At 36.6% G+C, this 144179-nt stretch overlaps 1 protein-coding gene across 1 annotated transcript; it reads right to left on the bottom strand.

Moving 5' to 3' along the window:
• Window positions 1-61493: 61493 nt before the first annotated feature.
• On the bottom strand, window positions 61494-115417 carry LOC149781237 (uncharacterized). Its single transcript, XM_089935319.1, has 8 exons — window positions 115337-115417; window positions 111596-111721; window positions 95783-98050; window positions 89897-90120; window positions 83859-84095; window positions 82831-83030; window positions 78071-78292; window positions 61494-64214 (listed from the first exon to the last, which is right to left on the bottom strand). The coding sequence occupies exons 2-8, from the start codon at window positions 111657-111659 to the stop codon at window positions 63371-63373; spliced, it is 4059 nt and encodes a 1352-aa protein (XP_089791445.1). The 5' UTR covers window positions 111660-111721; window positions 115337-115417; the 3' UTR covers window positions 61494-63370.
• Between the last annotated feature and the right edge of the window lie 28762 nt (window positions 115418-144179).

The raw sequence follows: 144179 nt of genomic DNA, 5'->3' as shown, positions 1-144179 counted from the left end.
TGGTACCTGAATGGTATAAGAGAACTGATTCGTCAGAAATTCTTTCAATGGTCAGACATTGTTCAAAACTTTGAGGTCGCTAATGATCGACATGTTCATGATTATGGTTACTTCGAGATTCACCTACAGCAATACATTGAGGAAGACAAGTTAAAGGATTACCAACATTTGTTACGTGGAATCTACTTAGCGGAAGAGGAAACTTCTAAACGAACTCTGACGTTTCGGTTACAGTATGCAAGATTTAGATTCCCTACTGGAGAACGAAGATCTCTGGCTAGAAAGTACGTCTATTGCATCCGAAAAAAAGAGAATATAAAAACAGGCTGCCATGCCACGGTTTATGTCACATGTCATCCAACAGATTCCGTGGAAGGAACTCAATGACCATATTCAAACCGTGGATCATTACCATCAATTATTACAAGAACTATATCCATTCAATTTGGGACGACAAGTGGTGTGTGTCTTAGTGACTTGTTTTCTGGGATTTCGTTTACCAGCCGATTCCTTGTGGACTCTTTACGATCAGTACTTACCACCTCCATGGCCTTAAATGGTCACGAAAAACTCCTTTTGCTCAAAGCCTTGCGTTTTCATCTGGATACTTCTCGACCTCAACAGGAAAAAAAGATTCGTCAACTTTTAGCTACCCAAGACGTGTATGACGATGTGTGTGTAGCTTGTGACTTACATCCCCATTGGACAGATGTCCGTGCCTGGAAAGAATGGGATTTTGAGGCTTGGACCCAAGAAGTGGCCCAGTATGCACGAGAGTTGTTCAAGGAAAAAAGTTACTTTTCAACCCGTGTTAGTGACGGTGCCAGAAGAACCCGTCACCCAGGACAGGACTGTCGTGGACAGACCTGAAAGACCCTTTCGGGAGGACACTTGTGTGACCTTACCCCCTGTTGAACTGGTTAGAACATTACCCAAAACATGTGGTTGTTGTACAGACACTTGTGTTTATTCCACGTTCATCGTTATCATGTGCCTTTTATCCTTGTACTTAAGCCTTTGGCTTTTATGTATTTTTGTCTTTCGTATTCATGTTTGAAAAAAAAACATTCAATAAACGTGTTCTGAAAAAAGTATATAAACTCTTGTCTTGTTTGTTTTTCGTGTCACAAGTGACATTTCTCACACCATGGCTACCTCTGCTGTCTCTGCTCCCTCTTCCTCTACTGTCAAAGTCATCGACGAACACTTAGATCGTGCCAGTTGGGAGGCTTTGTATCTTCGCCATCCCTTTAACATGCTCATTGCTGGACCTAGCGGTTCAGGCAAAACCGAATTCGTCAAACGTTTGATCGAACATAAACATCATTTGATCGATCGACCCCCTCAACGGATCGTGTGGTGTTACAAAGAGTGGCAATCGGCGTACAGCCTCTTGCGAGAAAGTCAAGGCGATTCCATCGTGTTTGTGGAAGGCATTCCTAAAGAAGACGATGGCATCGTCTCTGACTCCCGTCTAACCCATTTGGTCATTTTCGACGACATGTTAGGAGAAGACGAAGAAGAAATTAAATTGTGGTTTACGCGCAAAGGGCATCACCGTAATGCCAGTGTCGTTTACATCACCCAAAATTTGTTTCAACAAAGTAAAGCCCATCGCACCATCAGTCTCAATGCGCATTACGTGGTCTTGTTTAAAAGCCCTCGAGATAAATCGCAAGTGCAAGTCTTAGCCAAACAGTTAGGAACGCCTTGGCTGACTCAGGCGTACGACGATGCCACTCAAACGCCACACGCCTATTTACTCGTCGATTTGAAACCTACGACCCCCGAGGATTTACGATTTCGTACCCACTTGTTTCACCACTGGTGCCAAGACGGAGGGCCTGTCCTGTACACGTCTCCGTCCTCGACTTCATTTCACTCCCCATGAAAAAAATCTATAAAAACCTCAGACCCTTTCCCGTTTGCCTCACACAGTGCGAACATGACGTCCCTTCAGTCGCATCTTCCCGTCAAATTGATTCGTGCCTTGTATGGCATCAGTCGAGAAAAAGATCCACAAACACGAGCCCGTGTCTTAGAAGCTAGTCTCAAAGAAGTCTTACGATGGTTCACGGTGACGGCACGTCAATTACTCCAAGGAATCATTCAGATTCCTCATCAAACCCAACGCTTTTTCGATCGAAACAAAGTCGCTTTGGTCCAACTGGCCGATCCCCGCATCGACACTCAAACCAAAAAACAAATCATTTTGAAACCTGGAGGGAGCGGTACTCTAGGAGGGGTCATCATTCGCTCACTCTTAAGATGGGATCCTAATGCCCCCAAAGTTATCCCTAAGACAAAAGTTCAACGAAGCCCCAAGAAGAAAAAGAAAAAGACCAGGTCCCCAAGAAGAATAACTTCTCCAGTGGCGGGACCCTCCTCTTACCAGACACCACCCCGGAAAAAGAAAAGAAGCCCCCAGAAAAAGAAACAGAGAAAAAGTCCCCAGAAAAAGAAAAGTCCACAGAAGAAGAAAACTAGTCGCAAGAGAGGCACTTCGGCCAGGACGCAACCTTACACTCGCAAGCCACGACCTGCCACAGCGGTGACTGCGTCTCCGGCAGCCTCACGTTTGTCCACTTCTCCGTTGATGTCACCAGGAACTGAAGAGTACTTGGAGACGTTGATGACACCAAGAACTTCTCCGTTGATGACCCCCAAAAGAACTTCCCCAGTGGCAGGACCTTCCAATTTAGCGGCAGTGGCTGCTGCTCACAAAGTACCTTCTCCCAAAATCAAAGTCCATGAAAGATCGGGCATGTTACAAAGTTTACTGGATTTGTCCAAGCAAGAACTGGCTCGATTTAGTCCGTTACGTACCCCTGCACGACGTGTCATGCCTGTCCTCAAACTGATACGACGTAAAGACAATCAGTGGCGACGCGTTCCAGTATAAAAAAGGCCTGTGACCGAGTAGAGTATCAGTGTTTTTAGGTGCTCCTAAAGACTCAAAGATGTCACCCTCCAGAAAACCCCAAGGAAAGAAAAGGAAAGGACTGCCACCACGTTTAGCCAAACATGGGGACCTGTTATCTGTCCTGTCCAAAGCTTCTCCACCCCTACGAAAAAAACTCATTCAAACGGCCTCCAAAGAGGTCATCGATACCGTGTGCGAATGTTGTTTGAACGTTTAGAAAGGCACGATCCCTTTGTCCAAACACCAGAAACAATGCTTAGGCAAACATCGTCACGTTCTTCGGAAAATGGTTCAAAAGAAAATTCCCATTCGTCAAAACAAGAAGATGTTGGTCCAACGTGGAGGCATTTTACCTCTCTTGTTAGGCCCCATACTGAAAGGAGTCTTGGGAACCATGTTGGGAGGACTGGTGGGAGCAAGATAAAAAGGCCTTCGGAAGTCCCAAGATCTCAGAATTCACCCCTGACAACCCCATGGAAGGACGAAAACTAGCTTTAGTGCCTTACAAACGATGGATGGAATACCATCGGTGGCAAGAACAACGCACCCCGCATTTACCTCCCAATCCCAATTTGAGCGAGATGTCCCAGTTACAACACGAATTGCAATCCTTGATGGATCGCCAAGATTTGTCCGAAACAGAAAAATCGCAAAAGTACGGTCAACTCTTGCAACGACTGCAACTCTTTCACCAGAAAGCTTTAGACGAAACAGCTCTACCCACTCTGAAAGATTTTAAGACCTTGATGAAAAGTACAGCACCATCATCATCATTACCACCACCACCACCACTACTGTCATCCCCAACCGTCACCAGAGATGCTACCCCACGAAGACCTGAGGAAGAAGAGACGCGCGAAGTGTTTCAAACACCGTCAGCAGCTCCCATTTCGAGTAAGATTGCAGCATCCTTGTTGACCCCGTCCCCCACACCCCAACGAGAAGAAATGAAAGCTTGGGTTAAAAAGATGATGTCCACGCCTCCTTCGACAGAAGTGAAAAAGAAAGAAGGGAAACCAGAAGTGAAAAAAGAAAAGAAAACCAAAGCCATTCCATTGCCACCTCCACCTCCACCACCACTACCTTCGACTTCTACTCCCGTAGCCCATCGGACACGTAAATCCGTTTCCAAACCACCCTTTCGACCCACCCAAAGTAGCATCACCGAAGAGTGGGTGACTTATTAACACACCAACACAAAAAGTAAAAAAAATGGAAAAAGTCTTAGCCAGCATTTACTACGATCCCTCGCATCCTGCAGGTTACGCAGGAGTTCAAAAATTGTATCGTGCTGCCAAAACGCGGCTGAAAAGTCTCCGTTTACCTCAAGTGCAACGATGGTTACAAGAACAAGCTACCTACACTTTACACAAACCCATTCGACGCAAGTTTGCCAGAAGTCGCACCCGAGTGGAAGGCATCGATCATCAATGGCAAGCCGATTTAGCCGATGTCTCTCATTTGGCCAGCTACAATCGCGGCTACAAATATTTGTTTTGTGTCATCGACGTCTTTTCCAAATTTGCCTGGGTTGTGCCCTTGACTTCCAAATCGAGCAGCGAGTTAGTGCGAGCCCTGCAACGGGTGTTGAAACAAAGCGGTCGTCACCCTCTTCGATGGCAAACGGACAAAGGCACCGAATTTCTGAACCAAGCTTTCCAAAAAGAATTAAAGAAACGTGACATTCATTTTTTTACCACCGAGAATCCCGAAACCAAAGCCAGCATCGTGGAACGTTTTCAACGCACTTTGAAAGAACGCATGTGGAAATATTTTACGCATCACCACACTCTGAAGTACATCGACATCTTACCGCACCTGGTGCAAGCGTACAACCAATCTTACCATCGAAGCATCGGACGTGCCCCGCAAGACGTGACCCCCGAGAACGAAGTGTTGGTGTTTGAGCGCCTGTTTGGTACGTCCCCGACGAGGGCTGTCCCCAAGAAAAGTGGAGAGTTGACCGTAGGAGATTGGGTGCGCATTGGCAAAACCAAACGCACTTTCGACAAAGGTTACTTACCTAACTGGACGACCGAATTGTTTCGCGTCACTGGACGAGTGCATGGCCGTCATCCTGCCGTCTATAAATTGGAAGACATGAACGGAGAAGTGCTCAAAGGAACGTTTTATTTGCCCGAGTTACAACGTGTCACCAAAAAAGAAGACGACGTGTACGACATCGAAAGCATTCTCGAACGCAGAACCCGTAAAGTGGGCAAACGACGTGTCAAAGAAGTCAAAGTACGTTGGAAAGGATATCCACCCAGTTTCGATTCTTGGATCGACGCTTCGCAAGTCATCGACTATAAAAAGAAGAAGTGACCATCATGCCCTTTTACACAGCAGCAGACGCAGCTACGTCAACCAGTCCTTCTTCCCCTAGTTCTTCTGTGCAAGATTTACAAAAACAACCCTTGTGGGTGTGGTGTGGAGAACGTGTGCCTAAAACGCAAATCGTCTTTTTCTGCCAAATCTTCGTGGTGTATTGTGTCATCGGGGCAGCCATTGCCAATTTGAGTTTGCAACAAGGAGACAAACAATTGTGGACCATTTTATTGAGCAGTTGCATCGGTTACCTGCTTCCCAATCCCTCCCTGAAATTCTCCTCGAACGGGAACGTTGTGTCCAGTGCCAGTGCCAGTCACCACTCCAACCACAACCAGAACCCCATTTTGGGCGGAGACACGCCTCTGACGTCCAGTAATATCCCCTCGGACAGCCACAGAACTCTGGAATTATGAGTCACGAAAACCAATTTTACTTAACCTTACCCAGTGACAGTTCCATGGAGGTGTTCCCCAACAACACGTTGTGCTGTTACACGGCTAAATTACCTCAAGCCATCCCCTTAGATCACGAAGCCCATTGGGAAGTGGCTTTGGTAGAAATGATTCACCCTACACAAATCCAAAACATCACCGAAAAGCAAAACACTTTTGAGGTGGAAATCCTGAACCAACAATTACAAGAAGCCATGACTGACATCGGGTTTTCAGGGATCACAAGACCAGCCAGCAAATCAGCCTTCAGTATCTACACCGTGAAAATTCCTTCAGGTTATTATTTTAGTGGCCAACATTTGGTGGACACTATTGCGGACAGGTTCGAGTTCGCCTTTGGCAAAGCCCTGAACAGAGTCAAAAAAAGTGTCACCCTGGAGTACCATAAAGTGGCTCGTCGCTTACTGATGAAATTTCCAGATACGGACACATTGTCCTTCAGGTTCAATGGTAGTTTGTTTGAAATTTTGGGTGGATATTCAACAATGGTCACAAACAATATGAGCCCCAAGATCAACAGTAATATGGATTTTTACAAAGCTTTTGGAAAACCGGTAGAACTGAACCAAGGACTGAATTTGATGTTCGTGTACTCCGATGTGGTGGAGTATAACGTGGTGGGACACACCTCCGTACCGTTACTGCGTGTCATTCCTTTCAAAGTGGATAATACCACGACCAGTGACCAGGAAGGTGGAAACACTTACCACGTCCACCGCGAATTTGTCCATCCTCATTATTTGCCTGTCAGCAAGTCGTATTTGGACACGGTCAACATTGCTATAAAAGGAGATCTGGGACAAAATATTCCATTCACCAAAGGAAAAGTCACGGTGAAACTCCATTTTCGAAAACGGTTTTCTCACGACTCGTAAGTAAGTCATGTATCCAGTGTACCAAGGGGTTGCTCGACAGCGAGGACACGGCTTAGGAGATATGTTAAAATCGGCCTTTCGTTCGGTGGCCCCGGTGTTGAAACCAATGGTGACACGCGGATTGCACGCCTTGAAAGATGCGGCACTGACGCAAGGCAAAGAATTTCTCCAAAATGTCATCATCGACAAACAAAACCCTAAAGAAGCCTTCATGAGGGCAGGCAAAAATGTCTTGCTGCAAACGGGCAAAGACATCTTAGGCCGACGAGACACACCTATAAATGCCCTGCACGCTACCGAGTCAAGCATTCAGCAAGGACAAGGCAGAAAGAGACGACGACGAAGAAAACACCCTTTCACCAGACTTCAAGCGAGAAAGGCCAAGAAAAGAAGAACCGTTCGAGACTTAGACGTTTTCGATTATTGAGAAAGAACAGAACAAAAAATGATGCACCGAGAGTCTTGCGCTTGTTCCAAGACGGAACTGGATCTGTTTGCCATGCCCCCCCCCCACCATGATGACGATGCAAGAATCCCAGTGGGTGGAATTTCATCCCGTCTCCTCATTGACAGCCTCAGCTCCCATCGAGTTTGAAATCAAAGGACAGCCCGAAGATTACATCGATCTGAATAGCAGTTACTTGTACTTGAAAGTCAAAGTTATCGAAGATGACAATTCGCCCCTAGAAAGTACTGATGTAATAGCTCCCATCAACAATTTCATGCATTCCTTGTTTAGCGGAGTGGACTTGTACTTGAACAACAAACTGGTCAGCAGCAGCATGGATACTTACCCTTATCGAGCGTACCTGGAAAATCTCTTGACGTACGGAATAGACGCCAAGAACACTCATCTCGATGCCTGTGTGGTATGGGAAGCTGACGATGCTAACGAGTTTGAAAATTTCGAAACTGATACAAAGGATAAAACTAAAGCAAAAAATGATGGATTTATAGAACGAAGAGACAGAATCATAGAAAACAAAAGTTTAGAACTGATGGATCGTTTGCATTTGGACATGTGGTTGCAAGAGAAATATTTGCTGAATGGGGTGGATGTCCGCCTGAGACTGAATCGTAGCAGTGCCGCTTTCCATTTGATAGGTAATGACGCTTGCAAAACTGACATCGAGGTAGCCAGGCTCTACGTACGACGCGTGGAAGTGTTACCTAAAGTGGGTAACGACATCAGTCAAACATTGAGCAGAACGACCGCCAGGTATCCCATACGACGCGTGGAAGTGAAAACGTTCACCATTCCTAGGGGACAGCGATCCATGATCCAAGATCATCTGTTCCAAGGACAGCTACCCAAACGTTTGATCGTTGGTATGGTCGAGAATACAGCCTTCAACGGAGATTTGAGTAAAAATCCTTTCAACTTTCGACACTTTGGCGTGACCAAGATCGAAGTCAGTCGCGATGGCAAGACCTTGTGTACCCGACCTTTCGAACCTAACTTTGCCCAGAAGAATTACTTGAGATCGTACTTGTCCCTGTACGAAGCCACCGGACAGTTAGGAACCAACACCAGTCACGGTATTACGTACAAAGATTACGCAGGAGGCTATGCTTTGTGGGCTTTTGATTTCACTCCAGACCAAGGCAGCGACGAGGGACATTTCCACCCTATAAAATCCGGCCAGATTCGTGTAGAACTTCAGTTTGCAGACCCAGCCCCTGATGTAACGGTGAACGTCATCCTGTATGCAGAATTCGATAATACGATAGAAATCAACAGTTTGAGAGAAGTCATTCTAGATTATTAGAAGCCATGGAAGACTGTTATCCCTCTTTACCTAGTGGAGAAACTTTGGACATGAAATATGAGGAGACTGTGGAAAAAGAAGAAGTGATCATGATGAAGTCGAGATGGCCAGAACAAGAAGCCCATTTAGTCTCCTGTTTTGCCAAACACTTGGTCGACAAAATGACGGAATTGATCAAGAAAAATTGCTATGGATGTCAAAACGATCATCCCAGTCAAATTCAACACGATAAATGCCTGATGTTAAGTCAAGAAGAAAAATTGGACGAGTATCTGGACGAAGCTTGGAGCCTCATCTCGAACAAAGACGTGTTGCACCAGTGGTATAAAGACTTGCGTGAACATTCTTGTCCACCATTAACCACTCAAGAGATCCATCGTATCGAAGCTCTCCTGAATCAGAGTGAGGAAACAGAACGAATAACCGTTTATTCGTCAGACATTTTCAAGCAAAAAGTCAGGATCGAATTGACAACTTATTATTACCTGTGAAGAAAAAACACAAAACAATGGATACCTGGGAACTTTATTACCTTTTGAACCACAGTTCGTATACGTCTTCTTGGAATCCTGTCGTCTGTGCTAAAGATGAACTCCCTCATCGCAAACCTAAAGACCATCAAGCTTACGTGATCAACACGGACGACAGTCATCTCCCAGGAACCCACTGGGTAGCCGTCTACTTTCCTCAAGAAGGATGTGTGGAATATTTCGATTCGTACGGATTGCCCCCTTTGGAAGACGATATCATCGACTTTATGAGAAGAAATGCTCAAACCACCCGATTCAATAATGTGAAATTACAAGGCACAGATTCGTTGGTGTGTGGACAGTACTGTGTGTATTTTCTGCATCATCGCAGCCTGGGCTATTCCTTAGAACATTTAGTGACTCATTTCGATCCTCGTTCTTCTGCTAGAAACGATGTGAAAGTAGATCGATGGTTTTGTGACCATTATGCTTATCTTTTGTCTCAAGCTAGGAAACGTAGTGTCCATCAATGGCCTAATGATTTCCAACAGTGGAAATCACAATTTCATTCACAACGTTGTCAGCCTTGTTTAAAGTAGATTGTATTTGAAAAAAATGTTTGTGATTTGAAAAAAATTGTTTGATGTTATAGTGTTGGATTATTGTTAAAAATGTTGTTGTTTAGTGTTAAGTGATTTTTGAATAAAAAATGTTGTGTTTAGAAAAAAATGACTTTGTCTTTTGTTTAGCTATAAGAATGTTGGATTGATGCTCTTTCATTTCTTACTATCCCTCTCATGAACGTTGCGGCTCGAAAACCGTGTGGGGGATGTTTTCCTTCACGTCCGCGCTTTAACTTTAAGAACCGGGTTGTTCCCAGTCTAGCCATCCATTGTCGACTCATCCTCCTAAGAAGATGTGCTCCAAACTAGCTAAGCTCAACGAAGCCTACGTGAATCTGCATAGGGTCAGACACAATCTGATACCGAAACCAGAAGAAATAGAGAATGTGAGAATGTTAAAAATCACTGAAGACCTGATAGAAGAGCTCTTCAGAGAAGAAATGAACAGGGAGAAAGAAGAATGGACAGAGAAGTACAGACTTCAGAGACAGCAACAACAGCAGCAACAACAGCAACAGCAGCAGCAACCTGAAGCTGACAGAGGCTTTGTTGATTGTCGTATCGACACCAAAGAATTCTTCTTCTCTTTCCGAAGAAGCAGACCTATCGCCAGAAAGTCTATCCTCAGAGGACATCGCATTCTTAGAAACTAAAAAAAGAATGCCATAGCAAAACAAAAAAAAAACAGCCCTTTTCAGGGCTACCCAATACTCTAGAAAAGAAATAACGATCGATTTGCCAATGTGTGTAGGTAGAGTAGTGTGAAAATAAACACTAACTCTTTCTTAAAAAATGTGAGGGTATGTGTTTGTGTTTGTAAGTGATAAAATAGGTTGATGTGGATAGTAGATTAAAATGATGATTGTTTTTTTGGGCTGTTTGAGGTGTATATTTGGGGTTAGATTGGATTGCTTTGCGTATGTGGATAGTCTATTGAAGTGATTTATAAAAAATTTTACAATAGTGATGGGTAGCATAAAAAGTGAGTGAGTGTTTCTTTTAGGTCCGCGCGTTGTTGTTTTTTTGGTCATGATCTAGGTAAGATCAATTTTATGGTTTTAGGGGATGTTTTCCATCACGTCCGCGCTTTCAGTATAAATTGAAACTCGCTGGGCAGTATAGCTACCCTTGTTGATTGATCAACACAGCCAGAAGAATGAATAGCAGAATAGTGAAACTGTTAGAACTCCAGATGCACCTGGAATATGCCAGGCGCATAGTAAACGAACTATCAGCGGAGGCTATAGTAGAAGAAGCAAGAGTAAAGAAGGAAGAGGAGGAGAGAAGAGAGAGGGAAGAAGAGGAAAAGAAAAGAGAAGAGAGGATGTCGTTCAATATTCCCGAGACAGAGGATTGGGGTGTTGAAGCGAATCATCCTCCCTCTGCGCTCCCCAGAAGAAAGGTGAAAGAAGACTGGGGAAGAAGATGCGTGTGTGGCGCCAGGCCAGGAAGGTGCAACCATTAGATAGGTGCATCAGGAGTTCAAAAAAACAGCCCTTTTCAGGGCTACCCAATACTCTAGAAAAGAAATAACTATTAATTTGCCAATGTGTGTAGGTAGAGTAGTGTGAATATAAACACTAACTCTTTTTTTAAAAAATGTGAGGGTATGTGTTTGTGTGATTGTGTGTTTGTGTTTGTAAGAGCTCAGGTATGTTTGTGTGAATAGTAGATTATGGGTTTCTTAGCGTATGTGAAGAGTATAGTTGGGGTTATATTATATGAAATGAAAAAGTAGGGGGATGTTTTCCTTCACGTCCGCGCGTTGTTAGGTCATGATCTAGGTAAGATCAATTTTATGTTTTTAGGGGATGTTTTCCATCACGTACGCGCTTTCAGTATAAAACTAACAGTGTTGGCCATTGGAACCCATTCTACGGAATAAGCAAACAAGAAGATGCCAGCAGCTTCAGCTTTATACAACGATCTTATGGGAAGTTGGTATTGGATGGTGGATGGATTGAGTGTAGTAGAAAGGGTTGAACAGGAATGGAGGTATGCAGTGACAAAAGACTTCGTCAAAAGACAAGTAACCAGCCTCCACTTATCCGTAAATATTGTAAAAGAAATGATAGAGGATGAGGAGAAGAGAATCAGAGGTTTAATTAACCCACCGTATGTCAAAGTGGGTAAGTTAAAAGAAGCGATAGATCATGTGACGAGTGTAAGGTTCTTTCTAGAAGACATTGTAGAATGGACAGATTGGTGTTTCGCGAAGTGGGGGTTAGAAAAACTTAAGAAAGCTGAAGAACTAATGAGGAATGTGCTGACCAAAGAGGTCAAGAAGATCAAAGAAAAGTGGTCCAATGAAAGAAAAGAAGAAGAAAATAGAAAAAAAAAGGATGAATTCGAAAAACTGAACACAAACTGGATGAAAATCCAAGAGAAGTTCCGGGCCATGGGCCACCCGGACTGGCTGCCGGAAACAGAAAAGAAAAAGAAGAAAGGAATGATGGACAAAATAAGAGGATGGTGGAAGAAGTTAAGAAGTTAAAAGAAGAAGAAGAAAAACCCAAAGGCCCTTTTCAGGGCCAGCCATATTTCTCGAAAAGAGATAGCCTTTCCATTGCCTACCCCTTTTTAAAAAAAAAAAAAAAAAATCCCATGTTAAATTCCCCTTGTCCGTAGATTGTCCCACGATTTATTCCCATGTTAAATTCCCCTTGTCCGTAGAGTGTCCCACGATTTATTCCCATGTTAAATTCCCCTTGTCCGTATATGTTCCCACGATTTTTCGCCATGTTAAATTTCCATTGTCCGTAAAGTGTCCCAAGGGGTTCTGTAATGCTAATTCCCATTGTCCGTAAAGTATCCCTATTCACTACTTATAGCAAAAGCAATCCTAATAACCAAAGTTGCATGTCACGGACGTTACTGATATAGCAAAAGCAATGCTAATAACCAAAGTTGCATTGTATATAATGATCTGTTGCTTTTTCCTTTCATGGTTGCTACGCTACCTTAATTTTATGCTTTTCCTCAACAAATTCAACCAACAGCTCCAAGCGAATAATTACCTTTGCAATATACCATAAGATTCAACAATGTAGCCAATCATTTGATTCAAGTGTCTAAAAGAAGTACTAGCATAATTACTGGGTATTGGCTTGGTTTGTTTAATGGTGCAGGCAAAACTACTTCTTTCTTCGTTTATTATGTTACTTTGCACATTCTCTTTGCTATTGCACAACGCATGCCTTCTTAATCAACTGTTTAATCGCATAGTTTTCAAAGCTAATACGATTGATTTCAGTGTTATCTTCATTAAAGTGACATGTGAAAATACATCTTTGATGAAAAACAGCGTTGAATATCCTTTTTGTCTACATGTAAGGCTATAACGGTTACTAAATTTTGTAAACGCGTACAGGGTTTACAATGACCGAAGCGATACAGTTTAATTGGAATGATTCAAAATTGAGCATTTTGTATATTTTCCCATTTTGCTTACCGAACAGCTGACAGCTATTATAATGTACGCTGATTTTACGATTGTTTCATTGACAGTATGTCTTGGACCGCTTCGGTGGCATACGTGTTTAGATCCCCGGCCGATTTATACCAAATACTTATACAAATCGTAATAGAAGGTCCTCTCTTGGAGGTCAGCTTTAAGAGGTCAGTGTTACGACCGGTCTGTCTGGTGTCAGGTTAATATAATTTGGTGGGACATGATGCTACATGTCTGCGGCGTGATCCCCTGTGCCAGACATCACTACAAACAGTCACACTGCAGACTTCGTAGCGATATGACTCAAATTATTCAAGCTAGTTTGAAATAAAAAAGACAACAACAAAAAAAAAAAAGCACACACGGTATGTCTTTGCTTTTGATTATGATAGGATTCAGTTTGTAAGGCATTTCTTTCTTTAACATATCTGACAATTTCAGTAGAATGTACACAGGAGCGTCCATGTCTCCAACTGCGGATGAGATGTAGATGAAGGAACGAAAATCGGTAACGTGACCTGGAGCAGCAGAGAGGGTGGACAGACCAATGGTCGAAAAACGTCCAAATGTCGAAAATAAGCCTTCCTACAAATGATCGAAAAATAAAAATAGCGTCGACAGATTTAAAAAAGCGTCGACACTTTACTGAGAACATCTCTCCGGGGTTTGTCTAATTAATATTACTCCATTGTGGTTGGTGATTTTTTTTCTAGTTTATTATGCAACGCGCTTTACGCAATTACGTCCTCGCGAGGTCCCCCCACCCTCTCTGCTGCTATCAATTTATCCAAATATTTTATGAAGTCCAATACGATATCTTGTTCTAGGATCATTTAGTGCTATTGTCATAAATCCATGCGGAGTAGCTTGCGCTCGTGAAAAGAAAGTTTTGAATTTAATTATATCCATGTCACCGCTGCACCAGGTTTGATGAATATTTCGCAACGTATGTGTATCAATTCCATTAAACACAACTAAAATATTACAGTTATCTCTGATCACTTTTGGTATTTGTGTGTATCATTGAGTAACATAAATGACATCAGTGTTTTTATGTCTACCTCGAGAAAAAATCCTAGCTGGGTTTGTTTGTTTATCCAGCATCACATCATCGTATACAACCAAATTATTAATAAATCCATCAATGGAATCTACTGATGGTACTTCATCAATATCGGTTATAAACTTGATAACATCGTCATCCAGTAATCGCGCGTTTTCATTAAAATCCTTGAGCACATCATAACATCGTTGATCATCAACTGACGGGGCTACCAAATACAATTTATCCCATTTTAACCATCTCATTATAAGATTAAGTAACAACTGTGTCTTTCCACTTCCAGATGGTCCTATTATTATCATTCTGATGGAATTTGGTAACGCAGGATGGTGCTTGACAGGTTCTCGTTTTCTTGTCGCTGAGAAATCAATTATATCCATGCTGTATAAAATATCTATGGATTTGTATTGTGTGAAGTGTAGGACGCGTACCACGACGGATGCACTAACAACTATTACCACAAAAAATAACAGATCGGCGGTCACGGGTAAGTGTACGCGATGTGGTACAAAGAAATTTAAATTTATCTCCACTGAATCAGGTGGAAAACCAAAGCAAAAACCAAAGCAAAAGCCAAAACCAAAGCCAAAGTCAAAGCCAAAGTCAAGTAAAAAGAAAGCAACGCGGAGGTGATATTGCAGCAAAATTAACAAAGTTACCGGGAACTCCGTGGGCTAAATACCCAGGAGAAAAACATCTACCAGGATATAATTACTACGGTCTTGGTACTCGACTCGATATCAGGCTTGATAATCAGGATCAACCAAAACCAGGCGAGGAACCAATAAACGCTATTGATAAAGCATGTCATGCTCATGATGTTGCGTATAAAAGCAATGATCTACAACATAGGCATATTGCAGATGTGAAATTAATTCATGCGCTAGATTCTATAAAAAAATAAAAATATCAAAGAAAAATTAGCTAATTGGTTAGTAAGATCCGCGATGAAAGGTAAATTAGCACTAGGGGCTGGTAATATATAAAATGGAATCGATTTATTATTCACCAATTGGATACTGGAAAGGTAAAGCAGCAATTAGTAAACTCGCTGATGCAGCAGCGGTTAAACATTCTACTGCTAAAGCATGGTTATCCAAACAGGCAATATGGCAAATTTACCTACCGCCACCTAAGCAAATTCGATTTGCACATTTCAGTGTCAGTGTTCCTAATGAAATTCATCAAGCTGATATTCTGTTTTTAACACATGATACTGTACGTAGAAAAACGTACAAATACGTGCTAACCGTTGTTGATGTTGCAAGTAGATATAAAGAAGCAGAACCGCTATCAACGAAAACAGCTGCTGAGGTAGCCGATGCTTTTAAACGAATTTATCAACGAGGTGGTCTACGATGGCCACAGCTGCTACAGGTTGATCCTGGCAATGAATTTCTTGGTCCAGTATCATCGTTAATGAAGCAACATAATACCAAAATACGACTAGGGCATACTGCGATTCATCGTGATCAGGCAATTGTTGAATGATTTAATCGAACGCTAGCTGAGCGGTTCTTTGGATATCAATACGCAAAGGAATTTATTCAGGATACGAGATCTCGTGAATGGGTGGCAAGATTACCAAGTGTGATAACTGCATTAAATAATGAAACAACTCGAACGACCAACATGAAACCTATTAGCGCAGTCACAAAAAAAAAATATACCAATACAACAACGTGATCTTTCAGCACAACCAGTATTTGGTAATATCACTGTAAGGTATTTATACGAGCCCGGTGAACTTGAAGGTGGTAAAAAAGAGCGACTGATCCTGTTTGGAGTGTTACCACACACAAGATATCCACCGTAACAAGATCCTCAGGTAGACCTGCAATCTACCGATTAGATTCAACTGCTCCTCAACGTGGATTTGTACGTGAACAATTGCAAGCAATTCCCGAGGACACAAAATTACCACCGCGATCACTTAACTAGCACCAAGGGTGCCAGCACCATGGCGTCGGTTACACTCAAGACAGGTCAACATGGTATTTTCTCGTGTATGACCAAGATTGCTATTTTTTCTGTCTACGGTAAATTGTCTTGGATCATTTTTCAGATACCGCCATAACATTATACAATTACAACTTGCACAATGATTATTCTCTTGTTGTTTCAGCGCGTTAATAAATTCAACATCAAGATCAAATTCTCAATTATTTTTTTTATCAGATTGCTTATAACCAGCTAATTTTTTTCTTATTATATCACTTTGACATTCGTCAATATCATCACTAATCACTGACTCGTCCAAGACAATTCGTCTCAATTGAGATATTCTATTGACTCGAGACACTGCGAGATAAACTAAGTTTGACCACTCGATATGATGATCTATAATCCAAACAACTGTATCAGTAATGGTTAATCCCTGAGATGAATGAATCGTCATCGCGTATCCAAGAGTCCACGGAGATTTATCAGCACGTAGAGCATCTTCAACAACATCAACATCAACTGCGACAATATCATTCAGCACAAGATTCTGTTTCCTTGACTCGGTCTGTCCTGGTATATCAACATCAATATTCTGCCGCCGTGTATCAGCTGGTCGATAACATAACGGAACTGGCAATGTTGGATATTTGCCTTTATGCAACTGAAACAATTCCCATTGAAGTTTATCACGAACTATCTTTCTACTTGCAACTATCAGATCATCTGGTCGCCATGTTTGTAGAAAGTCATTCATGGGTGTTTCTAAAATTATTCCACGCATTACTTCACACTGAATTTTATTCGGTTGTAGTCTGATTAATTTTTTAAATTCCTTCAACGTTGCATCAAGTGCTCTACGATCATCAGCCACTTCTTCGAAGTGGTCAACGAAATTTTTCAGCCATCCATGTGGAGATGGTCCAACAAACGGTGGTGGTTGACCATGATCGCCGCATATTATTAAGGCAGTATTTCTTGTCAACAACCAATCTAGAAATGTTTTTAATGTTTCTAACGGCACCGTGCATATTTCATCCCAAATGATGACCCTTGGAATTTATTTCTCGCCCTTCCTAAAAGATGTCCATGTATCACCCTTCCATCGGAAGAAGCTGTGATAAGTACACAATTGTACTCCTCGTTGTTTCATCTCTCGCGCGAGTGTGTGTGTAGGCGTCAGCACGATCATATCTGATTTTTGAAATAGTTTGATCGCTCGAGTGGTTTTACCAGAGCATTCCGGTCCGTTTATGTATATTGTTTTATATCTAGCTATTGGATCATATACCGATGGTAACAACGAAGTTGTCGATGATATATTTGATCGCTGATTTTTATAATAATCATCTTTGATCGTAACATCTGCTAATTCTGAATAATCAAGTATATTTTCTTTCTTTATTCTCCATGAACCCCACGGTGCATCATCGTCCGTAAAATCATCCAACAACGTTGCATATTTCTTATCAATATAGAACGAATCCGTTGCAACCCTAACTGCGGTATCGGGAAATTTATTTATCATAGATAGCAAGTTTATGCTCACGTAGGCCAACATCGATGATCTTAAATGCGTATACTGAGGCGATTCTCCATCCATATAGCTTACAATCGTACCTAATCGTGTTTCATTTGATAAATAAACATCTTCGCGGTTTATAAATATATTTCTCGCTGCTGCATCAGCAACTATAAAATCGTATTAGTAGTTAAGTGGGATAGGATAGCGACAATGGGAATTAGCATTACAGGACCCCTTGGGAACATATAGCGACAATGGAAATTTAACATGGAGAAAAATCGTGGGAACATATAGCGACAAGGGAAATTTAACATGGAGAAAAATCGTGGGAACATATAGCGACAAGGGAAATTAACATGGAGAAAAATCGTGGGACTGTTGAGCGACAAGGGGATTTGAACATGGAGAAAAATCGTGGGAACATATAGCGACAAAGGAAATTAACATGGGATTTTTTTTTTTAAAAAAATAAAAAATAAAAAAAGGGGTAGGCAATTCAAAGACTATCTCTTTTCGAGAAATATGGCTGGCCCTGAAAAGGGCCTTTGGGTTTTCTTCTTCTAATTTCTTCTTTTCCTCCACCAAGTTCTTATTTTATCTCCTACACTCTTCTTTTTTTTATTCTCCTCCTCTTCTTTCTTCTTCTCTTCCTCCTCTTCTTTCTTCCTCTTTTCATTTTCTTCTTCTTTTTCAATTTTTTCGTTCCATTTGCGTATTCTTATTCTTTCCTCTTCATCCTCCTTTTCCTCCTTTATTTCTTTCAACAGATCACTGATGATTACCTTCATTTTTCGTAAATTGTTTATCTCCATCTTCACTCTATGGGGACTATATGAGTAGTGATCCTCGTTTAGGTTAACCAACATTTGCTCAAACATTCCTAAATTGTCCATTACGTTTTGCAATTTTTCCATTTTGTTAAGGTGGTTTGAAGCCATCTTCTTTTTTTATTCTTTGCAGAATGGTTTGAACCACGAATACTGTGGGTTCTTATACAAAAAGCGCGGACGTGATGGAAAACATCCCCCTAAAAACATAAAATTGATCTTACCTAGATCATAACCAAACAACGTGCGGACGTGAAGGAAAACATCCCCACTTTTTTCATTTCATATAATATAACCCCAACTATACTCTTCACATACGCTAAGAAACCCATAATCTACTATTCACACAAACATACCTGAGCTCTTACAAACACAAACACACAATCACACAAACACATACCCTCACATTTTTTTAAAAAAGAGTTAGTGTTTATTTTCACACTACTCTACCTACACACTTTGGCAAATCGATCGTTATTTCTTTTCTAGAGTATTGGGTAGCCCTGAAAAGGGCTGTTTTGTTTGGAACTTCATGGACAGGTGGTTAATGGTGCCACCTTCCAGGCCTGGCGCCACATACGCATCTTATCCCCCAGTTACTTTTTACCTTTTGGGGGGAGAGAGCAGAGGCAGGATATTTCGCTTCAGAATCCCAATTTTCGCTCTCTGGGATTTTGAAATTTCTTCTCTCCTTTTCCTCCTCCTCTTCTTTGTTTCTTCTTTCCTCTTTGTATCTTCTTTCTTCTTCTTCTTCTTCTTTATATCTTCTCTCCTCCTCTTCTTTGTTTCTTCTTTCCTCCTCTCTTATCCTTCCCTCCTCGACAATGGCTTCCGCGGCCAGTTCATTTAATATGCGCCTGGCATATTCCAGATGCACATGAAGCTCCAACAGTTTCTCAAGTCTCGTGTTCATTTTTTGGTGTTGATCAATCAACAAGGGTAGCTGGACTGCCGAACGAGTTTCAATTTATAGTGAAAGCGCGGACGTGATGGAAAACATCCCCTAAAAAACATAAAATGGATCTTACCTAGATCGTGACCAAAATCAACAACAACGCGCGGACCTAAAAGAAACACTCACTCACTATTCTAAAATTTTTTATAAATCACTTCAATAGACTATCCACATACGCAAAGCAATCCAATCTAACCCCAAATATACACCTCAAACACTAAGAAAAGATATCATTTTAATCTACTATCCATACCAAGTTACGTGAGCACTTACTAACACACCAACACATACACTTCCACTATTCATAAAGAGTTAGTGTTTATTTTCACACTACTCTACCTACACACATTGGCAAATCGATCGTTATTTCTTTTCTAGAGTATTGGGTAGCCCTGAAAAGGGCTGTTTTTTGTTTTGCTATGGCATTCTTTTTTTAGTTTCTAAGAATGCGATGTCCTCTGATTATAGACTTTCTGGCAATAGGTCTGCTTCTTCGGAAAGAGAAGAAGAACTCTTTGGTGTCGATACGGCAATCGACAAAGCCTCTGTCAGGTTCAGGTTGCTGCTGCTGCTGTTGTTGTTGCTGTTGCTGCTGTTTTTGAAGTCTGTACTTCTCTGTCCATTCTTCTTTCTCCCTGTTCACTTCTTCTCTGAAGAGCTCTTCTATCAGGTCTTCAGTGATTTTTAACATTCTCACATTCTCTATTTCTTCTGGCTTCGGTATCAGACTGTGTCTGACCCTATGCAAATTTACGTAGGCTTCGTTGAGCTTAGCTAGTTTGGAGCACATCTTCGTAGGAGGATGAGTCGACAATGGATGGTTAGACTGGAAACAACCCCGGTTCTTAAAGTGAAAGCGCGGACGTGAAGGAAAACATCCCCCACACGGTTTTCGAGCCGCAACGTTCAGTGAGTGTCATGAGAGGGATAGTAAGAAATGAAAGAGCATCAATCCAACATTCTTTATAGCTAAACAAACCACAAAGGCATTTTTTTTTCAAAACACAACATTTTTTATTCAAAAATCACTTAACACTAAACAACAACTCTAACATTTTTAACACTATAACACTATAACATCAAACAATTTTTTTCAAATCACAAACATTTTTTTCTTCAAATACAATCTACTTTAAACAAGGCTGACAACGTTGTGAATGAAATTGTGATTTCCACTGTTGGAAATCATTAGGCCATTGATGGACACTACGTTTCCTAGCTTGAGACAAAAGATAAGCATAATGGTCACAAAACCATCGATCTACTTTCACATCGTTTCTAGCAGAAGAACGAGGATCGAAATGAGTCACTAAATGTTCTAAGGAATAGCCCAGGCTGCGATGATGCAGAAAATACACACAGTACTGTCCACACACCAAGGAATCTGTGCCTTGTAATTTCACATTATTGAATCGGGTGGTTTGAGCATTTCTTCTCATAAAGTCGATGATATCGTCTTCCAAAGGGGGCAATCCGTACGAATCGAAATATTCCACACATCCTTCTTGAGGAAAGTAGACGGCTACCCAGTGGGTTCCTGGGAGATGACTGTCGTCCGTGTTGATCACGTAAGCTTGATGGTCTTTAGGTTTGCGATGAGGGAGTTCATCTTTAGCACAGACGACAGGATTCCAAGAAGCCGTATACGAACTGTGGTTCAGAAGGTAATAAAGTTCCCAGGTATCCATCTGTGTTGTTTTTTTCTTCTTCACAGGTAATAATAAGTCGTCAATTCGATTCTGACTTTTTGCTTGAAAATGTCTGACGAATAAACGGTTATTCGTTCTGTTTCCTCACTCTGATTCAGGAGAGCTTCGATACGATGGATCTCTTGAGTGGTTAATGGTGGACAAGAATGTTCACGCAAGTCTTTATACCACTGGTGCAACACGTCTTTGTTCGAGATGAGGCTCCAAGCTTCGTCCAGATACTCGTCCAATTTTTCTTCTTGACTCAACATCAGGCATTTATCGTGTTGAATTTGACTGGGATGATCGTTTTGACATCCATAGCAATTTTTCTTGATCAATTCCGTCATTTTGTCAACCAAGTGTTTGGCAAAACAGGAGACTAAATGGGCTTCTTGTTCTGGCCATCTCGACTTCATCATGACAATTTCTTCGTCTTGGGATTCTCCTTCCACGGTCTCCTCACATTTCATGTCCAAAGTTTCTTCACTTTGTAAAGAGGGATAACAGTCTTCCATGGCTTCTAATAATCTAGAATGACTTCTCTCAAACTGTTGATTTCTATGGTATTATCGAATTCTGCATACAGGATGACGTTCACTGTCTCTGGCAGAGGATTTGCAAACTGAAGTTCCACACGAATCTGGCCGGATTTTATAGGGTGGAAATGTCCCTCGTCGCTGCCTTGGTCTGGAGTGAAATCAAACGCCCACAAAGCATAGCCTCCTGCATAATCTTCGTACGTAATACCGTGACTGGTGTTGGTTCCTAACTGACCGGTGGCTTCGTACAAGGACAAGTACGATCTCAAGTAATTCTTCTCTTTAAAGTCAGGTTCAAAAGGTCGGGTACACAAGGTCTTACCATCGCGACTGACTTCGATCTTAGACACGCCAAAGTGTTCAAAGTTGAAAGGATTTTTATCGGCAGCTCCGTTGAAGGCTGTATTCTCGACCATACCAACGATCAAACGTTTGGGTAACTGTCCTTGAAACAGATGATCTTCGATCATGGATCGTTGTCCCTTGGGAATGGTGAAGGTTTTCACTTCCACGCGTCGGATCGGATACTTAGCGGTCGTTCTGCTCAACGTCTGACTGATGTCGTTTCCCACTTTAGGTAACACTTCCACACGGCGTACGTAGAGTCTGGCTTCTAGGATTTTGGTTTTGTACTCGTCAGCATTACCCAATAAATGGAAAGCGGTACTGCTCCGATTCAGTCTCAGGCGAACATTCACTCCGTTTAGCAAATATTTCTCTTGCAACCACATGTCCAAATGCAAACGGTCCATCAGTTCTAAACTCTGTCCATCTTTGATTCTGTCTCTTCGTTCTATAAATCCCGCATTGTTTGGTGTTTTTTTTACATCAATTTCGAATGTTTCAAACTCGTCTGCTTCGTCAGCTTCCCATACCACACAGGAATTGAGATGAGTGTTCTTGGCATCTATTCCGTACGTCAAGAGATTTTCCAGGTAGGCACGATAAGGGTAAGTATCCATGCTGCTACTGACCAGTTTGTTATTCAAGTACAAGTCCACTCCACTGAACAAGGAATGCATGAAATTGTTGACGGGAGCTACTGCTTCAGTGTCTATAGGACCTCCAGTCTTATCTAGAATTTTGACTTTCAGGTACAAGTAACTGCTATTCAGATCGATGTAATCTTCGGGCTGTCCTTTGATTTCAAACTCGATGGGAGCGGAATCGGTCAATGAGGAGACGGGGTGAAATTCCACCCACTGAGATTCTTGCATGGTCATCATGGTGGGGGGCATGGCAAACAGATCCAGTTCCGTCTTGGAACAAGCGCAAGACTCTCGGTGCATCATTTTTTTGTTCTGTGTCTCAATAATCGAAAACGTCTAAGTCTCGAACGGTTCTTCTTTTCTTGGCCTTTCTCGCTTGAAGTCTGGTGAAAGGGTGTTTTCTTCTTCGTCGTCTCTTTCTGCCTTGTCCTTGCTGAATGCCTGACTCGGTAGCGTGCAGGGCATTTATAGGTGTGTCTCGTCGGCCCAAAATGTCTTTTCCCGTTTGCAGCAAGACATTTTTGCCTGCCCTCATGAAGGCTTCTTTAGGGTTTTGTTTGTCGATGATGACATTTTGGAGAAATTCTTTGCCTTGCGTCAGTGCCGCATCTTTCAAGGCGTGCAATCCTCGTGTCACCATCGGTTTCAACACTGGGGCCACCGAACGAAAGGCCGATTTTAACATGTCTCCTAAACCGTGTCCTCGCTGTCGAGCCACCCCTTGGTACACTGGATACATGACTTGCTTACGAGTCGTGAGAGAACCGTTTTCGAAAATGGAGTTTCACCGTGACTTTTCCTTTGGTGAATGGAATATTTTGTCCCAGATCTCCTTTTATAGTAATGTTGACCGTGTCCAAATACGACTTGCTGACCGGTAAATAGTGAGGATGGACAAATTCGCGGTGGACGTGGTAAGTGTTTCCACCTTCCTCGTCAACGTTCGTGGTAGAATCCACTTTGAAAGGAATGACACGCAGTAATGGCACAGAGGTGTGTCCCACCACGTTATACTCCACCACATCGGAGTACACGAACATTAAATTCATTCCTTGGTTCAGTTCTACCGGTTTTCCAAAAGCTTTGTAAAAATCCATATTACTGTTGATCTTGGGGCTCCAATTGTTTGTGACCATTGTTGAATGTCCACCCAAAATTTCAAACAAAATACCATTGAACCTGAAGGACAATGTGTCCGTATCTGGAAATTTCATCAGTAAGCGACGAGCCACTTTATGGTACTCCAGGGTGACACTTTTTTTGACTCTGATCAGGGCTTTGCCAAAGGCGAACTCGAACCTGTCCGCAATAGTGTCCACCAAATGTTGACCACTAAAATAAAACCCTGCTGGAATTTTCACGGTGTAGATACTGAAGGCTGGTTTGCTGGCTGGTCTTGTGATCCCTGAAAACCCGATGTCAGTCATGGCTTCTTGTAATTGTTGGTTCAGGATTTCCACCTCAAAAAAGTTTTGTTTTTCGGTGATGTTTTGGATTTGTGTAGGGTGAATCATTTCTACTAAAGCCACTTCCCAATGGGCTTCGTGATCTAAGGGGATGGCTTGAGGTAATTTGGCCGTGTAACAGCACAACGTGTTGTGGGGAAACACCTCCATGGAACTGTCACTGGGTAAAGTTAAGTAAAATTGGTTTTGGTGACTCATAATTCCAGAGTTCTGTGGCTGTCCGAGGGGATATTACTGGACGTCAGAGGTGTGTCTCCGCCCAAAATGGGGTTCTGGTTGTGGTTGTTGGAGTGGTGACTGGCACTGGCACTGGACACAACGTTCCCGTTCGAGGAGAATTTCAGGGAGGGATTGGGAAGCAGGTAACCGATGCAACTGCTCAATAAAATGGTCCACAATTGTTTGTCTCCTTGTTGCAAACTCAAATTGGCGATGGCTGCCCCGATGACACAATACACCACGAAGATTTGGCAGAAAAAGACGATTTGCGTTTTAGGCACACGTTCTCCACACCACACCCACAAGGGTTGTTTTTGTAAATCTTGCACAGAAGAACTAGGTGAAGGAGGATTGGTCGACGTAGCTGCGTCTGCTGTGTGAAAGGGCATGATGGTCACTTCTTTTTATAGTCGATGACTTGCGAAGCGTCGATCCAAGAATCAAAACTGGGTGGATATCCTTTCCAACGTACTTTGACTTCTTTGACACGTCGTTTGCCCACTTTACGGGTTCTGCGTTCGAGAATGCTTTCGATGTCGTACACGTCGTCTTCTTTTTTGGTGACACGTTGTAACTCGGGCAAATAAAACGTTCCTTTGAGCACTTCTCCGTTCATGTCTTCCAATTTATAGACGGCAGGATGACGGCCATGCACTCGTCCAGTGACGCGAAACAATTCGGTCGTCCAGTTAGGTAAGTAACCTTTGTCGAAAGTGCGTTTGGTTTTGCCAATGCGCACCCAATCTCCTACGGTCAACTCTCCACTTTTCTTGGGGACAGCCCTCGTCGGGGACGTACCGAACAGACGCTCAAACACCAACACTTCGTTGTCGGGAGTCACGTCTTGCGGGGCACGTCCGATGCTTCGATGGTAAGATTGGTTGTACGCTTGCACCAGATGCGGTAAGATGTCGATGTACTTCAGAGTGTGGTGATGCGTAAAATATTTCCACATGCGTTCTTTCAAAGTGCGTTGAAAACGCTCCACGATGCTGGCTTTGGTTTCGGGATTCTCGGTGGTAAAAAAATGAATGTCACGTTTCTTTAATTCTTTTTGGAAAGCTTGGTTCAGAAATTCAGTGCCTTTGTCCGTTTGCCATCGAAGAGGGTGACGACCGCTTTGTTTCAACACCCGTTGCAGGGCTCGCACTAACTCGCTGCTCGATTTGGAAGTCAAGGGCACGACCCAGGCAAATTTGGAAAAGACGTCGATGACACAAAACAGATATTTGTAACCACGATTGTAGCTGGCCAAATGAGAGACATCGGCTAAATCGGCTTGCCATTGATGATCGATGCCTTCCACTCGGGTACGACTTCTGGCAAACTTGCGTCGAATGGGTTTGTGCAAAGTGTAGGTAGCTTGTTCTTGTAACCATCGTTGCACTTGAGGTAAACGGAGACTTTTCAGTCGCGTTTTGGCAGCACGATACAATTTTTGAACTCCTGCGTAACCTGCAGGATGCGAGGGATCGTAGTAAATGCTAGCTAAGACTTTTTCCATTTTTTTGTGTGGATTGGTGTGTTAATAAGGCACCCACTCTTGGAAGAGGCTACTCTTTTTCTCTTGGGGTATTTTCTTGGATTGCAAGGCTTTGCGTGTGCGACCGGCAATAGGTGTTGAAGAGGAGGATGTCTGAGCGGGGGATATCGGTTCTTGTTTCACTTCTGTCTTCACTTTCTTTTTCTCTTGTGATGAAGAAGGGGTGGCCATCATCTTTTTAATCCATCCAATTCTGGAGGTAGGTGGTGTTGTTAACTTGCGTACTTTTTCTGGTGGAGTTTGAAACCCTTCTTCTTCTTCTTCTTTTCCTTTTTCTGTCTTGGTCACGGGTAGTGGTGGAACTGGTACTGGTACTGGTGATGGTGCTGGACTTTTCATCAAGGTCTTAAAATCTTTCAAAGTGGGTAAAGCTGTTTCGTCTAAAGCTTTCTGGTGAAAGAGTTGCAGTCGTTGCAAGAGTTGACCGTACTTTTGCGATTTTTCTGTTTCGGACAAATCTTGGCGATCCATCAAGGATTGCAATTCGTGTTGTAACTGGGACATCTCGCTCAAATGGGGATTGGGAGGTAAATGCGGGGTGCGTTGTTCTTGCCACCGATGGTATTCCATCCATCGTTTGTAAGGCACTAAAGCTAGTTTTCGTCCTTCCATGGGGTTGTCAGGGGTCGATTCTGAGATCTTGGAACTTCCGAGGCCTTTTTATCTTGCTCCCACCAGTCCTCCCAACATGGTTCCCAAGACTCCTTTCAGTATGGGGCCTAACAAGAGAGGTAAAATGCCTCCACGTTGGACCAACATCTTCTTTTTTTGACGAATGGGAATTTTCTTTTGAACCATTTGGCGAAGAACGTGACGATGTTTGCCTAAGCATTGTTTCTGGTGTTTGGACAAAGGGATCGTGCCTTTCAAAACGTTCAAACAACATTCGCACACGGTATCGATGACCTCTTTGGAGGCCGTTTGAATGAGTTTTTTTCGAAGGGGTGAAGAAGCTTTGGACAGGACAGATAACAGGTCCCCATGTTTAGCTAAACGTGGTGGCAGTCCTTTCCTTTTCTTTCCTTGGGGTTTTCTGGAGGGTGACATTTTTTGCTTGTGGTTCCGGGACATTCACCGAACAGACACTAACGTCGATGACTTAACGCACACCCTTTTATCTTTTTTTTGGGACTATCGCTTTGTCATAAAGGTGACAATGTTTTTCCCAAAATCACCAAGGAATCCTCCACTTTGTTGACGCCTCTTTTTCTTGGAACGACTGTGTCTTTTCTTAGGGTAATGTCGATGCTTGGCTAAGCGCTTTGTCGGATGACGCGTCTGCCTTTGTCTCTTTCTTTTGTGGCTTCTTGGAGGTGACATCTTTTTTACAAGTTCACTGATACCCCGACTTGGTCACAGGCTCTTTTTATACTGGAACGCGTCGCCACTGATTGTCTTTACGTTTTATCAGTTTGAGGACAGGCATGACACGTCGTGCAGGGGTACGCAACGGACTAAATCGAGCCAGTTCTTGCTTGGACAAATCCAGTAAACTTTGTAACATGCCCGATCTTTCTTGGACTTTGATTTTGGGAGAAGGTACTTTGTGAGCAGCAGCCACTGCCGCTAAATGGGAGGGTCCTGCCACTGGGGAAGTTCTTTTGGGGGTCATCAACGGAGATGTTCTTGGTGTGATCAACGTCTCCAAGTACTCTTCAGTTCTGGGTGTCATCAACGGAGAAGTGGATGAACGTGAGGATGCCGGAGACGCAGTCACTGCCGTGGCAGGTCGTGGTTTGCGAGTGTAAGGTTGCGTCCTGGCCGAAGTGCCTCTCTTGCGACTAGTTTTCTTCTGTGGACTTTTCTTTTTCTGGGGACTTTTTCTCTGTTTCTTTTTCTGGGGGCTTCTTTTCTTTTTCCGGGGTGGTGTCTGGTAAGAGGAGGGTCCTGCCACTGGAGAAGTTATTCTTCTTGGGGACCTGGTCTTTTTCTTTTTCTTCTTGGGGCTTCGTTGGACTTTTGTCTTGGGGATAACTTTGGGGGCATTAGGATCCCATCTTAAGAGTGAGCGAATGATGACCCCTCCTAGAGTACCGCTCCCTCCAGGTTTCAAAATGATTTGTTTTTTGGTTTGAGTGTCGATGCGGGGATCGGCCAGTTGGACCAAAGCGACTTTGTTTCGATCGAAAAAGCGTTGGGTTTGATGAGGAATCTGAATGATTCCTTGGAGTAATTGACGTGCCGTCACCGTGAACCATCGTAAGACTTCTTTGAGACTAGCTTCTAAGACACGGGCTCGTGTTTGTGGATTTTTTTCTCGACTGATGCCATACAAGGCACGAATCAATTTGACAGGAAGATGCGACTGAAGGGACGTCATGTTCACACTGTGTGAGACCGACGAAAAAGGGTCTGAGGTTTTTATAGATTTTTTGATGGGGAGTGAAATGAAGTCGAGGACGGAGACGTGTACAGGACAAGCCCTCCGTCTTGGCACCAGTGGTGAAACAAGTGGGTACGAAATCGCAAATCCTCGGGGGTCGTAGGTTTCAAATCGACGAGTAAATAGGCGTGTGGCGTTTGAGTGGCATCGTCGTACGCCTGAGTCAGCCAAGGCGTTCCTAACTGTTTGGCTAAGACTTGCACTTGCGATTTATCTCGAGGGCTTTTAAACAAGACCACGTAATGCGCATTGAGACTGATGGTGCGATGGGCTTTACTTTGTTGAAACAAATTTTGGGTGATGTAAACGACACTGGCATTACGGTGATGCCCTTTGCGCGTGAACCACAATTTAATTTCTTCTTCGTCTTCTCCTAACATGTCGTCGAAAATGACCAAATGGGTTAGACGGGAGTCAGAGACGATGCCGTCGTCTTCTTTAGGAATGCCTTCCACAAACACGATGGAATCACCTTGACTTTCTCGCAAGAGGCTGTACGCCGATTGCCACTCTTTGTAACACCACACGATCCGTTGAGGGGGCCGATCGATCAAATGATGTTTATGTTCGATCAAACGTTTGACGAATTCGGTTTTGCCTGAACCACTAGGTCCAGCAATGAGCATGTTAAAGGGATGGCGAAGATACAAAGCCTCCCAACTGGCACGATCTAAGTGTTCGTCGATGACTTTGACAGTAGAGGAAGAGGGAGCAGAGACAGCAGAGGTAGCCATGGTGTGAGAAATGTCACTTGTGACACGAAAACAAACAAGACAAGAGTTTATATACTTTTTCAGAACACGTTTATTGAATGTTTTTTTATCAAACATGAATACGAAAGACAAAAATACATAAAAGCCAAAGGCTTAAGTACAAGGATAAAAGGCACATGATAACGATGAACGTGGAATAAACACAAGTGTCTGTACAACAATCACATCTTTTGGGTAATGTTCTAACCAGTTCAACAGGGGGTAAGGTCACACAAGTGTCCTCCCGAAAGGGTCTTTCAGGTCTGTCCACGACAGTCCTGTCCTGGGTGACGGGTTCTTCTGGCACCGTCACTAACACGGGTTGAAAAGTAACTTTTTTCCTTGAACAACTCTCGTGCATACTGGGCCACTTCTTGGGTCCAAGCCTCAAAATCCCATTCTTTCCAGGCACGGACATCTGTCCAATGGGGATGTAAGTCACAAGCTACACACACATCGTCATACACGTCTTGGGTAGCTAAAAGTTGACGAATCTTTTTTTCCCGTAGAGGTCGAGAAGTATCCAGATGAAAACGCAAGGCTTTGAGCAAAAGGAGTTTTTCGTGACCATTTAAGGCCATGGAGGTGGTAAGTACTGATCGTAAAGAGTCCACAAAGAATCGGCTGGTAAACGAAATCCCAAAATACAAGTCACTAAGACACACACCACTTGTCGTCCCAAATTGAATGGATACAGTTCTTGTAATAATCGATGGTAATGATCCACGGTTTGAATATGGTCATTGAGTTCCTTCCACGGAATCTGTTGGATGACATGTGACATAAGTCGTGGCATGGCAGCCTGTTTTTATAGTCTCTTTGTTTCGGAAACAATACACGTACTTTCTAGCCAGAGATCTTCGTTCTCCAGTAGGGAATCTAAATCTTGCATACTGTAACCGAAACTTCAGAGTTCGTTTAGAAGTTTCCTCTTCCTCTAAGTGGATTCCACGTAAAATATGTTGATAATCCTTTAACTTGTCTTCCTCAATGTATTGCTGTAGGTGAATCTCGAAGTAACCAAAATCATGAACATTTCGATCATTCACTAACTCAAAGTGTTGAACAAGGTCTGACCACTGAAACAGTTTCTGACGAATCAGTTCTCTTATACCATTCAGGTACCAGTGGTTAAAGATCTGGTGACGTAACGGATGCAATTGTTCTTTACGTTTGACTTGTATTTTCACCAGCTCTCGGTAAATGCGTTCTCTCAACTCCACAGGCAAAGCACGAATGTTCTCTTGTAAAGTATCCATGAATAGGTCATACTAAATCCTCTTTGGTCTGACACAAGAAATGTACTCTTTGCACAAACATGGTTTCACTTCAGTGTCGAATTTAAATCGTTGAGTCACTAATCTACACATGACAATTCGTTCAGAAGTTTCCTCTTTCACCAAGTTGACATTGTGTTCAAAAAGTTTGTAATTCGTTAACTCTTCCTCTGGAATTCGATGCAGTACGTTTACAATGTAGTAACTACAATCGTCCATACCAAACCAATCCTTTTTATAACCAGAAGGTCGTTCATCAATGTCTGTCCGATGGAACACTTTCAATTGAATCAGTCCTTGTATAGCCTTCAGGTACCAGTGGTTCAAACACCGGTGACGTATCGGATGCAATTGTTCTTTACGTTTCACTTGTATTTTGACCAGTTCTCGGTAAATGCGTTCTCTCAACTCCACAGGCAAAGCACGAATGTTCTCTTGTAAAGTATCCATGAACAGATTATTATTATGGTAAGAAGTTACTTCAATGTCTCGGCCCCACTAAAGGTAAGTAATGACAATTCGGTGACCATCGAGCATGTTCTACGTAGGCTGAATCTTGCGGTTCCCAGTGGTGAAGTGACACACCGCAACTGAAGCACTTGACTTTATCTCCTTCGCCCAAGTAGAAAAATCCGGCTCTGGCTAATTCTTCGGGGGTCGGTCCTCCCAGATACTTTGGCCATTTTCCTTTGAACGATTGAAGACGATTTTCAAAGTCGCAGTATTCCGACGAACGCACAGGAAACGAATATTCGTTTTTCACAGGTTCGTTTCGATGAGGGTTGAGTGACATGGGTAGGAGTTTGCTCAGGGCTGGATGACATCCGTAGGGAGGTAAACGTGAAGGTCGACATTCCCCTTTAAAACGAAACCCAGTAAAATGTCCAAGAGGACGAGCAGCATCGCTTTCGCATCCCACAGGTTTGACACGCACAGCATCACTTTCCATGACAGGGGTAGGGGTACTAAAGTTCCCATGATGCTTTACGGCATCGCTCAGGTCACAAGGTACAGCATCGGTCCCATCGCAAGGCTCACAATCGCACTCGTCTGCAAACTCCGTTACGCAATTACAATGGTAACCACATGGACAATCGCAGTTTCCTTCCGGACATTTTCCGTCGCAATGCCTGGGTCTTATCCATCCAGTATTAGTCACACTAGAGGAAGATACAACTTTTTTACAATCCCCAAACTGGAACGATGTCTTTTTCAAAGTATTCATCTTGTTCGCTCGGTCTTGGTAGTCACAATGAACTATCGATCTTGACCATAGCCCCCTTTTTATACTAGTCTCAATGCAGTCTCCAGCTTGTACATCTTTCCTTTTTTACGTTTTTTATGTCTTGTTTCGGAAGGTACCGTCTCTAAGGTACCGTCAACATTGTACCGTAGTGTGATGGGTGGAAAGGCCATAGAAAGGTAAGGGCAGTGCGGAGACCATCGAGTATGTTCCAGAATAGCTGAATCTTTATAGATACATAGATCCATTCGTAACTTCAGTCCGCAAGCGAAACACTGTACCTCGTATCCCAATCCTGACTCAGGTTCCAAGTAGACAAATCCTGTTCTAGCTAAAACATGCGAAGAAGGTAATCCTTCCCTATCCGTAGGCCATTTCTGAAACGTGTCCAATCGACGGGCACAATCACAATAGTCAGGTAAGAAGACTGGAAAATGGTAGGGTTTGAACTTGGAGTTCTCATCGGGTTTCTCACTCGATTCTTGCTGTGGCGAAGTCATCTTTCTGGTGGGTGGCTATCCTCTTACAACCAATGTTTTATACCAACGTGTCCATACGGTAAGGTGAAATGATTGGGAAGTCGAACTCGCTTCTGGTATACAATTTGATAGACTTTTTCCAAGGGTCGACTGACGATGTGGTGAGTGGGTAAACGTACAATCTTGTTCGGTTGATAGGTGGTCACTTTAAAGTTTCCATCCTCTCCCGATTGCAAGGCTTCTTTCAATACCCCAAAGTTGACCACTCGACTGGTACGATGATTCAGAGTCAGTCCTTTCACTTTGCACGTCGTGTGCACTTCTCCTTGTTTGTCCCGGTATTCGTAGCCGTAATTTTTGGGACCACCACTAACGAAATTTAGAATCTTGTCGTCGGGATGCTCGTCTGTCCAGGCTCCTAAACGGTCTCCTTCGATGTCAGGGTGCTGTTGAATCGGGTGATGGATGTAAATGCAACTGTCCGTGTCAAAGTACAGGACGCGTTCCCCTAACAGTTCTAAAGCTTCGTACAATTTTAAGCGAGCATGAGCTGTCACGTAAGCCGCAATGATGACATTTCCAAAAGGGTCGTCTTGTACAAAGTCCAGATCTTCTTCGTAATTGACCAAGATCAAATCCTCTCGAACGACGTCCACGTGTTTCATGTATTTGGTTTTGTCGTGAATCATCTGGAAGTAGCGGGAAGGTTCTGTCAAATATTCCGTCTTGGGTAAACACGGTCGTTGTGCCATTTTACCCCACAAGCAATTTAACATCACTTTGGCAAACGATCGCCTGCCTTCGTTTTTCTCGATGTGGTCTAAAGTGATGCCTTCTTGTTCGTAGTATTTCTCTTTGAATTGTATTTGGTCTTCGGGAGTGTGACACCAGGAAGGATAGCCGCTGGCTTCTTGCTTCAGTTTCAAAAAGGCATCCACGTAGTCGGCGAAAATGCCTTTCTGACTGGGATCACCCTTGTGGTATTGTTGTGTCTTGGGAAAGTGACAAATTTCGTACACTTCTAACAGTTGGTATCCCATGTCCAAAGCTTTGAACAATTCTACGCTGACCCAGGTTCCCGTCAAGGCCCGTTCTTCCTGGCTGTGATGACAAGGCTGGTCTTGGTTGCACGTTTCGGCACAAGTACGGCACAAGGGAAACATCAGTTTGCCTTGACAATGGTGAGGTAAGACGGGATGGTATAGGTTCGTGGGAGGCAAAACTTTGCACTTGATCAAGCCTTCGTATTGTCGAATGTTTTTCAGGTCGATGTGTTCCGTGAACAATTGTGGGTGCCCTACAGGAAAGCGACAATATTTGCACACGTAGGGATACAGCGAACACACGTCCAAGTATTTGATTTCTTCTCCTTTCTCTTCGTCGGCTTGGTACAGCAAACAGGTGGCATTGGTCCTTCCTCCGTACAAACTATCCCTCGGGTTCAGCGAGTCCATGAACTGGTAACTTTCCACGAGGCGTTTAAACTCGGGATCGGTTTTCATACGGTGATCGTACTCGTGTTCCCACATTTCCACCACTTGGTATCCTTGCTGTTCTAACTTTAGGCGTCGCTGACAAGTGTCCTGGTACAAGTCTTCCATGGTTCGTTGCAAAAACTGATTTTTAGTGCCACGGTCAGGGTAACAAACAGGACATCCGTGAAATAAGCAACCGTTAAACTCGTACACGATCTTGGGGTTTTCTAAGTCCCAGCCATCGACCGAATACGTTCCGATGGTCTTTTCGCCCCCTCCGTTGCGGGCATGCTGAATCCACTTGTCTTCCTTGTCGCACAAGTAATGTAACCAACGTAGGGCTTTGACCGAGTATTGACGTTTGACAAAGTGGGTCGTTTGAGGGCTGATGACAGCCACGGTGTTTTCAGGCATGAATCGTTGTCGATACACTAGGGAACACGCTTTGGCAATGGTGCAAGCTTCTTTCAAAGGATCCACCCCTCCGTGTTCCATGAACAGTTCTCGAAATTTTCCACAGCAACGCCGTAAAATGTCCACGTCGGAACGACAATACTTTAGCATTTCTTCCTGAAAGTCGAAAGGGTCCGAGGCGTGAGCCTGGTACCAAGCGTAGAAAGCTTCTCGTTGTTCGGTACGCATGTTGTCGGGGTCGTAATAGTGAGCCTCAGGTAAATGGGGTAGAACGGCGTGTTGATTGGCTTCCGTATTGAAAAAGTGTGGAAAGTACCCTTTAGCCATTTCTGTCATTCCAAACGTTTTAGGCATTCGGCTCAAAGGCATGGCCAAATAGCTCATCGAATCTTTAAACTGTACTTGTCCCACTTGCATGAAAATGATTTTGGCTCCGTTCAAAGTCACTTTAGGACGCTCGGTGCCTTGTTCCGTATAGTATCTGAGAAGAAACTGTCCATCGTATCCGGAAAAATTGTGAGCCATCACTGTGGCATGACGATGACAATCTCGGTAACGTTCGATGTCCTCTTGGCTCCACGTCTTGTCGACGGGGTCTAAGACCCATTGGGCAAAATCGGCTAACGTGTTCGGTCCTCGAAAGATTTTTTCACGTCCTCCAGGAATCTTGCTGCAGTGAGGGCAATGACTGAAGATAGGTTCTTGAATGCACTTCTCGCACGCTCGATGAGCCACGCAGAAATTAGGGATGTGAATGCCAGTCTCTTGCATGCATTCGAAATCGAAAAAGATGAAATTGCCTTTCTTCTTGTGACCGTCCTCTTTCTCTGGTGGGGGTTGGTATTTTTGCACGTAACATTGGTGTTCCAAGTCCACGATGTGGTGACAAATGTGACATTTTTTCTTTCCTCGACATACGTGTGCCTTGGCATTGTTGGTAAGTATGCCTTGTCCACACGTAGAGCACAATCTCAGGAGTTGACAAGCACATTTCTTCTGTGAACCTCGTGTTTTCAAATGTTGTTGGTAACAGGTAGGGCTGACAAACGTGCGCAGACAAGTTGAACAAGGCACTGGTTCTTCGCTCAGACAGGGTGGAGAGGCCAAACATCCTGGGCATTTCGATCCACAATGCTTGTGTTGCTCTCGATTGTTATAACCATAATCACATTTCTCACAATAATAACCGTATCCTAGGAATCCAGTGATACTGGTAATGGTATCGAAATGGTCATCGTGATGATAAACGTGAATGTATTTTCCGTCCTTAAAATCTTGCCCTCGAAACAACAAAGACCCGCGCACTTCTTGAGGGTACACTTTCAAGGTGTATCGTGGAGCTAGGGCATCTTGCAATTTTTGCATCTCAGGTATGCCACAGGGTGTGTCTTTGGACATGCCAGCTTGTCGTAACAGGAGTTCTGCTTCACTTCGTTGTTTGGCTCGATCGGATCGTTGAATAGTTTTCCAGGTTCTTTTCCATTCTACCGTGTCGTTCTTGTTGGCATAGGTTCGTCCCACCACGATGGCACGGGCTAAACACATCTGGTCATGAGGATTGTGAATTTGGACAAGGCTACGCTTAATGCTGCGAAGGTCATTCACCAATAACATCTTTTTGCGTCCGGTTCCTTGAGGAGGAGAGACGTGGGTCATGTCCAATGTGGCTTTTCCATCGGTGATGTCAAACTGGTCATTAGATTGTTGCACGTGTTGAATCTTGTCCATGACTTTGGAAGCGGTCAATTCTGCCGGGGTGCTAAACTCGATCCAAACAGGGGATTTCAAACCGTCGTGTTGTATGGAAAGTCTCAAGCGATCGTCTTCTTTGGGTTGACATTGTTGCTTGAGTGCAGTGAGCAGAGAATCCCACACTCCGGTGATGAACCCTTCTGCTTTCTCTAACGGTACTTCGGACTTGAAATCTTTAAACTTCACCGTGTATTTGTAAGCCGTGGTTCTAAATTTTCTAGAGGAGCGCTTTTCCGTCTCTCGAATGGAATAGTATTTTTCAGGGTTGACTAAGGGTGGTGAACTTGGTTTAGAGGTTTCAAATTCTGGTTCACTCATGTCCTCTTCAAAATCACTGGCATGAATTTGTGCCAAGATTTCAGCCCTGGTTCGAGGCGATAGATCACGTTTCTGCCTCTTACTTTCTTCTTTCTTCTCGAATGAATGGGATCGTTTCATCTTGAAAGCAAAAAGTCAAATGACTCAAGTTCAAACACCATAAACTACTTTATAGTCATAGCAGACCAGCGTATATAAAAGGGTGTGTGTCTTGTCCTTTCACTATTCATTTCACTCTCAAGCCGAGCACAACGATGGAAGAGACTAACCAGATGGAACGTTTCGTCAGAGCTTTGCGAGGGGTCATTAGAAAATTCTCTTCAGACCAGCCTACGGACTACTCTCCTTCCTTTCGAGATAAAAGTCAAGATACTTGCTATATCTGTCAGAAGAAAGGGCATTGGTCTTCAGAGTGTCCAGACCGTCAAAAAACAGGAGCTAAAAAAGACAAAAGTCAAGATACCTGTTATTATTGTAAAGAAAAAGGACATTGGTCTCCAGATTGCCCAAAAAAGAAACAAGAGGAGTCAGAAGAAAAGAAGGATTCTTCAGAAGAAGAGAGGGATTCTTCAGAGGAAGAAAGGAGACAGGTGAAGAAAAAGAAACAGGAGAAGAAAAGAAGAAGGGAAGAAAGTGAGGAGGAAGAAGAGGAAAAGAGTGTGACGGTGAAGAAATTCAAAAAACAGAGAGACTAAACAAGGAGAAAGAAGAAGTCAATGAACTTTTTATTAAAGTGTTGTGTTGTGAATTGTGAATTGGATTGTAAAAAATGGAGAAAAGAATAAATGAATGATATAAGGTAAGAGTCTTTGAGTTATGATTTTAAAATAAGAAGCTACACTCACGCACTCATACACAGGGTAAAATGGGTGGGTTATTTTTTTTTGAGTTATTGGCAAATTGAAATTGTATTTTTTTTCGAGATATGTGGGTGGCCCTGAAAAGGGCCTTTTTTACGATGTAGGGGTGAGTTTAAGCAATCAACTTTAACTGTCTTATGCCTTTGCCACGGCCAAGGCCTACTTCTGGACTGCGTAATGTTGATGATGATGATAATGATTGGGTTGAAATCACTAAGGGTGGTACGGTAGGCTTAGTCACAGGGTTGACGTGTTTAGCTCGGGAAGGTCGTATTCTCTTCGGTCGTGATAAAGAAGTCTGATACATTTGTTTCAGACTTCTTAACTCCGCTAAAATATCCAACAGTACCGTGACCGTTTGATTTTCACCCTCTTGTTTCTTTGCTGCTACTTCTTCTTGCTGTTGTTTTTTTCTTACCTCTTCTTCTTGTTGCTGTTGCTGTAAGAGAAAAGCCTGTTCCGCTTCCTTTTGTCGTTGCATAAATTTCTCCAATTCTTCTTTCTGTCTCTGTCTAAAATTCTCCACTTGCGGTAATGAAGAAGGTAACGAAGGTTCCGGAACAAATTCTTGCGAGGAGAGAAAATCGACAAAATCCCAATTCACCTCTTCTGAAAGTAAGTCCGGGTTCCCTTGGGCGGTCTCCGCTGCTGGTGCACCCCATTGGATCGTTTTCTGAGTTTCCGTCATGTTGAATCACTGTCGCATAGATTGACTGCACACAAGCGCTAACAGATCTATATTGACTACGTGACGTCACAGACTGCTCTCTTCGGATTGGATGCGGGCTGACTGAATTCTGTAACGCGTGTTCGGATTGGTGAATGAACTCAATCCGTTTCAATCCTACCTGTCCCTATAAATAAGCGCAGTTCAGTGCATTGATTCACCTATTGTAGGAGCCTCAACATGTGGACCGACGTTGAATCTTCAACCCTTGTGTCAACAATGATGTTCAGGACGGACATACTCATGTATGTCCGATCCAAGTGGACCGTTGTCCACAGGACCAGCAGCAGCCTGTGGATAAGAAGAGTCTATATAGAGAGACAAGGTTGCCTCAAGAGGACTCTGATGTATGGCCCTGCTGTAAGACGAAGTTTGAGGACAAGAAGATGTCGCAAATGCCCTTTATGTTAAGGGCATATTAACATAAACCAAAGGCCCTTTTCAGGGCCAGCCATATTTCTCGAAAAGAGATAGTCTTTGAATTGCCTACCCCTTTTTTTATTTTTTATTTTTTAAAAAAAAAAAATCCCATGTTAATTTCCTTTGTCGCTATATGTTCCCACGATTTTTCTCCATGTTCAAATCCCCTTGTCGCTCAACAGTCCCACGATTTTTCTCCATGTTAATTTCCCTTGTCGCTATATGTTCCCACGATTTTTCTCCATGTTAAATTTCCCTTGTCGCTATATGTTCCCACGATTTTTCTCCATGTTAAATTTCCATTGTCGCTATATGTTCCCAAGGGGTCCTGTAATGCTAATTCCCATTGTCGCTATCCTATCCCACTTAACTACTCGTATTCGGTATCATCCAGTATTAATCGTCCATGACGTTGTTTATGATCATATGCTCCACCTTGAGTAAACTTTCCTATTATTTTTCTTCCAAGATCCTTTGATGTTTTATCGCTATTATTGAGTTTAATCTCGAGGATTCTAGGAGCTTCTTTGATGATATCATCCTTGAAAGTATCAGGACATTTTTTTCTAAATTCCTTAACGACCTCATCGAGACTGATATTTTCCCTCGGTGGTAACCAAACCTCGGTTTGTTTCTTATATGATATAATTGCCTCACAAACCAGCAACGATACCAATATCGCACAATCGAGCATGTATCGTAATAAAACTATTGGTGCCCAGCGTTTTTCTGAGGAATGTCTACCAAACCAAACATGACATATCGTATGAAGATCCATAGCAAACGCGAATGATTCAATACAAGCCAATCCAGTTAGATCAAAATCCGGCAATGATCCATTTATCGATACTCGCGTCATTTCATGTGTTGGATGACCGAACCTTGCAAAATACTTAGAACAATCTCCGCATCCGAGAAAACTTCCTGGATAACACGCAACCATATCAACAGATATCATATCGTTGTAATTATATTTGGTATTCCACAATCCGCCGTGGCTATACTCGACACAACTTGATTGTATATCCGAAAGAAATTCATTTCGGGTTGGTTTCCACAAGTTTTTTTCTCTAGCAACATGAGCTGCAACAGATGGAACAGTAAAACAGTTGCTGAGCAACTCATCAATATTTTCTGAATATTTATTAGCAAGATTTTTCATTTCTTGATGAAGGGATTCTTTACGATATATTTGACCTTTGGGTCGCACAAATTGATCATATGTTTCATCATCTGAGCTCTTAAATAACCACACTTACACAGGATCGTTTTTATTTATTTTGTTAATAAAATCAAACATGTTATCATCATAAAATTTAATAATTCGATTTCCTGGAAACACTGCTACTGCGCTGGTCCACGCGTGTGCGTTATGATCAATAATTTCGATCGAAGCACCTTTTGATTTATATTTTGATTCATATAATATTTCTCCTGTTATCATCGCTACGGTTATTGGGAATTTTAATCTTTTTCCTAACTCAGTGACATCTTTGATAGACGCCCCGGTATCTTTAACTGTTTCGCCCCACGTGTTTATTATTTTACGTCTTTTATCTGTTAAACCGTTTCCACGGGCCGCGTTTGTAAAATGTTCTATTACTCGCTCGGCTACACAGTTTATTTTTGAAAATTTCATCGGCGTCAGTTTATCAACGCTAGGTTTTTTATTTATCACATAGATTCCATAAATAACTGCTGTTACAGGATACGCTCGCTCATAATACGGTTTGTCAATGCCAGTCAGTAGACCTGGTTTGGAATTTCTACTTAGTATGACAGTTTTTTATTACTGTGGACAGGATCATATTTGTCACGGATAATCCAGTTATCTGTTTTGCAAGTATGACAAATTTTATTCTGAAAAGATAACTTCTATCATCGAGCTGCTCAATAATAGCTGCTGCTCTTTTGTCATTCATCGTAGCGTCGATGATACCATCGATACCTTTGGCCGTGACCTTGTCAATGCGAATAATCTTGAACGTTGACCAGACATGAGATGCACCATCTGCGTGAAATTCTTTCTTGGCGTCGTGAATTTTATTGATCAAAACTTTATTTTTCCGATCAACCAGATCTCGTATCGGCACGTCAGGAGATATCCTGTCAAGGTTGAATTTACTTGTTTTCCAAGGCTTGATTCGGGATAATCTCTCAAACTCATCCATATTATATTTCAGACAAGTATTTAAATAAAAAATATTATATATGCAATGTCTCAATGCAAATGGCTCATGGTGCGTTCATTGACTCGTTGTAATAAATCCTGTAAAAAGGAATTCTGCGGACAACACATGCAAAACGTTCACCGTGGAAGCTTAGGACCAATACCGTATCTGCGATGTGGTGCTGGAGTACGAGAAAAAACACAGTTGTGTGCGCGTTGTGGTGGTAAACGATACAGAGAGCTTAAAAGATATTATGATAAAAAAAATAATGACCCTGACAGAGTCAACGCCAACGGTATAAAATCCGTGGAGGATTATCTAACTAAGTTTGCAGACAAATTATGATTTAAACAAATGATATTATTGTATAATGGAGCAAAATATGAACCACGAGTTTATAAAGCATCCTACAATAACAAACTACGAATCAAATATTGATGGTGTGATCAGAAATTGTCAGAGGAAAGTACCAGTTGGTTATATTAATAATCATGGTTATCTATTGTTTACTATTGGGAAGAAACCTTATCTCTGTCATAGTTTCACATAAAAATGTTACAAGGGGTTGTTCAAAGACGGTTTTGTGATTGATCATATTGACGGGGATCCTCAGAATAATTATTTATCCAATCTTCGAGCTATTACACAGAGCGAGAACTTAACACGTGGTAATACTGGCAGATGTAAAACAACCGGAAGGAGGGCGGTAAAAGCTACAAACATAGAGATGGGTGAAGAGATTATATTTCAATCAATGAATTTAGCTGCGAAATATTTTAATATTAATCCGCCTTTAGTACAATTTGTCGCTGAAAATATAACCAAATCCACTTTTTCCAAGAAATATAAACAGAAAATCACCTTACAATATTGTTAATGAGATAAACTATCATCACTATCAAGTAATTACGTAGAATTATATTTATTTACCATTTTTTAATTATTTATCCTTTTTTGTCAGAAAGCCTCACTGGTATACTACTTATTTTTCGATTATGCGAAAGTGAGATTATTCTGTAATATAGCTTTCTTCATAGATTTCCGATTTTTGTGGTCGTAATTAGTTAATTAATCATCTACGTCGTAATTAATATCAATAATTATACTAAAGAAAGATATTTATGGTTTCTAACTTATAAAATAAAAAATAAACGTATTTTACATCGTACAATGTAGTGGAGTTATTTTTAGATCTGTTATGAGAAATCGAGGCAGAATACGCCGTTTATATATTTACAATCTGTTTAGAAACCGCTGTTATAATGCATAAATATTGAAACCGATCTGTAGGTAAAAACGTTTGATGGTGCAGTGGTAGGATGTAAATATATTTTATCAAGACAGAACACGCTGTTAGTGCAAGATATTTACAACCTGTTACGAGAAATCTTGGGAGAACACGCTGCTCTCATTTACATATTCAGAAACCGCTGTTTTAATACAGAAATATTTACAATCTATTCAGAAACCGCTGTTTTAATGCAGAAATATTTACAGTCTATTCAGTAACCGCTGTTTTAATGCAGAAATATTTACAATCTATTCAGAAACCGATCTGTAGCTATATAATAACTTCTGAAACATATATTGTGAGATGATTCGATAGCTCAGTTGATAACGTATCTGATCGTGATACTCGAGGCCCAAGGATCGAATCCCATTGGCTGACAACATGTCGGTGGTTACGCATACTTGCGATTTTTATAATTAATTGGGGGGCTCCGCTTGAAGCCTCAAAACTCAACAGAAAAAAGGACACCCACCTACCACATCACTGGTGGTAGATACATGTTTTGTATCACCCACGGGCTGATTATTAGGGGGTGGGTGTCAAAATCTGTTGAGCGTATAGAATGGCCCCCCCCCCATATGTTGTGACGTCATTCATTCATTGTATATATTTCATGTCATTCATTCATCATTCATTCATCATTCATTCATTGTATATGTTTGTGCCGTCCTTAATTAAGATTTCATTCATTGTATATATTTCATGGCATTCATTCATTGTATATATTATAAATACTACGTGTAGTGCCTTAATTAAGATTTATGTTTGTACTGTCCTTTAATTAATATTTATGTTTGTACTGTCATTCATTCATTGTATATATTATAAATACCCCCTGAACTTGCTAAAAGACTCGAATTAAGGTTCAATGTGGGGATTGCATATGTTGTGCTGTCCTTAATTAAGATTTCATTCATTGTATATATTTCATGTCATTCTTTGTATATGTTTTTGCTGTCTTCACCAAACGCACCTTCTTCGGCCTCTAGACCGTTGTTTGACGGGTTAGGGGCTCTCATAGGGGGTAGTGTTTCGTGTGCCCGTTGAACTTGGTAGAATGCGGTGGCAAGCTACGAGTTCTGGGTTGTACTGTCCTTGTAAATATGTAAATACTATATGTTGTGCTGTGCCCCTTCCTGAACTTTGCTAAAAGACTCGAATAGAGGTTCATAGGGGATTGTTATTCATTGTATATATTTCATATACCCCTGAACTTGCTAAAAGACTCGAATAGAGGTTCATAGGGGATTGTCATTCATTCATCATATATGTTGTGCTGTGCCCCTTCCTGAGCTTGCTAAAAGACTCGACTTAGGGGTTCATAGGGGATATATTTTTTATTATATATATATATATATATATATATATATATATATATATATATATATATATATATATATATATATATATATATATATATATATATATATATATATATATATATATATATATATATATATATATATATATATATATATATATATATATATATATATATATATATATATATACTAAATAATGAACCAGGAAAATATCAATGATGTAATTGTTGCTATTAAAAAATTAGAAAAGACAGTATTAATATATCTGATGAACTGAATCCTGAAAAGATTATTTCTGATTTTGAAATCTTACAAGAACGTAAAAATGATGGTGGTTTTACACTGTCGTCTGAATACAAGTTCATAAAAAGAATTCAGGCGGCGATGTTTCGGTCACTAGCTGCAGTAAAAGATGATCAGGTCAAGGACTTCGTTCCTCTCTCTCTGCCGCAGTAGAAAAAATTAGATCGGAGTTATCCCACGAATACGAAGCAATGAAAACGATTAGTACTCGTATAAGACAATTAAGAAAAATCATGTTAGATCGTGAAACTATCCAAAGTAACTTCGTTGATGAAACGATCCAAAGTAACTTCGTTGGTGAAACGACCGAACACGTGTAATATTTTATTTAATCTGAAATATTATATATTTATTCTGAAATATTATATATTTATTCTGAAATATTATATATTTATTTTGAAATATTATATATTTATTCTGAAATATTATATATTTATTCTGAAATATTTTATTTATTCTGAAATATTATATATTTATTCTGAAATATTTTATTTATTCTGAAATATTATATATTTATTCTGAAATATTATATATTTATTCTGAAATATTATATTTATTCTGAAATATTATATATTTATTGTGAAATATTATATTTATTCTGAAATATTATATTTATTCTGAAATATTATATATTTATTCTGAAATATTTTATTTATTTTGAAATATTATATTTATTCTGAAATATTACATTTATTCTGAAATATTCCAACATATTTAGTCAAATTTGTTATTTTTTATAGCTATTTTAGTCGATTTTGTCAAGGAAAATTGACGAATTTTCCAATATCATTCGGGTCAAACCTCAAGCGGTTCTCTAATTGATTTATCGATAAATCGTTAAAAATCAGTAAAATTAGCTCAAAAAATGAGATTTTTCATGCGATTTTTGTTAACTTTTCTGGTAATTTTCGAAAAAAATGAGGATTTTTAACAATTTATCGATAAATCAATTCGAGAACCGCTTGATTTTTGACCTGTCGAAAAACTAATTTGACGAATTTTCCTTGACAAATCGACTAAAATAGCTGAAGAAAATGACAAATTTGACTAAAAATGTTGGAATATTTCTGATAAAATAAAATATTTCTTAATAATAAAATATTTCTGAATAATAATAACATATTTTTTTGTAGTATTTTTTGCAAAACTAATCGATTTTGTTAAGTGTGGGTACCTAACTACATATCAGGATTACAAAATTGATTGATTTACACGATTTTGAGTACCTATTTGCTAGTCAAAATTAACAAACTGATTGATTTGCATGATTTTGAGTACCAATCACCATATCAATTTAAGATATTTCTGATAAAATAAAATATTTCTGATAAAATAAAATATTTCAGAATAATAATAGGATAATTTTTTTGTAGTATTTTTTGCAAAACTGATTCATTTTGTTAATCTTGACTACCTAAATACCATCAGAATCAACAAACTGATCGATTTACACGATTTTGAGTACCTAAATACCCATCAGAATTAACAAACTGATCGATTTACACGATTTTGAGTATCAACGACCATATTAATTTCAGAATAAATACAATATTTCTGATAAAATAAAATATTTCTGATAAAATAAAATATTTCAGAAAAATCTACGATCAAAGATTTTACGACAAAAGTCTTAAGATAAAGATCTACGATCTTACATACAGATTTACAAGTAGTTGTTCCCCACGCATATCAATTAAGTGTCCAAGGGGGTCAGTTAGTTTAAAATTTGTTCGTGTTAACATATTATTATTACACCGCAGATAAACAGGATTAATTGGTTCTTCCACGATCAAATCCCCAGGGTGAACTTGTGGTGTGAACGTGTATAAAATGTATCCTTGCTGAGCCCGATTTGATTTTCCGCGATCTATTTGATAGCTACCATCGATCACATCACAAACTAGATTAATCGCGATCGTTGAGGTTATCTTAACGATTCCCGGAGATACATGTCTGCCGCTGCCGTGTGGATCAATATTATGTCTGAGAATAAACTCCGGTGGAGCTATTTTTTCCATGTATTAAGTATTTTAGGAAAGTTTTCGTTGATAAGATCCTTGAGTGATTTTGTCAAGTCGTCCGTGGCAAATTCTGGTAGTATAAAACTTAATAAATCCGCTTCATTTATCTTATAATGATCAAGCTAAGTTTGTTTGGTACTTTTACCCGTCTTAAGCGGAAGAATACCTTCATTTATGACATCAATAAAATATCGATTAACGTATTTAAGATCTAATATAATTTGATTCAGACGTTGTATTGTTTCAATAATTTTTCTTTTCAGATCGTTATTAGGATACTCGAGGATATAATTTTTAAACAATTGTGTTAATGTTGTTGATGTATTTATAAACTCGGCCTTAATTTCGTCGGATATAATCCTGACATATTGTTCACCAACATTTGTGGTTGAAGCTGTCACATCAACAACAACAAAATGAGGAAATGTTGGTGTAATAAGTTTTCCACCAGCAGCAGCAACAGAATCTCTCCATGCTGGATACTGACGAGAAAATCGATATCCTGGAACTGTTATAAGTTTTGCTTCGTCGGTGAGAAATTCACTTAACTTCGGTTCTGATGGTCCATGATATTCTGGCGGAATTTCAGGCCAACCTAGTACAGATCTTATCGTGGACTGATAAATATCAACGGCATTATCAGGAGAATGTATCTCAACCGCAGAAGATAGCTTCGGCTCATGAATGTTAATCGATATTTTTTATTCTCTTCCGGTTTTTGATTTTATTCTACGAGCTAATTCATCACTGATGAACCAGTTGGTATTCCAGCAACAACCCAATCAGGTGTTCCATCGGGTTTGTTTTTATTAGCAAATACAAGTGAATTATTTGCTTGTGTACCTTTAAATGATTTCGATCTGATATTTGGCCAGCTATGGTATACTCGTAATTGCGCTAGTGCAATTTCATTCGCGCGAATTGCAGTTGGAAAATCGATACTAAATTCAGGATTAGTCGAGCTTACCGAGATCATCGTGGTGTTGTGCGGGGTTGTGTTTGTCACGATCTGCTGGAGTAATTCCGTCATTATTAATACTCGTACCTTTAACAGCACTGTTATATATTTTAATCATTTCTGAAAACTCAAAAGCAGATATAATTCCATCATTGAGACTCGCTGATAACAACGAAGATAACTTTGAGTCGTCGCTGTATGTAATCTTATCATGTAATCGGATAACTTTTCATTTGTGCAAGTACATACTTTTTTTGCAATGATATTGAGCACACCTGCAATCGTTGCTGTAGCTGAAATACAAATAGTTACTGCTACTGGTGCCATCATTGTCACTGTTGATAATATCACACCGGTTCCAGCAATAACAGCGGATACTGAATAAACCATCACGTCGACGATAACTAGTCGTCGTCGATATTTCTTTACTTTTACCGTGTATTGTTCGACTCGATCTTTTAACGCTGCCTGCCATTCACGCGCTTGATTGTACCTGTAATGTTGCGACGCAACGTCGATTGAGGTACTCGTTATATTTTATGCAGTAACCAATTGAGGTGTTTCAGCTACAAATTCCAAACACCACCAGTAAGATGTTGCGGTTAATTTCTTATCAGCTGCTTCCAGAATAAATATTTCTTCGTTTCCGCTATTTAATATAACAGATACAACCCCGGAAAACTTATCAGTTGAATGACGCCATGGATACCTTGTAAATATTTCAAATTTTGCAGCACTGAACACAGACAGCCTGTACACACCAGTGACTGTTGCGGTATATTTGATAGTTTTATTTTGCTGCGACCATGTTGCGAATCCAGATGGTACCGTGTATACGATGTTGGTAATATGCCCGGGAGTTATTCCGGCTAAAATTTTAATCAAACTGGTTTTATTAACGATCTCAGGAATCTCCGCTACGACATCTTTTAATGTTTTTTTAGTTGTGTCTAGGTTAGTTTTGATATCAGCGAGTTTTACGTCAACGGCGTGCGGAGTGCCGAAGAATTTATCTATGGATTCATCGGTTTTTTGAAAATTTCTTCGAAATCTTCCAAAAGCGCTTATGTGCACATCATACTCGGCCCGCAACATGGATAATTTACCATCTACGGTGTTGTAGTTGACGTCAACGTATTTTTTTGTTGCTGCGTCTTCGTCGGATGTTGGATCTTTCAAAACTACTATCTTATTTCCGTTCATGCTGAGTTCACCTGTCACTGTGTCACCAGTATTTTTCACGCGATTAGCAACACTTGCTGTAATCTGATCTCTGATATTTATAAACGATATACTTGAATCCCTGATTCTGCCGCTGTCAGTAAACACAGGGATATTATCCGTAATTGCACCAAGTACTAGTCGAATTATATCATTCCATTTGATATTGCTGGTTTTTAGTTTACCATGTCGATCCTGAAGAATAACAACCTCATCTGGGTCAATTCCAGCCCGGTTCATAATATCAGCGAGTTCATCTTTAGTCGCGTACTTTGACAGATCAACGTCGCCGGACTTTTTCTTAACGCGTGAAGAAGATCTTCCGTAAATATCAATCATTATATAAGATCTAAAATCTGTTTAAAACGAATTGGTTGCTTCTATAATCATGCACGACTTTATGTGGCGGTTTGGATGATTTTGATATAGCGTTAAGTATATTAATTACTTCACGGCCGCATATTGGCGGATCTGTCATTGTTTGTGTGGGTAGCGTTGAATACCAAACTTGCGCGTGAAGTGGCGCGACATACTTGATAAATTCAATGGGTGGAGCTAACCTGTATGAATCAAAATAAACGATTCCACGTGGATCAACCGCGTATGATACCCAATGAGTACCGGGTCCTGAATTCGAGTCAAGATTAATAATACCTGTTTCGAGTTTGTTCGGTTGTTTCGGTAATTGATCTCGCATAAAAACACCTCTGAAGTTTTTTATTTTTAATCGTTTAGCAGCATCAAGTAAATCAAAATTTGATGCTGGAGCGTCTAACGAAGTGATCCTGGAAGCCTCAGACCTCTTCCCCAACGAGATCCCGGTAATCTTAGGCCGCGTCCCTTTTTTTGTACCCTTTTCCTGTTGCTTTCTTTAGAGCCATTCCAGCAGCTGTTGCAACAGCACCTAATGCGGCTGCTTTTGCTACGGCTGGAGCGGCAGCAGCTATTAACGCTGGAATAGCCGCGAGAAGTGGAAAAATACCACCGGTTTTAGCTGAGTCCTTAATCGCACCCGCAGAGAGATTAAGTTTTACCCCTGTTTTTGATTGTTTAGCGCCGTTGAAATGTTTAAGTTGACGTTCTGATAATGATAGTTTATTTTGACCACTCGTGATCTGATCTCGCTTTAGTGATATTTTCATTCCGCAGTTTTTTGCTGAATTTGATTGAAGGTTTTTAATTTGATCAGGAGTCAGACTGACACTAACGTGATGATATGGCATTTTATAATAAATACTTGCCACGTTCCAAATAATGATTAAAGATTTTCCACTGATGCATTAACGACTCTCATTCGACCACTACCACCTTGAAGTAACATTGCTTTATCACTGAGTATAACCGCGATTGCTCTGTAATCAGCACCACCTGTAATTAACATTGCTTTAAGATGTATATCAACGACAGATTGTTTTGATAGATCAAGATGCTCCAGTGAAAAATAATAAATCGGATACAAAGTTCTGAAATCATGCTGTGATATTTGCAACCCAGTATCAACATTTTGATCACGTCCCATGAATGACATCAATCGATGATATACACGTCCTATACTATTTTATTCATAATTTAGTTGTATATTCTCTGTTGGTTCTTGTTGTCCGTTTATCCGTAAAGAAATATCTGTGATACCTAGTTGGTCAAATATCATATGAGAGTGAGTTTGTGAGCCTAATCGATCATGGCGCTGAAACGCAATAAAAATATGCCGTGGTGCAGAAACACCTTGTTGTGATGCTATATGCCATGTAAACTGACCGTTAACGTCAGTTTGCATACTATCCGTACTTGTTGTTAACCATGACAACAAGGATTTACCACCTGTGTCCATGAAAGAAATCAATTTTTGTTCTTCTGCGATCGTTGGAGTCATTACCGGCATCCACAACGATAGTTTTTTTAGTATTCTTTACCAGCATCACCAAGAGGTCTCCACAGAGCATCGTTATCATCACCCTTTCTTACAAGAACAACAGTGTGTCTAGCTCCAAAAATAACCTTTCTAACATTTCTACAAAATCCAAAAATATGCGATAGTGGAATTGTACATGAAAAACTTCTACTGGCTCCTATCAACATATTTTTACGTGCTGCAAATCAAAAGTTGAAATCTGGGTTAGCACCATGAACAACCGGCCACACAGCAGCATCAGCGTTATTGTCAGCATTTCTTGGTTGTCTTATATTATACGGATTATCATTGGGGTGATTAGAATTATCTTTTACAAACATCATTGTGGGACCTACTGATCTTGTATAATCATCAGAGTATCTTGCTAGACCAATTATTGTTGTAGCAACGTCGACATCTTTCTGAATTGATTCAATATTTTTTCCATCGATCATATATGTGGCGCTATCAAATAATGCCATGATCCCGTTGTTGACAAAACCAACTTTTACTGTATCTATGTAATTATTATTATCCGTTTTTACAATTGTACCTTCTACCTCAATAAAAGCCTCAGCGGGTAGAATGTATCTACTTGTGTCATGAACTTGTAGTTCAATTCTTCCTCCACGTTGATCTGGTGTTCGTGCGTCATAAGAATAAAACTGATAATCACGTACCGATTCATTTTTAAGGACAGGTGCTTCTATATCAAATGCTTCGTCGGATACGCGCTTGAACATTTTTTTATGATTATTTCCGTTTAACACGTTGATTACCGCGTTCGGGAAATTCCACTTCGGGAAGTTCCACTTCCTGATATCAAACTTGAAATATTATTCGTTGGTTCACCGAGTCCTTGATCTGCTAACGCTGCCAGTTTTTGATTTGCAGCTTGATTTATTATTTTATTTACGTCTGCGGGCATAATTTCAGTACTTGGTAATTTTACTGGCTGTCGTTTTCGTCTTATCAATCGTGCTAGTCTATCTTTGATCGCCGAGAACGCCTTACCAGCAACATTGATAATTGCACCAGGAGCTTTTTCACGAACAACATCGATAGCTTTCATCGATAATTGTTTTGCAACAGGTGCTACTTTTGGAGCTATTCTTGTAAATAATCCCCGTACAGCATCACTAAGTCCATCTCCGTAAATTGCTCCATAGATTGGTAATCGTGAGTTTACCGCTCTGACCTGTACGGATTTACGATGATTATTGTGTACTATCATCTTATTTTATTTACCATTTATCTAACAACTAGTCACTATAATCATCAACAAGTTCATCGATAAGTACTCGGTAAACACTGATATCCATGATACCACCTTGAAATAATCGCCGACAAATATCAGCTGCTTCATTGGTTATTTCTGGTGAGTTATTTCCGGCACGTTTTCCTCCTATGAGAACTTCTAACCGTGACACGTCATTGAGGATATTATCAGGACAAACAAAACTATTTCCCAGACCACTCCCCGTTGCTCTTTCTTCTGTTGTTTTCTTTAATAGTCTTAAGGGTGATCTTTCTTCTTTTGTTTTTTTTAAGTAGCTCTTTAGACCCTTTAAGTTCCGACTTCAACCCTTGCTGCGGTGAAGAAGATTATTGTTGTTCTATCTGTTGCAGAGGTGGAGGAAGTTGATATGAAGGTTCCTGCTGGGAGAGTTGTTCTTGTTCTAGTTGTTTTATTTTCTCTCTATAAAGTCTTTTTACTTCTTCATCGAGACTTTTGTATTCTGGACCTCTAGCTTGTTTTTTGTTTCTATATACGCGATATATCCATTTAATAAGATTATCATCACTTACTTTTTCATGACGAGGTTTTAAAATATTAGATTTATTAAATATACCAAATAATATTTTTTTCTGGTATTTTTTCTCTTTTAGTATTTCTAATATCTTCGACAAACCCTTTCCTAAATTTTGAAATCAATTCTAAGTTTTCTTCTACTGGTTCGGGTTCAAGTGCAAGTTCTTTTCTCACGTCGGCGACTTCAGTACGAAGTTCTCCAATATCTGCAAGTATTTTTTCACCAACAGGTGGAGGCTGAGCCACAGCTATATCAATTGGAAGATCTCGTAAAATCTTTTTTGTCTGTTTAGTTCTTCTTGCTATTTTTTCAGTCTGAGCTGCAGTTTGTTCTAATACTGGAAAAATACCCTTTTTCCTCTTCTCATCATCCTCAATATCTCCCCATATAGTTTTTTCAACAGCCGCTGCAGCTTTTTTAGTAGCTGCAGTGACGGATTTAAATAGTTTTTCAGTGTCCTCTTCGTACCCAACTTGTGATTGTTGCTGCGCTTGCAAGTTTTTTTCTGAATGAATCTCTAACAGGAAGAAATTTTTTGATTGCTTCTAATCGTTCTCGAGCTATCCTTGCAGTATGAGATTCCGGATGTACCATTTTATTATAACACAATGATTTAATTATAGCAGCAGAGAGGGTGGGGACCTCGCGAGGACGTAAATGCGTAAAGCGCGTTGCATAATAAACTAAAAAAAAAATCACCAACGACAAAGGAGTAATATTAATTAGACAAACCCCGGAGAGATTTTCTCAGTAAAGTGTCGACGCTTTTTTAAATATGTCGACGCTTTTTTTATTTTTCGATCAATTGTAGGAAGGCTTATTTTCGATATTTGGACGTTTTTCCGTTTTTCGACCATTGGTCTGTCCACCCTGTCTGCTGCTCCTGGTATACTGTATATAAATGCGCAAAGGATGTTTTGGTACGTTCTACAACAACTAAGATATTATGCAGTGGTTTACCTACCTAAAACGGCATTTGTTCAAAATAAAATCTTACTAATGAAAAGTTCTCGTAAGACACACCTGTTTCAAAGTTAAAGGAGCATCATTAAAGTAACTTTGATCAGAATTTCAGTCAATCTGACTGGTGTCTAATATTATGTGATGTGTGCTAAAAACAATTCTCCTCAGCTTCTAATTTGTTCTAGCTTTGCCACATTCGATGTGAAAATCTTACATACTTTAAGAAAAGAAATGACAGAAAAATCCTATTAAACAGTCTTCGTGAGCAGAGGTGAGAAAATGTATCATCTAATGCACCACTGACGACTCTATGATTTTATATTTGTAAGAGCAGAAAGTGGAACCAGCAATTTAAGTAAATTCAACAGGTAATTTATTTGCTTACAATATAAAATGAATATTGAACAGAACGTTTCTACTCTTTGGTCTTAATTTAGGACTTTTAGGTAACAGAATAGAGCGAAAACCAACAAATTTTGTAAAATTCAACAAATAATTTATTTCCCTAGAATGCAAACTGAAAATTTAAAAATAACTTAGTGTTGTGAATTAAATCCTAAATAGTCATTGTTGTGTATATTTGACTTGCTCTGTTTGTTAGTTTTATTTTATATTGTTTCATTACATGCTATTGTAATGTAACATTACATGTTGGACTTGACCTTGTCCAAAACTGAGTTCATTTCCGCTGGACCCAAATTGACATTTTAAAATGTGTATTCATTGTAAAAAACTAATGCATAACTAAATTATTCTCTATATGTATAGGTTTTACATCAGTATTAAATTTGAAAGAAGAAGTAAATATTATTGGGGGTCTTGTTTTTTGGAATCTCCTAAATCAATTATACATAATCCAGGTTATTGTTTTGAAAACATCTGTATCATTCTAGGAGGTTATTTTCCATTAGGTAGGTAATGGTTTTTTTTTGGTTATTTTTCGTTATAGAAAATGTTAATTGTGACCTGAGGTCAGGTATAGAACTATATATAGTGTAGCTGAGAGGATTTTATCGGTCGCTTTAAGATCTAGCTCCTTGAAATTGTATATTATGTTGTATCCAATTGGCTGAATTTTATTTCTTCAAATTATTGAATTCAAGTGATTATTTTCTCTGGAAATACAAAAGCGCTCTTTTAAAATCTTGGATAGAGACATTCACTGGAATTTAATTTATAGTGTATTCATACCTGGAATTATATTTTTGTGATTCAACGAACGAATGTTGACACACCAACGCAGTAAAAGCTATAACAGACACGTCATCGTCTTCAGTTTTTGGATTTATTCTGGACTTTTACTGAATTTTATTCAGGACTTTAAATTACTAGTACTTGTGTCTGTAATTCTTGGATTACTTCAGGATTTGATTCGCAATACCGTGAGTTCTTATTTTCTCATTTTCATTTTGAATTTTAGGGAAATAAATTATTTATTAAATTTTAAAAAGCATGTTGTCTTTCACTATTATTTGTTACTTATTTTAAGAGCATAGACTCGTAACACCATGTAGAAAATAAAAATATTTATTTCGGTCATCATACCACGCCAAGCTGATGAAGAGCTTACTTCTAGGATGTTCGAAGGTCATGAACACACAATTAAAATTCCTTTATACAAGGAGAAAAGTACGGCCCATGCACATTTACTGTGTTATCTTTCAAGTTAGCCGATCAGTCCAAGCATTATTTGCTGTAAAGTTCGGTGGTCTACACTAAAAAATGGAAGGTACCAAGATTTGGAAAAGAATATCATTAATGCAACAGCACATCTAAAAAAACCTTTTTTTTTCTTACAGGATGGTTAAGTTTCAAATGTTCATCGCTGTTGTACTGACACATTTAGAGAAATCGAGAGAGAACTAATTTTTGGAAATATTGTTATTACTTGTTGTTCTTTGTATGCTATATACACAATCTCTTTCGACACCATATGTCTTATGCTGCAGATAGATCTGAATATTCTATGCAGATATATACTTAGTTCTGCAGGAACCCGGGTTTATGCTAGCAAGTATTTAATTCCCTGGTAAATAGTAGAAACTCTTTGTGTGGTAGCGTGAAATGGGATTGAACACTTCAGCTATCATTTTTATTGTCAGGTCAGATTTGCTCTTCTTATGCTTAGTTGATGGGTGTGCCAACTGTGATATTTTGTTTAGCTAATTTCTGACCTAATTTGTTATTTCTAATATTTTTTTATTTCTTCTCTCTTCGGTTTCAGTTCTGTCCTTTTCTGCAAACTTCTGGATTGGCGGCTTCTTTGATGTGTCATAATTTTCACTTTTTGGTTGATGTATATTGATGCTGTGAAATCCATTACAATTGCTTCCATGTAAACAATGTTTGCTTGCACATATCATCCACATGACTAAAACATACACTTCTAATGAATATCTTTTCTCTTGCACATGTGTAAGGTGTAGGTAGATTATTCATTTAACCATTTAACCATTCTTTCAATTCAGTATTTTTTCTTGGGGTGGGGAGGTCTTGATTGTAAGTCATGTAAAAGAAAATAAAAAACATCCAGAGAATACTTTGTGCATGATAAATTATCTTTAGTTGTCTTTAACAAGCTAACTGGATGAATGTCAATAACACTTCCTTTCATTTCTACAATGTTTCCACAATCGTTTGAAATGGGTGAAAGAGTTTAGATTTATGCAAAATTTTGCCATTTCTATGGTTTTTCTCTGCAATAGCTGCTTCTCAGATTATGTCACTATGTGTTGTTTAAAATTTTCCTTCCTCCTCCATACATTGTTTTTATTGAACATTTGTAAATTTATCTTTAAACTGAATAAGATCTGTTAAGTTGTACTGCAAATTTAGCTACATACAAGTCCATGTATTTATGCACATCAAATATGTAAATTATTCCTTCATAGTGTATTGTTTTAACAATTATTTCCTCCAAGCAGTCACTTATTTCAGTGTTATTATCATTAAATATCATCTGTAAATCTGCATCTTCATATCATTGGATGAAAAAGATTTAATGTTTGAAATGAACAATTTAACATTATTCTCTAGAACTCTTCAACATAATGAGACTTGCTCACACTTTTATCCCATTGCAACGTGTCGATTATGCAAGTCTCTTGATAGTGTACATGTTCCTTTCATGCCAAACTCAAGAAATATTCCTAACACCTCTCTATAAGCTGTTGAATTTAGCAGAATTTGCCTTTGTGTCTGCAAAATATGTGTAGCTGACAATGTCATTATTTAAGATTACAAAAATTTCAAATTATTATATTGTGTTGACTTTTGCTGTTTTCTCAATTTCTCATCCCTCACGGATCAGCATCTGCACAAACTATCTTAGTCTGGTTGTGCAAATGAATATGCTGGACTCTGAAGTGAGTGACCAATGAACTAGAATTAAAAAATGACTGACAAAGTTTCTGTTGTAATTGCAATTATTATTTTAGTGAAATGATTTACTAATGTACATGAAAGAACAATACATGTCTACTAACAAGACTCATCCAAGATCTTGCAAATATAAACCTTCACATCAAATATGGTTCAGTTAGTTTCTCCAGCATGATGATAATTGTTTGGGGGATTTTCTGACTCTCAAAGCTGCCAAGGGCTTTACACAAAACTATATATTTAAGATGTTATGAATATATTTGAAGAGGCACACCAGGAAAACTGGCACCATCACTCCTTTAATTTTAGCCATGATATTCTAATTAACAGTTCTGATGTTACGGCACCAGCAGAGCATGTTTTAACCTGAGATTACTGTCCGATGGATCACATTGTATGACCTCAGCCTTTCATCGAAGCATACAGTCTACAACTAAACGTAATCTGCAAAAAACATTTTTTATTTATTAGACTTACAATGTCTTTAACCTTTGATCTCAGAATCTATAGGTTTCTTTAATTGTTCTAAGCACATAATCCACAAATTTTGCTTAATGAACTTACTCTAAAACAAACGTTTTCTGCAAAACCCATTTGTCACTGAGCCACAATTACCTACACTTAGACCTTTGACCTTTTGCCCCAAAGTCAACAATCCTCCTTCATACCTCAGATGCAAGACCTTCAGATATTTTGGTCAAGATATGTGGTCTAGAACTAAAGTTATTGCAGAAAGAAAAAAACAACATTTTTTCTCCTTGCAGTCTCGGTGAATTTAACCCTTGTCCTTTTGAACCCAACCTTAATGAACTTCTATCTTGCACAATGTGTAACTATCCACAATGTTTGGTAACTGCATGTAGATTGTGAAGAACTTGAGCTAATGTGTGGAAACCATTTTTCTTCTATCAAGTTACAATAATCTTGACGTTTGACCCAAAACCAATAATCTCCTTCCTCATCCCAGGTGCAAGTTATCTGATAACTGTTTTTGATGGAAAACTTGAGTTATTATGCGGAAACCATTTTTCTTTTTTGTCATAGCAACCCTGAAATCAACAGGGCCCTTCTATACTCCAGGTGGAAGCCATCCTCAAACTGTTGATGGTGGACAACTCGGTGTGCAGAAAAGAAACTGGTAACAGAATGGTATACATATGGACAGACATCATCAGATTATAATCTACTGTGCAATACGGAATGTATGAAAATAATACAATCTGAAATGATAAAAACAATATTTTTCATCAAACTGTTTCAAATTCACTGTAAAAATATGTGAACAAAAACATAAAAAAAGACGAAGTTGAATACACTGAAAATCTTTCTGCTCATTTTATATACTGTTAATACGTTGTTACAGCATTGAATGTAAACTTGTATACCATAACTGAATTTTCAAGACAATTACATAACTGAATAACATTGTATATTCTGATTTTGTTATGAGACAAAAATTAAACTGACTTTGCCATGCAAACTAATAAATGATTGTTTATAAATTGTGTGGTAATTATGTTGAGAACTTAAGGCATTCATTCAACATTTTTCTACATCAAAACATGTCATATTAAATCAACATGTGCTCCTTATCCAACGATTTGGATAATATAACTTTACCGTAACAATAACAACATTAATAATAATAATAATAAATCTTCAATAATAATATTTAAAAATAATGATACAAATAACAATAATGATTTCAAAGCCCCCAAAATTCATCATAATTTTTATCATCATTCTCACATACAAAAAAATAAAACTTCATCAAAAACATGTCTTAACTACTGTGCAAAATAAACTTTACTTTCGTCTTTACCAGTAGAAAAAAAGAACAATTTTTTTATTTTTAAAGCCACGGTTGTTAAAGAAACAATAACAAGCCTTTCCTCAGCTAATATGACTTTTGATTCTCATTTTACACAGCTTTTAATTTCACGTTGTATCTCTAATTTCTTAGCATACTCTCAATCAATTGGTTCATTGTGTAATTTGGAGCTTTTCTTGTGTCAAGTGACAGTCACAAGACAAAATCCATGGATATTCAAGTCTAGTCACATGACTAAATCAACTAAAAGTTTCAAATGAGTGAATGAACAAAAATCACGTCTGATTGGTTGCTGTATCTGATCGAACAGCTGTATTGGTTGTTGCATATGAACAGCTGTATGTAGCCATGAAATCTGAAATGGCCACAGGAGGTAGGGTTGTACTATTTCACTGTGTGACTGTTATTGATTTAGAGGCTAAAATGACCCGTCAACCAACTGTAACTCAAGAGTTGAATGAAATACCAGAAAGTGCATTGCAGGCACTTTTGTATGCACCAACTGTATGATTTAATGAACAGATGTGATCAGACCCCAAAACCATCCATCATCATCAGCACAGGTCTGCCGGGTGCCGATTTATCACAATTCCAAAGGGAAGCATTGCACATCTTGTACAGTGCACTGATTCCGTTGAATTACCAAATCTATAAACCATAAAAGACCAGGGACAATGATTCCTCATTAATGCAGGCTATAAATAAATGCGTGGTGCATTTTAAAAATTGTCATAAACATAGTTATTTGTGTGAATTTAATAAGGAAATATACCTTGCAAAAACCTTATTCACTGTATAAACCACAACAGAGCAGAACTCTGCAGTGGTACAAGTCTCATTAATTTGCAAAACAATTACACTGCAAGTATGTGATTGTATTAGATTGGCAAACAAAATGGACCTGAATTATTTGCCTGGCATACATTGGTCTTTATGGTATATTTTAGTAAAGCAGGTTTCTTGCATTTACTCTGCATAACTTCAGCGGAACTTGATGGTGTACTGAAATCTGTTGTATAAGTGGGAAAATAGTGTTCATGCCAGTAGTAAGTATCACAGTTTTGGTATAATATATCCAGGCAGTTTTATATAGAAAGTTATTCTTTTATATATCAGCAACAATATTCTGGTCTGTTTACTTGATGGGACTGAGTATCAGTTGTAGATTTTCCACCTGATTGCTATGGAAGCCACACCATTGCTAACACAACACAGACAACTGACACACTAAAGAACATTCCTGAGGAAGTCACATGTCTGGTTGCCATCCAGGTCATATGGTTGCTAGGCTGTTTGGTGAGACAAATGTGTCAAATTGTAGTAAAGTATGTAATCAGAATGATTAATACCAAGTTTCATCAAAATAAGTTTTCCATATGGTTGCTATGGATACCACAATGATGCTTGGGCAACCATTCGGACACAAATCTGGCACATCATGTTACAAGAATTGTTCCTACCAAGCTGGCTAAGCCATCTGAGAAAAGAATTAAAAATTCAATTTTCCACCTTGTTGACAAGAATAAATATTATTTAAATAATTGATGGCATATGAAAAAATTGTGTGCAAATAAAAATCAACAACACAAAAGTGCATCACAAAAATAATTTGTAAAACAGATGATATTCAATGAAAATTAACACCATTTTTTTAATTTAAGAGTCAAATTTTAAACGTTTACTTTATCTGATATTCAATATGCATATTTAAAGTTAAATTTGATCCAATATCACCCTTAAGTGTGTTTGTGTGTGTGTGTGTTATTTGGATTTTTAACGTAGCTTTAACAATTTTTCAGTCATATCGCTATGTTGTCTGCAGTGTGGCAGTTTATAGTGATGTCTAGCACTGGGGCATCATGCCGCAGACATGTAGCATGATGTCCCACCCAGTCACATTATCCTGACACCAGGCCGACCAGTCCTAACACTAACCTCTTAATGCTGAGTACCAAGCGAGGCAGCTATTATTACCATTTCTGTAAGTCTTTGGTATGAATTGGCCAGGGATCAAACCCACAACCTCCCGCATCCAAGGCAGATGCTCTCACCACTAGGCCACTGGAGCAGTCACCCTTAAGTCTTAGAATGTTTCATAATTCATGTGTGTGTGTGTGCGCGTGTACTATCGATAGAAGTGTATGTGTCACGTGTGTGTGTTCACCCAATTCATTATTAATAATATCACAGTATAATATAATAGTATTATATAACAGTAACTATGAGCACACAAACATATAATAATCTCAAGTAAAATGTATACCAGCATATGAAGATATACGAAAAGTAACAATATGCAAAAATATAACTGTAAAAAATATGTACATGTATATTTATGTATGCAATATATTTATTGCATGTCAGATCATTTTAATCTCTCTTCAAACAAAACCTTCATATTCTAAACTGTTTAGTATACCCAGCTTAAACTTAACATGAAACAGAACCTGTCCATCAATCAATCAGTCACCTTCCATCCTATAGTTATCTCTTATGTACAGTTTTTCCTTATTTACCCTCCTGTGACTATTCATTGTGATTTGCCCAACACCTATTATAATGTAGATCAAAACTTGCAAAGATAAATAATGATAAACAATATAATTTACCACTAACAAATGTTAAAAACAAAAATTTTCCAAAATCATTAACAAAGAAAGACGTATGGAAATGTTTTAAAAAATCACTTTTTTACATTCTTAAAAAGACTGTTTGTCTCTAAAAAACAAAACAATAGCTATTGCATTATGAATGGCTTCACAAAGAAATCTGCATTATAATGCCAGTTTTACCCCTGAATCATTTCACTCTTGGTGCTGTCTTGTGCTTCTCTCACAGTTCAGATGGAACATTGCTGATGTCACAATGATCAGAACCAATACATGATAAACACTGTCCATGCATCATACACACTTCATTTGAAATTCTTAATTAACAAGTAAAAATACAGAGAAAATTCATTTAGATTTGGCTTGTCTAGTCTTTTTATACAGCAAATGAATGAAAATGGTTGATACATATAATGGAAATATCATCTGAGGAGTTCAAAATCAAGCTAGAAAATAAACTAAACATCAAGGTAAAGGAAGAAAAAGGGGTACCTAAATTACATGATGCTCCACAATTCAGACCAGGGTTACAAAGAACTGAAGTTGTGGATATGGTGAAGCCATAAATCTGCCAACATTCTTCTATCTAATAGGGTTTCCGTTGAAAACATGGTACACAGGATACATATACCACAGACCATGTCCCAGATTTAGCCTGACGAAGGATTGTCCAAAAAAAATCTATTACCTTAAAATTAGGAAAAGAGCATTATGCTGCAGTGACAGGAAAAAAAACCCCTGACATCATTATATGACTTAGAATCCAAGAGGAAGAGAAGAATCCCAATGCAGTGACAGATTCCAATGAGGGAAACACTGCAGAAAGTGACAGCGAAACAGAAGAAATTTTATGACACTCAGAAAGAAAGAGATTTAGAAGGTTTTTAAGACCATACACCAGAAACCTCAACACTCAAACCTGCTGCAGAGAGGAGGCAAAAAAATACATCGTCGGCAGACATAAACAGGATTGTTAGCCATCAGAGCTGGTCACAGTGTTCTGTGTAAGGGTAAGATCCAAAACCTCAATCACAGGAAAACAAGAAAAAGTCCATACGTAATACTACAAAATCAGAGCATACGGGGGGGGGGGAGGGTATGTAACAATAAAACAATACAAAAAAAAAAAAAAACTGCAAGAAACACCATAGAAACAACAAAACAGCTTGACATCAAGAACAAACAAATCTACAAAATAAACAAAATCAAGAAATAACAGAAAAAACAGCATCTGATGAATTAACAAAATTAAAAAATGAAATAATACATTACACATAATTTCCCAAAGAAATCAATTCATCTAATCAACATCAAACTCAAGAACATAAATATAAAACATACAACCACTAAAGAATAAAATAATACATTATAAGACATGGGGCGTCATTATGAAAAAAGAGGAATTTTTTGTATGCAAACAATTAAATGAGGCACTGTGATCACCTAAGATAGGGAAAGACTGAAGTGCAGTCATTGGGAGGAGAGGGGCACATCAGTCCAATTAGGCAGATTGTATGCTGACTGGCCCAACCTCCACCATCATAAGCTGGGAAAAATTCCACTGACAAATAAATCCACTCATCCAAAGAAAAAAGCTTTAAAAAATATAACTTCTAACAAAATCAAACTTGCATTCACTAATTTGAGCCTATCCCAAATTCGTTAAAAAAAATGTCATGGATACCGACAAATAGCAGGGGGTCATATATCCCTTAAGTAAAGGTAAGGATGATAAGAGGCTGTGTTACCATAGTGATACATGAGGTAGACAGACTTGCACAAAACGGTGTACAGGAGAAAAAAAGTACAAGAAAATGGGAAAAACTGATAAAAAAATACTAATAAACGTAAGTAAAAAACACACACATCGTTCAAAAACTGAATACAACAAAAAACTTTTTTTCACCTTAATACATATTTAGAATTGTTAAAATAAGCAACTCATAACAAATTTGGCCATAGGAAATGAGTCCAAACATTAAATGGATATCTGTACCTTTTTAATACATATTTAGGATTCATAGATCAAGAAATCATAACAGACTTGATGTACAGAAAGCCAGTCCTAATATTCAAGGGGATACATTTAGCTTTATTCAATAATTATAGAATAAATCTTCCATGGTAAGGACCACTTCAAATTTTTAAAACTACTTCAGAAACCAGCCATAAAGGTTTAAAGCCTATTTTGAAATGTAAATTATGAATGTAACAAATGGAAACCAGGCAATGGGAAGTTTTTCATACCTAGACACCGTGTACTTCTCTCATAGGAAAAAAAGAAAAAGATGAGCAACATAATGTACTGTATTATGTTTCAACTTTTTGCATAACATAAGGTACTGACAGCTTCTGTAAGTGCTGGAAATTTTCTGTTTTCTGTCACTGTCACAGGAAGGCATCATGGCCACTTTAGCACCCATTTTATGCATGAAACTTGTAAAAAGTAGTCACATAAAATTACTTGCATTCACTGGAATTATAATTTCTCCTGTATACAATCATACTTTCTCCTGAAATGGCTATTTTCATGTTTCCATGAATGGGCACTGTGCCCAGGTTTGAGTGAGTTTCCATCTACTTTAAGAAAACTGGTTTCACACATTGTACACAATGGCATTAATCTACCAATGACTTCTACAGGATGATTGAATACAGCTCACCAAATAAAAATTTTCAATCATTACCCATAACATCTATGAAAATATAATCACAAGAGTTACTTTTAATTTAATACCGACCACACTCAGTTGACTAATCAAGTAATTCAATGACTCCAGCAAACACTGAAAAAACAATGTTGCTCTAAGATAATAAAAAAAATGAATTTAAAAAAAAAATTCACATGGTATCACAAACACCAAGAATTTATGATGACCAACAAATTATACTTTAGACTGTTGTCTTGGGTTTAATGCCATTTGTCAGCGGAAGATAGGTTATATACAGGCAACCAGTACAACTGGTGGAGGAATTTCGTAAAGCCTCAGTAAAATCCACTGACCCCCAAGGAAGGTACGGACAAGCTTTCTCACATACCCACTTTGGACGAGCCAGAGACTTGACCCACATGAACAGAGGTGAAATTGCAGTGATTGGTAAAGGTGAGCATTTAAGACCACTCAGCCACCCAGCTCATACTTTAGGTATATGTGACACCTTTTTCTGTCCTTCGGTAATGTGGCTGTCCTTTCAGTGTCCTTAGGTAAAAGTGACTCCTTCTACTGTCCTTAGGTATGTGTGACTGTCCTTTCAGTGTCTTTAGGTATATGTGACTCCTTCTACTGTCCTTAGGTATGTGTGACTGTCCTTTCAGTGTCTTTAGGTATATGTGACTCCTTCTATTGTCCTTAGGTATGTGTGACTGTCCTTTCAGTGTCTTTAGGCATATGTGACTCCTTCTACTGTTCTTAGGTATGTGTGATTGCCCTTTCAGTGTCTTTAGTTATATGTGACTCCTTCTACTGTCCTTAGGTATGTGACTGTCCTTTTACCGTCCTTAGGTATATGTGACTATCCTTTCTTCGTCTTTAGTTGTATGTGACTCCTTGTACTGTCTTTAGGTATATGTTACTGTCCTAAATTTACCTCCTCGTAATGTGTCAAACCTTTTATCTGTTTATCTTCCTTGCTTCATGCAGCTAAGTTTATCAGTATTACAAAATACTAGACTAAGATGTTATCTTAATGCTGTAATCTAACAGTATTCTTATCAAAGTCTGTATCAATACATTGATACTAGTAACACAGCTTGACCAACAGACAATATTGTTTTGTTACATTTAAGCATTTTTAAACCCCAGTCTACAATTTAAAAAGCAAACCACAGGGTCACTACATTTTTACTGTATACAGCAGCTTTCTTGTTTTGTAGAAGAATCTGTGACAGAGTGCCTCGCCTGATCAGCTCTGGAATCAATATCATCTACACCATGATCCTGTCTCTCATATACTGTCTGGCTGCTAGTGGTATCAGATGACCTTTGAATGTACTGGGCAGGAAAGTAAGGAAATGATGCAGAAACAAGATGGGAGCTGATACTGTTCATAAGGGTAAAGGCCCTATTAACAGGTTTAATGCTTTGAAGACGATCAGGCACAGCAAAGACAGTCTTCTTCTCTCCTGATGCGGAACTTGTGTTGATGCTTGATGCAGGTTGAGTAGGCTGATCCGGTAATGCTGAAGGCTGAATCATGGTTACCTGAGATGGCGTGGCATTTTCGCTTGGTATGACTATGGGGAACTCATCCAGCCTTTTGTAGCAGATGAGATATTCTGGATAGCATTGCTTCAAATCAAAGACAACAAATATTGAAGGATTGTCTATTCTGTTGACACAGGAGTCAAACAGATGGTGCACTGTACCTCCTGATTTTTTGGGAGGTCTTGTATAGCTAGAACATCCAGTAGTATACTCTCCTACCAAGACCTTAGCCAAGAACATGTACCTATCAGCTGTAGTACTGAAATTATTTGTGTAGCAGTGACTGTACTGGGCATCTCGAGCAAAATAAGCCCCCTTCCCAAGCACAGTGTCATGTTTACCACAAACACGAAAGTCAAAACAGTTTGTGCAGATTCCTTGAACAGTGTCCAAGGAGTCTGTACCATAGAAAAGGTTCCTCTCGTCTACTTCCTTGGTTTGACCATCTCTCTCCAAGCTGACTTTCATGCTCTTCTTCTGCCTGAAACACAATGACAAAATATGCAACATTTATTATCTTGTCTGCAGTGACAGAATTTCCATCAAATATAAATTTTTAACATTTCTGGTGCCAATTTTGAAAATAGCCTAGTGTATTTTGGTCAAGTGGCTTTGGATGGGTATGGTAGAGTATATACACCGTGGTTGATTCTAGCCGTGGTTACGGTGGGGATGTCTAAGATTGCATTATTGTAGTTACAAGTGTGTAGGAGCATTTGCTTGGCTGCAGTTTAAAGGGGGCATTTGATGGTGGGGGGGGAGGGCAAAATTGACCATGTCCAAAATATTCACATTCAGTTCTCAATTTACCCTTGAGTGTCACTGGTTGTGGATAGGAAACTGCTCTGGTTGAAGCGCTTGATTGCTAAATTAGGGGTTGGGACTTGTGTACATATGCTAACCTGTACATTGTTTCAGGGATGCTTATGAGGTTTTGTAGGCTAAGAAGTCATTGGCAGGATAGGGGGATACTTTTACCTGTAAATTCTGAACTGATTATGATGATCTGGTCTGGATTCACCTATAGGATAGAATAAGTTGCAGTTTGTGGTTTTTGACCAGGCTCATCAGCTTTTCTCTGGTTTAAGTGGGTGGGTGGTGTGGAGTCAGCATATTATAGACTTTAAGTATGGGTACAGGTAAAGCAACATCTTCATTCAATTTAGCTTGGAATCGGCGGCTGACCCAAAATGGGTAATTGTTTAGAATTGTCCATATTGATGCAAAACATGAATACACAGTTACTGTACATAATAGTGACGTGCTTGTACTATATAGATCTGTACGTTACTACAAATCTTAGATAAACAGATAATACTATATACATTTACAATATAACATTTTCCCCATTGTTTTCATTTTCTGTGCGCATAAGCCTGCACAAGACTGATTTTCTAATTTTAAAGGCTTACAACAATGCCCATCATCTGTTCTGTATGGAGACATTTGGTCCATGCTGTTCTTCTGACTTATGTTTTGTCTACTAAATTGTAAACTTGAGTTTTTTCTCATCATTTTTGTTTATCTTAATATTCCTTTATTTATGGCCCCATGTTTTTAAGCACGGTGTACCACCTATTTTGTGAGGATACATTTCACCTAAGATGATCTTCTGACCTTGCTTTCTGTTTGTTTATTGCTTTGTTTTTGTTTTTCTCATAATTCTTCTGTTTTTCTTATTCTTATTCTACTGCACTTTATGCATATTTTCTATATTGTTAGTACATCACAGAACAGGATATTGTGAGAATAACCTTTCCACACTCGACAATATTTCATAGTTGTACCACATACAGTTACTCAGAAAACTTAACAAAATTAATTAAATTGTTTTGTTTGAGACAATATTTTGTACCTTTATTAATTACCAAAGACTTAGGAGTATCTCAAGAGAAGGAGGGAAGTTTTAAAATTTTCTAAAAGAGACAAAATGTTCACTTCAGTTATATGCATTTAAGTAAAAATTGGAAGAAAAAAAGTTCAAGAAGGACACAATGTTTTTTAAATTCATATTCTAACAAATTAAAAATTCTGTCATCGAACACTTTATTAATTCTTAGGTGGGTGGGGCACCTGCCCTTCTTGGGCATTAACTTTGTTCCATTCAGTTTTATTCAACCTAGAATCTAAAGTCAGAGATATATTGTGTATTCAAACTAAACCCATTGAGTGAAGTGCACACAGTTGCCACTGGCATCCCAACTTTCATTGGACAGCCTAGTCTTTGTTTCAAAAGTTATCTATAACATTCTGTCAGGGAGCTTCACAACTCAGCTATGACCTTTGTACAAAAATGTGCTGCCCACTCAATAACCACAGGAACAAAATTTTTATCAGTAGCAGCAGACAGTCCCCCAATGCAATATTTATATGATTTTAAATAAAAAGTTCACTGGATCCAGTTTTTGTTGTGTATAAATTGTTTGCTTATACGATGCATAGTTTATACACATCACTACCATTCCCACAAAATTGTCCACATTAATAGGCATCAACTATATGTATTAATGCATCACTCACTACCCAATCAAAATATCTCCAGCGGTCTCATGCTGCATCTTTGTTTCAAGGATTCCTTGTGTGGAATGGTAAGCAATAGTAGCAATATATTTCTTTGACACTGGCCATCCCATGCCACAATACCTACAGTGTTCAATGGGTCATGGATTGTCTGGGCTTTTGCACACTGCTTTCCCCATAAAGGGCATTCACTTCTTTCCATTCAGTTTTATTCAACCAAGACTCTAATGTCAGCACTATATTGTGTAATCAAACTAAACCCACTGAGTGAAGTCCTCACAGTTGCACTGCATTGCAACTTTCATTGAACAGCCAATTCTTTTCTGGGCTCCTACAGTTTCCATTAAAGAAACTGTACTCAGGTGTTATCCATAACATTCTGTCAGGGAGCTTCACAGCCTAGCTCTTTGTACAACCCTGTTGTGTCCATTCAGTAATCACTGAATCGCTCACTGACAGAAGGAAAATAAATTCATCAGTATCAGCAGATGGTCTGCACAGTCCATATGATTTTTATTTTAAAGTTACCTGGATCTGACATTTTATTGTGTATAAAATATAATTTACAATTTATTTGACATAAAGTCAAGAAAGACAAGGGAAATAAAAATGTTATGCTACCACTTTTACTAAGAGACACAATATCATCTACAGATCTCTATGCAGATGACACAACATTGTCAGACATCCAAAACACAAAGCATGAGCTCAAAATTTCTTTACAGAACGCACTAAACAAACTGGAAAACTGGTGCACATGTAATGGCATGGTGGTAAATACTGGTAAAACTAAAATATTACTTATCTCAACACGGCAAAGAAGGACAAATCTTGATAGTGATGAACTATGTCTGACATGGAAGGATACAAATCTGCAAATAGTCTGTCATGATAGGCTACTTGGTGTTCTGGTAGATAATAACCTATCATGGACTGAACATATCAAACATACCAGTAAAAAAGTCAATTCAAGTTTATGGCTTCTCAGTAGGATAAGACATTTTCTCCCTGAGAGGCACAGGAAACTATTTTATAACAGTTACATACAACCCTATTTGGACTACTGTAGTACAGTATGGGGTAATTCAAATGATAAAAACATAGCAAAGCTGGCACATCTTCAAAAAAGAGCATTTGGACTAATATCAATCCAGAAAGAAAGCAAGGAAAGTTTAGTTGGTAGGTTAAAAATATTACCTATTAAAGACCGAATCTGTTTGAGAAAAGCCAAGTTAATGTACAGGATATCTCAGAATAGTGCTCCTGAATATTTACAATCACTATTCCAGTATAGGCTACCTGGTAATACTCCCCACCTGCGATCCATGTCTACCAAACAGTATAAAATTCCCAAACCAAATAAGGAGTTATTTAAAAAAAGTTTCCAATACTCTGGAACTCTGCTCTGGAATAGTATTCCAGCTGAGATTAGAAATGCCCACTCTATTTCCTTCTTCCAAACCCAATATATCCAGTGGCTTCAGAGATGCAGCTTAAATAAATGAATTCCTTTGTATGAGGGCCTCAAGGTAGATTAGTTTTTAGCTAATTGTGTTACCCTCTTTAAATAAGGTCATTATTATTATTATTATGAACATAACAATTTATATTATATATTCGCACTTAGAGAATATAACAATTATTATTATATATTCACACTTAAAAATATTCATGGATCAAATAGAGAAATCCCAGAATTCTATATTCTCAGATAAATGAAAAGACATTTTAAATTGAAAAAAATTATTACATTGTAATAGGAGGAGATTTTATTTTTTCTCAGATCCCGACTCGGACACTTTTAATTATAATAATGTTAATAATGCAAGGACAATGTATTTTATTTTTATACTTAAATGGAAGATATTCGTATGGAGACATGGCTAGAGTTGAATACTGGTTTTCACAGATACAAGTGGAAAAAACGTAACCCCACCCACACCAAAATCAAGACTTGATTATTTTTTATAGTCTCAATTTTTAACCAGGATGCAGGACTGATCGCTCCTTGGCACAAACAAAAATAGTCTGTCTAAAGGACAGTAGAAGAAAAATAAACTTGAAATTTAAATTTAATATACCATCTGCTGATTTGAAATTTACTAATAGTGATCAACCTTTCTGTCTGAAAACTATTGTGCACATTTATGGAAATTGCGATATCATTTACTTCATTCAAGAAAGAAACTACAGATAGACACGATACAGTCATTAGAACAAAGAAATGATACAAATGTAACATTTAAATTAGATGGAAAAAGGAGAAAACTTAATGAGATTACTGGTAAGAAGAAGAAAATCGAAGGAGTATGGGTTAGGGCTCGAGTGAAATGGATTGAAGAAGGGGAAAGAAAGTAACCGAATAATTTTTGCACTGTAGAAAACTGAAACTACATGAGCAAGATGCCTGCACTTGTAAAAAATGATATAGAAACTCAAGAGGAAAGAAACTAAATGTGACTATTATATAATGTACTATTTAAAACAATCATGAATTTCAACCTGTTCCTTCTGAGACTTTTCTCAGCTGCTCTGGTAATCTGAAATCAAATACTATTCAGAAGGATTCAATAAATAGTCCCATCTAGAAGCCACTAATCTCAGGAAACCAAAAAGAAAAAGAAAAAGTTCAGGATCTTAAGGTTTCACATTAGAATTTCACAAATTCTTTTGGAAAGATATTGGAGGAAGCCATATGTTTACTAAAAGATGACAAGCCTAAACAACACATTTCAACATGAAGACCTATTTCAATTCTAAATGTCTCCTATGAAAACACTTATGCTTGTACATCAAATATAAGATCACAACTTAAGTCCCTACAAATTATACAGAGATAAAACAGGTTTCTGAAAATGAGATGCATTGGTGTGAAGATGAGGAATTTATATTATCTGATGTTTTACTCCAGAAAGCAAGTAATTCCAAGTGTGCACCTTTTAACTGATATAAAAAAACATTGGAATCTGATGCAAATTGTTTCCAAGATAAAGTCATTAAATTGTTTATTTTGATAAATCACTTATAAAACTGATCACACATTTTTAATGTAACATCAGATCAGGTATAATTATTAATGAACTAGTACCTAAATGGTTGATAGTGAAAGAGGATATGATCTATAATTTACTTTTACAATGTTGTCACAACTTCTTACAACATTTAGAAAGAGAGCTATGTAAATTCTTGTGATCTCAAAGTAGTATGCACTAAGCCTCAAAGTAATATTCAAATATGTACTAAGTATCAAAGTAATATGCACTAAGTTTCAAAGCTGTATGTACTTATAAGTCTCAAGGTAATATGTCTCAAGGTAATATGCACGAAGTCTCAAAGTAATATGTGCTAAGTCTCAAAGTAATATGTACCAAGTCTCAAAGTAATATGTACTAAGTCTCAAAGCTATATGCACCAAGTCTCAAAGTAATCTGTTATAAGTCTCAAAGTAATATGTACTAAGTCTCAAAGTAATATGCACTTAGTCTCAAAGCTATATGCAATAAGTCTCAAAGCAATATGTACTAAGTCTCAAAGTAATATGTACTAAGTCTCAAAGTAATATGTACTAAGTCTCAAAGTAATATGTACCAATAGTATTCCAGCTGAGATTAGAAATGCCCACTCTATTTCCTTCTTCCAAACCCAATATATCCGGTGGCTTCAGAGATGCAGCTTAAATAAATAAATTCCTTTGTATGAGGGCCTCAAGGTAGATTAGTTTTTAGCTAATTGTGTTACCCTCTTTAAATAAGGTCATTATTATTATTATTATTATTACTAAGTCTCAAAGTAATATGTACTAAGTCTAAAAGTAATATGCACTAAGTCTCAAAGTAATATGTACTAAGTCTCAAAGCTATATGCAATAAGTCTCAAAGCTATATGCACCAAGTCTCAAAGTAATCTGTTATAAGTCTCAAAGTAATATGTACTAAGTCTCAAAGCTATATGCACCAAGTCTCAAAGTAATCTGTTATAAGTCTCAAAGTAATATGTACTAAGTCTCAAAGTAATATGCACTAAGTCTCAAAGCTATATGCAATAAGTCTCAAAGCAATATGCACTAAGTCTCAAAGTAATATGTACTAAGTCTCAAAGTAATATGTACTTAGTCTCAAAGCTATATGCAATAAGTCTCAAAGCAATATGCACTAAGTCTCAAAGTAATATGTACTAAGTCTCAAAGTAATATGTACTAAGTCTCAAAGTAATATGTACCAAGCCTCAAAGTAATATGTACTAAGTCTCAAAGCTATATGCACTAAGTCTCAAAGTAATCTGTTATAAGTCTCAAAGTAACATGTTATAAGTCTCAAAGTAACATGTTATAAGTCTCAATGTAACATGTTATAAGTCTCAATGTAACATGTTATAAGTCTCAATGTAACATGTTATAAGTCTCAAAGTAACATGTTATAAGTCTCAATGTAACATGTTATAAGTCTCAATGTAACATGTTATAAGTCTCAATGTAACATGTTATAAGTCTCAATGTAACATGTTATAAGTCTCAATGTAATCAAATAAAGAGCAGTAGTGCATTCACAAAATTAAGTCAAAACAGGCAATGTCTCTTACAAAAATTATGGGAGCATAAACATTAGAAATATTTGTATTTTTAGATGATGCCCATAAGATGCACCAGGGTATCAAGTTTCACAGCGATCCCCAAAAAGTTTCCAGAAAAATCGTGTGACTAGTTGAGACAATGAAATTGTGTAATCTACTGCATTAAGAATAAAAAGACAATAACTCCAACAAAAACGGTTACCGCAGAAGCAAAGTGATTTGTTAGTGTGTGCATGTTCAGGTAATGACCATACTGTTTACCAACTTGAATGCAATTGTTCATGAACTGCCAGGCAAACAGTATTAATAAAATTGTATCAGAACATGCAATCAAATGGTCATGAGAAGTCTGAACCAAGATGCAAAAATGAACCCTGATCAATGAAACATTAAATGTAGTCCAGTGACTTACTTCATCTAACAGTATGATTCTCACCAAGAAGTCAATGAAGCATCAAATTTAGGGCACAAAGACCTATGTTCAGTTGATATGTGTGGTACACACCAACAAAACTATGTACAAAGTGGTATGGATCTGTGACCTACAATGCCTGGAAAACTGATGTAAAACTTAACTGTGGTGTGATGAATGAACATGCATACAAATGGACAAGAGTAATATTGTATGCTACTTTCAGAAACATGACAGGGCATAAAACAAAGTAAATAAATGCTATTTGAAAGTTCGCTATGAAGAGGTTTCACTAAACCAGACTGAACTAGTAATAGATTGCCATTTGACACAGATGCCTTCACACACTGATTGTAACTAAATTGTGACTAAATTACATGTAAAACCAAGGATCCATAACTTCATATAACCTTTTAGTAGGAAAACTGAAAATCAAACATTAAGTCAGTCTTTTTAATATAAATCTTCATTAAAAAAAGTTTGTTTCAATCAAAAAATGTATCTCCAATCCAATAAGCCTTCAAAAGTTAAGGAGTGGAAATTCATAATTTATGGGACAACACAAATAGATATAACTAACTTGATACGCCCATTCCATACAGATGGTGCAAGTGTAATATAGCCACTGGTCATTTGTTGAATTAAACAGGTTATGTACCTAAGTGGTAAATGTTAAAATTATTTATGTTTAATGATGATGACTGAAATTTCATGTGTTGAATTCACACAACAAAAAACTGATCCATCTGGCAGGAGTTCAACACAATATAAAGGTGGGGAAACTCAAGGTTTTTTTTACACACTAAGACCTAGGATACAAAAAACTGATCCATCTGGCAGGAGTTCAACACAATATAAAGGTGGGGAAACTCAAGGTTTTTTTTACACACTAAGACCTAGGATACAAAAAACTGATCCATCTGGCAGGAGTTCAACACAATATAAAGGTGGGGAAACTCAAGGTTTTTTTTACACACTAAGACCTAGGATACAAAAAACTGATCCATCTGGCAGGAGTTCAACACAATATAAAGGTGGGGAAACTCAAGGTTTTTTTTACACACTAAGACCTAGGATACAAAAAACTGATCCATCTGGCAGGAGTTCAACACAATATAAAGGTGGGGAAACTCAAGGTTTTTTTTACACACTAAGACCTAGGATACAAAAAACTGATCCATCTGGCAGGAGTTCAACACAATATAAAGGTGGGGAAACTCAAGGTTTTTTTTACACACTAAGACCTAGGATACAAAAAACTGATCCATCTGGCAGGAGTTCAACACAATATAAAGGTGGGGAAACTCAAGGTTTTTTTTACACACTAAGACCTAGGATACAAAAAACTGATCCATCTGGCAGGAGTTCAACACAATATAAAGGTGGGGAAACTCAAGGTTTTTTTTACACACTAAGACCTAGGATACAAAAAACTGATCCATCTGGCAGGAGTTCAACACAATATAAAGGTGGGGAAACTCAAGGTTTTTTTTACACACTAAGACCTAGGATACAAAAAACTGATCCATCTGGCAGGAGTTCAACACAATATAAAGGTGGGGAAACTCAAGGTTTTTTTTACACACTAAGACCTAGGATACAAAAAACTGATCCATCTGGCAGGAGTTCAACACAATATAAAGGTGGGGAAACTCAAGGTTTTTTTTACACACTAAGACCTAGGATACAAAAAACTGATCCATCTGGCAGGAGTTCAACACAATATAAAGGTGGGGAAACTCAAGGTTTTTTTTACACACTAAGACCTAGGATACAAAAAACTGATCCATCTGGCAGGAGTTCAACACAATATAAAGGTGGGGAAACTCAAGGTTTTTTTTACACACTAAGACCTAGGATACAAAAAACTGATCCATCTGGCAGGAGTTCAACACAATATAAAGGTGGGGAAACTCAAGGTTTTTTTTACACACTAAGACCTAGGATACAAAAAACTGATCCATCTGGCAGGAGTTCAACACAATATAAAGGTGGGGAAACTCAAGGTTTTTTTTACACACTAAGACCTAGGATACAAAAAACTGATCCATCTGGCAGGAGTTCAACACAATATAAAGGTGGGGAAACTCAAGGTTTTTTTTACACACTAAGACCTAGGATACAAAAAACTGATCCATCTGGCAGGAGTTCAACACAATATAAAGGTGGGGAAACTCAAGGTTTTTTTTACACACTAAGACCTAGGATACAAAAAACTTGTAACAATAGCAATATTACTCAGGAAAGATATGTTGCATGTTTTAACAGTGGCACATAAATCCAGTAACATTAGATACCTAGGCACAATGTAAACCACTGACGGACTGTTAAATGAGTCCTATTGACCTGGGACATATTAATCGTGACATATAAGCAAGATTAAGTAAGTTGTGTGAAGTCCGTCAGAAACAGTTCCAAAGAGAAGGGTGATGCGAGTACTACATGTATTGGACCAAATGCCTATGAAAAATTTAACAGTACAGTGAAATAGATTTCATGCTGTGTATGTGCAGATTGAAAATCTGCAAGATTAGCACAGACAAATAAATGCATTTCTATTCACATATGAAGTGATAAAAAATTTAGGATTTTCTCCCTTGTTATACATTAAATAAATTTACAGACTCATGTACTGTCACTGATTCATGTCATTGATGGTGACAACAACTTTTCAGTACTTCTCAATTGTGTGAAAAGATGGATAATACATGCATGTGTGCATGATTTGGATTTTTAACGTAGCTTTAACAATTTTTCAGTCGTATCATTATGATGTCTGCAGTATGGCAGTTTATAGTGATATCTAGCACTGGGGCATCATACCGCAGACATGTAGCATGATGTCCCATCCAGTCACATTATCCTTACCCCAGGCCGACCAGTACTAACACTAACCTCTTAATGCTGAGCACCAACCGAGGCAGCTGTTATTACCATTTTTGTAAGTCTTTGGTATGACTCAACCAGGAATCGAACCCATGACCTCCTGCATATGAGGCAGATGCTCTAATCACCAGGCCACTGGAGAGGTCGATAATACATGCTCAGGGTAGCACACAATGAACTTATAAAGATGGGTGGACATTACACAAAATACTGCAATATTACAATCATAGGAAAAGAATTAGGAAGTCTGAAGTTGGGGACTATGGGTGTTGGTTTTTAACCTTGTCAGTCAAAATACGATATTGATTCAGTGGAAAGGCCCTTAATAATAAGAAATTACAGATATCAAAGGAAAAATTGAGTTTAGAATTGCTGGTAATATAGAAGGATGGCTGAAAACATTTCAAACCAACATGATGAAACAGTATGTTGAAAGAACCAAAGTAATGGAGAAAAGTTTTGATCAGTTATTTGGGGAATAGTGAAAAATCCATGCATGTTTTGGGCATGGAATTGTTTTCAAGACTGAACACCAGCCTGTCACCTGTTTGAGTAAAAGTCAAAGTTGCCAAGCGAGACTGAGTCATTGAGGACCTGTTTTGTAACCATATTAGATCTGTGTCAAGGTGAAACATAGGGACAGGCTTATCTAAATAGGTTGAAACATAGGGACAGGCTTATCTAAATAGGTTGAAAACATAGGGACAGGCTTATCTAAATAGGTTGAAAACATAGGGACAGGCTTATCTAAATAGGTTGAAAACATAGGGACAGGCTTATCTAAATAGGTTAAAACATAGGGACAGGCTTATCTAAATAGGTTGAAAACATAGGGACAGGCTTATCTAACATAGGGACAGGCTTATCTGAATAGGTTGAAATATAGGGACAGGCTTATCTAAATAGGTTGAAACATAGGGACAGGCTTATCTAAATAGGTTGAAAACATAGGGACAGGCTTATCTAAATAGGTTGAAAACATAGGGACAGGCTTATCTAAATAGGCTGAAAACATAGGGACAGGCTTATCTAAATAGGTTGAAACATAGGGACAGGCTTATCTAAATAGGTTGAAACATAGGGACAGGTTTAACCAAATAGGTTGAAAACATAGGGACAGGCTTATCTAAATAGGTTGAAACATAGGGACAGGCTTATCTCAATAGGTTGAAACACAGGGACAGGCTTATCTAAATAGGTTGAAACACAGGGACAGGCTTATCTAAATAGGTTGAAAAAATTGCAGTGTCATGTCTAGTTTTTCACTGTGTGTACCAGGAAATGTAGATAGTTTTCTTTTCAGTTCTTACTCTGTTGAATTATAAAAAATGGGGAAGGGTCTGGTCAGGTGCAATGTCATGAAATTGTTTGTATCAAGTTGCCATTACATTGCACTTTAATGACAAAATACAATGGATTATGTGAACTGGTATGTAATTATGCATGCAGCATTAGCATTTGTGTATGTTTTGGTTGTAATAAATTATCAGTTAGCTGATGGGTCAACATATGATGAGACTTCACCATCATAAACATGAGACTCTGTCAGCATTTTCTGACTATGTGCATGAATGATATATTTGGGTTCAGTTTTTGACTTTCTGCCCAACAGTAGTGCAATAGACATTTGCTAGTCTGTATTGTGACCAGCAAAATGTTATATTTTCATGTCTGTTTTATGAATTAACAGCATCACCTCACACAATTCTGTATCTGTTTTGTAAACAGAATAATTTTGTAACTTGTGAAGAGAATAATTTCATGTTGTCTAAACAGAATAATTTCATGTTTTGTGAACAATAATTTTGTCAAATTCCATGTATCATTGTGTGAACAGAATAACTGCATACACTATCGTGTGAATGTATTATGTGAATGTAATAATTTCATTTTATGTTGCACTAAACATAATAATTTTAAATGTTGTACGAACAGAATGATCTCATATGTTGTACAAACAGAATGATCTCACATGTTGTGTAAACAGACTGATTTTATATGTTGTGTAAACAGACTCATTTTATATGTTGTGTAAACAGACTGATTTTATATGTTGTGTAAGCAGACTGATTTTATATCTGTCAAACAAACAAATTAATTTCACATGTATTGTGTAACAGAATTTCACATCTGTTGTGTAGCAGAATAATTTTGCATGCTGTTTAACATAATAATTTCATCTGTTGTGTAAACAGAATAATCTCATCTGTTGTGTAAACAGAATAATCTCATCTGTTATGCAAACAGAATAATCTCATCTGTTATGCAAATAGAATAATCTCATCTGTCATGAAACAGAATAATCTCATCTGTTATGAAACATAATAATCTCATCTGTTGTGTAAACAGAATAATCTCATCTGTTATGAAACATAATAATCTCATCTGTTATGTAAACATAATAATCTCATCTGTTATGCAAACAGAATAATCTCATCTGTTATGAAACAGAATAATCTCATCTGTTATGCAAACAGAATAATCTCATCGTTATGCAAACAATAATCTCATCTGTTGTGTAAACAGAATAATCTCATCTGTTATGCAAACAGAATAATCTCATCTGTTATGAAACAGAATGATCTCATCTGTTATGAAACAGAATAATCTCATCTGTTATGAAACAGAATGATCTCATCTGTTATGAAACAGAATAATCTCATCTGTTATGAAACATAATAATCTCATCTGTTATGCAAACAGAATAATCTCATCTATTGTGTAAACAGAATAATCTCATTTGTTGTGTAAACAGAATAATCTCATCTGTTATGCAAACAGAATAATCTCATCTGTTATGCAACATAATAATTTCATCTGTTGTGTAAACAGAATAATCTCATCTGTTATGAAACAGAATAATATTATACTTATTGTGTGTACAGATTGTGGTTCTGATCAAAACCATTTTCATTTAGTACCAACTATATATCGTAATTCTTTTGTGAAAACCCCACGTACCAAAATCCATAAATTATGGAGATATATCAATAACAAGATTCTTATAATGGCCACCATGATTTGTTGTTGTTGTTGTATGGTTTATCACCATTTTTCAGCCAAAGAGTAGGCTATACATGGCAGCTGCCAGAATAGTTGGTGGAAGAAGAACCTGGGAAAATACCGGAAAGAACCACTGACTCATGAGAAGCTACTGGCAAGCTTTCTCACATACCCACATTGGCTGAATCCGAGACTTGAACCCATGCCAACAGATGTAAGATGGCAGTGATCCGTAACAGTGAGCGCTTTAGACCATTTGGCCACTTTGGGCCCCCTGGCCACCATGAAATTGGAAGTCTGATTAGTGCTATTTTCATTTAGAACCCACTAGACATCATAATAATTTCTACAGTGAAAATATTGCCATGTTGAACTGACCATGCAGTCAGATGAAGGACGATAACATGTTCAAGGTGACCATATTGGATATCAAAGGTAAATTTTAATTTTGGATAAACTAAGCATCATAAGAACCCAGTTAGTAAAATCCCCATATCAATAAGACCATCCAGTTAGAAGGAGTAGTGATAGAAAGATTTCAAAATGGCTATTAGGGTCGTGATACTGGCTGTCAGATCTGTACCAAGTCATAAAAGTCTTCCAGTGAAACCCTATTTCAATGTCAACATCCATTCAGGAGTAGTGATAACAACATTTTGTCACAGTGGTGGCTACATTGTATATCGCAGCAGCACCAATTTCATTTAGGCCAACCAGACCGTGGGATGAATTTATGTGCAAAGTTTCATAGCAATCCTCTAAGTATGGTACAGTTTAGGAAGAGTAGCTATAACAAACTCTATGCAAATGGATGGATGATAGATGAATGATGACAACAAACTGACATTGCATAAGCTCTTCTGATCGATGACCAGTAACTAAGACTAATACTAACTGATGACCAGTAGAACTAATATGGGACAATATTACTTTAATATTATACTAACCCATCATAGGCCATCCACAGTTCCATGTTTTGTACTCTACATATATATTTTATATGAAACTCATGGATTGGAAGAGTGGTGAAGAAGGAACCTTCCACTTTTTGGAACTCAACAGAGTCTCGTTTCAGCTCCACCAGTTCAAAGGCATGTGCTAGATCCCATGGAACCCAGCCAATTGGCAAAGGTGTGGCAACCCCTGAAGGGACAGGAATCTTCTCAGGGCTGTAAATAACAGGAAAAGTTTTTTTTTAATAAACATTTTGAATAAACATATGAGAGAGTAAATTCGCCAAGTAAATATACTCCAGCATCCCCATACTCGCCCATGATTGAGATGGGTCTACAGACAAAAAAAAGTGCTTATCTCTTTGAAACATAGTACAAATACAAAAAATGATGAATGTTCAAAGTGAATATATAATGAAATGTCCATGATATGTACAAAGTGTTCTATCAATCCAATAAAAGCTGCACATGTAAATGCATTTACAGACTGATACAATATTGCATCATGAGTCACAATCATGCATTCCTCCACCAAGTTTCATGTCTCTGTGCAGGAAAGTATGCACATAAGCTCATGTAGTCATAAGCTTAAGGCACAAGCCAAAGCCTGTCATAGATGAAATATAGGTCGCAGTCAAAGCCCCAATTGTTGAAATATAGGTCCCAGTCAAAGCCCCAATTGTTGAAATATAGGTCCCAGTCAAAGCCCCAATTGTTGACATATAGGTCCCCGTTAAAGCCCCAATTGTTGAAATACAGGTCGCAGTCAAAGCCCCAATTGTTGAAATATAGGTCGCAGTCAAAGCCCCAATTGTTGAAATATAGGTCGCAGTCAAAGCCCCAATTGTCGAAATATAGGTCGCAGTCAAAGCCCCAATTGTTGAAATATAGGTCGCAGTCAAAGCCCCAATTGTTGAAATATAGGTCGCAGTCAAGCCCCATTTGTTGCCAGCATGTGGTACTAATATAAATACATGTCATCCTCAATTTCATGATTATAGCATGAGAAGTACAGAAAAAAAAAAAGATCAAGTAAAATATTTAAAGCAAGCCAGTGAATGGGCAACATTTATCAGCTGCTACAATGTGGCAGTGGTATTCATCAAGATATGACCCCTCACTATGTTACATGATTCCATGTATAATGGTGTGTGTGTGTGTGTGTGTGTGTGTGTGTGTGTGTGTATATATATATATATATATATATATATAACTGCTTTGGTGGCCTAGTGGTTAGAGCGACTGCCTCAGATGTGGGAGGTTGTGGGCTTGATCCCCAGCTGAGTCATACCAAAGACTTACAAAAATGGTATTAACAGCTTCCTTGCTTGGTGCTCAGCATTAAGAGGTTAGTGTCAGGACTGGTTGGCCCCGTGTCAGGATAATGTGACTGAGTGGGACATCATGCTACATGTCTGTGACATGATGACTCAGTGCTAGACATCACTATAAACTGCACACTGCAGACATCGTAGCGATATGACTGAAGAATTGTTAAAGCTACGTTAAAAATCCAAATCAAAAACACACAATCAGTCCAAACAGACTGCATCTGATACTTCAGCTAGAGTATTTGAGGTTCTACTGGGGTAAATGACTGTAGCAAGATGAATTGGATGTAGGTGTGAGTTGGTGGACTGATTAGGGTGATACCCTAACAGGAAAACAATTCTCTTAAGAAGGTAAAGAGGAAACTCATTCTACCACTCACACTGTCAGTTAAGACCTACCCCTGGAGAGGGAAACCTCAGTCTACCATTCACAGTGTCAATTAAGGCATATCCCTGGTGAGGGAAAGCTACAAAACTTGGTATAATGTCTGGTAGCTTTACAACTTCATCAAGTAAGCAGCAGTTGTTTTCTGAACTGTAGTGCCAATATTCATAAAAAGCATAAACCATAAAAATCTAATTATTTTAATTTATTTAATGCATTGTTGTTTGAATATTTTTCTTTGAGAAAAAGTTCAGAAGATGGCTTGTTACACCTGTTATAATAAAACCCAAATGTATATGGAGTTTAGTATAATGCTGCAATGATATTGATTAAATTTTACTCGTGAAAGTCACATCCTACAAAAAGGAATGGTACTTTATATGCTGGTTCCTTGTTAAATAGTCCTCTGACCTCTTTATATGCATTAGAAGGGCATAGATGACTATTGAGAGTACTTACCCATAGTTAGCAATGACCTTGACTTAGCGTGCTGAAACCATTATTATGACATACATGACGGGTTACATTTAGCATTTGTCGAAGATAAAGATTCCCTATCATATACATGATCATCATGCCAGGTAAAGAATTCGTGTTGTAAAAAAGATGAGGTGATAATGGTTTTTGCTGTTTCTAATGGGACATTTAACACATTTTTGTCTGAAGACATGAGCTAAATGTCTTTTCCAAGGACAGAGAGAGGGTGGTCTGGTCGTGTATACCGGGTTCGGTATTGCCAATAATCTGCTAAAATTGCCTCTTTAAACCTCTACCCCAGCCCCAAAAGATATTTTTGTCAGTATTATGTAACCTTCACCTTGTGAGCTGAAATAGAAAAGTTTTATTCTATGTGAAAATCATTTACACAGTTTTATCCAAGTTCGTCATATACAACTAAGCTTATCATACAGAAACCATTTTTCTTCTTTCAGTCAATTTGACCTCGACCTTTGATATTCCTTAACCTTTGTACAAGCTATTTACAAACCTTGGTCTAAATCTATTATGCAGAATAAATACTACTGTGTGGAATTTACCATAAGTTTCTTCTTTCAGTCACACAGCAACAAAATATGGGCATCAATATTCTCCAGCATGCATCTGCGATGCATAGATGTGTGAAAAAGGGAAACACTGAAAAGAAACTGACCTGCTGTCATATCAGGTGCCAGTAGTTTGTTCTACATATTACTCCTAACAATGTGCACAGACCCAGATCTGCCAGGGCATTATGCAATGCAAATTAAGATCTGTTCAATTTGGATTTGACTTATATGCAGGTATATACAGTTATTGATACAATATTTAATACCTGATCCCCATAAACCTGATCCCAATAAACCCACTCCCCTCAAAACTAATTTATCTTACACATTATGCATCTTTCACAATACCATTTTTTTAAAAAATGTACAGTTAAACCTGTCTGCCAGCCTTGGGGAAAAGGCCAACATGGCCTTTGTAGACAGGTGACCTCTGATGGCAGGCTCAGATCTCAAACTTGCTTCATGACAAATGCATGCACTATGCACCTAACAGAATTACCATTGTTATTAGTATCATAATTATTATTAAGATAATAAAAAAAAATGTTATACACAAGATTACCGTATCCTAACTCTAATCCCTCATGCACATAACATCATCATTGATTCTCCTATCACTGTCACATGTGTTGAAGTTTTGAATAATTTTTATTGGTTCCTTTAATTTGCTTAAGACTTTACCTATGACTGGGAAACACAGGACTGACCTTTTGTTAGGCCAGCGGGATGGTAGGCATGAAAAAGGGTGTTCACACTTCAAAACAACTGACGGAATATGCAGTTGCTCATACTCACTGAGATCAAAAGACAGTAAGCTTTTCTGACAAACTTTCGATGAGTAAGGAATGAAAAGAAGCTTCCTGTAGCTACTGATTCATCTAATATGTATACCATGTCATACTCATCAGACACAAGAAGTTTAATTTGCATAATTGGATCAGTCACTGCTGATATGTCCCAGTGAAACACTGCTTGGTTAAGAAACGCATGGCCACTCACTGCAGAAGACAGGCTGAAACCACTGCCTGGTTAAGAAACGCATGGCCACTCACTGCAGAAGACAGGCTGAAACCACTGCCTGGTTAAGAAATACATGGGCACTCACTGCACAAGGCAGGCTGAAACCACTGCCTGGTTAAGAAACACATGGCCACTCACTGCACAAGGCAGGCTGAAACCACTGCCTGGTTAAGAAACACATGGCCACTCACTGCAGAAGAGAGGCTGAAACCACTGCCTGGTTTAAAGAAACACATGGCCACTCACTGCAGAAGACAGGCTGAAACTACTGCCTGGTTAAGAAACACATTTGAATCCAATCATTATGGTGTGATATGTAAAGCTGAATATCTAACAATTACTAACATTCATTTAATACCCTTTTATACAAATTCGCTTTAGACAGTAGGCAATCATCAGGAATTAAGTTTGCAATTTTATCATCATACATGGTCTGGCAATCATCATGCATGGTTTGGCAATCATCGTGCATGGTCTGGCAATCATCATGCATGGTCTGGCAATCATCATACATGGTCTGACAATCATCATGCATGGTCTGGCAATCATCATGCATGGTCTGGCAATCATAATGCATGGTCTGGCAATCATCATGCATGGTCTGACAATCATCATACATGGTCTGGCAATCATCATGCATGGTCTGACAATCATCATGCATGGTCTGGCAATCATCGCAATCATCATGCATGGTCTGGCAATCATCATGCATGGTCTGACAATCATCATGCATGGTCCGGCGGTCTGACAATCATCATGCATGGTCCAGCAATCATCATGCATGGTCTGGCAATCATCATGCATGGTCTGGCAATCATCATGCATGGTCTGACAATTGCCTAATTTGTGTGCAGTAGTTTGCTTTCATGTATACTTCATGAAATTACTGTAAACTCCCAAATTAACATTACCCACTTTTTCATACTGTTACAATTTGGGTGAAAACAAGAAATACATGATTTAAAAACTTACTAATGTTCAAACACCACATCCTCTGCAGACACAAACAAAGGACGTCGCAGAAGTTTTCGCTCCTTTCCTGTTTCCATATTTATCTGGTTCATGCTTGTGAAATCAATACAGTATTTGAATTGATAATTGTCATGGTAAAATATATATGTGTCCTGGCATTTTGTTGTAAATTTTTGCTCCAAAGTGAACTGCAGTGATTCCTGGAAAAGAAACCATGTAACTGTATATGATGATACAAGATAATTTCCAAATGGTCAATTCATTTTAAGTCAGTGCTGTTTTATGATGATAGTTTTCAATGCAAAAGATATGTTTCCTGGCATTTTTTTGTAAACTTCTGCTCCGATGTGACTAAAGTAACATGATACCCTGACTGTGCAATTGCTATTAAAATTACAATTTTCAAAATGACTTATTTTACAAGCAAAATTTATGACAAAGCCTTGCAAGTATTTAACTAAAGCAGGTAGCAAATATCCTGTTTAATTTTCTTCTTTAAAAAAAAGCAGCAAAAAGAGATTCATTATAATGTGACTAAATTCCGACTTTCAAAGGTGCCAGGATGTGTTTTGTAAAATTTGGTGAAAGTCTGTCCCAAAAAACTAAAGCTATGTGCAAAATTTAATGATGCCAATGAAACCATCAAAAAAGTGATTCTGTGTCTCACCTACACTTTGCAGGCAAGACAAACGGTAGACAATAAAGCTATCACAGATGCCTTTAGGGTCTTTATCACATATTGACTCAAATCATACACCTTTAACACATTAACTCAGAGAATATACTGGGACTTTATCACATATTGACTCAAATCATACACCTTTAACACATTAACTCAGAGAATATACTGGGACTTTATCACTTATTGACTCAAATCATACACCTTTAACACATTAAATCAGAGAATATACTGGGACTTTATCACATACTGACTCAAATCATACACCTTTAACACATTAACTCAGAGAACATACTGGGACTTTATCACATATTAACTCCAAAACATAGATTTTTTGATGAGAACATACTGGTTCCAATAAGCACCATCTCTCAAAGTCATCTGTGAAAAACCATCTCCACTGAGTTTTGAAGCTGTCATCGGCAGTTAGTTTGGTTCCCTCTGCATAGGAATTTGTGGATAGTCGTCTCACACTAGTCTCCATTTTAAATTTGGCACTCCCACCATCCTTTACTACTACTGCGGTTAAAGTGTCTGGCGTGTGAAACTGAAGAGTTGTATTGTAATTGCTGCCACCATAAAAGACCTGAAAATTATACCATGAATGTTGCACTTATTGCAAAATTTGAGTATAAATGGAGCATCTCTAAGGTGAAGTATAACTTCATCTCTAAGGTGAAGTATAACTTCATCTCTAAGGTGAAGTATAACTTCATCTCTAAGGTGAAGTATAAATTCATCTCTAAGGTGAAGTATAAATTCATCTCTAAGGTGAACTATAACTTCATCTCTTGACATTCGCATTCTGAAATCAGTCTTTAAATAAATCATAATTAGACATGGAAGCCATCAAAAGAATATACACTTTTTCAACCCACCCATCACCCACATCAACCATCCAACCCAAAACAGCTGTGATATGCCTGTATTATGACATTTTACCATGTTCTGAACTGCTGATGTCCATATTAAGCCAATATATATAATGTTCAGACCAAAGGTTTAAATTATATATATATATATATATATATATATATATATATATATATATATATATATATATATATATATATAATTGCTATAAAAGTTATAACTGTAGAGAGAACTCAAAATATTTATATTTTTCCTTGCTTTGACCTTCACCCTGAGACAAGGGGCATGACTGATGTATGTAACACACTGTCAAAGCAATTATTACTTAAAATATCTTGAATGGTTCAAATGTTCTAATTCCAGATACAGATATAAGTCACATAATTATATTTCCATATGGCTTTGGTATATGACACAACATCTATACATAAAAAATGATTGCTTAAGGTTTCTTGCAATTTCTTTAGCAGTTCAAACATTATGCTCTAGGCAAGGATACAAGTCGCTAAACTATGTCTTCCCTTTATTGTGACATTGACCTTGCTTGGTACATAGGACATGGCTAGAGTACACAACCCAACATCTACTAATTATATATATATATATATATATATATATATATATATATATATATATATATATATATATATATATATATATATATATATATATATATCTAGGCAAAATTTTATGAAAATATATTCAAGAGTTACAAAGTTATGTCAGCTAGAAAAAGCAAATGTGAACAGACTGATGCACAGACAATGCCACAAGATAGTTTGCTTATTTACATTTAACAGCTGCCATAATTTAAGACTTATGTACCACAGATATTTCTTAATTAAATCAGCTCATCAACTAGTCACTTCTGTCAGTAACCCTTTTGTTTTCTTCATATCTGATATCTTAAAAGGTGAGATGATTATGAATGTATGCATGTATTTAAGCATAACTATGTATGTAAAGAGATGGTTCTTAGTCTCATTCCAGCACACACACACACACATGCAAATTTCAGCTAAGTATTTTGCTTGCTGATGATATATGTGAGATTGTCAACTCAAGAAATCAAAGTAGTGTGCAGTCGTCAATCTCAAAACAATATTTCGATCCAGCATGTTCCTTATAATTTTGAAAAAGGTAATAGGGGCAGTAAACTTCAATGAAAAAATCACGTCTTCTGTGAATTTAGTTGAGTGAACCATGATTCATCCATTTAAGCTGACTGATCCTTACCTACCACAATGTAATCCCGTTAAAACACTATGTAATCCCGTTAAAACACTATGTAATCCCTTTAAAACACTATGTAATCCCATTAAAACGCTATGTAATCCCTTTAAAACACTATGTAATCCCTTTAAAACACTATGTAATCACTTTAAAACACTATGTTATCCTGTTAAAACACTATGTAATCCCATTAAAACACTAAGTAATCCCTTTAAAACACTATGTAATCCCTTTAAAACACTATGTTATCCTGTTAAAACACTATGTAATCCTGTTAAAACACTATGGAATTTCGTTAAGACACTATGTAATCCCACTAAAACACTATGTAATCCCATTAAAACACTATGTAATCCCATTAAAACACTATGTAATCCCTTTAAAACACTATGCTATCCTGTTAAAACACTATGTAATGCCATTAAAACACTATGTAATCCCTTTAAAACACTATGTAATCGCGTTAAGACACTATGTAATCCCATTAAAACACTATGTAATCCCGTTAAAACACTATGTAATCTCTTTAAAACACTATGTAATCCCGTTAAAACACTATGTAATCCTTTTAAAACACTGTAATCCCATTAAAACACAATGTAATCCCTTTAAAACACTATGTAATCCCTTTAAAACACTATGTAATCCTGTTAAATCACTATGTAATCCCATTAAAACACTATGTAATCCCTTTAAAACACTATGTAATCCCATTAAAACACTATGTAATCCCTTTAAAACACTAAGTAATCCCTTTAAAACACAATGTAATCCCGTAAAACACTATGTAATCCCATTAAAACACTATGCAATCCCTTTAAAACACTATGTAATCCAATTAAAACACTATGTAATCCCATTAAAACACTATGTAATCCCATTAAAACACAATGTAATCCCATTAAAACACTATGTAATCCCATTAAAACACTACATCATCTCATTAAAACACTATGTAATCCCATTAAAACACAATGTAATCCCATTAAAACACTGTAATCACATTAAAACACTATGTAATCCCGTTAAAACACTACATCATCCCATTAAAACACTATGTAATCCCATTAAAACACAATGTAATCCCATTAAAACACTATAATCCCATTAAAACACTATGTAATCCCATTAAAACACTATGTAATCCCATTAAAACACTAACTAATCCCATTAAAACACTATGTAATCCCTTTAAAACACTATGTAATCCCATTAAAACACTATGTAATCCCATAAAACACAATGTAATCCCATAAAACACTAAGTAATCCCATTAAAACACTATGTGATCCCTTTAAAACACTAAGTAATCCCTTTAAAACACAATGTAATCCCATAAAACACTATGTAATCTCATTAAAACACTATGCAATCCCTTTAAAACACTATGTAATCCAATTAAAACACTATGTAATCCCATTAAAACACTACATAATCCCGTAAAACACAATGTAATCCCATTAAAACACTATGTAATCCCATTAAAACACAATGTAATCCCATTAAAACACTATGTAATCCCATTAAAACACAATGTAATCCCATTAAAACACAATGTAATCCCATTAAAACACTATGTAATCCCATTAAAACACTAACTAATCCCATTAAAACACTATGTAATCCCTTTAAAACACTATGTAATCCCATTAAAACACCATGTAATCCCTTTAAAACACTATGTAATCCCATTAAAACACTATGTAATCCCATTAAAACACTATGTAATCCCGTAAAACACAATGTAATCCCGTAAAACACTATGTAATCCCATTAAAACACTATGTAATCCCTTTAAAACACTATGTAATCCCTTTAAAACACTATGTAATCCCTTTAAAACACTATGTAATCCCGTTAAAACACACTGCTTACTTAAGATACTCCTGTAACTCAGAATGACTAGATTTTTTCATTAGTCAATGCACAGTTACATAAGGTACAACTAAAATATGGCAAGATAGTCTTTGCTTGTACCAGTGTCTCATCAGATGCCTTTGAGAAAAATGCAAAACTTGCTTAATCGTTGTAAATCTACTGATGTTGAGAGAGTTGGGGCTACAAGAACAGTCCATATTTCTTACAAAAATCTGATTTCTTTTACCACGGTCCCCTTCTCAGCAAAAATTCAAATCTTGTTGATCCACAAGAAGCATCATACTAAATCCGATGGCAATCAGAGTAGACCTAGTTCAGGTTTCACGGAAAAGTACTACCTATGAAAATAAGACCTTGATCCACATATTATTCCCCATGGGATTGCATCCAGGATCAAAATTTAAACCCTCTTTTGTCATCCACTCATCATAATGAAAGATGGACAACAAATATAATCATCCTTCCACTATCAGTGTAGATGGAGTTCTGATTACAAAGAAACTTGCAGTGAACAGACACAGATGAATGGATGCAGGATCTACTCTTGGACAAAGGACTTGTGACGCAGACTATATTGGTTCTACAGCTATTCTCAACATCAAGCTTTCACATGCATAATATTTATAGGTTACTGCATTTGTATGGGAAAATATGAACTAGTTTTGGGATGGAATACTGCACGACCTTGGGAGTGCAGTATATCCTTCCAACAAAACGAGTTCATATTTCCCCATACAAAGGTAGTAACCTTTTTATTATATGCTCATTTTTTTATTCCACCTAAGGTTTAATTATATAAACACAATACACTACAAGAAACAACATAAATGAATGTATGCCGCATTGCAAGCTAAATACACAAGTGCATATTCATCATTACACAAATCAACATTATTACTGCGCACATAACTCTGCCCAGATAAATTTGAACTTAGTCGCACGCTTGACATAACTTTCAAAAGAAAATGGCGTGTCTAGTTAAATTGGAAATTTGGAGTCATATTGTGAATGAATGTGCACTGCAACAACTTTTCCATTTGATCTGGAATGAATAGATTTTGGTATTTTTCTCGATTCTAGGAAATTTTCGTGATTAATGACTGGATTTGTATGTGATGATTCCACATGAAATACATGAGATTTAACAAGCTAGAGAGATACGTGTTGACATCTGCAAATGTGTTTCTGTCATTGAATGTTTGAAATCATAATGTGGGAAAAATATGAAGTCTTTCAATTGCAATCATCAAAAAGACGCTATGTAATTTAATGCTTATTTCGTTTTGAATGCAGTAAGGAGGATGCAATTGCACTTATCATCGAAATTACATCACAATTTCGAAATGTGTAATCCAGATTGAAAACCTATGACACGGCTCATGTAATTCAGATTTGCAGAATTAAGAAAATACATTTTGAGGAAATTCAGGATGTAAAATTGTAAGTATATTTTATTTTGCCATTCTTATCACCAGCTAAGAAGAGAGTATATGACTTGTCACTTGTATGTTATTTGTAAGGACATTATCTTGCGTCTGTTATATAATGTAGCTAGCCTAAATCCGTAACATTGTATCAACGCGATATGTGCCAAAGCAGCTGGTATGTGCCAGTCCATGAAACATCTGTTTTAGTTCATTCAGAAACAAATTTAAACAACCACAATGTAAAGAGCCTCTTACGCGAGTGAACATGATTTGTGTACAAAATCAAAAGTGCTGGCATCTGTGTCCATTGTTTGTTTACAATAAAAAGTAGTTCCTTTATGCACATGAATGCTATATGTGTATTGTCACGCCAGTTCAGTATCGGGTAATACTGAACGAGTCTGACAATGTAAAGTTAACGGGGGAAAAAATAAGCATATAATAATGGATGTTATTTCACCCCTGTATATGCATGAAATTTTCTTGCAACATTGGTCAATGTATACTGATTTAAATTTCATTCCATACAACATACCATGTTTGAGACATGTAAAGATAGGATTAGAGTATGGACTAACAGTTAGTAAATAAATAAGACATGATGAATCCCAATTTCATGTCATACAACATATCATGTTTGAAACATACATAGACAGGATTAGAGTATTCATACAACATATCATGTTTGAAACATACATCTAAGACATGATTAGAGTATGGATTAACATTTAGCAAATAAATCAGACAATTTCATGCCATACACTGAGCACCTAAAACCTTTGGCTTGCCAGTTAAAGCAAATCCTGGGAAAGCAAAAGGAAGTTGTGTTTTTTTTAATGAGAAAAGCATTTTATGACATGCTAATATTTAATATAACAAATCCATCCCTATGGTGAACACAAATAACCAACCAAAGTTAAAAACAATGCATCAAAATGACACTAACTGGTGTTATGAAAAAATCACATCTGCTCACCGATGTCTGATAGGTGCTCTCCTTGTTACAGTACGCTCTTTCCACTTCAATCATCTGCAGCTTGTCTAGAGTCTGCCATGAATTAAATATCTGAATCTGCCAGATGTATGGCAGCTTGATGCTGTCATGGTGATGAAATTTACAGGTAGCTATCTTGCACTTGTCAACAAGATAGAGGTCACAGATTGGAATGGACTGAGCTGCATCCATCTCCAGGACTGAATCTACACAACAGTAAAACAAACAAAAAATTACATAATGACCTTACAAACAAATATGGATGCATAGGAGGAATACAGATAAAGTGAATAATTGCCATAGGGTATGTAGAATCAAATTCTAAAAAATAATTCTCATTACTGAAATAGACAGTGTTTAATGCCTGCATGACCTGTGTGACTTTTACTATAGGTTATCACAGCCAGGTACATCAGTAGATACAAACTTAATCAGTGTACACTCAAAATAAAGTGACTGCACCAGTGGCCTAATTGGTTAGGGCATCAACTTCAGATGTGGGAGGTCAAGGGTTTGAACCCCAGTTGAGTCATAACAAAGACATAAAAATGGTACTAGCAGCTGCTTCGCTAGATGCTCAACATTATGATATTACCGTTACTGGACTGGTTAGCCTAGTGTTAGGATAATGTGACTGGGCCAGACATGATGTGACATGACTGTGGCATGATGCTCCAGTGCTAGGCATTACTATAAACTGCCACACTGCAGACATGACACATTACAGCGACATGACTAAAATTGCAAAAGCTAAATTCACACTCACACCAAAGTTTATTCTAAATGTGAACAGCTTATATAGATAAAGAAGAATCGTACCAAACAAAATGCTGAAAATATAGACACCAGCAAAACATAAAAATTGGGTCACAAGGACATTTATTAGGTATGCTTGAGGGGAACATTACAATTCTCATGAGTGTAGGTGAAAATAGTATTCAAGATATGGTGGGTATAACAAACAGACAGCTGTCTACAAAAGTTCACATATGCATGAAAACTATATCACAGTAACCTATTGTAGTTTAGATAAGGTTCAATTACTCTCCTTTAGATACATTAACCCACCAATATCCATCAGTGAAGGTGAAATAGGATTCAATATACTGAGTGTGTTGGGAACAAATAGCTGAAAATACAAAGTCAAACAACACTGAAAAGTAGTTCACTGTGGCCTAGTTTTCATATGACTGAGTGTCTCTTATTGAGATGCATCCCATTTTCAGGAGCATGCATGCAACAGAGTCCAAGATATCAAGGCTGCAATGAATGGAAAGTGGAAAATACTAAGTCACCCTGCCCTAAGAATTAGGTCCCTGTTAGTTTTGGTATGATATAGTTATTCTTGATATGCATTCATATAACAAAATTAATGTGTGAGCAAGAAAGAATTGAAGATGTTAATAATAATAATAATAATAATAATAATAATGCTTTATTTATAGAGGGTGACTCTTAGTCTGGACTATTCTCCCATGAGGCCCTCTTAAGGAGAGTACAACAATGCACATTATATGAAGATTGCAAAAATTACTGTTTATTTTAACATGTTTAGTATTAAAATACTAAATTCCATTATCTATTAGAAGCACATATATGCTCATGATATCTCTTCTTAAATACTCTAATATTTTCAGCAGATTTTACATGTAGTGGAATTTTATTCTACAGAATTGTACCACAGTATTAGAAGTTCTTTTTAAATTGCTCCGTTATTGGTTTTGGTGCTGGAAGGTTTCCATGTGACATTGATCTCAACTGGTATTGTGTAAACAATGTAATAATGAACAGCTGAATGCAAAAGTCACTCAATTGTAAAAAAATTAGGTCTCAATGACCTAGTGTATAGATGGCTATAAGACTGATTTACATAGCAATGTTATGAGGCAGGTGACATTATCAGGGACAAGATGCTGGAGGTATAATTAATCAACAAAACAACGGACAAATAAGCAGGAAAAAAATACTCTACTTTCTACCAATTCATTGGTGTGGAGATAATAGGGTCACATGCAGTTAGAAAAAAGTCAGGTATTTTCCTGCCTTTACCCAGATTCCATATCTACACTTCCAAATAAATAAAAATAATGTCTAGTATTTTGAACATCTTGAAAGGTTGTTACAATTTTTAAGGTGTTAACAATACTGTTGACTTATATGTACCATATATACTTGCATATAAGCCACATAATTTAGGAAAAATTAAAGGCCTGGAAGATGAGAAGGGCGGCTTATTAGTGGGTCAGTGTCTAAACTTGACAGTTTTTAAGTCTTTTTATTGACTACTGTAAAGGCTGTCAATCTTGTGTCCTAAGACATATGCATGTAAAAAAAATCATTTTCGGTGACCCGACACTTATTAAACTGTTATCAACTACCATGATATTTTGTTGTTATTTTGCATGTGCATATTTTTTTATTTCTCCAACATGAAATTAAATAAAGGTAAATACAGACTTCAAAATTCGCAGGCCTGTTGAGTTTATCCGGGAGACCTGGCTGAACTCTAAAGTACAGTACTTACACAGTGCAAAGCGTGCATAGCATCACTTAAATCCATCCCAAACATATTAGATGCAGATTTCGCTTTAATCTTTGTTTCAGCCAAAATTGCATTCTTCCAGATAACATTTCAGCAAGTCCTTAATAGCTGTTTGGTTTAAGTTGAATCGCGTGCTTACGAGTTACTCATTTTTAATGATATAAGTGATCCTACAAATTTGAGGCAATATTTAGGAAAAGGTACGCATGTTCAATTGTACAAAGCACATAACCAGCATAACTTACATGTTCACGAAGAGTTGTAATAATAAATGCTAAAATTCTCATTATAAGATCATCAACAATCTATATTAGTTTTGTGCTTTGGCTGAACAACATCAAACTTTCCCCAGTTTAAAGCTTGATGTTTCGGTGTCTCCTTTGTTGATAGTTGGTGGATTTGTCTTTCGTTTTCCGACAGCAATATAGGCCAGTTAATCATTAAAACTCCAAAATTGGCTTATGTTAAGGGGGAATTTTGGCCAGTAACTATACCAGTACATTGATGTGTAATTGACTAAAATCGGGAGGTTTTTCATGGCATTTTTAAAGCCATGTTTTCAGTAAATATTGATCTATCTTCTGAGTCTAATATGGGCAAAATTCACAAAGGATGCGCAGTGTCTCCCTGTGACGCGCCTTATTTTCCCCCAGGACATTACCTATTTTCATATTCAGGTCAGCTGTGGTCAAACTGCACAATAGCTAAAGGTTAGTCTTATATAAACAAGCAAGAAAGCCAGTATGACTAATTAAAAGTTAATCCTTATTGATGCAACTATTTTGTGAAAACGACTGGCCCTCCGTCATGATTCAAAGAAACCATGTTCTACACTAAAGTGTGTTATGCAAGCAGCAGCAAATGATTGGGGAAAAAAGGATTACCAATTTTGTTGAACTAAAGGTACATAAATAGGCAGCTTCACGGTACCGTACATGTGGCATTTATTTCCCCCTCATTGTATATCAGACCGTATTCCTTTATTGTCAACTCGCAAGGCATTTAGTATTGTCTACTATAAAACATATGTATTTTGAATTAAATTTTTGAGGACAGATATGCTGAGTGGTATGTATTTTCATTCCTTCTTTTAATTTAACGATGATAATTAATGTTCGTATATACAGTATAAAAATGCCAGGTGCTCACTCATGTAAGTTTCTTTGGTGGGAATGGAGCTACAGCATTCACAGTAATCATTCTTGGGATTGAAATTAATTGCCAACAATTTTACTGTTGTTGTTTATTTTTTGTTCTGGTTTATTTTCTGATTTTTGTATTGTTGTAGACAGAAAAAAGCTATAAAATTATGTGAATAATGTTTAAAGTTAACATCCAATTTAGTGAAGAAGTGAATTCTTTCTAGTAAAGTAATTATTTCGTCGCAGTAATATATCTTCACAGTTGTCCTACATGTAAGACCTTGATGCTGATATTTATATTTTGGGTGTCAGGGTAGCACTAAAACATAAATAACATGTGATACGTCTTACATATAGGACTATATTCACAGGTGATACAACAGAAAATGCCTTCCATGTATCTATTTATGTAGGGCTTTTCTTTTTTATTAGAAATAAAAATCGAAGACATAATGTAATAATTAGGAGTCCTATGCAAAAATCGGGAGGTAGGCATGGAGTGACCCAAAACTTTAGGAATTTTTTTTCTTTCCCTGCATGAGAGTTGACAGGTATAGTGTAAGGTCGCTTACGTCAAAGTAAACTACAACTACAGCTTTTACAGTATTGGCATAATTTTCGAAGGATTATTTCTGAAACTTCATTATTGTATTTTGAAGATATCATTAAAGTTTAGTGCAGTGATGCCCATGATTTGACTCTAAGGGATGTACTTCATTCAGCAGAATGTACTTCATTCAGTGCGTGTTCAAACCTACAATGTACATGCAGTAGAGCCATTATGTAAGTAGTCTAATTGCGAGCATTGAATCAAACTGTATTGTTTGTTGTTCATTGTTGTCATACCCAGGATCAAATTTTAATGAGTTAGGTATTTACAATTTCAATGCAAAATAAAAACGTAATTGCTGGTGCACTGATATAAAATGTGCAATGCAATGATGCATAAACAAACAATAATTGAGTCAAAATGGAGAGTTAGTGTTACAGCAACTTGCGATCATTCAATTCTTGTCATTGTTCAATCAAATTTTATACAAATCTAAATTAGGCAGAACCAAAAAAAAAGAGAAAAGTAAATAAATTACTTTTCAAACAAGTTTATACCATTTCTTTTTAATAATCACACATGCCAAGCCAAAGATAAGTATACATGTACTTTTTTTAATATAAGTTTGCTTAAATAAATGCATTTAGAACTTACTGCATGCATCTTGTGATGTTTTGGAGTTGTGGGTCAGCTTATACGTGGGTCATGCACTTTTTAGTGTTTATACCCGTTCAGTTGGGGGGGGTCGGCTTATACGCGAACGGGCTTATACGCAAGTATATACGGTAAATGGTACTGATGTTTCTACTCTGTAGCAATAAAACATAGCAAGGTAGTTGTTGTTGTTGTTGTTCTAGGGTTTAATGCCATTTTTCATTACAAGGTAGGCTATACATGGCGGCCAGTATAACTGGTGGAGGAAGAACCCTGGAATACCCAGGAAAGATCCACTGACCCACGAGAAGCTACTGGCAGGCTTTCCCACGTACCCACACTAGCTGAGCCTTGAACTCAAACCCACGCAGACAGAGGTGAGATGGCAGTGATCCGTAACGGTGAGTGCTTTATACCACTCGGCCGCTCGGGGCCCCCATAGCAAGGTAGTATGAATCAGTTGTTTTTCTGGTACAGCACTTCATAGAATAAACTAGATCTGAAGCCTGTTGAAACTAGCTAATAGGAGGTTAGTGGCACCTACATATCTTTTAAATATCAATTTATGTCTGTAATTTGACAGCATTTATTCTATTCATGTGTCAATAGGAGGTTAGTGGAACCTACATATGTTTTACATGTCAATTTATGTCTGTAATTTGAAAGAATTTATTCTATTCATGTGTCAATAGGAGGTTAGTGGAACCTACACATGTTTTACATGTCAATTTATGTCTGTAATTTGAAAGAATTTATTCTATTCATGTGTCAATAGGAGGTTAGTGGAACCTACATATGTTTTACATGTCAATTTATAGCTGTAATTTGACAGAACTGATTGTCAAGTTTTCATTGGTCTTATTTTTACTTATTTGTATCCTGCTGATGTTCATGACATTTTGGTGAAAGAATGAAACCAGTTACTTCTACATTAAAATTCAGGGACAGCATGAGAAAGAATCAATTTAAACAATGCAAACCTTGGGATGTTCTTTCTATTTCACTGCTACCTCTGTGTCTTGGCCTGGGTCCCTTTGGTTTTGCACCTTCAATATATATGTCTGTATTGACAACCTTTGATTCCAGATTGCAAGCTCTGCCAGGATGTGATGAAATTACTGTTGAGTTCTCTTCCATTTGCATTTCCCCCACCTGCAAGTATCCTTTAATAGGAAAGCATCTAGCCTCCTCCTCTTTTTTAATAGTCATCAGTTCCCCTTTAAAGATGTCGTCACTTCCAATATTCATGTCTTTACTAAGTCTCACAGGGGAGGGAGAGGCTGAAAATCTACTATGCCCTTTCCTGTCACTGTTGGTTTTACTTCTACTATGTGGTTTCCTTTTCTGCTCCCTCTGAAAGTTGCTTCTGCTCTTGGCCATTCTATTTAACCTGTTTTGGGACATATTTCTTTCTTTATTTATGGATTCCCTTGAGTCATGAGTTGAACTGCCCTTTCGCTGTGTGTTTCGTTTACTAGTTAAGGTACAAATGAAAATTACCTTCTTGACCAGAGGCTCTTTCATATTTGATAGGTGGTACGCTTTTATAATGTTTATATTGTGATCTGTTTCAAGGGTATGACCCAAGGGACAATCAGATTCCCTGTCACATCTGCCTAACAGATTTCTTTTGCAAAGGTGTAGATAAGCACAAACTGGCAGGTGGCAACTGCGAGTTGGAGTGTGACTGGCACACACATGAGGAAATCGCTGACTGTATATCAGACGTATTTCTTCATTGCTGAAGATATCTAACCCCAGCTTGGATATTAGATTGGAATTAACCCGATCGTAGAAATTGTGTGAAAAGTGACATTTCTGTCCTTGTCTACAAGAGCCATCAATAAAATCCTTGCAAATATGTGCATGAGGACAACTAGACTGGTCACAACTTCCATACTTGCCTATATTATTATAACCGAAGCAAAATGTTGCTTCTTTGTAAAAGGGTACAATCAACTGATCATTTTTGTCTTGGTTTTCAAAGAAGATAAATCTTCTTCGATGATCACGAAACCAGCTTAGAATATCAAAATCGTTTGGGAAAAGCTTCATTTCAGAAATATTTTTAACAGATGTGGGGCCTCCCACTTCTTGTATAAAATATCTAAATACTTCTTTCTCACCAGGAGGTTCAGTGGGTTTTCTGTACATCAAATCATCACATGTAACTGCTGTGTCTATCAGATTATCTGGGTCATGATTGCTTTTCTTTCTAGGGGTTTTCTCTTCCCCCAGTGATGCTACCAATATTTTGAATTCCTGGCTTTTCATTTTGGATCTTTTTGTACTCTCTGATAAACATAATGGTAAATCCTGTTGTAAATCTGATTTATGGACCTTCACCTGGGCAACCTGATCTCCAAGATCCTTAAATTTTGACAAAAGAACATCAGCAGTTTTAGTACTCAGTAAAATTTCTTCATTTTGAGAATTAGAAGATGAAGGTGTCGATTCATCTGTATCACTGACAGTTGGATCTCCTGCCATTGGTAGAGATGTTCCTATTGCTTTTTCTACAGCCTTTTCATAACTTTTATCATATGCTTTTTTTCTTCTTTGTCTCCTTTTTCTAGGCTTTCTATCAGTTCTTTCTTCCAATGAAGCCTGAGCATCCATATTAAACGACCCTGTCTGTATTTCAGCATCAATCTGTTCATCAGTGTTACCTCCTCTCCTTCCACATTGGTCTCTCTCTCTTCCACAGCCTCTTCTTGTCCCTGGATGACCAATCCATCCTTTGGTCTGTCCATTCACTTTGTTGCATAAGTGCCCTTCTTTCCCACCAGAAGCTGATTGAGTTCTATTTGCACTAGGGTCTTGAGACTGTTTCGCTCTATCCTGTCTATTTTCTCCTTTGGAGACATTTGTTTTTGCAGACCCTTTCCTTGTCTCCCTTCTTTGTTGGTTTTGATCAAAATTAAGATTACATGGTACACCATGACTAAGGTGTGGAGGAATCCCAAGTAAAGAGTTCTGATGGCCAAGGTGTGGTGGTATCCCAAGTAAGGAATTCTGATGGTTAAGGTGTGGTGATATCCCAAGTAAGGAATTCTGATGGCCAATTGGATTTCTTCCCATACTGCCAGGATTACCTCCATCTTTCATATCAAAGTGACCACTACCTCTTTTATCCTGAATATTCTGAACTCCTTGAACCTGGTTACTACTTTTGTTGTCATATCTATTTCCTTGGAAACTCAGAGGATCTACACCACCATGCTGGGGATGAAATCCTGTTTGTTCAGCTGTAAAGAAAATGCAGTCAGTCAGGTTGGAAATAAAGTTATCAATAGATACAATGTATAAAGATTTTATGGATCACTGTTTCTTGCTAGTGCTATAATATTAGTTTCATCCCATTCAGCCCCTTCCCCTTATACTTTCAAAAATAGAATTAAACACAACATTCCAGTGCTGATGATATGAATAGCAACTTAATCTGCAGCCAATGTTTCCCATAGGTGATATTTAACACAGTTGAATGACAAACAATATATTTCTGAATATTTTTAATTAGCTATTACCATTAATGAGCTATTACCATTAATTAATTAATTACCTTCTTATAACCCTATGGTCATAAACTAAGTAATAGAAAGAAGCAAAACCAACATGTTTTGTAAATCTTGACAAATAATTTAATTATCAAAGTAATAAAATGAAGAGGAACTTACAAAATTATGAGCTGAATCCCAAATAAGCCAAACAAAAGTTCTATTCGACATATCCCCCCAAAACCAAATGTTCTAAATGAATTTCAGAATCTCAAATATATTGGTCTGCCAACAGTATTGATTTATCAAAATGACATTGTCCAGAACTCCTTTCAGTAATTCAAAATAGTCCAATGAGCACTTTATTTTTCCAATGAATAATTTAAACAAATGATTCCTCTCAAATAATATCAAAACAAAACATGAAATACTTCTGCAGATTCATGTTACAACAAGAACATAAGAAATAAGAATGAATAAATTGCCCAGCTCTGTGTACTTATATACAAGCATAAGGCGTGAAAATGCATTTTGCTCCATCTAGCTTCATGACTTTTTTGCAAATATCCCATACTGTGAGAGAACCCATCTGATATAACCCGTCCAATGAGAAATAACTCAGTTCTTCTAAGAACCCATCTGACCCTCACCAGCCAATGAGAAATTATTCCAAACTTGACAACAGGTTTTATTGTTAATATTATTATTAATGATCATTATTATTATCATGTGCAGTGCATGCTCAGCCTTTTAACAATGTCATCATCAGCAAAGTGCAGAGCCTGCAGTCCGCCGGGGAACTTTGTTAGTGGCCAGTTGTTCACAATGTGTGACATGGTCTGTAGAGCTCCACAGCAACAGGAAGAGTCAGTAGCCTGGACCCATCGGACAAGGTTGACTGAACAACGACCCTGTCCTGTAAGAAAGCGGCTTAGCGTGGTCCACAGAAACATCAGTGAAGAGCTCCACAGTAACAGGAAGAGTTATTAATGATCATAAACACCTAAGCAAATATCTACTGATGGATCCAACACAATCTAGTTTTAACAGCTTGAAAATAAAATTTTGTACACTGTGTACAGAAATTAGCTATCTAATATTTTGATTATAAATGATCATTACAATTTAGTCAGGGACAAAAATTACACATGACATACACACAATCATGTACCAAGAGTTACAAAAAATTACACATGATATACCCACAATCATGTACCAAGAGTTACAAAAAATTACACATGATATACACATAATCATGTACCAAGAGTTACAAAAAATTACACATGATATACACACAATCATGTACCAAGAGTTACAAAAAATTACACATGATATACACACAATCATGTACCAAGGGTTACAAAAATTACACATGATATGCACACAATCATGTACCAAGAGTTACAAAAAATTACACATGATATACACACAATCATGTAGCAAGGGTTACAAAAATTACACATGATATACACACAATCATGTACCAAGAGTTACAAAAAATACACGATATACACACTATCATGTACCAAGAGTTACAATAAATATAGACATACATAACAACCTAAATCCTACAAATCTTTATATCTTTGAAGAAATATTTATTTAAAAACAGTGAAACTTAAGTAAAACAATCTTTGATTGTTTCTGCTTAATTTTATTCCTGATAACTACTGAATGTTGAAACAATCTCATATCTTTTTAAGAAACTCCAATATACTAAAATTGGTAACAACTTGAAATGTTTTAATTTAATATTAATGAGCCTCCCCCCAACAAAAGTGCATAAAAGGACCTAATTTAAAAAAAGGCATAAAAAGACCTAAATAAAAAACAAAACAAGGTTGCTGGGCAAATGGATGGTCAAAATTAAAACTATACACTCTACCAGTATTTTGGTGCAGCAAAAAAAAAACCAAAACAATAATTTCTAACAGGTTGCAGTTAACATGTTCAAATGCTAAGTGGGGACCCCATAGTGGTTTTAAAGGCATTCAAATTTAAATGACCATTGATATCTCAGTGGCCACTGTCTGAGTGGGTTTAGTCTTAGCGAGAAAGCTTGCCAGTAGCTTTCCAGGGGCTGATGGTTCTTTCAGGGCTTTTTCTGTGTTCTTCCTCAACTAAATATACTGGCTGCCATCTGCTGGAAAATAGCATTAGACCTACAAAACCAACCCAAACCAAATGATACGTGAAACACAAAAATCTCTGCCATTGTCTCTGACCATCAAGCAGATAAAATGTATAGAAGATCATCACACTCTTCTCAGATGTCATCATGATTGGTCTGAGGGGGGTGAAAACAGGACTGCTGGCTTGGCCACTATAGTTGCCATGGTTAGATCCTCATCATTTTGATTAAGGATGACATGCCTCTTGCAAGAAGTGTTTTGGAGAAAACCACATGTGAGCCTTTGGATTAAGAGGACTAGAGATAACAGAATCCTCGAAAATGGCTGCTATAATTGCCATGTTGGATATCAGGTCAGAACATTTTTTATTCTGGACCAGCTACATAATTGATACAGAGTTTTATTAAAAACACAATGCTGATATAACCATTCATGCAGAAGGAACATCCATAAGAAGCGTTTTAAGATGACCACCAAAGCAAAACTAAATATTGTGTGGTCTTTTAGTGAAAACCCAATGCTGATATACTGAATAAAAGAGCTGAATAAAACTGTGAAAATCTTTCTGTATTATTTGGAGGGCAGGATCATTTATTTTGGACCCACTCAAGCTTTCCTTCATTATTGCACAATAGCTGGGGTCCATAACTGCCATCTGCAATAATGTAAACTTTGATTTGGGTCTACTTTGAACATGCTCAAATGGCAGTCACATGTTGGTGGGTACTCCCCTACTTCTGGTCAAAAGAAGAAACAATTAAAAACACTGTGAACACAAAAAGAGTTTATTTTGATGGTAACTAAAGATATGATTCAGTTATGTAAAATCAATATATTTAATTACAATTTAAAATAACAATACAGGTGTAAATTAAATTACAAAGAACTAATTAAAATAATTTGTAAAGTAGATAAACTCTAACTTTGATATTCTGATGTTGTTCTTAATAGTATTCTTCTTGTAGGGTTTAACGCCATTCTTCAGCACAAGATAGGCTATACATGGTGGCCAGTATAACTGATGGAGGTAGAACCCTGGAAAGCCATGGGAAGAACCACCAACCCATGAGAAGCAACTGGCAGGCTTACTCATGTACCCATGTTAGCCGAGCCCAAGACTTGAACCCACACAGACAGGAATCAGGAACAGTGAGCACTTTAGACCACTTAGCTATTCAGTACCCCCCTAATACTGATGGAGAGGATGCTATATTTATAACATGACTTCAGACTGAATTTGTTTTCTCCAGAGAATGAGGTATGGGTTCTGTACCAAAAATATTATAGAACATTCACCATCAAAACAATGGCAATGACTATGGCAGAAGGTGCAAACATGAGTTATACAAGTGAAGGTGCACTGAAAGCTTGCCACACTGTATAATTATATTGTGGTCGAAGACAGAAGGTGCTAAAGATGCATGACAACACGTGACAAAGGTGCAGTGAAACCAGATAACTATACCAATGTTTTTAGGGTAGCAAAAGGGGCCCACATTACAATTTCCAAAGGTGCAGTAAAACCAGATAACTATACCAATGTTTTCACAGTAGCAAAAGGGGCCCACATTACAATTTCCAAAGGCACAGTGAAACCAGATAACTATACCAATGTTTATACCTTTGGAAAAACTGTCCCACATTACAATTTCCAAAGGTGCAGTGAAACCAGATAACTATAACAATGTTTTCACAGTAGCAAAAGGGGCCCACATCACAATTTCCAAAGGCGCAGTGAAACCAGATAACTATACCAATGTTTATACCTTTGGAAAAACTGTCCCACATTACAATTTCCAAAGGTGCAGTGAAACCGGATAACTATAACAATGTTTTCACAGTAGCAAAAGGGGCCCACATTACAATTTCCAAAGGTGCAGTGAAACCAGATAACTATACCAATGTTTTTACAGTAGCAAAAGGGGCCCACATTACAATTTCCAAAGGTGCAGTGCTACAGGGGCCCAATTACAATTTCCAAAGTTCTACACAAAAGAATAGAGCTTCAGCCTCATCCATAATTCATTGATCAATCACCGAAACAAATCGTGAAGAAATAAATTTTTATAACAATATGTACCAAACACAAAAATAGTATAGTAAAAATAATCAGAAATTGAATAACTGTGTGAGAGAGGAGTAACAGTGGAAATAAATAAATATCTAGTGAAATGCATACTGTAATCATTTTTGTTTTTTTAAATGAAATATGTTGTTTCACTATTTAAAAAGAAAATTATGATACATATAATACTGAGCTTCATGTTTCCTTTCAAACCATATTATCATACATTTAGTAGACTAACTGAACTACAATGTCTTAATTTGGGTCATGGCTTCATGTTTCCTTTCAAACCATATTATCATACATTTAGTAGACTAATTGAACTACAATGTCTTAATTTGGGTCATGGCTTCATGTTTCCTTTCAAACCATATTATCATACATTTAGTAGACTAACTGAACTACAATGGCTTAATTTGGGTCATGGCTTCATGTTTCCTTTCAAACCATATTATCATACATTTAGTAGACTAATTGAACTACAATGTCTTAATTTGGGTCATGGCTTCATGTTTCCTTTCAAACCATATTATCATACATTTAGTAGACTAATTGAACTACAATGGCTTAATTTGGGTCATGGCTTCATGTTTCCTTTCAAACCATATTATCATACATTTAGTAGACTAACTGAACTACAATGTCTTAATTTGGGTCATGGCTTCATGTTTCCTTTCAAACCATATTATCATACATTTAGTAGACTAATTGAACTACAATGGCTTAATTTGGGTCATGGCTTCATGTTTCCTTTCAAACCATATTATCATACATTTAGTAGACTAACTGAACTACAATGGCTTAATTTGGGTCATGGCTTCATGTTTCCTTTCAAACCATATTATCATACATTTAGTAGACTAACTGAACTACAATGGCTTAATTTGGGTCATGGCTTCATGTTTCCTTTCAAACCATATTATCATACATTTAGTAGACTAATTGAACTACAATGGCTTAATCTGGGTCATGGCTTCATGTTTCCTTTCAAACCATATTATCATACATTTAGTAGACTAATTGAACTACAATGTCTTAATTTGGGTCATGGCTTCATGTTTCCTTTCAAACCATATTATCATACATTTAGTAGACTAATTGAACTACAATGGCTTAATTTGGGTCATGGCTTCATGTTTCCTTTCAAACCATATTATCATACATTTAGTAGACTAATTGAACTACAATGTCTTAATTTGGGTCATGGCTTCATGTTTCCTTTCAAACCATATTATCATACATTTAGTAGACTAACTGAACTACAATGGCTTAATTTGGGTCATGGCTTCATGTTTCCTTTCAAACCATATTATCATACATTTAGTAGACTAACTGAACTACAATGGCTTAATTTGGGTCATGGCTTCATGTTTCCTTTCAAACCATATTATCATACATTTAGTAGACTAATTGAACTACAATGTCTTAATTTGGGTCATGGCTTCATGTTTCCTTTCAAACCATATTATCATACATTTAGTAGACTAATTGAACTACAATGGCTTAATTTGGGTCATGGCTTCATGTTTCCTTTCAAACCATATTATCATACATTTAGTAGACTAACTGAACTACAATGTCTTAATTTGGGTCATGGCTTCATGTTTCCTTTCAAACCATATTATCATACATTTAGTAGACTAACTGAACTACAATGGCTTAATTTGGGTCATGGCTTCATGTTTCCTTTCAAACCATATTATCATACATTTAGTAGACTAACTGAACTACAATGGCTTAATTTGGGTCATGGCTTGATGTTTCCTTTCAAACCATATTATCATCATTTAGTAGACTAACTGAACCATGTTATAATGATGGAGAACTGATGAAGAATTTTAGTGAAAAACCAATAAAAGTACCAAAATTTCTTCTGAAGAAATGAAAATGCGATGTTAAATATGGCTGTGCATCAGCCATTGTGTGAGGTTACATCTGTATCATTTTCATCTTGACAAGAACTGTTCATAAGAAATGTTTTAGGGGAAACCCCACATCAGTACAACCCTCTGTTTAGAAGGTAGGCATAACAAAACGTTCAAGACAGGGGTCATCCTATTGCAACATAGCACTTATTACGTACAGAGACGAGCCACAGTAGCTCTGATTTATATGCCACACTACCGACTGTGTTATGAGTCTATGCACTTAAAATAAGAAACAGAAAAGATTGAAAAGCAACAAAGTTAAATTTGTAAAACTCAACATATAACTTATTTCCTTAGAATACAAAAGGAAAGTGGGAAAAAACTTACGATATTCCAAATTATATCCTAAATAATTATAGAATTAGAGACACAAGTCCTAACGATAAAAGTTCTGAATAAACTTTAATGGAAATCCAAGCAGTGAAGGTGTTGATGTGCCTGTGGGGGCCTGTATCATGGTGTTGTACCATCAGTCATTTGTTGAATCACAGTCATATAATTCCAGGTTTGAATTCACTATAAATCCAAGTGAATTTCTGTCCAAAATTAATATTTTTTATGAGCACTCCAGAGGGAAAAAAAAACTTGAATTAAATAATTTGAAGAAATAAATTCCAGAACTGATAATGCTAGATCTAAAAGCAGGATTTAATAATTTTTACAGTAGCCTACTTGACATCAGGTCACAATTAGTATTTTCTAATCAAAACTATTACCTAAAGGAAAATCTCAATCTGGATTTTTCTAAATGGTTAGAAGATAAAATGTTAGTTATAATTAGGTATGCCATGGGAATCTGAATAACCTAAGTCCTGAACCAAATAAACATATTTACTTATATTAATAATGATCCTAACCCATACATATAGAGAATTATTTTAGCTATGTATTAGTTATTCACAGAATTGTAAAAATCGATAATTCAAGTCAAGTAGAAAATAAACTTAATTTTGGACAAGGCTAAGTCCAACACAGAATGTTAAATTACAATCGAATATAATGAAATAAAATAAAAAATCTTAAAACAAACTGTCTAACAAACAATGCAAATTAAATGCACATAACAAATGAAAGCATGCAGGATAAAAACCAACAATCTGACCACCCTGGGTCACCTACTGTGGTGTGTCCTTGGGCAAGGCACTTTAATCCATTTGTGTTGGCACTAAATAACCTACTTGTGTTGTTGTGCCAGAAAGCACCAAATCAAAGCTAACCTAAGCAAACATATAGAGACATACTTTAGTGAAAATCTCTTGTCATTATGACCCTCTGTTTAAGAGCAGCTAAGCTTCAAGATTTTCTGTGTGTGAGTTGGGTGGTCCATGACTTGGCAAAAATGTTGGTTGCCTATAGGTTAACATAACAGAGACTGACATAGCCATAGTCATCTAGGTACTCACCATACTGCCTGCTTTCTTGGTTTACCAACAGGCAATGGCAGGTATGGTGCATTCTGCTAGAGAGAATGTGCAATAAAAGCTGCTCATTGCTGATGTATGCCTTGCTGGAGACATTTAATAGCTCTAAAAGCTTTCATAAACATTTCTTTGAATCAATGGGACAAAATTTGGGTACACAATGCAAATACGTCACAAAATAGTTTTTTTTACCTAATCTGGAATGTAGGAGTTCCTCAAGAATATCTGATATAGTTTCAATATTCAGCAGTTAAAATGAATATAAAGAGAGAAAAAAAAACCCAGATTTATTGTAACTCAATTCTGTCTGGTTCATCTCAATATTTACTCCAGAAACTTCAAAAAATTCAAAACACAGCTGCTCAGATCATACTTTGAGTACCACGATCAGAGCACACCTCCTCGCTGCTCTGTACCCTATACTGGCCATCCATTCAATCCAGAATCAAACACAAAATTTTTTCTCTGTGCTACATTTCACTGTCGGACTCTAGTCCAACATACCTATCTAACCTCACTCATGTGTACACACCAGCAAGATACTTACGCTCCTCTTCTGACAATCGTATACTCATTATTCCAAGTATGAAAACAAAGTCATATGGACAGCGTTCTTTTGCATAACAGGCCCATCAACATGGAATGAATTGCCCACTGAACTTAGACACAAAGACACAGTGATCACATTCAAGAGGGCTCTCAAAACTCACTTTTTTCGACAGCAAGAACAAACTTAAAGACCTAATAATGCTTCCTACCTGAAATATTCTCAGCATGTTTTTTTATTTTTTTAATGTTTTTCTGATTTCATGTTGTTTGTTTTTGTAATAATATTATTATGTTTCTTATCTTATAGGTGTTGTCTAAAGTTGCAAAGCGCTTAGAGCTTCTAAAGATTAGGCGCTATACAAAGTCCTCATTATTATTATTATTACTATTCCTTGTGGATCTCTAAAAAGTCTTTTTGGCAGCAGAGTATTGATGTCATTGAGAGACTTTTGTTGAAGGTATATTGGTAGCATTTGTTCAACACTTGAAAAGATCAGATGCCAAGATATTTCCTGTCAAATCTGGTCCATTGTGTTGAATGGATTTTGAAATAAATATTTTGGAAAAGTTTTTCAATTGTTAGCCATATTTGATTGTATATAAAAAAATTTAAATATACCAACTTGAAAGGCCTATATTCAGAATGCTTTCTGTCAGATTTAGTCAAATTTTGTTTAGAATTTAAAAGGTTTCTCTGTTTCCATTAATGGCAGCTATATCTGATGGCAGATTATATTTATTTGTTTACTCTTCAATGGCCATTACAATACATGTTACAACCTCTCCAGAAAACTGCTTTAAAAAAGGCTGGAGATGTTGCCTTGCATACGATTTTAGTCTAGGTTTCAAAGCCACTTTTTGTATTACAAGAGAAAGACATTGAATAAAGAGTAGTTAATTGTAGGCATAATTGGTTAATAGCTAAAAGTGAACAACGTTTGATAATTATTCTCTAAGCAAACATTTCCTTATAATCATTCTTGTCTTATTTTTGCATCACCTTGGCATACCTGTAATAGCTCTTGACATAAAATAACTTCTTGATCACAGCGCAATATTTCATTTGTAAATCATGTCTGACAAATATTATTGGGGTGGTGTTTGTTTCAGATGTAGGCTATAATTGTACTAAAATGCTGCTGTACACTAATATTTACAACAAGCAATGTGACTTTGAGCCAATGATCATTTATACATTATTTAATTTAGTCATTTTGATTATTCGTTTATTTGTTTAAATACCAGGAGTTAGCAGTTAATTCTAACAACATTTTTTTAAAAATATAACAGTCATGGAGACTCCCTTGAATGAGATAAACATGCATGAGTCTTGGAGAGGAGACATGATCAAGCAGACTCCCTCGAATGAGATAAACAGGCACGAGCCTTGGAGGGGAGACATGATCAAGGAGACTTATGAATGAGATAAACATGTACGCTATCTGCTAGGATATTTAATGTCCAATTGTTCTGTCTAGTGACTTTTACCAAGTTTTGTTCAAAGTGCTTTCTATTTTAAAACCTGAAAGTTCTGTATGCTAGAATTTTCACTACTGAATTTGTGATGCTGGCCCAGTGGTGTCTGACAAGTTGAATATAGTAACTGTAAATGTACACCATTCATCAGGCAATAGGCTACAGTTGGTGGAAGACATCCACATAATAAGCTCACTTAATTTGTAATAAAATCAGATCAGCTAACTATTAAACACATTTTTATGACTCAAAATGTATCGAATGACTGATATGCAGTGTTTATGCTTTGGCTTAACAAGAAATGAGACCACCTATGTCAAAATGATGGAGTCCTTGTTACTTCCAATGACTCCTGTCTGTTATTTCATCATTTACTATTCAATATCACTGATAAGCTGATAATTACATCAACATGGTTATTAACATTTACACCAAACTGATACAAACTACTATAATTTCATTTTATTTGGTATTAATTCTACATTATTATCACACGCTCTTATTCAACAAAAGAATTTCTAAATAGAAGAATCTAAATAACAAAGTGCCTGCAAATAATTGCATCATGGGTGCTTTCCTTTAAAAATAAATTTGGATTTATTTTTCATTTCCATCATTTTATATGGGATTATGAAACAGTATCATTATTCCATTTTTACATTCTTTATATCTGATTAGCCAATCTATCACTCTGGGAACCAGTACCAAAGACTGATGCTAAGAATCCATTATAATCATCATTAGTTTCAATTCAGTCATCCACTACAGTCTCAAAATACATGCACATGGTAATGACATCAATCATTATCACCTTCGATGAATTCATTATTCACCATTAAAATGTCAGATATTCTTTGCTTTTTTCATGATTGTCACGTTATAAGTAAGGAACAATAGCCAGATTGCAACATGTATATGCTAGACCGTGAGGCTAATTATTTGCTTCATAAATGTTGCGAGTGTACGCCAACATAAAAAAGACGGAAGGAAGCCAATTGTATATAACATGGCCATAGGAACTTGTTATTGGTGCCTTATTCGGCGGCAGTCGATTCACAGGTAAGTGGCATAAATTGCTGGTGTTGGCTCAAAGGAAATCAAGTGGGGATCATAAATCCACCCTTGACAGACTGCATGGGATGGGGCAATGTCTGCTAATTATGTAGACCACGGGTGAATTGACATACACTGTGAATTGAGCAAGGCGTTGCCACCATTGGAATCGCAAGCTAAATCTAGTGTCTTGAAACTAATTGTCAGTAGTCACCGAACCATCTCGTGGGAATTACATAAAGAAGTTCTAAGATACTCCAACATCATTCAAAATTGACGGGAAACATTTGTTATTCTGGGAATTACAAAGGAGCTTCGAAAAGGTCAGTAACTTATTTGCTTGATTGTCGCAATCACAGCAAGGAAGCTTTTAGGGACAGGAAGAATGTATTATAGACAGAGAAGGGAAATACCCTGCTACAGCTGGTCCCGAGTCTCTGAGAGACAAGAAAAGGCGAGAATGGAAGTGGAAGGTTGAAGGATGTGGTTGTTGGACTGGAGGTGTACTGGATACCAGTCATGAAATACTACAGATCAAGAGATGAGTAGAAACACAGGACAGGAGGAAAATCTATCACACTAAGTCAGATGATGAAATAGGCTATCAGTTGGTCGAGTGAAAGATGAGTGATAGGGTTTTGAATATTGAATTTCATTTGAGGAAGGATTATCTGTAATTGAATGGCATTAAAGTTGTTGTTTATTTGAATTTCACCTTTTGTGTATTCAGTAATTTAACTGTCGGCATTGCTGACTGGGGGATCAGAGCTTTGCATCTCAATCACTACTTCAATTTCTAACAAAAACAAGCCAGGGTGGGTCTTCTGTAATAATTAAAGATAATACTGGGAGCACCCCACCCCAACCTAAGGTTGTCAACGAGGGCCCCTTTACAATAATTCACTTGCTAACAGCTCACAGCTGTAAAACATCATCTTTGTCCATAAGAAGCCCAAAAGATGCAATCTATGATCTTGATAACCTAGGGACTTGACCAAGAGTTTGGACAGAGCACAACCTTGTAAACCATATAGTCCTTTATGTTTATCCATTTTGTGGTGCACTGTTGTTTACATGCATACTTTAAATGCTTACTGTGTTTAATATTTAAGACATTTATTTACTTACTACTTTATTACTTCAATATTTATTTACCTATAGATTCCTTCTGTTAATATTTGCTTTAAGAAGAAAATTAACATATGCCAAATTTCTTTGCTTACATTTAGTTTTGAACATATGTCTGATGCGATAATTGTACAGTAATACATTTAAACAGTATCTTGGCAATGCATTACATCTATTTTCAGATGAAACAAATGCAGCAGCATCTTACATTCAAGTACATTAGCCAATCACTGTAATGATGATAAGGGTTGTGTATCCAAGATGCTGCAAGTTCTGAGACTCATTAGCATCCAACATCACTTGTACCTCTTCAAGGGTATGGTACCAGCACTAGACACTGATGATTACTTAAGTCAAACTTTAACCAAAAAGATGCATAAAATCAAAATCTTACGCTGACTTTGAAACCAATATTTTGTAGAAACTCAGGTCACTAACAATTCTGCATGTTTTGTTGTTAAAAATGAGTCCTGGACAATTTAGAAAGTCTTTCTTCATAAAAACTGTTGAGCAGAGGAACCATGCATCTGGACAATAATATTGTGAGTGCCAAGTTAGTGGAAGCTTTCACATCAGCACTCACAAAATATACTAAGATGCAAACTCCCTCCATAGTAAAATATCAGTACTGGTCTCTGCTATGGTCAGATATAGATACAGATGTGATTAGGGACAATGAAAGTGTACTGTGATATACACAAGGTAGTATTATACTGGCATACATTATACATAGTACAGTAGTTTTACCAATAATGCTGTTCAAGGGACCTGATGAAAGTGTACAGTGATATACACAAGGTAGTATTATACTGGCATACATTATACATAGTACAGTAGTTTTACCAATAATGCTGTTCAAGGGACCTGATGAAAGTGTACAGTGATATACACAAGGTAGTATTATAATGGCATACATTATACATAATACAGTAGTTTTACCAATAATGCTGTTCAAGGGAACATGAAAGTGTACCGTGATATACAAGGTTGTATAACACTGGTGACCAGTATACAGAGTACAGTGGTTCTCAGCACCGTGAATGCTGTCCAAGGAAACATGAAAGTGTACTGTGATAGGCAAGGTAAGTATTATACTGATATACAATTTATACAGTGGTTTTACCAATAATGCTCTTCAAGGAACCATGAATGTGTACTGTTGTATAGGCAAGGTAGTATTATTACTAACTATACATAATACAACACAGTCGTATATATATATATATTAACCAAAATGAATGTGCACCATGACACACAAGATAGCAGATGTTGCCAAATCTCCAGAAAAGGCATACAAAACAAAGATAAAAAAAGCATCAACAGGTATGCTGTCTGAAATGAAATTCAATACTAATCTATAAAAACTGCACTTCTTATAAACTCTAGACCATCATTTGAAACCCCAATAATTATGTGATGCACTACATGTAAACAGACTGCCTCCATTAACAACAGAAACAACAATAACAAGAACAATAATAATAATAATAATAATTGATAATAGACTTTACTTGTCAAATGACATTGCTGAAACTATAATTTACCTATATCGATTGGGACAAACATTTCCAGATCTCTATCCCACCTTAATCTCCGGCTTTGATTCATGTCTCAAAAACCTTTTTATGATTCCTTGTCTTGACTCTTAGTTACCCAGCAGCTCACCCAAACTGTGAAGAAAATAATAAAAATTAAATTTCAGAATGTAAGCATTATCATTTTCATTTCAGTATTTTCCCCCAACCCCTATCAAAATCTAATGTATGTCTGTTGTCTCCTAAACTGGGTCACACACATTACTACAACTGTATCAAATTAACTTTGAATTAAATTTGTAGTTATGTGAAAGTGTCTTGGGCTATTTAGCCAGGACCAATTCCAGGCTACCTGTTTAATCTTAGACCCTTAATTTGACACTATCCCATCTCTGATGCAGTGTCATAAAGTCACAGTTCTCGAAGAATGCATCTCTCACTGACGTCATAACCACAACATGGTTTACACTGATCATTGGATCAAGTCACGATGACAGCTGAAACAGTTGTCAAAATCTGAATATTAGCGTTTGTGAAATGAACCAAGGACACATACCATGAAACAAACTGGCATTTCACTAATTTTCTTTTTTCCAATCAGTCATTCCTCAAAAAAATCTTTATCAGCTATTCTGACGGAGCAAATAAACTTCCCACCATAATAATCATCCAGTCTGCTAGTCAACATGTGTTAGCCATGTTTCTCATGGCTGATAAACTGCATCAGTAACACTGTTTAGAACAGTGTGCATCTACATAAAGTGTCATACAGATCTGTCCTTAGTTCTGAGGTGCTTCTTTTGTTATTAGAATATCTGGAAACTCACATAAAACATGATTTTATTTTTTACATCTAAATAACATCCTGTTTATTATTTCTTATTTTAAAAGATCGTAATAGGATTTTCTAAATAAGAAATTTTACCTTCATAGTAAATTTTTAATCACTATAAAAGAGAATCTTGATATTTAGCTTATTTTGACCTTAGAATTTATTATTTATAAATTAGTTTGATAATACAGTAGTAAGAATTAAAATAAATGAAAGTAAAATTATTTCTTGTAACATTATGGCTTCTGACTCATTATTTGCACATTTAGAAACATAAGTTGTGAAGAATGCAAACCGAATTTAAAGTTTAAAAAATGGTACATTCAAAAATTGAGGTTTATTACATTAATAAAACCAATTAAGTATTGGAAAACAATTATACACTAAATTTGACTTTTTTAAATCATAAGTAAGTATCTTTATCATGATATGAACATGATTTTTGTCCATATTGGGTAAGTTCAGCTTCTGAGACAAAATCTGTTCCAAAATGAAGATTATGATAAAATATAATAAAAACTGTAGCTATTCTAAATACTTTCTTTTAATGTCCTTTTTCCTATTAACTTGAATTTCCCTTGTTCTGTCGAAGTTGCTTGTTTCTCCGGAGCATGAGAACAAAAGGATAAAACTGACTTCTTTGAGTTGCATCAAAATGAGTGATGTCAAAAAATAAATGACATACTACATGATCTTTACAACAAGGGGTTGTCTGGATGAAAGCGTGTTAAGACGAGTATGAGGGTATATATCATTGTCATTTTTTGCCCATACTTTGCTTAAACAGAGCATTGGAAATTAGAAATAAGTAAAAGCTATGCTTGGATTAGAGAGGAAGTAACCAAAAAGATAAAATGCAGAGTAGACCAGGACAACTGAGGGATAAACTGGACAAAAACTTGGAAAAACTGGGAAAAGATAAGATCTGTAAAAACACAAAGCATTATTTTTAAATATCTGCATAACGTCTGGCTTACAGGCAAAGAAGCAATCAAACGTATGATCAGGATAATGCTGAAATGCCCTTTATGTGAAACAGCAAACTTCACAAAAATACATATGACTGCCCAATGCGATAAAACAAAAAACAATAGGATAATGCTAATAACAGAAATTTGTAAAAAATATAAGTATAATAAAAACAATATTTTATATATAGATGTAGACTATGAAAACAAAATCGTCTTAAAAATAATAGACTACATAGTAACAATAATGATATCCTGTGGACAGGTGATAAAGATCTTTAAATAATAAATGTATTACACAAAAATTGAATATCAATTACAATACGAAGCCAATACGTCTTACTACAAACATATACTTACCTTTAGTTTGATATAACACAATCTTTGTTGGGTTTGGGGGGGGGATGGGGGAGGGACTCGGTAATACCAACCAATGTAGGGATGTGTAATGCATATGCGAGCTGAAGACATGCCCCCATCTCTCACCTCACAGCATCCATATTTCAAAGAATAAAAGGAAAAAATTTTAATTAAATTTTTTCTTTGAAGTTTAAATTTTAAAATTAAATTATTTTTTTCCCCTTCTCATTAAGCCATACAGAGTAAGGGATACAGGGAACTCCTGTTTGGGTGAAGTAAGTTGCATAGACGTTGCAGGGCTAAGTCACAAGGCGCTATGCAAAGTGGACAGGCCTGCGAAATAGCAACAGAAAAACCCACAGGGATGAAATGGACAAACAGAACAGAAACAAGGGAAAATAGAATGCAATTAAAGATGTAGCAATACTAATATAGAACTAACACCAAATATACAACGAAAAACTTTTTGGAAATTGTATTTACACTTTTAATAAATAAAGAAAAATGTGGATCCTTCCTCGGATAAAGCCTCTCATTCTAAATTAAAGAAATAGCGTGAAAACGACACATAATGCTCACTCAATTAAAACAATAAGTTTCTTTTCAAAACTATTATATATCACACTGTTTTCTTGACCAAAATTCAAACAACTCAATTATAATATTTAAATTTAAATAAAAATTTAATTATTACTTAACAACCATTTTATAAGTACACGAGAAGACAACTGGGGAAAAAATTTGATTATGGCTGCTGTCCCAACATAGAAACATATAGCACATATACATATAGCAAACACATATAGCATACACGGGACTTTGAAATCTCTGGCAAAGATCACCAAACAAACGAGGGAAGGAATTTCAGCAATCAGCTTATAAAAAAACTCCATAAAAAATATTTTTAAAAAAAGAAATATAAATTTTTGATCAAAATTCTATTATAAACAATACAAACACACACCTTTGGGGGTAGACCAGCAAGTTGTTCTCCACCTTTTTTTTTTTTTTTGTTTGACTGGCGCCAGTCAAACAAAAACAAGGGTGGAAAACAACTTGCTGGTCTACTGTGGTGGTGGTGGGGGGGGGGGGGTTACAAAAACACATAACAACTTTTAAACTTTTTTTTTAAAACCGGGGGGAGGGGCATCTGTCTGTTGCCACCCCAAAAAATACTTTGCTAAAATAACTTATGTTTCCAAACTAATGAGTGATTTTACTATGAAAGAAGTATATATCTGAAAAGGTGAAATAAGTGCTTAAGTGCGTTAAAAACGGGTAGTCAAAGATTGCACTTAACGACAAATGGTAGACATTTGTAAGAAACTTTCTTGATTACATATAATAATAAAGTTGTTAAAGTAGCGATTTTAACTGTCCTCATAATCATAATCATGCCTAAAAACGCTGGATAAATACAAAATACAAACTATAAGTAATAAAGTTTACAGTACAGATTGCAAACCGAAAGTAAAAATCCAAATTTAGGTGCATCGATATAGACCGCATGCCTTCCAACACACAAAAATCTCGCCTGAGTACGAAAACAAATAAAAATATATCAGACACAGACTTTACAATCAAACTTACAATCATTAAAATGTGTTGTTTAACGATGCTACGCTCTGAAGTCAGCTGAGCGTACTGTCATGTTGCTATGCTGTAGTATAAATACCCCTGCTGGGTTTTGCGAACTGGAAAGAAATGGAGCGAAATTAAATAGTTACTTCTGTGACATGGACTCATTAAAATACTCTTTTCATCGTACACCATTGAAATTAATAATATAAATATAAATATTGTGTTTGATATAATTATAATCCATATATTTAAATAAGTTACATATGTTGAGCATTACCTCTAATGGGAATAACAGTTATTTTTGACGAAACGGACTTTATTATACGAAAGTAACTCGTGTAAATCTAAATGCGGAATGTTATCATCGTAAAATATACCTTTTTCTTTATTTGTAGAACTATATACCTTTTTCTTTATTTGTTGAACTATTTAATGCTATTTTACTTCAAATGTTATGTAAAAATTAGTTTTTTTTAAATCTTTAATTTAAACAAAATAATTTATTAATTGTTTAATTGTTATTAAAAATAATATTTCCTGATTGTTAAAAATGTAAAATCGTTATGTGAAATGAAAATGTTCGACATGAGAAAATTATTATTATTATTATTATTATTATTAAAAGAAATATATAAACTAATGTCACATTTCATCACATTATTATAAAGATTTTAAGAACTTGTGTGCGAAATGTAAATGACTTAGAAGTACCGGTGTTACGAAACACCCAAAACCACCCAAATTCACACCCAGATCCACACCAAATCACATTGTGTCAAACGTCTCATCCCTAAATTACAACGCGCACCCTCCCCCCCCCCCCCCCCCCCACCGTTTTTCTTTAAAAGTCGAAGTTCTTTTGTCCGGTTGATAAATAATAAATACAAATGTAATTTAAGAGTCTTATATCTTTCGGCTTTAGTCTCCACTCAGTTAATAATAATTTTTACAAAGACGAAAAATTTTTCATTTATTTTAAATGAACAATTACGCATTTAAATTCATAACAAACATATAGAATACAGGACTGATAAAGTAATTTTAAACTAAAATCCAAAATAAAAGTATTGTATGCTTAAAGGCCAACAGTAACCCTGAACGTTACCATATGGCAATGATTATGACAAATTAGTAAATGTTAATTATTTTAATCCTTTAATTAGTATGTACCGACAAATATTGCTTTGGTGATCTTTCAGTGATCATGGCGCCTAAAAGGATACCACGATAAGAATACAAAATAATTAATAATAATAATAATAATAATAATAATAATAAACTATCTTTAACGAGGATAACACATTTGGTCATGACTGACCCATCTGCCATGTGGTCCTCAGCTTTTGTAATAAAATAATAAAAATAGAAGTTCATGCACATAACCATATATCGTCGCACACTCATTTGTACATAATTGACATGAATGACTATGTGTGACTATACTGGGAAACATACAAATATATATCAATTATGGATATGATTTTAAAGTTTTCTATTCAGAGCTTTTAATATATCACTCCAGCTGCTCTAGAAAGAATTTCTTTAATGATAATTTAAAAGAAGCAAGGGATGTTGAATTACGTATCTTCATTGGTAAGGAATTCCATACAGTAGGTGCTGATACAGAAAATGAGCTTTTGTAATGATTGGTTTTCGACCAAGGAATCTGGAGATAGTTGTTTGTCGTCGATCGGAGATCACGCTCAGTATTTGATGATCTTAGTTCAATTATCTTAGAGATATAATCTGGAGAAAGACCGTTTAAAGACGTGTATGTCATGATTCCTTTAAAATAATGAATACGTTTTTGTATAGGTAGCCATTTCAGACGTGAAAACAAAACATCTGAGTGAGTCATAACAGGAAGTTTCAGTATTATTCGGGCTGCCCTTTTCTGGAGTCTATCAATTCTGGACAGATTATAATTTGATGTGTTTCCCCATATGGTACAGCCCTAATCAATCAGTGGTAGTATATAACCCGAAAAATAAATTTCAAGTGATTGTGGAGGTAGAAATTTTGAAAGCAATTTTAATAGAGTTATTCTTTTGACTATCATTGCACATAAGTGATATATATGCGCATTCCAGCTGAGGTGTTGATCAATGTAGATACCAAGAAGTTTTTGATTTTTGACAATAGATACGTCTAAGCCATTTTGAGTTAGAAGTAAATCCATGTTAGTGGATAGACGCTGCCTTGTTCCAATTGTCATACATTTCGTTTTAGAGCTGTTAATATGCATTTTGTTTTGATGACACCAAACTGGTATATTGTTGAGGTCAGTTTGAAGTTTATTTTTAATGGAGTCTAGAGATTTATCAGATAAATGCAATGTCGAATCGTCAGCGAAAAGATCTGTAGTAGCGTGCGCTGGATACAAGGCTAGGTCGTTGATAAATATTAGAAAAAGAAGAGGCCCTAATATAGATCCTTGAGGAACACCACTTAAGCTATGACTTGGTTCGGATATATGTTTACCCGTGCAAACAACCTGGTGTCTGTTTGTAAGATACGGCGTGAACCAGACAACTGTGTTTGGAGAAAACTTGAAGGCTGAAAGTTTTTTAATGAGCACCGAATGGTCAACCAAATCGAATGCTTTTTTAAAATCAATGAAGATTGCACCAGTAAGTTCACCTGATTCTACTGCTAGTAGCCATTGGTCTATAAGTTTTGTCATTGCAGTCTGACATGAATGATTCTTTCGAAAACCTGATTGTGATCTATGGAGGAGTTGGTACTTGTCAAGATATCTGAAAATATGCTTGCTGACATGTTTTTCCATAATTTTTGAAAGTAGGGATAGAACAGATATGGGTCGATAGTTGGATGGGTCATTCTTTTCATTTCCCTTATAAATTGCGAATACTTTTGCTAACTTCAATGACTCCGGGAATTTATTGGAAGTGATACTACAGTTAATTATTTCTTTCAACGACTCTGAGATTGATAAAACCGACATTTTCAGAGTTTTGGGGTGAATTCCATCTAGACCAGCTGATTTGTTTGTGTCAAGTTTATTTATAATATCAAAAGTGTCATTTATTGTTATTAAGGGAATGTTGAAACTAACATGATCGGGTACCCTTTCATTCACGAATTTAGTAAGTTTGTCTAAATTAGGCTCTGTATTCTTAGACCTGTCAAGCGTTTGGGAGATATTAGTAAAATAATGGTTCAGCTGGTTTGCAATATCGAGCTCTTTAGTATATGTATTGCCATCGACTATAATTTCACATGGAGCTAGAGGCGCAGGTTTCATTGAAGTCAGATTTCGTAAGTGATTCCAGATGGATCTGTTATCGGACTTTGATGTGATGGCTTCTTTGAAAAAGGAGCGTTTGTGTTTTACAATGATTGATTTGACTTTGTTTCGCCATAAACGATAGTTTGTGAAGTCTTTATGTTTATGGTAGTAGTTTCGTTTGCGTTGTGCCTCTGCAGTTTCATTAGTATACAATTCTGGTTGTTTTGATCGTTTAATTCTCTTGATGCGTATGGGGGCATGTTTATTTAGGATAGTAAGAAAACAGTGATTCCAGTTAGACAAGTCATAGTCTCGGTCTATGTTAGGGAAATATATTGCGTTAATGTTTTGTGATAGTTCGGAGAGAAATTCATTTTCAGAAAAGTTTTTGAAACATCTGTATTGCATGTAGGAGTGTAGGTTGTTTTTCTTTGCGCTCTGTTGCTTACGAGTTGCACATATAGGATAGTGATCACTAATAGGGAAACATGGTACGTTTATCTCGTAGAGATTGGTTGGATGGGTAGTATAGATGTGGTCGATCAGAGTAAAAGTACAGGCTGTTACTCTTGTTGGAGCATATATGACCTGTGTAAGTTCGTGCAGTTGTATCATATGTAGCCATTTAGTGTCAGTATCAGAGTTGAGGTCAATATTAAAGTCTCCCATGATAATTACTTCATTGTTGGAAGATAAAGCAGCCTCTAACTCGTGTTCAAATTGGTCAGTCCATGAGGAGAGGGAGTTTGGGGGTCGGTATGCTGAGCAGATATAGAGTGACTTGCTATTGAGGAAACTTAACTCGATCCGTATTGATTCGATAGTAGAATTTTCAAACTCTGTTTTTCTCTTGTATGTTAAGTTATTTGACACGTACATGACTATCCCTCCTCCTATGCCTTGTGATCGATCTCGTCTTTCCAAAGAAAAGTTGCTAATAGAGATAGCACTGTCAGGTACATTACAATCTAGAAACGTTTCGCATAGTCCAATTACTGCAAGGTTGGGTTCATTTTGTATCATTAGTCTTAGTTCATCGATCTTTGGTAAGATGTGTCTTATATTGATATTGATAAGTTGCAAACCTTTCTTTTTCAGACCAAAGGATGTACAGTTTAAATTTTTCTTAGTTGTTGTAGGAATGAAGACAGATTTATTAGTTATTCCCGAGTCCGTAGGAGAGACCTCATAACCTTGGCATGTACAATTAGAGTTTGCACCTTTAACAGAGACGCCGTCGGAACAAATATATCCAAAAACATGATATTTATTATTGGTTGAGGTGTATGTATAATACTCATTGTATCTAGATGGACATACCTAATGGTTATAATTATAGTTTAATTGTTTGATGATGAGCACTTACACCTTTTTATTCTAATTGCGGCAATTGTATTCATTTCAGATGATAATTAACTGATCACGACATAAAGTATATAACAGTCAAATATTTCGAGTCCCCAGTCACTGTGCTACTTGTTTACAAAATCGTTCATCGAATCCTAATTTGATATATCTAGAAAACGTGCATCTAGATTCCCATGTAGAAATTGTCAATCAATTTGCGTTTCCAACTGCATTTGTTATGGGTTGTGAGCTACATGGTTTCATGCGACTTGCCAGATGCTAAATGGTGATGAATTCGACCAGTGGTCTTCTCTTGAGCTGCATTACATATGTTTATCCTGCTGTTCTGTGAGTGGTGATGGAGTAGAGTTTGATTTATCTCATGGGGATGCATCGTCTGTAGCAGGTAAGAATAGTTTCATACTCATAAATATGTACAGCCCCATATTTCTCTCTCTCTCTCTCTCTCTCTCTCTCTCTCTCTCTCTATATATATATATATATATATATATATATATATATATATATATATATATATATATATATATAGAGAGAGAGAGAGAGAGAGAGAGAGAGAGAGAGAGAGAGAAACCAAAATAGTGTAACAGCGGTGCAATGTACATCGGCCGAAAATGTTGGAGGAAATTGACTTCAATATTATACTTTGAAAGTTTAACATCGAAAGTACGAATATGTACCAGAGAGAAGACATTACAGGTGTCTTTGAGTTAAATGTGTTTATACAAATACGGACCGGCAGTGGAAAATTTGCTTACTTATGAGTTCATTCAAGTTGTGCTCCCCTTGTCTCGATTATGTAAGAACAGTGTTCAAATTTGAACAACTTAATCTTGATTGGATGAAGTGGCTGGCCGCCGCATCCAGTGAAATTCACAAACCCAAATCACAGACATGTATGCTCTATCCGCCCAGGTTTAGACAGGATTAACATATCGGAACCTTGGATAGTGGAGATGGAGGTCAGGTAGAAGGCTATATCATCTTGTTACTGGAAAAATTATTCGTTCTGCTTTAAGATCCTGGCATAGTCAACTGTATCATATTGTGTCCAGTAATTTATTAGTGCTGGAACTTATTTCTTCAGATTATTTAATTCAAGCGATTCTAGAAATGCATAAGTGCACTTCATAAACAACATTCTTGGAAACAGAGACTCGAATTTATACTGACGTTTCAAAAAAGGATTTAATTCTTGGATGACATTATTATGATTCAACAAAAGACTGTTGACACATCAGCTTCAAGAGGGCCACCACAGGTACATCAACACATTCAGCGTTGGATTTAATTTGGATTTTCACTAAAGTTTATTAAGGACTTTAATTATTAGGACTTGTGTCTATAATTCTAGGATTATTTGGGATTTAATTCGCAATAGCATAAGTTCCCTTTTTTACGTTTTCACTTTGTATTCTAGAGAAATAAATTATTTGTTAAATCTTACAAAGCTTGTTGCTTCTCGTTCTTTTCTATTACTTATTTTAAGGCATAGAGTCGTAAAAGAAAATTGGGGCCTAGTTCGGGATACAAATTTATCTAAAATATTTAAGAACATTTTGTTTTTGAAATTGAAAGTCACATTGTCTTGGAGTGTTCTAAGTCCCATGTATACTTTCACATTTAGAAATCTTTAGCGAAACCAACAGGCGTTTACATTGTCATATAAAGGGGAGAACGTTATTTTAAATCCTACCCGAGGGACATTATGACTCCCAAAAAAAGGATGAATTGCTCAGCTTGCCAGGAAACATTATCTTTCTGAGGCAAAGGTTTCTTTAGCGAAGCAAGAAATAAAACATATTTTGGTTCAATATTTGGTAGAAAAGAATATTTTGCATACAAGTGCTTTGGATTTGGTTAGCAAGTCTCTATTTGTCTCTAACATGCTCGTTATGGAATTGAAATTAAAATACAAAAATGAAACTGAGTTAAGAAAGCTTGAACTTAGAAAGAGGAAAGAGGAAGACAAATACAATTTCTGTTACAGAAAGAGGGGAGACAATTGCGGGGGGGGTATATGATAATGCAAATAAAGATGAAGTGTGACAAAGAAGAGAGAATTACAGAGAGAAAGAGAAAAGGAAGAAAGGGCATTTCAATTTAGATTAAAAGAATTAGAGCTGTAAATTGAAAAGTACATCCCCACTTTACACACAAGTTCAAGTTTTGATGTTACTCAGAACATTAGGTTTGTATCCCATTTTAAGGAAAAAGAAGTTGATAAATGTTTTCCTCATTGCAAAAAATTGCTGAAAATTCGAAATGGCCAAGAGAGCATTGGACAATGCCTCGTGACATCTACACTTCCCTGTCAGGACAGCAAAGTGCTGATTACGATCTGGTTAAGGAAGGTATCCTGACCTTTCTATCTTTTAGGCTACTTTCATTTGAAAGGGCGAGTGTTATAGATATTTAAAACGTTTACATGTAAATGATAGGAACTAAAGTTTGAATCTGTTTTTTATAGCCAGGACTGTGATGACATGCAGTTAATCCTATGCACCTACATACATACATACATACATACATACATACATACATACATACATACATACATACATGGGTCGGTGGTTCATCCCTGGGTTTTCCAGGGTTCTTCCTGTCTTCCTCCAACAGTTATACTGGCCGCCATGTATAGCGTGTCTTGTGATGAAAAATGGCGTTAAACCCCAACAACAACATGCATGCATACAGACATACATACATAGGTGTCCCGAATAGGCAAGTGGTCTAAAGCGCTCACCGTTGCGGATCACTGCCATCTCACCTTTATCATTGTGGGTAAGTGAGAAAGCTTGCCAGTAGCTTCTTGTGGGTCGGTAGTTCTTTATGGCGTTTTCCTGGGTTCTTCCTCCATCATTTATACTGGCCGCCATGTAAAGCCTATATTGTGCTGAAAAATGGCGTTTAACCTATTGTTCTTGTTGTAAAAACGGCGTTAAACCTATTGTTCTTGTTGTAGGGTTTAGCGCCATTTTTCAGCACAAGATAGGCTATACATGGCGGCCAGTATTAATGGTGGAGGACGAACCCTAGAAAAACTCCGGAAAGGACCACAGACCCACGATAAGCTACTGGCAAGCTTTCTCACATACCCACATTGGCTGAATCCGAGACTCGAACCCACGCAGACAGAGGTGAGATGGTAGCGATCCATAACGGAGAGCGCTTTAGCCCACTCGGCCACTCGGGGCCCCACGTTAAACCTATAATAACAACAGCATACATGCATGCATACAGGGCCGTAGAGAGCGATCATGGGCCCTGGTGTTTCGTACTCCTAGTTCTTGTTCAAACAAAAGATTTCTTTTATAAACTTAAAAAGTGTTGTTCGGCCTGTGCCCCCGTACATATATCCCCGGTTGCCCCTCACCCTCTTGTCGACCCCTGCATACATAAATAGATACGTGCTATCTTGTAAAGACTTTTTTATACTGCCATTTGGTCTTTGGAGTGGGAAGATGTCAAATTTAGCCAACCAATTTCACTGTTATTTAATTTTATTGTTGATATTTTTTGCATATAGTGGAATTTGGGATATTATTGAAAGCTACCTATGGCTGTCTGATTTTGTTTTTATTTTACATACATAGTTTATAATATATGATGCACTGTAGAAGCAAGAGCAGACATGTTCATTTTTGTATTTATACATTTTGCATATTGAGACATTACCCCATGTGGACACAAGTTTATTTTGTATCTTCCTATGTCATTACCAAGAGCCATTATTAGTTTTAAACTGTGACCTGGCACAAGGAGTTACTGTTGCGATAACAATATGTGGGAAAAACCCAATGAAGATATTTTAATTGTGATTGATGATGTGCTTGACATATTCATGGACAACGAAGATATTCTAGATGGTGATGTGTTGGATGATGTGCTGGACATATTCGTGTTCAACGAAGATATTCTAGACTGCGATGTGTTTGATAATGTGCTTGACATATTCATGGACAACGAAGATATTCTAGATGGTGATGTGTTGGATGATGTGCATGACATATTCATGGACAACGAAGATATTCTAGAAAGTGATGTGTTGGATGATGTGCATGACATATTCATGGACAACGAAGATATTCTAGAAAGTGATGTGTTTGATAATGTGCTGGACATATTCATGTCCAACGAAGATATTCTAGATGGTGATGTGTTGGATGATGTGCATGACATATTCATGTTCAACGAAGATATTCTAGATTGTGATGTGTTTGATGATGTGCTTGACATATTCATGGACAACGAAGATATTCTAGATTGTGATGTGTTTGATAATGTGCTGGACATATTCGTGTTCAACGAAGATATTCTAGACTGCGATGTGTTTGATAATGTGCTTGACATATTCATGTCCAACGAAGATATTCTAGATGGTGATGTGTTGGATGATGTGCATGACATATTCATGTTCAACGAAGATATTCTAGATTGTGATGTGTTTGATGATGTACTTGACATATTCATGGACAACGAAGATATTCTAGATTGTGATGTGTTTGATAATGTGCTGGACATATTCGTGTTCAACGAAGATATTCTAGACTGCGATGTGTTTGATAATGTGCTTGACATATTCATGGACAACGAAGATATTCTAGATGGTGATGTGTTGGATGATGTGCATGACATATTCATGGACAACGAAGATATTCTAGAAAGTGATGTGTTGGATGATGTGCATGACATATTCATGGACAACGAAGATATTCTAGAAAGTGATGTGTTTGATAATGTGCTGGACATATTCATGTCCAACGAAGATATTCTAGATGGTGATGTGTTGGATGATGTGCATGACATATTCATGTTCAACGAAGATATTCTAGATTGTGATGTGTTTGATGATGTGCTTGACATATTCATGGACAACGAAGATATTCTAGATTGTGATGTGTTTGATGATGTGCATGACATATTCATGGACAACGAAGATATTATAGATGGTGATCTGTTTGCTGATGTGCTTGACATATGCATCGACAACGAAGATATTCTAGATTGTGATGTATTTGATGATGTGCATGACATATTCATGGACAATGAATATATTCTAGATTGAGATGTGTTTGATTATGTGCTTGACATATTCATGGACAACGAAGATATTCTAGATGGTGATGTGATTGATGATTTGCATGTCATATTCATGGACAATGAATATATTCTGGAAGAAGCCTGCTTAAAGTCTGTTGATGATGGGATAATTTATCTCACGGAAGGAACACCAGCACCTGTGGAGGATGAGAAGTACATCATTCACAGAGATTGCCTATTGCTGTTAGCAAATTGTTGTTTTTGTAATATTTAACGTCATTTTTCAGCACAAGACAGGCTATACATGGCCGCACGTATAAATGGTTGAGAAAAAATTCAGGAAAACCCCGGAAAGAACCACCGACCCACGAGAAGCTACTGGCAAGCTTTCTTACATACCCCATTGGCCGAACCAGAGACATGAACCCATGCAGACAGAGGTGAGATGGCAGTGATCCGTAATAGTGAGCTCTTTAGACCACTCATCAACTCTGGGTTAGGAAACTGAAGAAAGAAGGTACATCTAATGATAATGTATCTGTCATCACAATGACGGAAGGATCTTGAATTTCATCCAGTGGGTGTTAATTCATTATTTGGTTTGTTTTAATACTTTAGAATAAAGTGAATTATACATGCCTTTTTTTATGCATAAATACTTTAACACTGCCCTACAGATATAGTGGTACATAATATTTAACAAATATTTAAAAATAGTCAGTTTTCATGTAATATCATATAAGATAGATAAGCCTCACTATTTATATCGTATCCCATGTTATTAACAAGTTATTTCATAAGTTAAATTAATTCTCATATAATACTATTTGATCCCTGAATTCCATTATTACATCAAGTACTAAAACTTAAAATCTCATACGTCAATACAGAAACAAACAAGTCAATTGTTCAGCACATGCATCCAGTTTCATGGGATACGGGTGCAGAAGCAGCATTGCTCATTTTGTGTTATTGTTTTAGGTTTATCAGTTTGGCCATGAAATGTATAGATGATGAAGCTTTCAACCCATACTGCCTAAAAGTGTACTTGTGGGAATCTGCCAACTGTCTGCATCAATAAGCCTATCAAGCAATACTGTTACTATAATTGCTCTGTTTTAAACGTTCTTAGGTCTAGAAATGGCAAGTTTGGCTAGGTTTAACGACATACAAAGTTTGATGTTTCAGCTGTGGAGAGACACTGGTTTAACCTGAAAGAAGTTCTCTTGAGGATCATAAGACAGCATCAGCATTGCTTCAGGTTGTTTTTAGTTTATTGTTACTTTGTATTTAATAACATCAGTTACTGTTTAAAGTTGTTTTCAGTTTATTTTGTATTTAATAACATCAATCACTGTTTCAGGTTGTTTTTAGTTTATTGTTACTTTGTATTTAATAACGTCAATAGTTGTTTCAGGTTGTTGTTAGTTTATTGTTGCTTTGTATTTAATAACATCAATTACTGTTTCAAGTTGTTTTTAGTTTATTGTTACTTTGTATTTAATAACATTCATTGTTGTTTCAGGTTGTTTTTAATGTTTTGTTACTTTGTATTTAATAATATCAATTGTTGTTTGAAGTTGTTGTTAGTTTATTGTTGCTTTGTAAGAACGTATGGTTTTAAGAAACAAATCTAAAAATAGTCCAAGATTGATCCACGAATTAGGTATTAGATGTCCTAATAATGAAATGTTTTAACGAATCCAAATTTGTTTCCCGACGAAGAATCCAAAAATGGAAGGCGATAACGTAAACTGTATCCTTTGTGGTCTTGTAAGGTCTACAGCTCTGTGTTATTCACAAAACAATAATCCAGTGTTTAAATTAATGAAATGTCTTTGACCAAGAATTCTGTATGAGCAATCAAATTTTTCCAGGAATAAGAATTAACCTTTAGAATCGAAATAAAAATAACTCCAAAATGGCACAACAAAAGAAACACCCTTATGTCCCAGTGTTTAGAAGCCTAACTGAGAGATATCTCTATAAACAAAGATTGTACAGTAACTTGAAACGTATAACAGATTCCCAGATGAGGGTCAGCTTTCCAGAATCTTCGAGAAGCATTTACGCATAAAAGCACGTAGTCCCAGTATGACCTTGACAGAAACCAATCATTTTACACTAAGAATAAGATTAAAAAAATAGAAAGTTGTTTACTTCTCTCACTTGATTTCTAAATCAAGTTCCTAGTAAACAAAGCTACATTATTTAGACATGAATCGAAATTTTAAAATAATTATTTTTAAAACTTACAAACAATTAAATTAAATCAAATATGAATAACATCTACAAATCCATGGGAAACAAGAACCAAAAATTATTAAAAAATTTTCAGAAGACAGAAATATGCAAAATATGTCCACTATACACTATTTTGATTGTTCTTGCTTTTTTTTTACAATAGGTGATGGAACAATGGATTCACCTGGGTAATGTGCCCAGTTCTGTACTTATACAATAATGAACCAAACTGATAAAAGTATATTTTATCAATTCAGGTGGTGGGCAAGTGCAAGACACATCTAAAATCTGGACAAATGGAGGCTCTGCATACAACAGTACAATAGTTATAAGGTTTCTACCAATATTCTCCTGTTTCCTTCAGCAAAAAAGGGTTTTAAGTCGTTCAAAAATAAAGAAAAGAGTAAAGGTGATAAAACACAGCCATGCCATATACCCAACGGGCAACTGAACACATCCATAATAAGATTATTGGACTAAACACGTGCTTTCAGATCATTAAAAATTGCCCTAATGATTCTTAATATCTTCCACTGTTATCTTCGCTACCAACTTTAGGTACTGTAAACGTCTTTCTATCCTATCAAAGGCTTGTTCGCAGTCAATCAATACTGAACAGAATATACCCCCCACATTTTCCTTAATATTTGCAGGTTAATGTACACAATATAAGTACAATTATCTGCTGTAGAATACTCTGCTCTAAATCATGCTTGCTCTTTATCCTGTAATTCGTTTTCTTCCCACCATTAATGTATCCCTTTATTTACAATCGATGTAAACACTTTGCTTAATATGTGTAGTACAGTACTGCCTCTGTAGATGGCGGGTTCATTCGCATCCCTTTTGTTCAAAATTGGTCTGATGATAGCCACTGACTAATATTCTGGATAATGCCTAACATCAAATAATATTGTTAATATTGGTATTGTTATATTGCTCGTGCTTATAAGTTCACTAATTGTTCTGTCTAAAGTCTCATGAATTAGTTGAATATCTTCATTTTTCTGGTCAACATAACTGGATAAATTAAATAGTACTGAAAAATATTCATACCAAGTTGTAGAAATGATACTGCTTCGCATACCAATACTTGGGCTCTTTACAAGGCACCAGGAAAGATGTGTATTTTTAAAGTATAATGCAGATAAAAGGCTACTTGTTTGTATTAATTCATATTGCTTTTGCTTGCTTCCTGTACGAGATTCATACATATTCCAATAAAATTTATAATCTTCAAGTGATTCACGTGTGCCTTTTAATCTGAACTCTTCCTGGATATCTTAAGGCTTTGATTTTGGTGGTTGTGCAATCTGTGGGAAACTAAGGCTGACATTTAACAATTCTTCTTCGAGATGTCACAGCTAGGTTTCGCTTTTTATTGATTGTCTTCATGGTACTTGCTGCATCATGGTAAATATCAGTAATTGTTTCCACACATTCATTAAGTTTGTTATTATTTATATCATTTAAAATTTTATCCATATTTTGAGATATTGATTATTTTGTTGTAATTTTGGATAAAATATAGACCTTCTACTTTGTTCCATGTGCATTTATTTTTTGTTACACCAAGATACACTTAAAGACTTTTACTCTAGTTTACCCATATCAAAGGATGATATATTTGTTAAAACAAATACGTCAGCTAAAACATAATCTATTGTTGAGACCAAGTTGCCATGGATACATTTGAATTTCCCTATCCCTTTATCTGACCCACATCTACAATTGGCAATTCTCAATCCAGTTGTTTGGCATAGTTGTAGAAGTTTTTCACCATAGTGATTTATCTCCTTTATATCTTGATTAGGGGTATAGGGACTCTAGATAAAAGTAGTACATTTGTTGTCTGGCAGCTGATTTCTCTAAGTGGACGGATGCACTGATCTTTATCCATCTCCCAAATCTCTCACGTCTGCCTCCAAGAAGGAATTATTTCTGGCATAATCTGGTACACCGCTTCAGCTGGCGGGCCAAACGACGTTGAGGGGGTGATGTTAACACTGCATCACTAGGCGTATGAACTTCTACAGGGAAGTCACCGGCTAGGGTGGAAGGTCTCTACAGATCAACGACCAAGTGTTCGGGACCAGGGCGCACCATATGTATTAGTGGACTGCGGCTGTGGCCGACCAGCTCTGGTTCGAAATAGCAGGGAAGGCAGATCTCTTCAGTCATGGTTGGTCGTCTGCCTAGGAGAGGGAAACTCCGATATAAAACCTACGACCTGAGAACCTCGCTGTCACTATCCTGGCTTGCTGGGCCATGGCAGAGGAACCCCAGGCTTAAAGGGTAGGGCCAGTTTGCGTAGACTGCACTCCGCTTAAAAGCTCCATTGCGCAGGCATGAAGGAATTTCAAACGCGGTCGACACTTAACATAGAAATCAAGGCATGCCCCACCTGCCTCACATCGTGGCAAAAGACTAAAACTGGCATGTTGGAACATCTGAACAATGCTAGGCTCAACCGACAGCAACAGACCAGAACGATGTTCTGCCTTAATCATACACGAACTCTCTCGCCTTGCTGTCGACATTGCTGCACTTTGCAAAGTCAGCCTTTCAGAACAGGGAAGTTTGAGAGAAATAGTCGCTGGATACACCTTGTACTGGTCAGGTAAACTAAAGGCTGAAAAACGACTTTCAGGAGTCTGTTGCATGGTCAAGGACTCAATCGAAACCAAGTTAACAAACCTTCCCACTGGTCACAACGACCGCATCATGTCCATGCGTCTCCCGTTTGGGAACCAACAACATGCCACACTCTTCAGTGTACTTGCTCCAACACTCCAAGCACATCCTTCTGAAAAGAAGAAATTCTACACTGACCTGCGCAGACTTATCAAGAGCGTCCCAGAGAGCGACAAATTAATCATCCTCTGAGATTTCAATGCCAGAGTGGGCCGAGACTCAGAAGTCTGGAAACCTGTCCTTGGGAAACATGGTGTGGGTGGCTTCAGTGACAATGGGCGCCTGCTTCTTGAATTTTGCACAGAATTACATAGAATTAATTTCTCAGTCTTTTATTATTAGGTACTTAGCCTTTATTTGTGAAGCCATCTTGTGGTGAAAGCGTTCAAGAATTATTGGGGTTTAGTCATATAGAACTATTTTGGGGTTACTATCCATTTACCATTGAGGTTTTTAAAAGAGAAATTTTTTACAGATTAATCTTCATGACTATGTCTCTGATTCAAATTGTTAAATGCTTGTAGAATAAAAAGAACTAATTTTCACTCTACTTATTCAAAAATGTGAATTAAAGTTTTTTAAGTTATACACTGGAAAGTATTTTTCAGCCTGGTTCTCTTGTTCATACTGCAAACTGAAAAGAAATCAGGTGACTTAAAGTTGATCATTACCACTCCTGGAAGGCAGAAATGGGAACAACGTAATAATAAAGTGTTAAAGAGATATTTTCCCATTTAGTTATTTAATAAAATGTACCTCACTCACGCAGTAAATGATGGAATACAATCCAAGTGACTCTGGTTTAACCAGTCTTTAGAATTCAGAAATATTAAACAATAAGGATCAGAAACTTTTACGTCTACAACCACTAAAAATGAGTGAACTAAAACAGCTATTATATTAATAAGAGTACTTGTTTCATGGTGTAATAATATGAAAAAATACAGTCTATATAGGCGCTGAGATTGTAGATTCTAACCTGCCAAACAACATATTTACATGATGAATCATCAATAGCAGCAACTCATTATTTGCTGAAGAAGGATTTTATAGAACCTAGTGCAAGTAATTGGAGTTACATGTGTATTCTGTACCTAAACCAGATAATGCATTCCACATGCATGCTGACTATAAAAACATCCAGTGTCACCAAAACAGATTCATTTCCAGTGTCAAAAATAGATGATTGCATTGACCAAAATCGGTAATGTAAAAGATGTCCTCAGGTTTGATCTTTTGAAATGATTTAATCAAATTCCATTCATGAAGGAGCAACTTATTTTTGGTAATTGCAACTTGATATAGACTTTATTAGTATAAAGTGATGATGTTTAGTATAAAAAATTCTCTGTCAGCATTCCAGCATTTAATGAACATGATAACATATGATCTAGATAATTGTGATGCATGCATTGATGGCATCATCAAGTACAACGAGAACTAGGAAGTTCACTCGGAAACCATTCGGAAATTCCTTTATCGACTCAATGATTCAAGTCTGACCAATAATTTAGGTAAAAATGAGTTTCGCTTGTGTCAGATATTTAGGAAATATTGTTGGACATAATCAAGTTAAACCCACAGAAGTTAGTGTTAAAGCTATCTCTGAATTTCTAATGCATATTAGTAAAAAGTAACTGATGCGATTTTTATGTATGGCTGGATATTATCGAAAATTTTGTTAATTTTTTTATTTAAATTATGAACTTCTGACAAATTTGTTTCATGAACAAAATGAAAAAACAAAAATCAGATATTGTTGAGGTATAGTTTGGTACTGCAGGAAGACATTAGGAACATGAAGGATAAATAAAATGTGATTGCAGGTGCACTCTTCGTGTGTACTATATTTTAATATTTTGTGTATGTAAACCCAGTGTCATTCATAAGACATCTTCCTATATAATTTTAATTATTATTATGTACTCATTTTTTTCTCCTTTAACTTTACATTGTCAGAATCATTCAGTATTTTGCAATACTGAACACCTTAATACTACATTCCATATGTGACTAAAAACAGTACAGTGTATTAGCTAGGAAATAAACTCGTATAGTAGATGCTTTAGGTTTTAGTTTATTAGATTTGTTTGTGGATGAACTAAAGAAGCTCTATTGTCTATTTGAAAGTAGGGATGATAAGTGAAAAATGTGGATGAGTTTACAGAGTGATGAATCTGTTAAAGAAGCAAATGAATGAACGTGATTTTAGCAATATCCACAATGAACGTGAGAGACACTTTGATTAAAAATACTATTCTGATCATTTAAAGAGTTATTTAGGAGAACTGTTCATAACTTTTCCTAATGGTTCAGACTATGACCAGTGCTCTCTAGCTTAGAAAACATCCTGAGGGCGTGGGCTATCACATGTCTATCAGAGACTTACCATTTTATATGTCAAAGTACTAAATGAGGGTAAATGCTCTCTGGGGTATATCAAATAGCATAAAAAGCATACCGAGGGTAAGGGCATAGAGACATACTATTTGGTAACTGAAAGTACTAAATTCAATAAAAAAATGGAACCGAAGGTTTTGGTAGGAAATGAAGAGCCTCAGAGCCAATAAGCCAAGACAATGAAGACATCTTATTTCTGCAGGCTGAATGAACTGTCACACACCAGCTGTTGTTAATGTTTTTAATTGAATGTTTCAGAGTTAGACTAGCGATAGGTGCCATAAAGGCCATAACATAGCTAGGGTCCCTACAAAGAGCATACAAGGCATAAACATGTCTTCTTTAGGTGGTAATAAGAATGACAACGATATTCATGCATCCTGAATTTCCTTAAAATGTACTTTCCTAATTCTGCAAATCCTAATTACATGAGCTATATCAAGTGATCTAAAACTTGAGTACACACCATGAAATTTACCTGTAATTTCAATTACATTTCTAACTGCAATAACATTATTATCTTTACTGCACTCAAAATGAAACAAACGTGATATTGCATAGCACTTTTTAATTGAAAGAGCTCATCTTTTTCCCACATTATGGTTCAAACATCTAATGACAGAACAGAATACATATGCAGCAGAGTTAAGATGAATCCCTCCTACCAAAATCACATGTACTTCATGTGGAATCAACATCGCTAATAAATCCAGCCCATAACCAACAGAATTTAGTAAAATCAACAACCCAACCCCACCCCAATCAATTTATTTCAGACCAACTGGTAAAGTTGTTGCAATGCACATTCATTCACATCATAAATCTAAATTTTAATTTTAAGTAGACCAAAATGAGAATTCTTTATGAAACAAATGTCAAGCATGCAACAAAGTTCAAAGGTCACTTTGTAGTGCTATGTGTGCATTCATAATGTTATTGTGTATTGATGAATCTATGGTTGTGCATTTATTTGGAATACAACATAAATTTAATTACTTTGTTTCTTGTAGTGTATTTTTTGATATAATTAAGCTTTAGGTGGAATCAGAAAAAGAGAATACAATCAAAATGTTACTGCATTTGTATGTGAAAATAATAACTTGTTTTCTCAGATTAATATTGCGCTCCCAAATGTGGTGCATCATAAATCCTAAAAACACATTTCATATTTTCTCATACAAATGCAGTAACCTATAATTACAAGATCATATGCTTATGTATCAAATATACCAAAGAAAACTTTATTTGTGTGAACTTTTTTTTCTTTATGAGGGGAGTAATGCTACGTGTAACTGCGTGGTGTTATTGATTTTTATCCATGACTTTGTGATGTATTTATGATAATGGACATTTGTTAGTAACATATTTACATAGCTATTTTTGCCCATGGTTGTAGTTTATATAGATAGTATTTGATTGAAACCAGGGAATACCAGATATTTCACTGAGTGGGTGAAACACTATTTTCATTAGTGGCGAGGCCATGAGTAAAAGTATTTAATTTGTTCACCAACAAAATGAAATATAGCTGTTATTCGCTCATAATAAGGAAATATTCTTTTTTATTATATACCCATAAGTAATGCCTAGCTAGTTTATTGAATAACAGATTGATCCCTCTCGATGTCAGCAGTTTATTGAATAACAGATTGATCCCTCTCGATGTCAGCAGTTTATTGAATAACAAATTGATCCCTCTTGATGTCAGCAGTTTACTGTCGATGTTCTCTTTTGTTGTGTGATTATTCACACAGAAAATATAAACAGTAACATAATTCTCCTTCCCAATTCAATGTAAAATAGCAGATTAAAAAAAATTGTGCCTTGTTGAATTTGAACTCTAGTTATCTTTAATGGGAGGCAGTTATATTAACCACTCGACTATGTAAATATCTAAGAATCACTTAAAATTTATCGTTTTAATGGTATCCATACCAACTGATATCCAGTGAAAATTATGATATTTTTTCACCCCAGTGAATTTTAAAGATTATTTCTCTCAGAAAATCCAGTAATTCTCTGCCTAGTATAAAATAAGAATAGGTTGTTTATGAGCTTAAAATGTTCTAGAACAAATTTGTTTACAATCTGAATATAGTTTTAATTAGAATGACTCACATCTAGGTCAAATAAATATGGGTATAAATAGGGACATGGTATACAAATAATTGTATATGACGTGGGTCTCTGGAATCCATTTATCCATTCTGTTCAGATATATTTCGTGAGGAATTACTTATCTAACATATTCATTGGAGTTTCTAAGTGCTTATTAACTTTGGACATACACTACTTTGGAATTATTGTGAACTCATTCAAAGACATTCTGGATTGTGGTCATCAGTGTAGTACGTCAGAACATGGAAGAATAATTCATTCGGATCATTGTATGTATTTGGACTTCTCATAGGACATTTAGGATTATTTGGGATTTAATTTACAATACCATGTCTTTTTTCACTATAGTAGAGAACGAAATTGTTTATTGATTTTTTTTAAATTGTTGGTTTAAGCTCGATGTGATACTTAATTTAAGACCTAGAGTTGTAACACCTCTGAGAATCTGGTATGTTCCATCCTGGTTCAAACTTTAAAATGTATTAGGTGAGAAGCAATAATCACTTTTCACCTCTGTGTGGTGGGGGTTGGATGTTTTGTGGGAGGAAGCAGGCTTGTGTGAGACATGGATACTACTAAATGTGGAAGAATGCATCATATTTATTCAAAAGGACTGCTGATGCCATTGTAACTTAAATGTTTCAGTGATACACTGAAAATGAAATCATGCAATAATAAGACTTCTTTGGTCATTGGTCATTATTGTTCCACTCCACAGTTATTAAGTACTTCTGAAAGAGGAGTGAGTATAAGTTAAAGTTATATGCAATTTCAGCACAATAACAGAGGGAATATTGACATTTCTTTATGGTACTTTAATGTATTGTGACTGAAATTCACTTATATGTGTCAATGTAATGTGCCAGGGGTCAAGGTGAAATAAAATGCTATAGATCAATGGCTCATACCTTTATGATTGTATAGATTTCTCCAGTGAATTGTGGTGCCAACAAAATCATGCTTTCGCCTCAGAAGTTCTTCTTTGGATTGTACTAGTACAAAATGAAGCAAGTCAACAGTCAACATCATTTATTATTTGGCTACATAGCTTATAAAAGTTTTATCACACATATTTTAGTATTCAGAATCTCAAACTATCAAATTTGCAAATGTTTGCAATGATGTATTTAAAAGATGCGTGATAATCAAATTGTTAAAGTGACAAAAATTATATCAGTGGGTGCAAAATCATCCTGACTGTTCAATTAAAACCCATTTACGTAATCATATATCATCACAGAAAGGATTGCTGAAAAAGAATTATAAAAATTTCTTGTAGCAGTTTGTATTATATCATATTTAGAAGCTTTTGGTTAGGCATATAAAGAAAGAAAAATGTCACTTTGATGTTAAGCTTCAAAAACATCATAGTTTCATTGCATTTAGTGAGGAGTGGTTGGGATGAAAATCTAGTAACTAATTTATTGTGGCCTGATGGTGGTAGATAACTGACCAGTGATGATGATGATGATGATAATCTGACAGATCAGTGGGGACAATGATGTAACAATATTTGACATGCTATAATTTATTTGTGATTTTATATCATGTGGTAAGGCAGAAAAATAAATCATACCAGTCTCTGAAAATATCTGTTTTTCTGAAAATTGTAAAAGTAAGCAGAAGTAATGTGACATCAATTCCATGGACATTATTTTTTCAGACAAATCAAATATCTTTTACAAATATATATATTAAAAATCATTTAAAAAAATCACAGCATCTGACAATACATTTAAAGCATTGTACAGGATTTAACTATCATGTAAATCAAAAGCATCAGGCCTAAGAACAAAGAAATTTTAGAAGAAAAAATTGAGTGATCATTGAAAATTGAAAAAATCACACATACTTACATCAGAGTAAGGATACACATTCATGATTTTTGTACTATATTAGAAAAATACCTATCTATGAAATCTGAATTGACTGGCATTAAATTAGTAGGTATTAAGTGTTAAATTAGTAGGTACTAAGAGTTAAATTAGTAGGTGTTAAGTGTTAAATTAGTAGGTATTAAGTGTTAAATTAGTAGGTACTAAGAGTTAAATTAGTAGGTATTAAGTGTTAAATTAGTAGGTATTAAGTGTTAAATTAGTAGGTATTAAGTGTTAAATTAGTAGGTATAAAGTGTTAAATTAGTAGGCATTTAGTGTTAAATTAGTAGGTATTTAGTGTTAAATTAGTAGGTATTAAGTGTTAAATTAGTAGACATTTAGTGTTAAATTAGTAGGTATTAAGTGTTTAATTAGTAGGTATTAAGTGTTAAATTAGTTGGTATTAAGTGTTAAATTAGTAGGTATTAAGTGAATGAACCACAACATATACATATGCCACCAATAAAATGTTTGATTTTACTGTATCAGAAACGTGCATGGCTGGCAGACAAACAAACAAGAGATCAAATGATGATTGATTAAAAAGAATGAACACAAATAAAAAATAGGCTGCAGATTATATGATTCATAAGAATTTAATATAGGTGACCTCCAGTTAGCTATCATTTAAATTGCTTCTGTCCCATACCCAAAATTAAAACTGTTTCTACCACACACTATCCCCTTGTAGCCAGAAATTGAGTACAATAATATGTTTCTTGGAGGCAAGAGTTTCCAATAAAAACACATCAGGCCATGGAACATATTTTTTTTTAAAATTGCTTCTATTGTAGGTTGACTGAATTTGAAAGTTCCCACCCCCACCAAACTTGAAGTGCATGTGTGTGTGGGATATGTTTTACTGCAACAGTCCTAACTTCAGCAGGATTAGGTTGTGTAAAGGCATCTTTTTTGTATGAATGTGAAAAGTATTTATGTCAGTAGAAGCTTACAAATTGGTGTGACATGCTGAGGCAGATTTAGGTAGAAAATCACTCTGATATGTAGTAAAAATAGCCTGATCTTTTTACCTGATGGGAACTGAGTATCAGTTGTAGATTTTCCACCTGGGTGCTATGGTAGCAACACCACTGCTAAGGATGTCACCCCAAAAACAATGCAGACAAAGGATATACTAAAGAAAATTGATCAAAAACCTAACTCAGCATTTTTTGGGGAAGTCACATGTTTGACTGCATTGAAAGCACATAGTTGCTATGTGGGACAACCCAGACAAAATTATGGCAGATGATGTAATTAAAATTGCTAATACCAGTCTCGATCAAAATAGCTTTTCCATATTGACTGTTAAAGAAACTTCAATGCTGCCCATGGAGCAAGCTCAAAAGCAAGTCTGGCAGATCATGTACCGGTACTAAAACTTTTCCTACCAAAAATATGATCTAGATTAGCAAACCCATTTGAGAAAAAACTCAAAATTAGATTTTTCACCTTGCTCAAAACAATAATTATAATACTATTTAGACAATTCGTGGCATATGAAAAATGCATTGTACCAATAAAGTTCAGCAACACATTAGTGAATCACAAAATCATTTGTCAAACAGATGATATTCAATGAAAATTTACACCAATTTTATGGCTTAATATTGAAAATTTTATACTTGTGCCCTTTGTCTCATATTTATTATTTATATAAAGGGTTGAATTCAATATCACCATTCTTAAAACGTTTCATAATTCATGTAAGTGTTGGTAGATGTGTGTGTGTGTCTTCCAATGCATTAATAATAATTTAACAGCCTCTACCTTGATTTTCACTGTACAATATGAGTAACTATGGGCACATGAACAATTAATAATCTCTAGTGAAATGCATATCAACATTTGAAGGTATGCTGTGTTAACAGATGAGTCTAATTGCTAATTAAATGTATACCTGTATATGTAGATATGCTGTGTTTAAAGATGAGTCTAATTGCTAATTAAATGTATACCTGTATATGTATATATGCTGTGTTGACAGATGAGTCTATTTGCTAATTAAATGTATACCTGTATATGTAGATATGCTGTGTTTAAAGATGAGTCTAATTGCTAATTAAATGTATACCTGTATATGTATATATGCTGTGTTGACAGATGAGTCTATTTGCTAATTAAATGTATACCTGTATATGTAGATATGCTGTGTTTACAGATGAGTCTAATTGCTAATGAAATCTATACCTGTATCTGTATATATGCTGTGTTGACAGATGAGTCTAAATGCTAATGAAATGTATACCTGTATATGTAGATATGCTGTGTTTACAGATGAGTGTAATTGCTAATGAAATGTATACCTGTATATCTAGATATGCTGCGTTAACATATAAGTCTAATTGCTAATGAAATGTATACCTGCATATGTAGATATGCTGTGTTAGCAGATGATTTTAATTGCTAATGACATGTATACTTGTGTATGTAGATATGCTGTGTTTACTGATGAGTCTAATTGCTAATGAAATCTATACCTGTATCTGTAGATATGCTGTGTTAACAGATGAGTCTAATTGCTAATGAAATGTATACCTGTATATGTAGATATGCTGTGTCAACAGATAAGTCTAATTGCTAATGAAATGCATACCTGTGTATGTAGATATGTTGTGTTTACCGATGAGTCTAATTGCTAATTAAATATATACCTGTATATGTAGATATGTTGTGTTTACCGATGAGTCTAATTGCTAATTAAATATATACCTGTATATGTAGATATGCTGTGTTTACCGATGAGTCTAATTGCTAATGAAATGTATACCTGTATATGTAGATATGCTGTGTTTACCGATGAGTCTAATTGCTAATTAAATATATACCTGTATATGTATATATGCTGTGTTTACCGATGAGTCTAATTGCTAATGAAATGTATACCTGTATATGTAGATATGCTGTGTTTACCGATGAGTCTAATTGCTAATTAAATATATACCTGTATATGTAGATATGTTGTGTTTACCGATGAGTCTAATTGCTAATGAAATGTATACCTGTATATGTAGATATGCTGTGTTTACCGATGAGTCTAATTGCTAATTAAATATATACCTGTATATGTATATATGCTGTGTTTACCGATGAGTCTAATTGCTAATGAAATGTATACCTGTATATGTAGATATGCTGTGTTTACCGATGAGTCTAATTGCTAATTAAATATATACCTGTATATGTAGATATGTTGTGTTTACCTATGAGTCTAATTGCTAATTAAATATATACCTGTATATGTATATATGCTGTGTTTACCGATGAGTCTAATTGCTAATGAAATGTATACCTGTATATGTAGATATGCTGTGTTTACCGATGAGTCTAATTGCTAATTAAATATATACCTGTATATGTAGATATGCTGTGTTAACAGATAAGTCTAATTGCTAATGAAATGCATACCTGTGTCTGTAGATATGCTGTGTTTACCGATGAGTCTAATTGCTAATGAAATGTATACCTGTGTTTGTAGATATGCTGTGTTTACCGATGAGTCTAATTGCTAATGAAATGTATACCTGTATATGTAGATATGCTGTGTTTACCGATGAGTCTAACTGCTAATTAAATATATACCTGTATATGTAGATATGCTGTGTTAACAGATAAGTCTAATTGCTAATGAAATGCATACCTGTGTCTGTAGATATGTTGTGTTTACCGATGAGTCTAATTGCTAATGAAATGTATACCTGTATATGTATATATGCTGTGTTTACCGATGAGTCTAATTGCTAATGAAATGTATACCTGTATATGTAGATATGCTGTGTTTACCGATGAGTCTAATTGCTAATTAAATATATACCTGTATATGTAGATATGCTGTGTTAACAGATAAGTCTAATTGCTAATGAAATGCATACGTGTGTCTGTAGATATGCTGTGTTTACCGATGAGTCTAATTGCTAATTAAATATATACCTGTATATGTAGATATGTTGTGTTTACCGATGAGTCTAATTGCTAATTTAATATATACCTGTATATGTATATATGCTGTGTTTACCGATGAGTCTAATTGCTAATGAAATGTATACCTGTATATGTAGATATTCTGTGTTTACCGATGAGTCTAATTGCTAATTAAATATATACCTGTATATGTAGATATGCTGTGTTAACAGATAAGTCTAATTGCTAATGAAATGCATACCTGTGTCTGTAGATATGCTGTGTTTACCGATGAGTCTAATTGCTAATGAAATGTATACCTGTGTATGTAGATATGCTGTGTTTACCGATGAGTCTAATTGCTAATGAAATGTATACCTGTATATGTAGATATATTGTGTTTACCGATGAGTCTAATTGCTAATTAAATATATACCTGTATATGTATATATGCTGTGTTTACCGATGAGTCTAATTGCTAATGAACTGTATACCTGTATCTATATATATGCTGTGTTTACAGATGAGTCTAATTGTTAATGAAATGTATAACTGTATTTGTAGATATGCTGTGTTTACAGATGAGTGTAATTGCTAATGAACTGTATACCTGTATATGTAGATATGCTGTGTTTACAGATGAGTCTAATTGTTAATGAAATGTATAACTGTATTTGTAGATATGCTATGTAGATATGCTATGTTTACAGATGAGTGTAATTGCTAATGAACTGTATACCTGTATCTATATATATGCTGTGTTTACAGATGAGTCTAATTGCTAATGAAACATATACCTGTATCTGTAGATATGCTATACTAACAGATAAATCTTTATTTCTAGTAAGACTGTCAAGTAGAATATAAAAAAGTATTAAAATGAAAAGGTAACAAAATGTAAGAAGCATAATAAATACTAATTGTGCAAATATGTATATTGATCTCTGCCATTTAATTATTGCATGCCTGAGCATCTTAACTCTAATCTCTCTCCAAATTAAAAAAATTCTTATTCTAAAATATCTATCCAGTTTGAGCCTAACATGGATAGCTTCCATTAATAATTCACCTTCCATCCTATCATTTTTCTTAATATGCACTCATTTTTTTCTATATTATTTTTCCATACTGCACAACAGTCTGTCTAATAATAGTATCGTGTCATAGGAACTATTGTTGATTATAAACAAACAATATATGCTCATGTAGCAGGTGTAGGGCTACTGATATATTAGATTAAATTTGTCTGTGGATGAAGTAAACAAGCCGTATAAGTCCATTTGAAATTAGAGATGATAAACTTGATAATGTGGATGAGTTCATTGAGTTCAAAAAACCAAACATATTTAACAAATTAAATGAATGTGATATCCATGTTGTCCTTAACAAACATGAGATGTGCAATATTGAAAATACCATTCTGATCATGTAAACAGTTATTTAGGAGAAATGTGCATCACTATTCGCTAATAAAATGGTTCAGACCATGACACATGTTCTCCAGGATCTGTAAATTAGCATAGAAGGCCAAGGTATATACTATATTCCTCATAGCCGTCCATTTTACAAATCAGTCAAAACACTAAATTTGCACCCAAAAAAATGCTGCATTTTGTGGCAAGTGAAGAAAGCAGGTTTTGGTAGAAAACCAAGAGCCTCAGAGCTGATAAGACAAGATGATGAAGATGCCTTATTTCCGCTGGCAAAATGGGCTGTCAGACCACAGTTGCTTTGCAATTTTCCCTCGTTACTTTTTTGAGACAATGTTTGAATTTATTTTAGCTACAGAAGTCATACAGGCCATGTAAATAGTTGGGTGCCCTCCAACAAAGAGCATGTAAGTAAGAGGGCATAAAATACTGGTATGTATTATATAGCTGGTAAGAACAAAGGCAATAAATATGGATACCTTTCTGCACCTTGAACTTCCTCAAAATGTACTTTCTTAGCTATTTCTGCCACTCAGAATTACACAGGTTCCAAAACTTGATCCATAGCAAAAGGTTGTTGGCAACTGAACCTACATTCTCAACACAAATCCAATGGAGAATTTACTACACTCCAAATGAAATGAATTTGATATTTTCTAATGAACGACATTTAATCTTGCATCTTCTTGAGTGTTTCAAATTAAGCAATTTCATATTTTTCCACCTTATGAGTTCAAACTACAAATAATACATGTGCAGCTGTATCAATCCAGTCCCTCCAATTGCATGTACATCATATGGAATAGACCCAGCTATTAAATATTGTCCATCACAATTAGAAAAGCAGAATTTTGTTGCATTGACAGAAAAACAAAATCCTTTCATTCCAAACCAACTGGAAATGTTTTTTCAAGGCACATTCATTCACAGTATGACTCAAAATTTCAATCTTATGTAGACAAAATGAGATTTATATTTTAAATGAATGAGCACATGATACGCTAACAAAATCCATATACTTTGGAATTCAGCATAGATTCAATTACTTTGCTTATGGTAGCATATTATTTTTATTGTTTAGCCTTAGGTAGAAAAGAAAAATGAGTATATAATAAAAAGGTTACTATATTTGTATTGAAAATTATAAACTCACTTTCATTAAGTAATACTGCAATCCCAATATCGTTCAGTATTGCTCAGAAAAACTCGTTTATATTTTCCAACCACAAATTATGAAAATGTAGAAAATGGTGGAACACCCCAGAGTAGCAGAAATTCTGAGTATGCTTGTAGCATGAGAGATTGCTGCAAAAGATATTTTGGCTTCACAAAATGGGTGGAGGAAGATGTATGTTCTGTATGGCAAGGGTGAAAAAGTTTTACTCCCCAAATGACCAATAGAAAGTAAAGAAAACAAACTAGAAGTGGAGGAAAAAGAACAACTGAATGAAAAATGGTTGCCCCAGTATAAAAATGTTTGAATAAAAAAATGGTTGGTTGGTGTATATATAATGGGTGTAATGTTAGAAATATCACCTGTCAAGTTCAAAATTAAGTTAAAAAAGAAGTCAAGGTTAAGGGAGAAAAAACAGCTACCTTTAGGGGATACTCCACAATTCAGACCAAGGTAAGAACTGAAGTTATGGACATCAATGAAACCAAAACCTGCCCTAATAGGGTTTCTGTTGAAAACATGGTACACGTGATCCCACAGGCTATATACAGTACCACATACTGTGTCCCAGATGTAAACAATCTGGGCATGTGGTGAAGGATTGTCTAAACCCAGCTGCTAGCTAAAAAATAAGAAGCAACATATGCATAGTGGTGCGTGGGTGGGTGGGGGATCCTGACATCATCATATGACTTAGAATCCATAAGAAGAGACACAACTTTGATTGAAAATCATCTAGATGAACACATCCCATTGTTTTAATGGGTCAGAATGAAAATGATAGTGTTGTGAAAACTCCCCTGTTGAATACACCTGAATGGAATGATTTTCAAAATGAAAATGACAAAAATGATACATTTCAAGTCAAAGAAGGAAAAGGAAATGAAAAGTAAAGAAGCAATATAAAAAAGCCCCAAACTAAATATGGTAAAAAGAACCAGCAGGAATGCTTATGCATTTTACATGCTAAAACAAAACAGTCTTTGAGGAAGCTGTAATCCAAGACCACATAGAAATGAAAAATCTCCAAGTAGATTATATAATCTGATGAGAGAAAACTGTGACAGTGAAATGGAAAAGAAATGTTGTAATATGACACTGAGAGGAAGAGATTTTGAAGGTTTTTAAGAGCATGCACCAGAAACATCAACACCCAAATGAAGTATACAAATATGCCATAGGTGGACATCCACAAAAATTGTTTGCATTCAGAGATCATCATTCCAATAAGGGTAAGATCCAAACTTCAACCCAAGGAAAACAAGAAATAGTATATATAATAGGACTTTAAATTCAGGAAATATTGGGTGGGGATGGGGGATGTTCAAATAAATCAATAAATAAAAAAACACATACA

This window comes from Sinohyriopsis cumingii, chromosome 15 (assembly GCF_028554795.1).
Source record: "Sinohyriopsis cumingii isolate HCF-2022 chromosome 15, ASM2855479v2, whole genome shotgun sequence".
NCBI classification, from domain to species: domain Eukaryota; kingdom Metazoa; phylum Mollusca; class Bivalvia; order Unionida; family Unionidae; genus Sinohyriopsis; species Sinohyriopsis cumingii.
The sequence above is the reverse complement of the archived record's forward strand: the minus strand, read 5'-3'. Positions and strand labels throughout refer to the sequence as shown.

What these genes read in the sequence shown, in the direction of transcription:
- LOC149781237 (XM_089935319.1), bottom strand. Translation starts at nt 111,659, where the DNA reads ATGAATCAAAGCCGGAGATTAAGGTGGGATAGAGATCTGGAAATGTTT. An exon ending in AATAGAAAGAACATCCCAAG is followed by an intron (nt 90,121 to 95,782) that starts GTTTGCATTGTT and finishes ACTGTTGTGTAG; the next exon opens with ATTCAGTCCTGGAGATGGAT. An exon ending in CTGTGGATGGCCTATGATGG is followed by an intron (nt 64,215 to 78,070) that starts GTTAGTATAATA and finishes ATTGTGTTTCAG; the next exon opens with GCAGAAGAAGAGCATGAAAG.